Source organism: Puma concolor, chromosome E1 (assembly GCF_028749965.1).
Source record: "Puma concolor isolate L17-30 chromosome E1, mPumCon1.1.hap2, whole genome shotgun sequence".
Taxonomy (NCBI): domain Eukaryota; kingdom Metazoa; phylum Chordata; class Mammalia; order Carnivora; family Felidae; genus Puma; species Puma concolor.
In genome coordinates this window covers 39,664,089-39,781,290 of record NC_141680.1, presented here as the reverse complement: position 1 = coordinate 39,781,290, position 117,202 = coordinate 39,664,089, and the positions used below count along the sequence as shown (strand labels likewise).

General features: G+C 45.8%; 4 protein-coding genes, 2 long non-coding RNA genes and 5 other non-coding genes across 12 annotated transcripts; 7 read left to right on the top strand and 4 right to left on the bottom strand.

Annotated features, from left to right (window-relative positions):
- The first annotated feature begins 11,376 nt into the window (after positions 1 to 11,376).
- On the top strand, positions 11,377 to 37,830 carry FBXO47 (F-box protein 47). 2 transcript variants are annotated; one of them, XM_086687172.1, is made up of 11 exons: positions 11,377 to 11,581; positions 14,522 to 14,731; positions 15,087 to 15,257; positions 18,091 to 18,167; positions 19,696 to 19,773; positions 22,619 to 22,727; positions 27,840 to 28,016; positions 28,961 to 29,107; positions 29,775 to 29,917; positions 32,699 to 32,858; positions 33,512 to 37,830. In XM_086687172.1, the coding sequence occupies exons 2-11, from the start codon at positions 14,548 to 14,550 to the stop codon at positions 33,622 to 33,624; spliced, it is 1,359 nt and encodes a 452-aa protein (XP_086543298.1). In that variant the 5' UTR covers positions 11,377 to 11,581; positions 14,522 to 14,547; the 3' UTR covers positions 33,625 to 37,830. The 2 variants fall into 2 exon arrangements, with proteins under 2 accessions (XP_086543298.1, XP_025773402.1); XM_025917617.2 differs by lacking the exon at positions 11,377 to 11,581 and having other exon boundaries at positions 12,914 to 14,731.
- On the bottom strand, positions 30,962 to 42,518 carry LOC147574336 (uncharacterized). Its single transcript, XR_015244123.1, has 3 exons — positions 42,181 to 42,518; positions 36,266 to 41,582; positions 30,962 to 35,718 (listed from the first exon to the last, which is right to left on the bottom strand). It is a non-coding gene; the product is annotated as an uncharacterized LOC147574336 (long non-coding RNA).
- Positions 42,519 to 44,977: 2,459 nt separating this feature from the next.
- LASP1 (LIM and SH3 protein 1) lies at positions 44,978 to 84,606 on the bottom strand. The gene is made up of 7 exons (XM_086687170.1): positions 84,381 to 84,606; positions 77,601 to 77,695; positions 67,602 to 67,686; positions 60,224 to 60,331; positions 51,831 to 51,981; positions 51,373 to 51,476; positions 44,978 to 48,014 (listed from the first exon to the last, which is right to left on the bottom strand). Exons 1-7 carry the CDS (start codon positions 84,447 to 84,449, stop codon positions 47,841 to 47,843), a joined length of 786 nt encoding a protein of 261 aa, XP_086543296.1. The 5' UTR covers positions 84,450 to 84,606; the 3' UTR covers positions 44,978 to 47,840.
- A 716-nt stretch (positions 84,607 to 85,322) lies between these two features.
- On the top strand, positions 85,323 to 85,394 carry TRNAC-GCA (transfer RNA cysteine (anticodon GCA)). The gene has a single exon. It is a non-coding gene; the product is annotated as a tRNA-Cys (tRNA).
- Positions 85,395 to 85,721: 327 nt separating this feature from the next.
- LOC147574335 (uncharacterized) lies at positions 85,722 to 96,537 on the bottom strand. The gene is made up of 3 exons (XR_015244121.1): positions 96,442 to 96,537; positions 90,062 to 90,190; positions 85,722 to 86,147 (listed from the first exon to the last, which is right to left on the bottom strand). It is a non-coding gene; the product is annotated as an uncharacterized LOC147574335 (long non-coding RNA).
- On the bottom strand, positions 87,022 to 87,093 carry TRNAC-GCA (transfer RNA cysteine (anticodon GCA)). The gene has a single exon. It is a non-coding gene; the product is annotated as a tRNA-Cys (tRNA).
- TRNAC-GCA (transfer RNA cysteine (anticodon GCA)) lies at positions 89,678 to 89,749 on the top strand. Its single transcript has one exon. It is a non-coding gene; the product is annotated as a tRNA-Cys (tRNA).
- A 74-nt stretch (positions 96,538 to 96,611) lies between the features above and the next one.
- Positions 96,612 to 102,502, top strand: RPL23 (ribosomal protein L23). The gene is made up of 5 exons (XM_086687171.1): positions 96,612 to 96,733; positions 97,313 to 97,396; positions 97,735 to 97,863; positions 102,157 to 102,270; positions 102,371 to 102,502. Exons 1-5 carry the CDS (start codon positions 96,721 to 96,723, stop codon positions 102,451 to 102,453), a joined length of 423 nt encoding a protein of 140 aa, XP_086543297.1. The 5' UTR covers positions 96,612 to 96,720; the 3' UTR covers positions 102,454 to 102,502.
- Positions 97,435 to 97,569, top strand: LOC147574334 (small nucleolar RNA SNORA21). The gene has a single exon (XR_015244420.1). It is a non-coding gene; the product is annotated as a small nucleolar RNA SNORA21 (small nucleolar RNA).
- Positions 102,503 to 103,579: 1,077 nt separating the features above from the next.
- SPMAP1 (sperm microtubule associated protein 1) lies at positions 103,580 to 108,489 on the top strand. Its single transcript, XM_025917670.2, has 3 exons — positions 103,580 to 105,329; positions 107,240 to 107,339; positions 108,233 to 108,489. The coding sequence occupies exons 1-3, from the start codon at positions 105,123 to 105,125 to the stop codon at positions 108,388 to 108,390; spliced, it is 465 nt and encodes a 154-aa protein (XP_025773455.1). The 5' UTR covers positions 103,580 to 105,122; the 3' UTR covers positions 108,391 to 108,489.
- Positions 108,490 to 109,220: 731 nt separating this feature from the next.
- TRNAC-GCA (transfer RNA cysteine (anticodon GCA)) lies at positions 109,221 to 109,292 on the top strand. The gene has a single exon. It is a non-coding gene; the product is annotated as a tRNA-Cys (tRNA).
- The last annotated feature ends 7,910 nt before the right edge of the window (positions 109,293 to 117,202 follow it).

The window sequence follows — 117,202 nt, the reverse complement described above, 5'->3', positions numbered from 1 at the left end:
TTACTCCATTTTACAAGTAAACACAGAGCTTGAGTAATTTTTTCCAGGTGAGACAGCAGACATGAGATGGGTGAAGAATGAAATTCAGGTTTGCTTCTCCAGTCTGTACCTTTTCCCTCTCGGGGCACTTTCTACCAGAAAGCTTTTAGCTGTCTTGCTGGCTCTGTCGGTTAAGCGTCCGGCTCTTGATTTCCACTCAGGTCATGATCTCACAGTTGGTGAATTTCAGCCCCACATCGGGCTCTGTACTGACAGTGTGGAACCTGCTTGGGATTCTCTCTCTCTCTCTCTCTCTCTCTCTCTCTCTCTCTCTCCCTCTCTCTGTCTCAAAAATAAATAAATAAATAAACTTAAAAAAAGAGAGCGAGTTCTCTGGCCATTTGTAATGATACGGATGGAGCTAGACAGTATAAAGCTAAATAAAGTAAGTCAGACAGAGAAAGACAAATACCATATGCTTTCACTCATATGTGGAATTTAAGAAACAAAACAAACAAGCAAAGGAACGAAATGAGAGAGTCAAAGCAAGAAACAGACTTTTAATTATAGAGAACAATCTAATGGTTACCAGAGGAGAAGTGGGTGATGCAAATTAAGCAGTGCACTTGTGATGAGCACAGGGTGATGTATGGAACTGTTGAATTACTATATTATACACTCAAAACTAAAATAACACTGTAGGTTAACTGACTGCGATTAAAATAAAAACTAAAATAAAAACTAAAACACACACACACACACACACGAAAGAGAGAGAGAGAGAGAGTTCTGGAAATACCCCCAAAGCTTTTTAAATTATAACTTAAATTTCATGTGAAATATAATATTTTGTCATATCTAATTAAATTTGTTTGCATGGGGTGGAGTATAATTATAAATGAAATCTGCACAGCCTGACATGTTTCAAGGAAGTATAATGCAGAGTTTTGCCTTCAGAAGGTCAGATAATCTCTCTGGAGCTCAGTTTCCTCGTCTGTGAGAAGAAGGTGTTTTGTGACTAAAGTGTTTTCCAGTCCTCTACCTTTGGGATTTCCAGGCCTCGGTCCAGAAAACATATTAAAATCTTATACAGCTCTCTGCTGCCACCTGCCGGAAAAATTACAGCATCCATTTCGGCTTGAAATGAACTCTGTCTCGTATCCAGCCAGTACCCTTGATACTGAGGCTTGTTTACTTAGTAATTTCAGTCAATTAATGAGAATTATGGTTTTCTGAGTTTTCCCAGTTTCAGTGTTTTTAATTTGTAAAACATTCCAAATGAGTCAAGCCTGAACTTTGACCATCTGGAAATTCATTTTTTAGCAGGTTTTCCCACAGGAACGTTTTCTTTTTTATACTTGTCCAGTGTTTTGCAATGACTGCCCTGCCAAATCTACTCATGGAATTCTTTTCTAATAATTGCTGTTGGTTAAAAAAAAAAAAATAGTGCCATTAGTCTTGCATTCATGAGGTCTGATAAAAAGTATTTAATAGAACAGAAAAACTATTTTTCTTAAAATATCTTTTAATGATTTTTGAAACATTTAAGAAGACAAAGATACAGTATTCATCTACTTTCCCATAAGCACACACAGCCTGGAATACTGTACATATTTTTAAAAATCTGACTGCTTAATATCTACGGTCTAGTTTTTCTTTTAATTTTGTTTTAATGTTTATTTATTTTTGAGAGAGAGAGAAAGAGAGACAGCACAAGTGGGGAAGGGGCAAAGAGAATCTGAAGCAGGCTCTAGGCTCCGAGCTGTCAGCACAGAGCCCGACATGGGGCTTGAACCCACGAACCATGAGATCATGACTTGAGCCAAAGTCAGATGGTTACCTGGCTGAGCCACCCAGGCGCCCCATATAGTCCAGTTTTTTTAACTAGAAAAATTTTTTCTAAATTAAAGGCTAAGTTGTATGTGAACTATCCTGGAATTAAAATTTAAAAACTTTAAAAAAAAAAATAAAGGTTCAGTGCCGTCCTTAAAATTTTTTTACATATAGATGTTATTTTTTAGAGCAGTTTAGGGTTCCCAGCAAAATTGAGTGAAGTTACAGAAGTTTTCCATATGGCCGTGCACACCCCCGACAACACATACAGCCTCCCCCCACATCAACATCCCGTACCAGAGTGGTACATTTGTTAAAACTGATGAGCTGTATAGATATATCATTGTCACCCAAAGTCCACAGTTTACCTGAGGGTTTACTCTTGTTGTACATTCCATAGGTTTTAACAAATGCATAATGATATGTATCTACCATTATGGTATCATACGTACAAAATATTTTCAGTACCCTAAAAATCCCCCACATTATGGCTATTCAGTCCTCCCTCCTCTCCAGCCCCTGGCAATCCCTGGTCTTTTTTTTTTTTTTTTCAACGTTTTTTATTTATTTTTGGGACAGAGAGAGACAGAGCATGAACAGGGGAGGAGGGGCAGAGAGAGAGGGAGACACAGAATCAGAAACAGGCTCCAGGCTCTGAGCCATCAGCCCAGAGCCTGACGCGGGGCTCGAACTCACAGACCACGAGATCGTGACCTGGCTGAAGTCGGACGCTTAACCGACTGCGCCACCCAGGCGCCCCATTCCCTGGTCTTTTTACTGACTCCATAGTTTTGCCTTTTCCACATGTCATGTATTTGGAATCATATGCTATGCTGCTTTTCCAGACCAGCTTCTTTTATTTAGTAATATGCATTTAGGGTTTCTCCGTGTCTTTTCGTGGTTTGATAGCTCATTTCTTTTTAGCACTGAATAATATTCCATTGACTGGATGTACCACAGTTTGTTTATCTGTTCACCTACTAAAAGACATCTGGATTGCTTGCAAGTTTTGGCAGCTATGAACAAAGCTGCTATAAACATCCGTGTGCAGGTTTTTTTTTTTTTTTTTTTTAATTTTTTTTTTCAACATTTATTTATTTTTGGGACAGAGAGAGACAGAGCATGAACAGGGGAGGGGCAGAGAGAGAGGGAGACACAGAATCGGAAACAGGCTCCAGGCTCTGAGCCATCAGCCCAGAGCCTGACGCGGGGCTCGAACTCACAGACCGCGAGATCGTGACCTGGCTGAAGTCGGACGCTTAACCGACTGCGCCACCCAGGCGCCCCCCGTGTGCAGGTTTTTGTGTGACATAAGCTTTCAACTCCTTTGGGTAAATACCAAGGAGCATGATTCCTGGATCATATGGTAAGAATATGCTCAGTTTTGTAAGAAATCACCAAACTGCTTTCCAAAGTGGCTATACCATTTTGCATTCCCACCAGCAATAAATCACAGTTCCCGTGGCTCCATGTACTCACCAGAGTTGGTGAGAATTTTGGTGTTGTCAGAATTTTGGATTTTGGCCATTCTAATAGGTGTGGACTGGGATTGTTGTTTAAATTCGCAATTCCTTGATGACAATATGATGATGTGGAGCATCCTTTCATATGCTTATTTGTGACTTGTCTATCTTCTTTGGTGAGGTATCTGTTCGGGTCTTTTGCCCATTGTTTAATTGGGTTGCTAATTTTCTTTTTTTTTTTTTTTTTTAATGTTTATTTATTGGGGCGCCTGGGTGGCTCAGTCAGTTAAGCGGCCGACTTTGGCTCAGGTCATGATCTCACGGTCTGTGAGTTCGAGCCCCGCATCGGGCTCTGTGCTGCCAGCTCAGAGCCTGGAACCTGTTTCAGTTTCTGTGTCTCCCTCTCTCTGACCCTCCCCTGTTCATGCTCTGTCTCTCCCTGTCTCAAAAATAAATAAAATGTTAAAAAAATTTTTTAAAAAATGTTTATTTATTTTTGAGACAGAGAGAGACAGAGCATGAACGGGTGAGGGTCAGAGAAACAGACACAGAATCTGAAACAGGCTCCAGGCTCCAGGCTCCAGGCTCCGAGCTGTCAGCTCAGAGCCCGACATGGGGCTCGAACTCACAGACCGCGAGATCATGACCGACTGAGCCACCCAGGCGCCCCGGGTTGCTAATTTTCTTACAGTTGAGTTTTAAGAGTTCTTTGTATATTTTGGATGATGGCCCTTTATAAGCTATGTCTTTCACGCCCAGTCTGTGGCTCATCGGGCTTCGTTTTTAAGACAGTTAAAATCACTTTCCAGAGTTCCCATCATAACGCTACAAGTGCAATCCAAATAATTCAATCATAAAATATAAAATATAGGACTAAATTTATTGCCAGATGGGGTTGAGTCAGCTTCAGAGGGTGGGAGCCAACAGCCAGTCCCTTCATATCTGAATCCACATTATCACAGGATTTTGTTGTACAGCTGCCAGGAGCTTGATGTAATCTGAAGGGCAATAAAATCAGAGTCCCACTCCTTTCTAAAAACTAACCTTGGGGTAGGGCTTCTTTTGAAAGGAGAACAGGAAAAGATTTTGGGAAAAAGAGGTCATGCCCACTCACTTCTGCTTCCTGACAGAACTATCGACAGGCCTAGATATTTGAATACATTTATTTATCACCCATCTTTCACCTTATGATGATACTCATTAAAACACATCCAAAATTACTTTCCAACCCACCTCCACCTCTTTTCATTTATGATGCAGTAATATACAACAGTGTATCCTATTACTATTTTTTCTAATAATACAAATAACACAGGCTCGATACAGAAAGCTTGGAAAACCCAGAAATGCACAAAAGAAACAGAAGTTACTCAAATCTTCCTTAATATTGCCACGCAAAAGTAACTACTGCCAACATGTTAATGGTGCCATTCCTTCCAATATTTTATATACGTATATATATATTTCCCTTCAAAACTACTATAACGCTGTGTGTATTACTTCACAGTTGATTTGTTAACATACACTTTTCCAGGCAAAATGTGACATGGCCCAAATGTGATTACTCAAACTGGGTTCATGCCAGGATGCTGGAGTTGAAAACTTTGGGAAAGACGCTTAATTCCTTGGACCTTGGTGTCCTTGTCTGAAAAGTGAAGAATTTCTTGCTATTCTCCTGCCAAAGCCTATTTGGGGATGAAATTTTATCACTATGCTACATCCTGAGGACTCTATGTAACAGCCCCTACTTTCACAAACCCTTAGTTTATACAGAGTTTTATTTTTTGTTAGTATGTATTTTTAACTGCCTTATGCAAATCGTTTGAATCTGTCTTATTATTTCTGCTGGCAATTTTTGTGAGCCGGCTGACTAGTCTTTAAAGATAAAGAGTAAAAATAAAATACCCATCTTTTGAATAAAAAAAGGAGAACAAAAGAGAAGCTAAAAAAAAAAATCCATCATTGGGCTTTACTCTTAGTATGTAAAGAAATAAATGCACAAAAGTACAGGATGAACATCACTACATTTCAATTCAATGCAATTCAGACAATTATGACTTAGTAAGAAAAAAAAGTAAGAAACTTAGGAACCAAAATAAAGGAACATCAGTAGAATGCAACAACTATCTCAGAAGGATGGAATAGGGTTTTGGAAACTCTAAGGAAATCCAACTAGAAAGGAAATTACTTTGTCTAAAGAAGGGAAGTTAGAGGTGGCTTTAATTACATTCAATTTCATAAAAGACATAAGCCAATTGTGTGTCTTCTTTATCAAGAACCAACAGGAAATTGGTCTAAGCTGTTGGTAGATTAATTAACACATTAAAAGCTGTCGATAAAGGGATGGAAAAGACGGTAAAATGGACCAAAAATGGAAAACGTGCTAACCTTTTGTACAGAGACTGCTGTTTACAACCTGATATCTATCCTTCCCTTCTTATATATTTTATTTTTCAGTGGGGCACAAAGCCCTATGAAATATTTTCTAGTTCAGAGTGACCATGTTACTAACTTCTGGTCAAATCCATGTCAAGGAAAGTGTCTTTAAAGGGCCAGAGAGAAGTCTCTTCTTCCTCCTCCTTTCTCCCTGCAGGCTGAAATGTGAATATGATGCTTTGAGTTCAAGCCACTATCTTGGGCCATGAGATGGAATCCACAGGGTGAGCATTTAAAGCAAAAAGGTAGAAGGAGCCTGGATTCCAGATGATGGTGAAGCTGCCTCATCAGCCCTGATTGCTTATCTCTAGACTTTATGTATGTGAGAAAAACAAATTCCTATCTTGTTTAAGCTGCAATAGTTGAGAGTTCTCTATCAGTTGCAGCCTCTCCTAATTTTAAGTGATACTTTTTTTTTTTTTTAACTTTACTGTTAAGTAATCTCTAGTTGCACGCTCTACTGACTGAGCCAGCCAGGCACCCCTTAAATGATCTACTCTTAAAAGTAGAAGTTAATTGGGGCGCCTGGGTGGCGCAGTCGGTTAAGCGTCCGACTTCAGCCAGGTCATGATCTCGTGGTCCGGGAGCCCAGAGCCCCGCGTCAGGCTCTGGGCTGATGGCTCAGAGCCTGGAGCCTGTTTCCGATTCTAGGTCTCCCTCTCTCTCTGCCCCTCCCCCGTTCATGCTCTGTCTCTCTCTGTCCCCCCAAAAAAAGTAGAAGTTAACTTTAAAAAGTTTATCCTGGGGCGCCTGGGTGGCGCAGTCGGTTAAGCGTCCGACTTCAGCCAGGTCACGATCTCGCGGTCCGTGAGTTCGAGCCCCACGTCGGGCTCTGGGCTGATGGCTCAGAGCCTGGAGCCTGTTTCCGATTCTGTGTCTCCCTCTCTCTCTGCCCCTCCCCCGTTCATGCTCTGTCTCTCTCTGTCCCAAAAATAAATAAACGTTGAAAAAAAAAAAAAATTTAAAAAGTTTATCCTAAGATGAATATACAAAGTGCTCCTTGCAGCATTCAGTAGCAAAAAATTGAAAACAATCTAATGACTCTAATTAAACAAATTTGTACGATATATATCTTTATAGTGAAATACTATGTAACTAGTAAGAAGAAGAATATAGATTTATATTTTTGACCGGGAAAGATCCCATCAGGAAGGACATGTACTGAAGTGTTATCAGTAGTAATCATCAAGTAGAAAGATGAGGTTGATTTTGGAGTGGGGGGTGGGGTGGGGGAAGAGGTGTAACTTGTGTACATTTTTACATTTTTTTTGCAGTGATCGTTGATTTCTTGTAGGAATTTTGAGTTATTATTTCGTTTTTTAATTTGAGAGAGAGAGAGAGAGGGAGCGCAAGCAGGGTAGAGGGGCAGAGGGAGTGAGAATCTTTAGCATGGTCCACGCTCAGCATGGAGCCGGACACGGCTCGATCCCATGACCTTGGGATTGTGACCGGAGCCGAAATCAAGAGTTGGACACTAAACTGACTGAGCCACCCAGGCGCCCTGAATTCATATTTTTAAGAAGAAAACCTGTGTATTGCTTCAGCTTAAAATATTTGTGGAATTTCCTTCCCTAAAGTTTTTACAGAATGTTACAGATAACCAGCTTTTTTGGAATAATTTAGGCCAGCTCTCTCTCCTCTTACTCTGAAAGTCAGGAATGAAGATAGAATTTTATCACACGGCATCCCATAAAGGGAATGGGAGTGCCTGGGTGGCTCACTCTGTTGAGCGTCCGACTTCGGCTCAGGTCATGATCTCAAGGTTGGCGGACTCGAGCCTCACATCAGGCTGTGTGCTATCAACACAGACCCCGCTTCAGATCCTCTGTCCCCTTTTCTCTCTGCCCATCCCCCGCTCATGCTCTCTCTCAAAAATGAAAGAAAAAACAACATTAAAAAACGGTAAAGGGAATGATATTCAAGACTTTCATGACACACAATAATGGTTAGGTGCTCATTTACTTAAATAAAAATAATTGCAATAGATCTCCCTGCCCACACGTGGCATATCTGGGAGTCAATTTATATTTGGATCCTTGCAAAATTCTGAGTATCGAGTAAAACAACACCAGCATCACCTAGGTTTGGGTGGGTGTATGTGTGTGTATGGGGATGTAGCAGGAGCACAGAGAGAAATACCACGGGAAGTAACTCATCTCTACGTTGAGACCATTGTTAATGCTTTCAAAGAGCTCAAAGAATAACAGGATAACTTAGACCAATACATAATTAATTATGATTCAAGGCAGAATGAAGTGCCTATAGAACAGTACCAGAATGAAGAAGGTTCAAAAGAGGAAAAACATTTCTCATTATAGGGATTTTTAAAGGTTTAAGACTCTTAGAGGAAATAGCCTGTGAAATGGGCTAAGTCAGTATATGTTGAACTTGACTATGGATTTTGTTAAAATGCAGATTCTGATTCAGTAGGCCGGATGCAGGGTCTGAGATTCTGCATTTCTAACAAACTCCCAGGTCATGCATACTGTTGGTCCTGGGACTCCTCTTCCAGAAGCAATGGTCTAAAGTCTATCTTAGGATGTGCAAAGATAGAGCTGGAAGAGAGAGATTTCCAAGCAGAGAAATCAGCATGAATGACACTACCAGGGTGACAGCAATGGGGTCGGTGGTGGGGAGTTTGGGAAGTTTTCTGGAGACATAAAATTCAGCCACATTGAGGCAGGTCTTGAAGGCTAGCTTGAGAAGCTTGGACTTAATTAGAGGCAATAAGGATCCATTGAAGGCTTTGGGGCAAGGGAATGATATAATCAGTAATTAAAATACTCATACATATCCCAGTGAATAAAACAAGCTTAATAAATCTATAAATATTTGAAGTTAGTTAATTTGGAGTCCATGAGCAAACATGCATTCATGTTCCCCTGCTCTTTATGAATCCAAAATTAAGTGCAGGACCTTGGAAGGAGTCTATGCAAGTAGGAAGTCCTGAAGTTTAAATTTCACTTGGCTCATGGTGGGTGCATTTCTATATCTATTGTTCTTCCATATGTGAAGGATACAGAAGAGGTATAAGGCATCTCAAAGAGTTTACAGTGTCATTTAGGAGGGAAAGCATACCTATTGAAGAAACAAGCTTCATGCAAGGAGGAAGATTTTTTTAAAGTTTGTTTCTTTATAAATAATTTCTACACCCAACATGGGGCTGAAACTCACAACACCTGAGATCAAAAGTTGCATGCTACCGACTGAGCCAGCGAGACACCCAGGGAAATCATTTTTGATGGACGTTTCAACACAAAAAATCTGCTAAAGGAGACACTTCTCCCATCCATTCTTCCCTCCCCCCTCATCCCCACAGGAGTAGCAGGTTTGTCTTCTTGGGAAGGAACAGAATACATGCTAGTCCAGGTCAGGTGCTTGTGACCTTGAGCCATGGAAGGCAGAAACTATACTTCCCTTGCAGTTAACATGGGGCTTGGCAGAAAAGTAGGCATGGATCAAATGTAACAAATGAACGAACAAGTTGAGGGAAATAGATCATAGAGGACACTGAAGAAATGGCAGAGATTTGAGTTTGATGTGGCTGGCAAGGCAAAGCCACTGTACATTCTTGAGATGGGAAATGACAAACGGACCCAAAGTTCTTCGACCTCAACTGGATTGCCAATCCAATGGACACTGGTAGTACTCATCTAACAGACACCTTGCAGCACTCAGCACTACTGACCGTTCCTCACTCTTGAAGCACTCTATTTCAAGCCTCCAGGACTCATTCTCTCTCCTGGTTTTCTTCAGCTAACTCTACTGGATGCTCCTTTTCAAATTCCTCTAAGAACTTGTCCTAGTTTCCCCAGTCTCTGAATGTCCATCAACGTGTATCTCCAGCCCGGAGTTTTTCTTCCAATCTCCAGATTTGCAAATTCAACTATTTTCTTGATATCTCAACTTGGATGTCTCCTAGACACATCAAATTTACCATCTGCAAAATTAAACTCTTAATTTTCTGCTTGGAACGCTCCTCCTCACTTGCAGATCTCAGCAACTGGGATTAACATCCACCCACTCATTAAACACCAGAGGCCTGGGAATCATTCTGTATTGTCTTTCTTTCTCTCCCACCAATTTCTAATCCGTCAGCAAATTCAGTTACTTCTACCCCCAAAATATATCTCTAACCTATCTCTCCAGGCCACCCCTCTAGTCAGGCATCAACATCCCAACAGATCTCCTCTCTTCTGCTTCTACCAGCCTCATTCATTTTCCACAGAAAAGCTGAGCAATTTTTCAATGATGTAAAGCAGATTATATCACTGTCTGCTTAAAACTCCTCCATGACTTCCCATGACACTTTGAATTAAAGGTAAACTGCTATCACTCAGGATCTTTGTATCCATTAGACACTACTGGCCAACTGCCTAAGGGCTGAGATCTTCATGGACCTATAAAAACTGTTCCGGGGGGTTGGGGGGGGTGGTTAGTGGGGAAGAACTAACTCCAAAAAACTACAGTCAAAATTAATAAATGTTCGTGACTTCATAATATAATAATATGCCAACTAATGCTAAATATAAAGTCAATCTTTATGTAGTCATTTATGTATTTTATTTCAATGAAGGATGTGGGCTATAAGAGGAGTAGGTCCCCTACAGGGCTTCTAAAATAAGCTTCTTTTAAGGCTTTTATATAAGGTTCCACACAACCCCATCTGTGCTTACCTCTCCATGGTCTCCATGATGCTACTCTCCTATTTGCTCACTAAACTCAGCCAGGCAGCGTGACAAATTCCTACAATGTACCAAAATCTTTCTTGCTTTTCCCTTGGCCCCCCCATCCCTTTGCCTGACTGGCTCCTTCTCCTCCACTAGTTCTCAAAGTGTAACCTCCTCAAAGGGACCTTCCTGACCAATCCACCTAAAGTAGGCAGCCCCCCCATACCACCTTGCCTTATTTCCTCCATAACACTGTTTATGTGATCTTTCCCATTAAACTAGTAAGTTCCAGTAAGGCAGGAAAACTTATGTGTCTTGTTCTCTGTTGTATCCCTACGGCCTACTCCGGTAACTGGCCCAGAGCAGGCTTTAATAAATAGCTATTGAATGAATGAATAAATGAATGTAAACTTCATTTTCAAGGGAAGAGGGGCAAGCTAGTAAGATCTGTCTTGGACTCCATCTTGGGAGGCTGGAGGCACAAATCCTCCTTTGATTCTAGGCACCCAGATAGATTTAAAAAGGAATGTTTGGAGGTTTCTTCCAACAGAAGTTTTGATCAAAGCTCTTGTAACTTACCCTACTGGGGTGGGGGCAATGGGAACAAAAATGGGCTCAGAACTAGGTTGAAGGGAAAGGACGTGGTTTGGAGGAGATGCGTGGCGGGCCAGGTTGGGGCTCTTCGTTTGCACCCTCCCCTCCCCCAGATTCTAACGGCTCCACCCCTTCCTGTCTTCAGCTTGGAGCAAAGGGTGGCTTCGGCCTCCTTTCGGGCTCCGTGGACTACATCCTCGTAAATTATTCACGGAGTGGGAGGGCACTATGCCTGCCGGGGCTCTTACTATTCATGAGGAGGCGGAGTCTCCTTCCCGCGGGAGCTCCTGAGAAGGTTCTAAAATATTCATGAGGGAGGAGGGTACTATGGGAGCAGGGGCGTCTTGCTATTCGTGAGGGGGCGGGGCTTCCTTCCCGCTGGGGCTCCTGGGAGGATTCTAAAACATTCTTGAGGCGACAGGGGCGCCTGGGAGGCGGGAACGCAACTCGGGAGCCGACCGGAGCTGAACCGGCCGTCTACCCGGCGGGAAAACCTTGAGGAGATACTTTCTTTTTTAAACATTAAGAAATTTGAGGATGGTAGGGCAGACCAACTAAATCCCATTTGCCTGTGATTCCTTAGCCGGAAAACTGTCAAAATCTGTGGTAAAAAGAGATTTTTTCCCCCCAGTACTTACTTGGGATGGTTTCATCTTCTCGTGGACTGAAGGGGGTAAAAAATGCATCGCCATGTGGTTTGACTCTTCTGTCGGCCAGTTTCTCCTTTATGGCCTCCCTGGTTTACCTCTCTGAGGTGTTTGGGGCCAATGCCCGTGCAGATGTGGCGGGTCTCTTCTAGGGTTTGTTAGGTTAAAACAAAACAGAAATCGCGGCGAATTGCTGTGGGACGGTTTTCTCCGAAAGCGGGGGGGAAAATTCAGCCAAGAAGGCCCTCAAAGCCTCTCGCAGTCCCAAACGAGCGGGCTGGAACAGAGGCATCGAAACATTTTATTACTATTATTTCGGGCAGTGATTCTCATTCTCTTGAGGGATACGGGGGGTGGGGGTGGGGGGGAAACCGGAAGTAGTTTGGATTACACCTTTAGGATTTTCTGGAAAGCCCGCTTCCCCGCCCTCCCCCTGCCCCAGAAGCCTCCAGGTCTGAGTGAGGAGAAACAAGGAATTGTAAGGGGAGCCTTCGGTTTTGAAAGAATGGGCCCACTGCGTTTTAATCCTCAGGGGTGTAAATACACACGCTCGGTGGTTGACGCACTGAGTCAACCACTGGGTCTCAGGTGTTCGGCGAGGCCCTGAAGAGCCCGCAGGCCCCACCCAAGTCCCACTTGACACGTTCCTCAGGGGCAGGACAAGCCGTAGGCCAGGTTTATAATTTTAGAAATCGCATACTGTGAGAAGTGAAAAACAACCTCGCGGATTAAATAAATGAAGATTCTTCCATTTGGTGGATTTGCATGCAGCCTTTAAAATATCTATACTTGTAGAAGTATCTGTTGGTATGGAAGGAAATTAGTTTCACTTACAATTGCAATTGAAAAAAAAACCCAGATTACAAAATAATATGAACGGTGATCCCTGTTTTGTTAGAAACATACATATATATATAATATATATATGTGTATGTATATATATAATATATATGTGTATATATAATATATGTATATATATTATATGTGTGTATATGTAATATATATGTGTATATATAATATATGTGTATATGTAATATATATGTGTATATATAATATATGTGTATATGTAATATATATGTGTATATATAATATATGTATATATATTATATATATTATATATGTGTGTATATTATATGTGTATATGTATTATATATGTATATATTATATATGTGTATATATAACATATACATAATATATATAATGTATGTGTTATATGTTATACATATGTTATTAAATATATAATTCTGGGATGATATGAACAAAAGTGTTTATCAGTGAATTTAATGGTCTTTTTGTTTTGGTGTATTTTGTAAACTTTTGACAATACAGTATGTTACTTCCGTAATTTTAACGAGTATTTTGAAATCTCTTCTAATTTAAATGCTCGTGGAATGCTAAAGCAAGGTGCTATGGTATGTTTTTAAAGGAGGGCCTCAGTATGCTTTTCACTAAGAACTACACTTATTGGCCATGTTTTCAAATGTAACTGATTTTAAGTTGCTATAAGTAACCTCTTAGAGGAATACATAACAATGTGATTTTAGCAATTGTGTGACAAAAGGAGGAAATGCATTTTGGTCAGATGTATTTGTAACTCTGATGAAATGTCTGAGTCGTTACTTCGGAGACAGAGAGCCTTAGATTGGAGTTGTAGTTATGCGTCTGTACATATACCTGTGTGTGTATATACAAAAGACTGTGTTTTCTGAATGGGAGCAGTAGTGACACAAAGTCACTGCATGTTATGAATAATTTTTTTTTAATAATTTTCTTGGTGTAAGTAAATTATAGAAGAAATGCTCATTTTTGAAATCAAGTTGTATAGGCCCTTCCTAAACCTTATAAGTAATTAATATTAACCAAAAGTGGAATTAAGAGGAAAATCATTGCTCATTTATTTTTTCTAGTCTTATTAATTTTACAAGACTTTAATTTTACTGCTTATTTGTGTTATCCAGTACCTAATTGGTAATAGTAATGCAATCTTCTTAATCTGTTAGAGCTGGTAACTTTTAAAAGCTCTAAACTTAGAATTTATTTTTTTTTAAGTTTATTTATTTTCAGAGAAAGAGAGCGAGTGGGGGGAGAGGTAGGGAGGGGGGTAGAGAGACAGAATCGCAAGCAGGCCCCACACTGTTAGCGTAGAGCCCAATGCAGGGCTTGAACTCACGAAGTGAGAGATTATAACCTGAGCTGAAACCAAGACTTCGTTGGACGTTTAACCAACTAAGCCACCCAGGTGCCCCTAAAATTTCTATTTCTTCTCTCTTTATTTTTACTATTTCCAACAACAGAAAATGTTAGTACTCAGTTTTAAAGACATAGAAAGACTTTACTACAAAATTTTAAAGCTACATTGATATTTTGATTTCTTTTTAGAATGTAAAGATTGTGAAAACAACATACTAACGGACAGATATTGAATGTTTTGAATTTGTTATATTGGTTTTTTGTGTCAGATCTTTTACTTTTTCAAATTTTTGCATATTTCTTTTCTTAGACTATATCTTACCCAAATACGTGTTTCTTATTCTACTAAAATTCTTTATCTAGAATATTTGGCTAAGAGGGAAAAGATTTTTAAACATTTCATATCGTGTGAAATGAATAAATAGACTCCACGGGGGGGAACTCCATAAATTGGATATTATATTAAAATATTTGTAAATAGAGGGGTGCCTGGCTGACTCACTTGGTAGAGCATGTAACTCTTGATCTCGTGGTCATGAGTTCAAGCCCCACAATGGGAGTAGAGATCAGTTAAGGAAAAAAAAAAAAAAAAGATTTGTAAATAGACAGCTATTGCCCATCAAAGTGTCAAATTCATTTTAAAAGAACAGCTCTTCATTGCTATAATCTCCTTTCTTCTTTGTCTCTTATATTTTATTTTTCTAACCAGGATCAATTCATGAGATAAGAAAGAGGATGGCATCTAGAATAAATACCAGTTTCACTTTGATTCCCAACCAGAAATATAGACGTAGTAATCGTCGATCCAACAGCTATTTTTCCGATACCCTTGGCTCAGAATCTCAGCCCTTATCAACGCTTGGAAATTTTAAAGCCTTGCCATTGGAAATATTCCAAATAATCTTAAGATATTTGTCAGGTGAGGTCTGGGGACTATGAGTAGGTTATATAGACACTTGAATATTTTTTCCCAAGAACTAGTTTATCATCTTAGGCCCTGCTAGAATATTAATGGTATTTACATTATGTTTATTTTCTAAATTTTCATCATTGTTAGGCAACGGGTACAATGAAGAAAGTACGACACTCAAACTCTTTAAAGCATGCCTCTAATTATAATAACATGGTTAACTTGACGGTTACATCCCTAAATATTTCCAATTCATTCAGCGGTAGATTTTAAACAATTTAAAGATTATAAGTTAAGATTGTATAATAGTGCTACCCTTATCTTTAAGCCATTTATATATATGTATTTATATTTCTTTTGGTAGTGAAGGATATCAGCATGCTAAGCATGGTGTCCAAAACAGTCAGCCAGCACATTATTAATTATATCTCAACCTCATCAGGAAGCAAAAGACTTTTACTACAGGATTTTCATAACCTTGAGCTGCCTAGCAAGAGACAAGACTCTGCCATACTGGAACATTACAGATCTTTAGGTAATTTATGTAATGAGAATTGTAACAAGTAAAGAACTACACTTAATTAAGGGGATTTTATTAAACAATTCTGTAAGGCCTGTGGGAAATGGGGTATTTCTTAAGATGTGCCTATTGCTATGATGCTTTTACCCTTCAGTGTGAGGACTTTCCCATAATAGTCTCTTATACTTATCTTTGAAGATGAGAGAATGCACTTTAATGTAAAGTATCAGTCCTTGTGATTTCATGTCCATACAATGTCACCTTTGCTTATTGTCTAGGTGGCTTATCAGTTTAGGAAACTGATGTATTTTCTATGCTTTACTTCCTGTGTATCTAATGAGTTTTATCTCGAAACCTCTTTTCTCTTTTAACCATAATCTATAGTCCTTAAAACAGAAATGTTGTGGAAGATCACTTATTCTCTTATCAGAAACAGTGTGTTTTTTAAGATACTCTACACATTTACTAATAAATCTTTATGCTATAATAAATTAACCTTATCAAAGGAAATTACAATTTCTTCCCTTGATTTGTAGTTGTTTATTTATGTCTTTCATCCCATTCATTGATTTTATTCTCCCTCAGAGTGCTGAAATAAAATTCTCATTTTGACTTGACTAGTGACACCAGTTTAATTATGAAACTACCTTGTAATTAACCAAAGTATGGCAATAAAACCAAAAATTAATGAGATACCTGGGTGGCTCAGTTGGTTAAGTATCCAACTTTGGCTCGGGTCATGATCTCATAGTTTGTGAGTTCGAGCCCCATGTCAGGCTCTGTGCTGACAGCTCAGAGCCTGGAGCCTGCTTCGGATTCTGTGTCTCCCTCTCTCTCTGTTCCTCCCCCATTCACACTCTGTCTCTCTTTCTTTTTCTAAAAAATAAACATTAAAAAAATAAAAAAAAATTAAGATGATGTTTTCAGGTTTTAAATTAAGGTATAATAGTTCAGTGATTATTATCTTTTAGTAGCCCAAGGATACCTAGCTTTAAGATTATATACCTGTGTAAATACATAGAAGTGTATTTGATAAGTGTATTTAATAAGATTAAATGAAAGGTATGTAATCTGATTGCACTGTTACTGGTTTCAGTATTTATGATTAGACTTAGTAAAGCCTGTAACAGAATATAGCAATGGCTTTTTGCTACTTGTCATTGTAAATATCCTTTTCCAAACATCCTTAGTTACAGAACAAGTGGTGTGGTGAAAGAGCTTATTTTTTTGGTTTTGATCTGAAGGAATTTTTTTCTCCATGACCAAGACTTAGTCACTCAAATAAGCAAAACAGCCTTAAGATAATTATATGGATAATTCAGTGGAAAAATACAAATATGTATTGATCTTAATAGCCAGCTTTTAAAAACAGTTTTATTCACGTAATGATTTCAACCTTCCATTCAATTTTGGTGCAGACACCTGGCTTATGACTTATTCTATAGATAAATTTGATGTACCTACCATTTTTTCATGTTGCCATTCCTATCTGATCTGTTCTTGTTTTCAGACATCAAAATAACATTTTCAGAATTCTGTGCTCTGAAAATTATAAATTTTAATTTGCTTCTTCATACAAAACAGAGCAGATGGCCAGTGTGAAAAGAACATTACATCTGATTCTATTTTAGTGGGAAGAAATTTTAAAAGTTGGCCTCTAAAGGGTATAGCAGAGCACCTGTGTTAAAAAAAATAAATAAGCCAGCCAGTACTGGTTTTTATGGTAAATTGCAATCCTTAAAAATAGGAGTTTTACATTAGAAAAAGCAACCAACATACAATTATAGCTTACAATTCCCCAGCTATGCTATGCCATGGAACTGGATGCCAAAACATGAAAGGAAAAAGAACTCAGCTTAAAAACCAAGCACTGAAAATGTCTTTTTATGTACAAAAATAAGAAGGGTTTATATTTCAAACTCAATTCTGGTCATGTGTTATCCAAACATAGCAACTTCTAAAAATAAATTGGATTCCCATAGATTCTACAGAATTATATAAAGCAGTTATTATATGTGTTAAAAAGTAAATGCAGAGAAGATAAAAATGGAGAAATTCATGATATTCAGATATATATTTTCCTACCATGTATCTTATTTTTAGTGTAAGGACAACATTGCCCTTATAGGAATGTTAACAGTGTATTGCCATTTTAGGAAAACAGAACACATAAAGTTACAGGAAACAAATCATACACTGTCACTGTAGTTCAAGTTACATATCTCACTGGGAAATTGAAGAGTTTTTTTTTTTCTTTTTTAAAATATCTGAATACAAAATTCTATACATTCTTAACATATAAGTCCCATAAAAGGATATCTTTGAAGGAAGAAATGGATATTTCATCCAAACTAGATACTTTCTGTGAGTGAAAATAACTTCTAACCTCTGAAATTTTAAGTACTTAATGCTTTAAAAAATTTTTTATCTGGAGAAAGGAATACAAAATCCCTTTTTTCATTCTTTCCATGTTTTACGTTAACGACTCTTAAAACATTTTCCTTCGTGAACATGATGTTAATTTCAAGAACTATTGGAATCTGTTTTCTTGAGAATAAAGACAATATAAAGTTCCACTAGTGTATCTTTGTGTCTGTTGTTGTATCTTTTTAAGTCTAAATAGTTTCCGTATGTCTTATAATATCAATTTCATAATGTTTTGTAAGATTTTATGCCACTTAGTGGACATCAGAGTTCCAAACTTCCTCTTCAGAACCATGTCAGCTCACAGTCTACTGTGATATACCATACTTGACTTTCAGGAAATGTTATGCTGTGCTTTATAGGTACTCTTAAATTAATTGCATTGTTATCTTTTTTTTTTTCATGTGTCTCTTTACTTTCTCAGGTCTGCTATTTAAAAGATGTACATTGCTGCTACCCACAAGGGAAAGACTAAAGTACATTCACAGGATACTGGCAGAAGTAAGATCACACTTCTTAATTAGTTCATAATTAAGTTTCCAGTAAAGATATTTTAATGAATGTCTTACACTCATTTTAGATCCATCTTCAATTAGTAGAATTTCATAAGTTAGTACTAAAAACTGATTGATGATGATCTAATACCAAGTATCCAGAGATTATAAACCACCAAAATGCAGTAGTCTTTTACTTATCATATAACAATGTTTTAAATGTTTGTTTGTTTGTTTGTTTGTTTGTTTGTTTGTTTGTTTCGAGAGGGAGAGAGAGAGAATGAGCAGGGGAGAGAGGCAGAGGGAGAGAGAGGTCCCACGCAGGCTCTGCACTGTCAGCGCAAAGCCTGATGTGGGGCTCAGTCCCACAAACCATGAGATCATGACCTGAGCCAAAATCAAGACTCAGATGCTTAATCAACTGAGCTACCCAGGCACCCCATAAAATAATATTTTTATATAACTAAGAACATCATTCAAGTTTGTTAAGCTTATCAGAGTATAAAAGTATTTTTACCCTACATGAGAATCCTGAGGATGTTTTAAAGTGGTGATTTACGTATTTTATTAAAATGAAATCATTTCTTACTGTTTAAATTTTCAAAAAATAGGAAAGTGTTTTTAATATTAAAATAATAAAACTTTTATGATAATTTATGACTTGGAAATATGTATCAACGTGTTTAGGCATAATCTCTGTATAAGCTTTTGAATTTCACTATACAAACTCAAATATACATCCAATGCTGCGGTTCAGTTCTACACTCAATAGTATGCAAACTGTTTCTGATGCATCAGCTTTTTTCATGTCAGCATTTGCATGAAGTTCAGATCTATATTATTGCAGCAGCTTCTCAGATGATCTTTCTGCCATCTATTTCTTCACTTCCCAGGACATTCTGTATGTTGAATCAAGATATTCTTCCTAAAACATCCCTTTCATCAAGTTAATTTTCTTGCTTAAAAATCTTTCGGTGGTTACTCAATTTCAGCAAGATAAAGTCCAAAGTCCATATTTAGGGTTCTCCCTGACGATGCAACCTTACTTCTACTACATTGAGCCCAATTAAGCATGTCATATCTTTCTTTCCATATAAACCTTTTTATCCTACCTCTATAAAATTTTGTCATTATCATTTCCCTCACCTATCTTTTCCATTCATTATATTTGCATCTTACTCTAAGTGCTTTTTTCACATCCTTCAGAAGCTGTTTTGATCAAATTTATCTTATTTCTGCTTTCACAATATCTGATACAGTGTATATTTGGTCATTTTAACACTTATATGTATTCTAACCTGAATTATCAAAATAATTTCATGTGCATGTATTTTATTCTAAATAAATTATGAACTTGAAGATGGACTCTGTTTATACTTCTTTTGAGATCCCACCTATATAACACAATGCTAATTATTTAGTGTTTTAATTATTTTTCAATACTGAAAAATTCCTGCATATTTCCATTAAATTTGAATGTCCAATCATTGTACAGTTCCATTGAAAAAGAGGAATTAATAGTTGTTTCTTTACAGGTTTCCTGTTTTAAATTCAATGGCTGTGCAGCCCCTATCCAATGCTTAGGATTACCATGTTATGGCATGTTTTTGCAGGTACATTTTTAAAATTTATTTTTTATAGGTACATTTCATGAAAGAAGAAGAAAAGGAATGTTTTTTGAAATGTGAACAAGTAGAGCATGTAATCTAACTTTCTGTAGGTTAATAAAAATAATCTAGAAGAGAACAAAATATAAAGATCTGAGGATGTGTTAATCTAACAGTGTGTTTGCCACCTCAGATTTTTTTCTTGAATTTCTCAATGGTAAGAACATTTAATATTTATTTGCTCCATACCAATATCCTTGACATTTCCAGCCAACTGTAAAGACTAGTAATCTTGTGGGGTGGAGTGTGCGTGCATGTGTGTGTGTGTGTGTGTGTGTGTGTGTGTGTGTGTGTGTGTGTGTGTTATGAAGTTTTAGTCTTGAGCTAGTTATTTAAAATGTGATTTTAGGGGTGCCTGGGTGGCTCAGTCGGTTAAGTGTCAGACTTCGGTTCAGATGATCTCGCAGTTCGTGGATTTGAGCCCTGCATCAGCTCTGTGCTGACAGCTCAGAGCCTGGAGCCTGCTTTGAATTCTGTTTCCTTCTCTCTCTGCCCCTCCCCCACTTGCACTCTGTCTCTCTCTCTCTCTCTCAAAAATAAATAAACATTTTTTTAAAATGTGATTTTAGGGGTGCCTGGGTGGCGCAGTCGGTTAAGCGTCCGACTTCAGCCAGGTCACGATCTCGCGGTCCGTGAGTTCGAGCCCCGCGTCGGGCTCTGGGCTGATGGCTCAGAGCCTGGAGCCTGTTTCCGATTCTGTGTCTCCCTCTCTCTCTGCCCCTCCCCCGTTCATGCTCTGTCTCTCTCTGTCCCAAAAATAAATAAACGTTGAAAAAAAAAAAATTTAAAATGTGATTTTAGAAGTGAAAAAAATTGTAACTTTGGGAGATGATAGATGTGTTAATTATTGTAATTATTTTGCAATATATACATATATAAAATCACTACATGGTGCACCTTTGACCTACACAATGTTAATGTCAATTATATCTCAATTAAGTTGATAAAAAAAAAAAGAAATAAAACTAGATGATTTTAAAAGTTTTTGACAGGGGCACCTGGGTGGCTCAGTCGGTTAAGCGGCCGACTTCGGCTCAGGTCATGATCTTGCGGTCCGTGAGTTTGAGCCCTGCGTCGGGCTCTGTGCTGACAGCTCAGAGCCTGGAGCCTGTTTCAGATTCTGTGTCTCCCTCTCTCTGACCCTCCCCTGTTCATGCTCTGTCTCTCCCTGTCTCAAAAATAAATAAAACGTTAAAAAAATAAAAATAAAAAAATAAAAGTTTTTGACTAATCTTTTATTATAAACAAAGAAGATAACAATACTATTATTTAATGTTATTCAATATTAATGATATATTATTAATCTATTACATTTTTCTAAGCAGTTTAAATGTACAGTATACCCTTGAACAACACAGGTTTGAACTGTCCAGGTCTACTTATAGACAGATGTTTTTCAATAAGTCAGTATAGTACTATAAATGAATTACCTCTTTCTTATTTTATTTTTCTTTTTGAGAGAGAGAGAGAGAGAGAGAGAGAGAGATCGGAGGAGGGGCAGAGAGAGAGGGAAACAGAGGATCCGAAGCAGGCCTTGCACTGTCAGCAGAGAGCATGTGTGGGGCTCAAACTCATGAACCCTGAGATCGTGACCTGAGCCAAAGTTGGATGCTTAACCGACTGAGCCACCCAGGCGCCCCTTTATGATTTTCTGAATAACATTTTTTTCTCACTTTATTGTAAAAATACAGTATACAATACATATAACATACAAAATATATGTCAATTGACTATGTTATTGGTAAGGCTTGTGGTCAACAGTAGACTATTAGTAGTTAAGTTTTGGGAGAGCCAAAATCTATATGTGGATTTTCGACTGTGAGGGGGTGTCGGTGCCCCAACCCCTGCCTTGTTCAAGGATCAGCTGTAATAACTTATTTAAAACTTAAACAACCTTACAATGTTTATAACAATCTTGCTCTATATCCCAGCCTCCCAGCCACCATCTGCCTGCCCAGATTCCAGGGAGATAGACTTTTGCTTTGGGAGAGGGGATAGGGACAGGTAATATAAACACATATATTTATATAAAATTCAAAGTGAAAAGTAAATCTCCCAACAAGGCCTGTCCCTTATCTACCAAGTTCCCTTCAACAGAAGTAACTGTTGTTAGCAGTTTCTTCTATGTCCTTCCAGAGAAAATGAGATTAATTTTTAAACTACTAAAATCCAGTTCAACTATTTTAAGAAAAATTTGTATGATTAGTCAACCTTTTGAGAATCTAACTATAGTGGTATACCATTTGAATTTCCTTTTCATATATGTATAACTTTACATTATGGTTTGTTCAATGATAATTATTGAACTCTGTCCTAATAAAAATGTTTACTTGTTCACATCAAAATGTCATTAATAAATAGTCATAACTGTCATATTAAAATGAAATCATTATCACTTGTATGTAATATCATAAATGATAGCTAGAGGAGATTAAAGGGATTCTGTTGAAGTCTAAAACTAAACTACAGTATGTTGTGAGTCAGATAGCTAATGCTATGTTCTGGGGTTTTGGCTTTGTTATTTTACTCATACTGTCAGAGTTCAGGATTCAGTACCATTTGAAAGTTCTCTGAAAGGATACTCCCTTTACAACCAAAAAGAAACTGGATTTTGGAGCATTTCTAGGATTTGTTTATATAAATTTTCTTATTAAATATTCCATAGTGCATAAAAATTGCACATCACCTCAATCATATGATACAGCTATTATGTTCATAAGGCAGTAGTGACTTACATTTTGATTTGATGGTCTGAACATCTGCAATATTTCCTTTATTTTATTATTCTTAGACCTTAACAGCAGGTTGGGATGAACTCGAGTGCCATCGTGTGTATAACTTCTTATGTGAGCTGACTGATCTCTCCCGTAAGATGCAGACCGTTGTCTGCAGCAAACCAGGTAAAAAAAACTACAATTAATTAGTATTATTACAGATATTAAAATAGGGGAAAAAAGGAGGGCACCTTGCCTGAGAGGCTCAGTCAACCTAGCGTCCAACATCGGCTCAGGTCATGATCTCATGGATCATGAGTTCAATCTCATGGATCATGTGCTGACAGCTCAGAGCCTGGAGCCAGCTTCAGATTCTGTGTCTCCCTGCCCCTCCATGCCCCTCCACCAACCTCCCCCCACCCACTCATGCCCTGTCTCTCAAAAATGAATAAACATTAAAAAAATTTTTTAAATAGGAAAAAAAAAAAGAACAGAGTTCAAAAATGTATTTAAAAGTAAATCATGACAGGGGCACCTGGTTGGCTCAGTCGGTTAAGCCTCCAACTCTTGACTTCAGCTCAGGTCATGCTCCCAGGGTTCATGAGTTTGAGCCCTGTATCAAGCTCTGCACTGACAGAGCGAAGCCTGTTTGGGATATTGTCTCCCTCTCTGCCCCTCCCTACTTGCTCGCTATCTCTCTCTCAAAATAAATAAAAATAAACTTAAAAAAGTAAATCATGACATCCATATGTAGTAAAAGGACAAAGAAATGTAAGGGAATGATAAACACTGAATTAAACTGTGAAGCAAATATGGCATGTGATTAGAGAAAGAAGTACTCAGGGCTTAATTGTATTCGTATTTTATTCCTTAAGTCTGGATGGAGGATACAAAGGTGTTTGTTATAGCATTATTTAAACCTTTGTGTATATATATGAAATATTTCATATTTTTAAAATTACGGAATCCTACAATCTAGCAATATCACTGGGAGACACTCCCACAGTGTGCATAAGGAGACATGTATAAGAATGAACATTCTTATACAGTATGGAACCATGAAAAACTGCAAACAATCTAAATGCCCATTGTCAGGTGAATGGATAAATAAATTAAGTATTCATACAATGAAATCCATTAGTAGTTAAAATGTATTAATGAGGGGTGCCTGGGTGGCTCAGTCGGTTAAGCGTCCGACTTCAGCCAGGTCACGATCTCGCGGTCCGTGAGTTCGAGCCCCGCGTCAGGCTCTGGGCTGATGGCTCGGAGCCTGGAGCCTGTTTCCGATTCTGTGTCTCCCTCTCTCTCTGCCCCTCCCCCGTTCATGCTCTGTCTCTCTCTGTCCCAAAAATGAATAAACGTTGATTAAAAAAAAAATAATAAAATAAATAAATAAATAAATAAATAAATAAATAAAAATAAAAATTAAAAAAATGTTTAAAAAAATGTATTAATGAGTAGTTAAAATGTATGGATAAATCTTAAAATATAATTTGAGAAAAAGGTAACCAAAGGATATTTTCAATATAATACTATTTATATACAAATTAAAAACATGTAAAATAATTCTATATATTCTTTATGGTAACATACATGTATTAAAAAGTGTAAGAACAGGAATGCCTGGTGGCTCAGTCAGTTAGGCCTCTGACTTTGGCTCAGGTCTTGATCTCACGGTTTGTGGGTTCAAGCCCCGTGTCAGGCTCTGTGCTAACAGCTCAGAGCCTGGAGCCTGCTTCGGATTCTGTGTCTCCCTCTCTCTCTGCCTCTCCCCTGCTTTCATTCTGTCTCTCTCTCAAAAATAAATAAACGTTTAAAAAATGTAAAAAAAGAAAAGTATAAGAACATAGTTGGGAGATGTGATAATTAAGTTTGAGTGCCCATGTGGCTAGGCCACAGTACCCAGATATTTGGTCAAACATTATTCTAGACATTTCTCTGAAATTATTTCTTAGATGAAATTAACATTTAAGCAGTAGACTTTGAATAAACAGATTACCCTCATCAATCACTTGAAGGCCTTAGTAGAAAAAGACTGACCTTCCCAAGCAAGATAAAATTCAGCCAGCAGACTGCCTTTGGACTTGAACTGCAACTATTCTCTGTTCTCTAGTCTGCCAGCATATCCTGCAGATTTTGGATTGCCAAACCTCACCAATCTCATGAGCAGTTTCTCAGAATAAATTCTTCTCTGTGTATACATACACACCCTGTTTGTTTTATTTTTCCGGAGAATGTTGACTAGGTACAAGAGGGTCAAAACCCAAATTCAAGATGGTGATCACCTCTGAGGATGAAGGGCAAGGGGATTGGGAGTGATATACAAGGAGCTGTAACTGTACCTATAATGTTTTATTTATTTTAAAAATCTGAAGCAAATATAGCAAAAGGTAAAGCTTTGACAAAGCTACGTGATTGGTACACAGTATTTTTGTAGTATCTCTGCTTTTTCTGACAGTTTGAGATATTTCATTATAATACAAATTATGGATCAAAAAGGCAGATTAGAAGCCTAATGAAACAATAACAAAATTAATTTATCATGTCCCTTCCTTGATCAAAAACTTTCACTGGCTCCCTAATGTCTTCAAAATAAATTCCAAACTTTTTATACTGGCCTTTACATTCTAATCCCACCCAACTTTTGCAGACTTATTCCCCACTATTCTCTGTATTTGTTTGACATAGAGTAGGCTTCTCACTCTACTCACTGTGTCTCACACATCTCTTAAACATTTCCACTTCATATCTTTTATTCATTCTCTATTTTTTTTCCTGAAATACCATCTCTCCTCATTTTTTAAAATGTTTTTATTTATTTTTGAAACAGAGAGACAGAGCATGAGCAGAGGAGGGGCAGAGAGAGAGGGAGACACAGGATCTGAAGCAGACTCCAGGCTCTGAGCTGTCAGCACAGAGCCCAACGTGGGGCTCGAACCCATGGACTGTGAGATCATGACCTGAGCTGAAGTCAGACGCTCAGCCAACTGAGCCACCCAGGCGCCCCTCTCCTCATTTTTTAAGACCCAACTTACCTGACTTTCCTCTGTAAAGCCTTTCTTGATCCCCAGGCCTTCAGTGATCTCTGACACCTACACATCTATGTTACGTGGCTTAACACATTAGGAAGTACATACTTCATACGGCCTTAGATCGTTGGTAGACTTTCCATTTATACTTGTCTTATCTTATAGATAATATCTTATAGTAAATAGATAGTAAATCTTATAGTAAATAGATCATAAATTGTATAAAAATGTAAAATGGTGCCACCACTATGGAAGACAAGCTTGACCATTCCTCAAAAAGCTAAACATAGATTTATCATATGACCAAGCAATTCCACTCCTAGGTATTGAAAGCTGGGACTTGGAAAGATACATGTATGCCGATGTTCACCACAGCATTATTCACAATATCCAAAAAGTGGGAGCAACCCAAGTGTTGAACAGATGAATGGATAAACAAAATGTGGTATATTCATACAATGGAATATTTTTCAGCCATAAGAGGGAATGAAGTCTTGATCCATGCTAAAATGGATGAACTTAGAAAGCATGCTAAGTGAAATAAGTCAGACACAAAAGGACAGATGTTGTGATTCCACTTAAATGGGGTACCTTAAACAGGCAAATTCATAAAAACAGAAAGCAGATTAGAGGTTATTAGGAACTGGGGGCAGAGGGAAATTGGAGTTATTGCTTAAATGGTTATAGAGTTTGTTTGAGGTGATAAAGAGTTCTGGAAATAAACAGTTATGATGGTGGAACAATATTGTGAATGTAATTGAGGCCATTGTATTATACAAGCTTTAAAAATGGTTAAGATGGCAAACACTATGTTATATATATTTATATACATATAAATAAATATATATATTTACCACAATTTTTAAAAATTAATAATATAATAGATTTTTAAAGTTTATTTAAGTAATCTCTACATTCAACATAGGTTACAAACCCATGACCCCAAGATCAAGAGTCTCATGCTCTTCCGACTAGCCAGGCACCCCAATAATATGATAGATTATAAACTATTGAATTATATACTTTAAATGGGTGAATTATATGGTATGTAAATTATATATATTTCAATAAGTCTGTTTAAAAAGCAAACACAAGATTCCACTTCATACCCACCAGAATGGCTAGAATCAAAAAGTCAAATAATAACAAATGTTGGCGAGAATGTGGAAAAATTGGAACCCTCATACATTGCTGTTTGGGATATAAGACGGTACAGCCATTTTGGAAAGCAGTCTGGCAGTTCCTCAAATGATTAAACATAGCATTACTAGATGACCCAGAAATTCCACTCCTAGGTATTTCCCAAGAGAAATGAAAACATATGTCCACACAGAAACTGGTACACAAATGTTATAATAGCCGAAAGGTAGAAACAACCCAAATGTCCATCAATGGGTGAATGGATAAACAAAATGAGGTATATCTATGCAATGGAATATTGTTTGACAAAAAAAAAAAAAAAATGAAGGAAGTACTGATAGATGCCATAACATGGATGAACCTTAAAAACATGCCAGTTGTTGTAGTTATGAACATTTAAAGTTACTTGCTTTATATATTGCTCTAATAAAAATGTGATTTAAAAAAAAAACATGCTAAGTGGAAGAAGCCAGTTACAAAGACCACATACTATATGATTTAATTCATATGAAAGTCCAGAAAGAGGAAGGCTTTAGAGACAGAAGGTTGATTATTGTTGCTTAAGGCTAGGGGTGGTAAATAATGGAGGGGGGGGTGATAGCTAAAAGAACAATATTTCTTTTTGAGGTGATGAAAGATTCTAAAATTGGCTTGGTGCTGGCTGTACATATCTGTGAATATACTAAAAGCCACTCAATTGTATGGTGTGTAAAGTATATCTCAATAAAATTGTTTAAAAAATAGTCCCTTGGGGCACCTGGGTGGCTCATTCGGTTAGGCGTCCGACTTCAGCTCAGGTCATGATCTCACGGTTTGTGAGTTTGAGCCCCACGTCGGGCTCTGTGCTGACAGCTCAGAGCCTGGAGCCTGCTTCGGATTCTGTGTCTCCCTCTCTCTCTGCCCCTCCCCTGCTCATGCTCTGTCTCTCTCTGTCTCAAAAATAAATAAAAACATTAAAAAAAATTTTTAATAAATAAATAATAGTCCCTTGATAATCTAAAATTTTTACAGAGGAAAATGAAATAGCACTTTCAGTACAAAGCATGTTACAAATGTCTATCACCGACCTATCCAATATGCACATCAGCCTTTCTAGGAAGAATGGTTTACAATTCTTTTGTCTTCATAGGAAGTGCTCGAAAACTAGAGTTAAGGATCAGACTATTCTGTAGGAGCGTCCTGCTTGATCACTGGATACATCAAAGTGATTCTGCTTTTTGGTTGACGCGTATATTAAAACCATGGCCAATGGTGAATCAGGCAAGATTATTGTATATCATCTTTGGACCAATATCTCCTCAAGATGGTGAGCATCCATTTTTCAGGAATGTATGTTACAAAACTGGTTAATTACTCTTACTTTAGGAAGCATATCTTTTTGTACCTGCTCAGTTTCATCATTCCTATTGGCTATACTGTGTTTCATGATTTCATAGATGTACACTACATTGGCTTATGCATAACTTAAGACTGCAGGCCATTACCAAATATATTCCAGTCATCTTTGGTATACCTAAAAATCACTACATTTTATTTCTAAACATTACCTTAACTCAAGATTATGTTTGCTGCTGGAGGGGACTCATAATGCCTGTAAAGCACAGTAGTCGAAATTGATGTTTTGGGTGCATAATATGATTATTTGAAATTTTGCCTTTCTAGTTAAGTTTTGCTTAGGTTAACGTTAATATTAGCGTGCAGTTCTTTGTTTCATATTGTCTCTGTCAGGAAGTAACTAGTTTAAAGTACACTGAATAGGAACAGGAAGCCAATCTGGGATAAAATTTTGTTCTGTGTAATTCACAAAGCAAATTGGTCATAGATAAATAATCAAAAACTGACTGGATTACTGTGTTTTGGTATAAATGTTTGAAAGATACTCAGATACAGCATGCTCTCCTTTCAGAAGGACATCAATAGATTTGACATGATTTTACTAAGATTACATCATTTACTACAATTTCTGTTACAGGAATAGCATTATCTTTGAACTAGAAGCACTATTCTGCTTGGCGAAACTACCTTTACTTCATTTAGCTATTGTTCCTATGCTTCATCACGTCATCCAGAGACATTCAAACTTAGACTATTATCAAAATTGACTTTCATTATGAAAGTTAAAATGAAAGTAGCATATATAAGCAATGGGATTCCATTATGCAATCCAATTTCCTTTTTAAACAATCCATGAAGTCTTTATCATAAATCCAACTATTCTGTCATAGCCTAGTTTTTGTTTCAATTATCTAGGACAGGTGGTTTGGCAGAAAATGATAGAAGAACCTACAGATGAATCCAGTCTGAAAGGTTTGGCTGATGCCATTAAATTACTATATGACACAGGCACGAAAGAATGGACAGCAGATGATGTTATCAGTCTTATAGATGAACTATCAGGTAAAAATACATATTTACCACATAGAATAATAGAAATGTATTCTCAGAATATGGTTATAAAATTGTAAGGATAATTCTATGGGTAATAAATGAATTACCTATTCGAGATCACTAAATGTTCTAAAATATTTAAAGAGTTTGACATTATGTTTGAAGAGAATGCATATCATCAATGTACTTTCCTCCACTTGCCAATACATATATATTTATTACCATTACTGTTTGAAAGTTTCACGAATTTAATTATAGCTCAATCATTCCCATTTTGTAAATTCTCACAAACACCCTCCTAGGCTGTGTAAGAAGAAAGCCCTCTCCTATTGGCAAGGAAAAGGAAAACAATTTTTCCCATTCTTGCAGAATTCTTCGGATTCTAAAGTTTATAAGATTTCTTTCCTTACACAGAATTAGACTATCATGCCTTTTGATCTATATGTAGGAGAAATGCTTTGACCATATTACTAGAACATTTGTAAAAGTCACCATAACTTGGCAATAATCTCTGTCTCTAGTTGAATGCTATACAACTAAAGCATTTTTTCTGAGCTTTTCCCTTAGCACTAGTTGTATTTCCAACAAGGTGATATAATATTGCATGTTCTTAATGGTGTTTACTAGAGCTATTATATAATTTTTCACTAAATAACTGTTCTCCCTCTAATAAAAGTGGTTCCCCGTGAATGGCTTCTAGAGAATAATGCACGTCTCCTAATCCTAAGTGGGAACAACATCTGTTTCACTTTCATGGCTAGTAAAGCTGTGAATGGACGGGCCATTGAATTGGCAAAGCTGATAGTCTTTTTGGCTTTGGTAAGTAAACAAGTTTTTCTCTAGTAAGTTAACATTACAGTTTACTTACTAGGGAGCTGCCCTGAAGGAACTGAAATATGTTCAAAACATTTTGAAAGAATAAGTATTTAAGCATATATTTTTATGATACTTAAAAATATTTTAATATAGTAATATAATATCATATTTGGAAACATTCCTTATATTCACCTCTGCCCACTTCATGTCTATATTGTTATTATACAACTCTGCCAAATTATATTCTTTTTTTTAAAGTCCCATTTTCAAAAAGCGCTTTTTATTTCTTTTTTTTAATTTTTACTGTTATTTATTTACTTTTGAGAGAGAGAGAGAGAGCATGATCAGGGGAGGGGCAGAGAGAAAGAGAGATACAGAATCTAAAGCAGGCTCCAGTCTCTGAGCTGTCAGCACAGAGCCCGATGCAGGGCTTGAACTCGTGAACCGCGAGATCATGACCTGAGCTGAAGTTAGTTGCTCAACCGCCTGAGCCACTCAGGCACCCCTGAAAAAGCACTTTTTATGATTTGCTTCCAAATAATCAGTGGGCAGCAGGGAGAGGATGTAAAAGTAAATGATAGTAGAGAGGAGACAAGATTGGTGATTGTTGAAGCTAGGGAATGTATATTGGGGGTTCATGATACTATTATTTACACTTTGTATAGTTAAAATGTTTTTCAAAATAAAACATCAAAAAATATATTTAATATGCATTCATTTAACACAAATCGAGTGTTTTACTATGGGCCATACACTGTGTAATATTCTAAGACTGTGGAAATTGGGGAGCCTGGGTGGCTTAGTCAGTTGGGCATCTGGCCCTTGGTTTCAGCTCAGGTCATGATCATGTGGTTCCTGGGATCAAAACCTGTGTCAGGCTCCACGCTGGGATTTTCTCTCTCTCTTCTCTCTCTGCCCCTCCCCTGCTTGTGTGTGCTCTCTCTGTCTCTGTCTTTATCTCTCTCTCGAAATAAATAAATAAACATTAAAAAAATACCTATTAAAAACTATGGAGATTAACAGAACAAATCTCTGACAAAAAGCGGCTTAAGGTCTTTTAAGAGGTATCAGTTTATTTATTTATAAATAAATTCAGTGTGATAAGTACAAAAATAATGTACAAATAGAAACAGAGGTAACAGAGAGGAGCCAATATTGGGTGAATATAGAGCACAGACAAGGCTTCCCCAATCCCAGTAGAAATATGTTTTTAAAAATGAATAGAAGTTTGCCAGAAGATTGAAGGGGGGGGGGGGCGTTGCAAATTATTCAAGCATGTACCTGCACGTATTACATAAAATCTCATTGGTTTAGCTACCATCACAGATGCCACCCCACCAGTGCTTGCACCAGCAGCAAGAATAGTCTTCCAGTTGACTATTATGAGGAGTAATTGAATGTAATCCATTTCCTATGAAATGGAGACCAGGTTCTTTACCAACTCAACTGCTTAAAACATGAATGAAACCTCTGTGGCTCTTCTTAAAATGTGAAACTGTGAAGAAAGCTATAAATTAACTGAATTCGCAATGCAAATATTTATTTTAATAATTAAGCAGATTCCCTCAAAAGGAGAAAGAAATGGAACTGCCTGGCTATATTCAAAGGACTGTAAGCAGTTCAGTATTACTATTTCTGGAGTAAAATGTTCAGAGGAAGAGGAGGTAAGGTTAGATAGGAAGGGAGAGGCTAGGTAAGGAAGGGCTTTGTCAACCATCCTGTGGAGGTTGAACACATCCTCTAATAAGGAGCTGCTGAAAAGTTTTAGGAAGGTGAGTGACATGATCAGTTTTAAGTCTTTGGAAGTTTACTTTGGCAGCACTGTAGCAAGTGGAATGAAGAGGAAGTCACTAAGGATGACTTCCCTGCAAAACCTCTGATAAACATCTTAATTCTGATCCTTAATTTTCTCTAAATGGCGTCAGATTTGTCTTCTCTTTGTCTTCATTTGCTAATAGTGGTCATAAGCCATTGCATGTGTGGGGTAAGTCATCTCCCAGAATTGATCGCGAGCTCTTTGACATCCAGGGCTACGTTGCTTATTAATTTCATAGTGCCTGGAACAGTGCCTATTACACAGTGCACAGTCCACAAATCTTCCCTGTCAGATTTACATTATAACTAAATGTTACACTACTATATGGTTTATTTTCATGTTGTGTGTTATTTGACTATGTGATTTAAGTTGGCCATTTAGAATGTTAGTAAATAAACCTTTGTCCTTTCAGCTACTCTTAACTATTAACATGTAATCTTTACTTTAAATATTTTATCTTTTAAATAATAGAGAGGTAAATACTCCCTACAACTCTTATAGTAGAGAGTTGATAATACCATAGTTCTCTTGCCTATTAAAATTTCCTGTTTGTCACCCTTATTGGATTCCCGGAAAATAGAAGCCCTGTCTTAATGGCTTAACCATTGTGTCTCCAGCTCTTAGCATCTGCTCAGTAAATATTTGCTGATTGAATGAATGAGCATAAGTCTTATTTTTGATATGCTTAATAATTATTTGCAATGTTAGTTCTTACATTAATAAATGATACACTATGATAATCTTGAGCAAAACTTTTATTTACCTCACACTTTTTTCCCACTAAAATTGTACCATTTGAAAGCAAAGGAGAATTAAATGTAAGAGCATGTCTCACTTATAAACTCAATATGATGTTATGTGTAATAAAATCATGTTAAGTCATAAACCATTATTATTAGTACCATTTTAAAATTCTGCAGTTTCCTTTACATGAAGATTTACCATAATTCTTTTTATATCTAAATCAGGTGTGTGAGAAAGAACTATACTGCATGGATTGGGCGGTTAAAATGATGCAAAAAGTCTGTAAAGTCTTTAGCACTCCGGTGGAAAGAAATAACTTCCTGCAGAGTGTGGCAAATGCATTTGCTTGTGTTATAATGGAAATGCTGCAGTCAGTTATGTCCGGTGAGTGTACATGTAGATGGTACACAGGTGTGAATAAAATGCATTCTAATCTCCACTTGAAACAGATAATTCTGTGTAGACTTTTACTTCTAAACTAAGAATAGAAGGAGCAGACATTTTTGGTTTGTTTTTCCATGAGATATATTTAGTTCCTGGTTTTGCTACTTTTTAAATCTGGTATGGATTTTAATGGAAAACATCAAGTTGAAGAGTCTGCTCCAGAAGGAACTCGTTTCAATTTTGCACAGTAAAATGTTAACTTGCCAACTATCATAATCATCATAATAATATCCCCTATTTTTTAGTTTCAACACATATTATTGTATAGTTTAATTAGCTAGTCAATATGATAATCAACCCTATTTTGCAGTTGAGAAAACTAAGTCTTAGCGAAATTACTTGACTTGCCCAAAGTCATATAGTTAGAGGCAGTAAAGCATGAACCAGCCCCCTTTTCTTCTACTTCTTAGTCAGTACTCATATATAACTCCCTGATTTCAGTGGTTAGTGTATGACTTAGTAAAGATAACTAACTAGTCTTCTGTTACATATTATTAGGGAAAATTGGAACATCTTGTTCTGAATAAATCATATATTTAAAAATTTAACTGTGATTTTCTTTTCCCTACTGTCCATTCCTGTGTGGCATACAGGAGACCGTGATGACGATGACAGAAGCTTTTTGAATCTGTTCCATCTTGTGCATGCTCAGGCTAACTTCCATAAGGAGGTCTTGTATTTGACCATGAATCCTCTTTCTACCTAACTACTCAGAAAGCCTTGCATTTAGAGAATACCTCACTGAACTAACAATTAGAAGAGTGCTACTTTTCCACACTCAGAGAACAGCATCCATGGGACTTTTTATCACCTAAGTAACCTAAGAACTCAAAAACCATAGAACTTTAGAGGCAACTACTTACACCATTATTAATATAAAAATTACAGACAACCCCAGGAATGTATTGAGATTTCTCTGGAAAACAAGCTGTGCCTCCAGATTTTGATAAACCTAACACCCAACTAAATAGAGCATTAGTATCCAAGAATCTGGGGCCAACCTGTATGTGTGGATGTTTGAAGCAAGGGAAAATTCTGTTTTATAGGTAGAGATGACTCAAATTCACTAAATGGCTTGTATCTGTTCACTTTGCTTAGACTGTGTAGACATAACCTAAAATGTTTTGTGAAGATTTGTAATATGATATTTTGGAATGTATAGATATAAATCACATTTTTTACTACCTTTTGGCATATGATTACAAAAAACATATATTTTGTTCATGTTTTGCATGAGCTAACAGATCAAAAACCAAAGGAAGTGTGTGTATACATACACATGCATATATATGTATGTCTGTATATATATATATATATATATATATATATATATATATATATACTTCCTTCTTTAAGACAAAAATCTATAAATAGAGGAAAGTCTATAGTCTTTTTTTTGAATAATTATTTATTTTTGAGAGAGAGACAGAGCACAAGTGGGGGAGGGGCAGAGAGAGAGGGAGACACAGACTCTGATTCAGGCCTCAGGCTCTGAGCTGTCAGCCCAGAGCCCAACATGGGGCTCCCATGAACCATGAGATCATGGCCTAAGTGGAAGTCAGACGCTCAACCGACTGAGCCACCCAGGCACCCCAATTAAATCATCTTTTATTCCTTCCTAGAGATTAGAGCGAAATGTTGCAAGTAAGGGAGAATATAAAATGAAAGAAAGTATTTATTCTACTGCCAGAACAATCTTCACAAGTAATTTGCACTTCTTCCTAAAGCTTTCTTCCCAAAGAGTGGGACTTGAAGGAAAGTGGAAGCACACATGGGTAGAGCAACCCTGGAGGGAGTGAGGTTTTCATTCAAGTAAATGGTTTCCAAGAGGCTCCAGGACTATTTCACTCTAACTGGCATCTACCACCACTCTTACTATTAAAGTAGAAACTAATAGTGTCTCACGGGGCTGAACTCATGCTGGAGCCTTCCCGGACCTCCCATTTTCTTCTCTTTGGGTTTGATCATTTTATTTCTGCTAAAGATACGCCCCCTCCCCCTGGAAAGGATGCTGGCTTAGTTTCTCGAAGCTCTTGACGTAACTCACCTCTGCAGCTGATGAAGGAAAGGAACACTAGAAAATATAGAAATTACCCATGTAAGTGGGATGTAAATTGTGAGAAATTCTCAAGTGTTTGGCAAGAGGGACTCAGAGATTTAATAGGATTGAGGAAGAGTGAAATTTTTGGAGAAAGCGTAAATTGTGATAACAAGATTTTACTATAGTTCAGTAGCAAAAGCACTTTCCTTCATTTCTGGAATGTCAGAAATTAACTATCTTTCTCTGATGGATGGTCCAACTATACTTCCGTTGGTGGCCGGAATTTTTTCTCCAGAGTTTAGCATTTGCATATTCATGCAGAAACAAAGTTCTTGCTTTTATCCTGGTTTCAATTTCTTCCTCTCATTTTAAGAATTCACCCAGGGGCACCTGGGTGGCTCACTCATTTGAGTGTCTGACTTCAGATCGGGTCATGATCTCGCATTTCGTGGGTCTGAGCCCCACATCAGGTTCCCTGCTGTCAGTGCTGAGCATGCTTCGGATCCTCTGTCCCAACACTCTCTGCCTCTCCCTCGCTCTCTCTCTCTCTCTCTTTCAAAAATAAATAAACATTAAATTAAAAACAAAATTCACCCACAATTAAATTAGAAAGATTAAAAGTTGGCAGATACCAGAGTACAAAATAATACCTTGATTTTAGCCTTTTCTTCTCCCTCTCACTCTTTTTCCTATACACGCTTTGGAAAACCTAATCCATTTATTTATGAAAACACTGGTGATTCCAAGTTGCCAATATACCTATTAGATTATTTGGGGAGAAAAAAGGAAAATGGGGGGAAAGTAAAATTTTAAAATAAACAGTGAATATCTTTAGTATTTTACTAAATAGATGTTAAGTTTCATTCTCTTACAGAAAGAAATTTGGCATTGTGAAGTTTTCTTGAATTCCTTGAATTATCCCAGTCTCCACACCGGTTATTTTCAGCACGTTTACCAAAGAAGCATGGTTTAACTTAAAACATTTTTAAAAATTTATTTAAGTATGCTCCACACCTAATGTGGGGCTTGAACTCACAACCCTGAGATCAAGAACCGCAGGCTCTACCGACTGAGCAGGTCAGGTGCCCCTTAACTTAAAACATTTTTGGAGCCAATTTTCAATCTCATTATACACTTGAACAGACTTGACTGTTGCTATAGAATGTTTTAAAAACATCATTGTATTATCCCGGATAATTGTGAGACTATTATCTCATCCACCCCCAAAATTTGGAACATAAAGAAGTCTGATTCATTCTTTAGGTACAGTAGATACATGAAAAGAAAGTGAAAAGAAAAAGCTTACCAATAAAAAGTAAACTGACAAGTTCTTCATTCAGTTATTAATAGATAAGAATAACGTTGAAACTAAACTTGCAATTTCCTCAATTCAGCAGCCCAGTTTTTTGCCAAATACATCTGTCATCAGGAATGAAGTGTGACATCAGATGTTAAGGTGGGAGATTAACTTGCAAAAGCACGTATTATTATCACTGGTATTGATGATTAAGTGACGATGTAGACATTCATAGTGCTACCGAAAAAGGAGCACTTGCAAAATGAATGGCCTAACCATAACCAGGAGACTGGCCACTGCTAACTTGAGAACAGTTATAACAACGTGAGCTGCTAACAGGTCAGATCATTTATCCCATATCTTTTTCTAAGTTAGAAGATTGACCTGGTCTTCTAACTCTTTTTTACCTTTTAATAGTGATTCCCTCAGTCTCCTTTGACTTTCATTTGATGCTGAGTTTTACTTCTACTAGAAGGCAAACCCAATGACACATCATTATATTTATCTTTACCATTGTTTCTAAACACACACACAACCCCATACTGACAAACTAAGGACACTTCTTTTCCTGGAAACTCATTTAAAGCTTTTATCTTGTGAGATAAATAGACTGTACCTTAAGAGATCAGGGAACATCTATCTAACCTTAACACTTTTTTTTTTTAATAATTGTGTCTCATGCTCTTTGGACCCCTTAACTTCTTTATCATATTCACAAAGCAGGCAGTAAATTACTAAATTTGGGCAGCAGTTCAATCATTCAAGAAGTTCAGGTGGTTGCCTGTCAGGCTGTTCTGCATAGCATGAACAATAGACACCTTATTTCACACTTTTCCCATCTTCTGTTGACTTAGTTCTTGCTTCCAGTTCTTCTGTTATCACAAAGATTTTTATTGCCAGGATAATCATTCACCTCAAATGGAGATCAGAGCAAGCATGAGGTTTACAGGAAAAGATGCAACTGGAAGAACCATCTTATGTCAATAAAAAACAAACCTTAACCTCTTTGTGTGTTTGTCGCTCAAGAGTTAGCCTCTTTAAGTGAATAGTATCCAATTATACGATTACAGATTTCTTTGTCATTAAGTATTGTGAAGGGTAAAAACATAAAACTGTTACGCTCTTTGGTTGCTGGACACCTTACTAGAGATGTCACTTCTTTCAATTCCACTGGCAGGTGGCAGTGAAACCTGTAAGAAATCAGGTTATGGACATATGTTTCTTCGTTGATTGAGATGTCGCTAAGATAGGAAAAATGACCTGAAAAACTATTGGATAGTCTTCTCTAGGTTAAAAAAAAAAAAAGTGCCGAAGTACTAAGGACACATTTGATTTTCATCAAGAAAGCAAATACAATTTCAGAAACTTCCTTAAGTAACCAGAGATATAAAAAAAGGCTTAGTGTAGCCCTTGAAAGGCTTTCTTATAAATGTGTACAAAGCTGAAAAATATCAGTGTTATTTTTAAAGTATTATATTTATGATAAATGTCTTTGATACCTAAATATTTAATATTTGCTAAATTTTATTTAATTTGTTATTTATTCATATTAATAAAATTAAAATTAAAAACATTCTAACTTGTTCAGAGTTTTGTCATTATGTAAGTCATTGAATGTAATTCCTTTAACTTTTTTTAACATTTATTTATTATTGAGAGACAGAGAGAGACAGAGCATGAGCATGGGAGGGGCAGAGAGAGGGGGAGACACAGAATCCGAAGCAGGCTCCAGGCTCTGAGCTGTCAGCACAGAGCCCGATGCGGGGCTCGAACTCACAAACCACGAGATTATGGCCTGAGTTGAAGTCGGGCGCTTAACTGACTGAGCCACCCAGGCACCCCAAATGTAACTCCTTTAAATTATTTCTTGTGGAGGAACTTATTTTTATTTAAGCTGTTAATTATAGCTCTACCATGATCAAAACAAAACATCTTAATATAATGTTGCAATAAGCTATATATCTATGTATACTTATGCTTAATACTATAGCATATAAATTAATTGGTTAAATAATTTCATTTGCTACCAAAAACTCATAAATTGAACAATAACCTATAAGTAGATCAGTATTCTATACTATTCTGCTATTTAATTCAGAGACCAAATTCTAAGCAATTGATATTCCAAATACTACAAGAATAGTTTAACATCAGTTTCAAAAAACAAAATATGTAATTAAGTATTGTGGATTGATTGCAGTTTCCCATGACAACAAGATCTGTTTTTCTAAGATCAAAAAAGTTCTTAAGTATTTCTAGATGGATCTGCATGTTTGAGTTTATAATGGAAGTTGTGTCAATGGCTTTTTCTGTTTCCTCTTTTATATGTGACTGGTTTTATTTTTGTTTAAAATAGATGGGAGCAGAACTAACTTAGAAGAGGCCATTCTAGGCTTAGCAAATATTTGGAGTGTGATAAGCTAAAGCATGTAATTCAAAGACAATTTTCCACTTCAGCTATGCTTAAGTACTTTTTATTAAGGGAAAATCCCTTTTTTTGAGCAATTTAACATTAAAATGGTACTTTTAAGGGATCTGAAGTCTGAATAATGCTAATTTTATTAATTTTTTGGATAATGCTAATTTTAAGCCTCTTAAAAGCAAACAAATTTTCTGAAGTTTAGTAAATTATTTCATGCCAAGTTTCAAATTCAAAGAGTTTGGACATGATTCTGTACACCCAGAATAATGAGTCTTAGGTGGTTTAAAACTTAGTAATATTTATTATAATTTTCCATTATTTAACTGTTTCCCAAAATATATCCTCTTCCTCCTGCAATAAAATACATCACTTTCCCATACAAATTTCTATTTTTTATCAAGAAAGCAGGAATTAGTGTAATGCCACATTAACTATTTTCTAAGTAATCTACAATTATTTAGATTTATTACTGCATTGATGTGGACCAAGTGTAATACCCACTTTATAGGACAGGATTGCCTATGACAGATTTATAAAATGTATACAAAACTTTATATTATACAGGCGCCTGGGTGGCTCAGTTAAACGTCTGACTCTTGATTTTGGCTCAGGTCATGATCTCACGGTTTATGGGTTTGAGCCCTGCATCGGGCTCCACACTGAAAGCACAGAGCCTGCTTGGGATTCTCTCTCTCCCTCTCTCTCTGCTCCTTCCCTGTGTATGCATGGGTGCTCTCTCTCTCAAAAATAAATAAACATTTTTTAAAAACCTTTATATTACAGAAGTAACTCTTTTCAGTGTTTTATTATGTATTAGGAGGCCAATATACAAATAGTTTAAATATGAAATTTAAAACATGTACTGAAATGATGAACCCAGTAAAATTCTATTATAAGCTGGCATTTTCTAGCACGGATAGAGGCACAAAGTCCTAAAATTTCTTCCAAAATATAATTACTTATTTTTTGAAACCATAATATTTCACAAGCATATGGACACTCTTTCTGTGCTTACATTGCACCCAATATCGGTGATATGTATCAGTGGGCTAGGACTGAAACTGGCTGATTGTTTTCACTGAGTTGTTTAGCCATTTCAACTATGTGTGAATACAGGCTAAAGAGCCTTGGCCTCATAAAAGACTTCAGAGTGAACCTGGTTGGAGACTAAACCTTGAAGATTCATACCACTATAATTCACTGTGTAACTTGTTCCCCCTCCAAAATACTGACGCTTGCCTTACAGTAGAAAAAATTTTAGTGTGAGACACGAAGTTATGCCAGAGAGTCAGAGGAGTGTTTCAGTGGGAAATGTCATGTCAAGGCCTCCCCGGATAACTGAAGATCAGCCTCATCCCTGTATGTATGCTTCCTACACTAGCTTATCTGTCAGATCACCTCCTTGGGTCACATACCACCATATAGTATTGCACCTGTTAGTATTCCCTAAACAGCTTAGGCGAATAATCACTGATACAAGTTTGGAGTAAATATTGTCATTCTCTTCTCACAATGTAGCTGGTCGTGCCCAAAAAAGAAAAAAGAGAGAGAGTTTTCCAGTTGGATTTCATTATCAAATGTCATTTAGAGAGAGCAGGAAAGCAAACTGCTGGTGAACATTAAGAGTTTGTTCCATAGGAATTCTGCTCTCAAAGGTGTGGTTTCCAAAGCTAATGCATCCCAGGATTGAAGAAGTTTAAAACGGAAAGGGAAGATTTTAAATGAAAATTTAATAATAAAATAAAAAATAAATTTGAAATAAAAAATTTACCATTAACAATTTTCTAGTCTAACCCTTTCATTTGTCAGAATAAACAAAAGCCCTGAGCGTTAACTGACTTCTTGAAGGTCACATAATTTGTTGCCAAGACCATGCTCCTGGAGTAGTGTATTTTTCTTGGCCAGAATCTTAAAATGCAAGTTTTCCATTTTTATTGGATCATATATTGTATTGCCTCAATTTTACTGCTTTTTTAAAACACGGAAATTGAACACAATATTATAAATAAAACCTATTAAGTTAATCTGTCTCCTTGTTTATTTTTAAGCTAGAAAGGAAAATCCAGTGTAGAACCATCATGATGGACTTTTCAAAGGAATGGGTACCGCAGATTTGGGGCCCAAGTCTACTCTGGGTTCCAAAACATATAGTTTCTTCAACCCTAACTGGACAAAGAAATATGTTGAAAGTCTTTTTTCCAGAAAAGGAACATTTGACAATATAAAAAAAAAAAACATTTATTTTGGGGCAAGAGAGATTTTTCCCACATAACAAGTAAGATGAGTTATAGCTACCCTATTTCAATAATTTATAATTCAGACAGTCTCAAAGAATAATGACTATATAACCATTTCTCTCTTTAAATGAGAAGCTGGGGCTCACGTGGTATGGAGTGGAAAAAATATGATAAATCGTAAAAATTCAAATGACGAGTTCCTTCTGGCTAAAGAGTGAGACAAGGGATACTACACCACCTCAGGCTGTCTGCAAAGACAGTGATAAACTGAATACTTCAGAGATGAGGGTAGACAATGTGCTCTTGAACTATCCCCCCAGTGTGTGAGAGGGAAAGGGAAGAACATACTTTAGCATAATACGCAGTTGCATTTACACCTAGAGAAAGGCTATCAAAATGGATATGTGCGCAGTTGTCCGTGGTGACTTTCATGAGTCTGCATTTCAGCTCTGTGTCCTCAACACCTTCTATCCACAGCTCAAACGCACACAGCATCTGCCAGCCTTGCCCACGAATTCCTGACGTCCCGGCTGAGTGCCCCTCTGCCTCTGGGCTCAAAAAGCCCCTTGCGCCACAGTGGTTAGCCATATCCGGAAGGTTCTGGAAGAGGTCTGCTGGGCAGCAGGACTGCTGCTAAGAGGTCTCTGGTTGGAGTGGAGACCAGGAGCTGTGGGAAACCCAGAAACAAGGCTCAGATGGGAACAGCAAAGATACCAGCTACGGTACTGGCTACGGACTAAGAAACAAATGAGGAATTCCTCCCTCCTGGCCACCAAACCCCACAGTTGGAAAAGAATGGACATCTCTCCCAGACCCCACTCCCAAGTACATTTCATTAGCTGCTTCACCTTCCAGGGAAAAGGAGTCACTAATTAATTAATGCAATTATGGAAGCATAATTGCAAACCGCTCTGCTGACATATAAAGATGTGTTTTACCTTTAATTACCAGGAGAAGAAAGGCAACTTGGACTAGGAGCACCGAACTTGAAGAAAAAAACTAGGAAAATAATAGTCCCTCCCCCACCAAGCACACCACTCCCAACCCATTCTATCTAAAAATCCTTTGTACTGCGGGGTTTATTTTTCATTTTAAAAAATCGTTCGAATTAGGTCTCAGAGAAAGAAGTTGGCATTTCTTATTCTTTTCAGGGTGGTCTGAGAAATGCTCTATCAATGCGTCTGAGGCAAAAAAAAAAAAAAAAAAAAAAAAAAAAAAAAAAAAGGCTAACAAGATCTCTTTCAATTTGGTTTTTGAATCAATACCCGAAATAACGACCAGAAGCAAAAATCCACCGGTGCGTCAGCAAAGCAGGATGCTCGGCCGGTCAGCTCCATCCTTCCCCCCCGAGCTGTTCTGAGGGTTCCCGGCCGCAGCTAGAGCAGATAGATAATGTAGGACAGAATGACCAGGCCTATGATGGCAAAGAACATCAGGATGAAAATATCCAGCATGATGGAGTCCTCGGCCGAGGAGGCCTTGGGATTCCGGGCAAATGTGAGCTGTGAGCACGGAGGTCGCAGCCAGTGGAGAGAAATGGCTCCCTCTTCCCTCCACTGCTCGGTCTTTTCCCTTCCCCCTCCCGGGGCCCCAGCCGAAAGGATGCCGCAGCTCCATCAGCAGCCTACTGCCCCCCTCCCCCCCACCCCCTCTCCCCCCACAGCCAACCAATCACAAAGCCCGGGAGCGGGTAACCAAGGCACTGCTCGATTTAGACCCAGCAGAAGCAAAGAGGCTCAATTTCTCCCCAGGAACCCAATCCCACCCCTTCATATCTAAATGGAGGCTGCATGATATGGACGGAGGAGGAGATCTGATCTCTATCCAGATGCCCTAGGAATGAATCCTCCTGGCTGCCTTCCTTCTTCCTTTTTCCTCTAACACATCTGTGGCCAATTACCTCAGAAAAATAATGGTGGGGAGCTGGGTGGGCCATGGGCAGGCGGTAAGGGTCACGTCGTGGAGGGACACGGACAAAGGCCTCCGGTGAGTCTCAGTTGGCATCTCTGGGGTTGGAGCTAACGCTTGGGGGATTCCTGAACTCTGCCAGATACTGCACACGCGCTGTAGGTCATTTCAACCTCCCCACAAGCCTTTTATAGATGAGGCTCAGAGATGGTCAGGAACCGGCCTGATGTCTCATCGGAAACGGGGGAGACCAAGATTTAAAACTAGGCTTGCACACTCGGGAGTCCGTGTTCTTCCCCCCCACCCCCGACCTGACGGGCCCACCCTGTTCATCTGAAATGCCCCTCAGCCCTACCTGCACCGCTCAGATCACTCCATGGACAGTGTGAGCGCCAGAGATCTCTCCTCCAGCGACTCCTTGTCTCTTCGTGGTCATTACCCGCATTCTTGTTCTCTTCAGAGAGCTCAGGGCAGTGTTTCATCAAAGAGCGTCCTGGGGCGCCTGGGTGACTCCATCAGTTAAGGGTCTGACTCTTGGTTTCGGCTCAGGTCGTGATCTCATGGTTCGTGGGTTCAAGCCCCACATCAGGCTCGGCACTGATGGCGTGGAGCCTGCTTGGAACTCTCCGTCTCCCTCTCTCTTTGCCCCTCCTCTGCTCTCTCTCTCAAAATAAATAAATAAACTTAAAAAAAAAAAAAAAAGAGCACACTAATGAATTCCCAGGCCCCTCCCTGCAATGAGAGGGTCTAGATATACAAATTTAAGCGATGCCTTCTGAGGGGAAAGGAGAATTAATGATTTATCTTTTAAGCGGGGTGGTGGGTACTCAGTTACGTCTTGTGTTGTTTTTATTCCTTTTTATGTCTTAATGATTTCCTATTAAATTAAAAAAAAAAAATTCCCTGTGACATCTCTGAGGCCTAGTGTCTGTCCTTGGCCCTACCCTAAATAGTTCTTTTGAAGGCCCCAGGGGTGAGGGCATTAGTAACCCCCTTCCACATGTTAGGCCGCGGGAACCGAGGCCACTTCTAGAAGGGGGTCTAGAAACTGCTCCCATCGGCTCGTGCCCAAGAGGAAGAGCCCAGGGTCTCTGTGAGCGGGGCGCCTCTAGAGACGGCGGATCCCCTCCCAAGCCCACTGCCCCCTTGAATGAAGGTGAATGAAGCCTCCCGGGAGAGAGGGCAGCAGCTCTGCAGACAAGAGGGGGCAGGCCAACAGGAGGCGAGATCTGCCAACTCATTCCCTTCCGCCGGAAAACATTAGGCGGCAGCTCCTTCCCAGAGGGAGCGGGTGACGGTACTGTCTTTAATTATCCCGCCCAGCGCCTGCGACGCTCCCTACACCCTCCAGCCCTGCCTCTCTCTTACTCTCCATTCCCAAGGCTCGGGGAGAGCCCTCTCCATCTCCACTGCTGCTAACCTGAAGCCAGAGAATGCCTTTGTTCTGAGCCCCAAGCGGGAAAGGCCCCTTTCCACAAGGCAGCTGGCAAGGCGGCATGGCTTGAGGCTGCGAGGGTCACACCCTGGGTCCTGAGACCTCTGGCCCTGCCACTAGCTGTGCAACTTCTGCCAAAGCACGGCCTCCCCGGGTTCCAGTGAACCCCCCATTGGTGAGGTAGACATCGCCGTGGTGATTTGGCTTGTGAATACTGCTTTGGGTTGCCAGACCACCTGATCAGATGGCTTCATCCCGTCGTATCCCACCGCAGACTGCCCCTCTGCCATTTCACCCCTCAAACAAGCGCCCAGCTCCTCCCATGTCCCAAAGCTGCCCCCCCACCCCAGCTGAGCTCATGCATTAATGCAACAGGTTTATTTGTTGAACAGCTATGTGCCTGGCCCCTGGCAGGCCCTGGGGATTTAGAGAACTTAAGTCCTGCCCTCTGAGTGCACTGGCTGGTGAGGAGACAGGTGCATAACTAAGGAAGTCAGACAGGAAGAGGGAAATAAAAGAGCTCGGGGAAGTTTCTGGAAATGCCACCAAGCTGGGCAGAGGAACTGGTCACTCTGTCCCTGAAGGGCAGCAGTGCTCTCAGGAGGGTGCCAGGCTAATGCCCCCAAACAGGACACGGACACACATGCGCACGCACGCACACACACACACACACACACACTCAGCAACAGTACCTCAGAGCCAGAGAGAAAACCAAGTCCGCAGGTAAAAATTATACTTTTATTATTTGAGTCACCAGGAGAAAGATTCACTTGTGGTCCAAGTCAAACGTTGAGAATCATAACAGGCCAGAAAGAGTTGATCCCAAGCACAAGCCCACAAGGGAGGGGACCAAAACAGACCAAGAAAAGACAACCACCCCATATAAAAAGATGAACGGACGGCTTCACACACGCACACGGATGAAATGTTTGGACAGAGGCAAATTTCACATGGTCATTTGTATCTTTTTAAATACAGGTTTGTGGGGTGGTATTTTTTTTTTTTCCAGCTATTAAAAAAAAAAAAAGGCCCAAAAGTGCATATGTGAGAGGAAAAAGGCAGAAATTAAGCAATGAAGTAGTTTTCCCTGGAGGGACATGAGGAAGAAAATACGAAGCAGTGTTGATAGAATTCACTTTTCTCACCATTGGGCTTACACTTTCTTATTGGTCCACTAAAGTTGTATTCACATTCTAGCTTTAACGCATCTTCTTTCCTGGGATTAGATTGGCCAAAGACCTTTGTGAACTGTAAGAAAAGACCAGGGACTTGGCCCAGCCCTCGGTTCTGTGCTCTTTTAGGGATGGATGGTTCTGGAAAGGAGCAAGGACTCCCAGCAGCCCCTGGGTCCCTCAGCACCAGTGTGACAGTCCCTCTTCTCTCTGGGGGTGTGGAAAAGGTCCCCTATTTTTAGGACGGGAGGAGCAGAGGGGCCAGCAACAAGATTCCAGTGGCTGGCCTGCCTTGCTTTGGAAGGAAAATCAGGCTGAGGGAAAAACAGGCCGCCCCCTGCTCCTCCAGGCCTTCCTCCTGCCTCTCACCACGCTGCCAGCCACAGGTGCTCCAACAGGATGCACCTCTGACCTCTGGTCCCCGAATCCGCGTTGTGCTTTGAGATCGCGAAGAAAGGCAACAGAGCTCCCCCATAGCGCCCTCAGCTTCCACATGGTCCGACGTAAAGACCCTCCACCCGCCTTCACCTCGGCTGGGGCCAGAGGAAAAGAGACGAGTCAAGCAGGGCTCTCCCCCAACACCAATGGCCATTTCTTTTCAACCTTCTGATTTGGGGAAAATATTCCCACGTCCACCCCCCCAAGCGGTGAGGACCGGATTGCTGAATTCGCCTGCAGGGTCCTCCTTTCCGAAGGAGGCAAAGATGTCAGCTGGGGAGCCTGAGCGGACTCAGGGCGAAGGCAGGAGGGGGAGGCCCAGAGGGGTGTTGAGAGAGCCCAGAGAGGAGTAAAGCCAAGCGAGGGTGGTCACAGCCACCGACAAGCGAGAGAAGGGACTTGGAAATAGCACCATTTTTCCCCTCCTCACCCCGGGGTCTGCGCTTCCAGTTTTGTAGCCCTGGGACTTTTTCCTTCTGCTTCCAGGGGGCCTTAGGGTAAGCGAGGGAGAGGTCTGGTGGTGCGGGGGATGAGCCCCCAGAGCGAGACACCCACAGTGTGGGGGACATAGGGTCGTCTGATGCTCTACTCTGCAGCCAAGGACATGGACGTGAGGGGAGAGAATATTCCTGGAGCCACGAAACCTTGCCCCCCACCCTCACCCCAGCCAGCTGCAGGCCCCAACATCAGCCCCACCGACTCCAGGACCCCCTTACCTCTGCCCAGCACGCTGAAAAGGAGGTGGGTGGGCTTGCGCCATTTGGGGATACAAGGAAAGGAGGGGCCTTCGCTCCAAAGAAGACACGAGGAACTTCTCTCTCCCACGGCCCTCCCTTCTCACCGTGGGGTCTGAGGAAACTGTCAGGCGGAGACGGCCCCACGCACCCTTGCGTAAGCCCAGAGACTCCCGCCGGCCGGGACCCTGGCTGCTTCGGTCACGCGAGCCTGTCACGGATATAGACGCGCTCCTTCCCCCACATGCTGAGTCCTGGAGACACAGAAGGTCCTGTGGCTGCGTGCAGCTCCAGCGTGCTTGGGGCTGGACCAAGGAGGGGAGGCCGCGGGAGGCCTGAGACATCCTCCCGTGGGGAGTAGGGAGGAATGGCCCACCTAACCCAGGGCCCAGGGGCCCGGCGTGGCAGGCCAAGAGGCCCGAGGCTTCCTTGTCTCATGGTTCAGGAGCAACCAGGGTGTCTGGAGACGAGGGGTGGGAGGAGGAAAAAGGGCTGAGGGAGAGAACACCCTGTTCCCTTCCCTCCTGCAACTGTCCCTAAAAGCAAGAAAGGCGAGCACTTGACCCAAGCCATGCTTCCTGGGGAGCTCCTTGCCCGCACCAGGGCTGCGTGGGCAGGAGAGCAAAATCACAGTGTGAGAAGGAACACGTGTGGGGAGGGATGAATGAATCCCAAAGCAGGAACTCGACCCTCCTTCGTGGTCCTTGAGAGTGGGAGAGGGTGCTGGGGGGCCCCTCCGAGGGCCAGTCGCCCCGTCTCGGAGAAGCAGAGGCTAAGCCCATCCCGGGGGCAAGGGGCTATGGAGCCCCGTCCCCTGGGAGTCCTGGCAAGTTTGGGTGTGTGCGGAGGAGGGCAGGAAGGTCTGAGGGGGCAGAAAAGAGTGAAGGCAGAGGCCTGGGAGCCAACGGGTCTCCCATTCCAGACCAGCTCCCCGGGCCTCGGCCTCCCCCCCCCGAGAGGTCCACGCCTGTTCCATCCAGAGAGAAAACCAAGAAGTTGGTCAAGGGGAAAACCCGCCAGAGGAAGGAGCCCGCGAAAGTGGCAGAACAAGGCTTCGGTTGGCAAAAGTAGCTGGAGGAGGTTGGGAATAAAACAAGCTGTCGCAGATTTAGAAAAAACAAAACAAAACAAAACAAAACAGAGACACCGAAGGGTGGGCAGGTCACGCCCAGGACAGACGCGATGCCATGGAACGCACTGAAGACGGGTGGGGGCGGGGCAGCACCCAGGGGAGGGGCTCAGATGGCCTCCACGTAGTTGGCCGGCAGCATCCCCGTGTCGCCGGTGCGCTCCACGGTCCCATACATCCAGCCATCGTCGATCTGCTGCACGTTGATGATGGTGTCCCCGTCCTGGAAGGAGACTTCGTCCTCGTCGGCGGCGCTGTAGTCATACACAGCGCGGTACCGCTTCTGCGGGGGTGGGGACACAGTCAGGCCAGGGCCTGGCTCCCTTCTTTGTAAACCCTACAGGACCCAGCGCAGAGCCCAGCCCAGCAGCGGATCAGGGGCTGGGAGACAGGGGAGGCCTGGGCTCTGCTACGCATTTTCTCACCCCTGTGTTTCCCTGTCTGAGACCCATCACCCTTCTCACAATCATCTGGCATCTACCAAGGGCTGGGTGCAGGACACGGACTGAAGTTGCCACAGCTCTACCCCACCTCTTGGAACAGGAATGCAATAGGTCCAATGAATACGATGCTCGGTAGCGTTTCAAAGACGTATTCTGGGGAGAAAAATCTGCACTTGACACAAGAATTTCCACCCTCCAACCTCAGCCAAAATGATCTGCTTAAGCCCCTGAGAAATGCCCAGTGAATCTGCAATCCAACCGCCGTGTGGGAGGGAGGCGAGACTCTAACGTCCTCTGACCCTCAGTGCCCTTTACATCGACTGGTCTCCGGGGGTCACCTCAGCCTTCGTGGTCCCCCAGGCCAGGCCCTGGGATCCGTGGGCCGACCGGTCCAGGATGGAGGAGCCCCCTCAACCTCCCACATCTGCCCCCACGGGTCCACTCCACTAGGACCACGGCTCAGGCTTTCTATTTCTGGCCTCCGATCTGCCCCCTCCAATTGTTCACCCACTGTGATCTCAGGGGGAGCTTTCCAAAGCGCAAACCTGATCATGTCATTCTCTGGCTTAAAATCCTTCAGAGGTGTCCTGCTTTCTTTTTTTTCTTTTTAATGTTTAGTTATTTTTGAGAGAGAGAGAGAGAGAGAGAGAGAGAGAGACAGAGTGCAAGCAGGGGAGGGGCAGAGAGAGGGAGACACAGAATCCGAAGCAGGCTCCAGGCTCCGAGCTGTCAGCACAGAGCCTGACGCGGGGCTCGGGAACTCACAGACCACAAGATCGTCACCTGAGCCAAAGTCAGATGTTTAACCGACTGAGCCACCCAGGCGCCCCTGTGTCCTACTTTCTTTAGACGAAATTTCTTTTTCTTTCTTTCTTTTTCTTTCTTTCTTCTTTCTTTCTTTCTTTCTTTCTTTCTTTCTTTCTTTCTTTCTTTCCTCTCTCTCTCTCTTTCTTTCTTTCTTTCTTTCTTCCTTTCTTTCTTTCTTTCTTTCTAATTTTAGAGACGGCGTGTGCTCACAATGGGGGGCGGGAGAGGGGCAGAAAGAGAGGGAGGGAGAGAATCCTAAGCAGGCTCCACGTTCAGCACAGAGCCTGACACGGGGCTCGATCTCATGACCCTGGGATGATGACCTGAGCCAAAATCAAGAGTTGGATGCTCAACCGACTGAGCTACCCAGGTGCCCCTCTTTTTGTTGTGTGTGTGTTTTTTTTAAAGATTTTATTTTTAAGTAATCTCTACGTCTAACATGGGACTCGAACTTACAACCCCGAGATCAAGAGTTGCATGCTCCACCAACCGAGCCAGCCTGGTACCCCTAGCACCAAAGTTCAAACTGTCTTTCACGCAACAGAAACCAGCTCCATCAGCCCCAAAGGCTGTGGGATAAGTGGTCACACCCCTCCAGAAGTGACCTTGGTCTCTTATCACCAAGTCTGTCTCTATCTCTTGGGTTGACACCAGCTATGCCTGCTTCCCACAACAGCCTCCTCACCCACCTCCCTGCCTCCACCCTCAACCTCTTACTGCCTCTTCTCACACAGCTGCCGGAGCGATCCTTTAACAACATAAACCAAGGGGCGCCTGGGTGGCTCTGTCGGTTGAGCATCCGACTTCGGCTTAGGCCATGATCTCGCAGTTTGTGAGTTCGAGCCCCTTGCTGGGCTCTGTGCTGACAGCTCAGAGCCTGGAGCCTGCCTCGGATTCTGTTTCCCCCTCTCTCTCCCCCTCCCCTGCTCGTGCTCTGTCTCTCTCTGTCTCTTGATAATAAACGTGAAAGAAAAAAAAAAATTAAAAACATAAGCCAAAACCTGTCACTCTGTGTAGCTCACTAATTGCAAAGGCCTTCCTGTGGCCTACAAGTCCCTGCATGATCTGACCTTATCTCCTACCCTCTTCTCCTCTAATCGCCTTGGCCTTCTTGCTGGCCCCAGGGCCTTTGCAGTTGCTATTCTCCCTGAATCCTTCACCCTTTCATCATCCTGAGGACTTTGCTGCTTTCCTTCCCACCACCCTGCTGTCTTTTTCTTCACAACACGTGCCACCATCCGACCTTATATATATATATGCCCTCTTATGTTACTGCCTCGTTTGCCTCCCTGACTGGAACGTGAGCACCAAGACTGCAGGAACGTGGTCTTTTAGTCAGGGCCAAATCCCTCATGTCCGAGATAGGTTTCGCAAGTATTTGAAGGACCGGCTGGTCTATCTGGAATCTAATCCTACAGACGGATTCTCGGTCCTGCCCGGTACCCTACACAGCACGGACACTCCCTTGTTTACTGCCTCGTACCCAGGGCATAAGGCTCCAGCAGGACATGTATTTCAGGGCTATTTTACCTCTCTAGGTATTGTCTCTCTTGCTCCAACATGAGCTGCTTCGAACTCCCAGGAACCCAGCACAGAGGGGCTGAGCTCAGCCAGGAGCTCGGTGGTATGAATGGCTCAGCAGCCCCCTCGATGGGATAAGGATCAGGACTTACAGACAGGGCACTTCGACTCGAAGGACCGGGAAGCCTGATCCTGCCCTACTTCCTACTCTTTACTCGTCGTTTACTTGGCAGCATCGATGAGTGCCCGCTCTGGGCCTGGCTCACGGTAGCTGAGCCCAAGGAACACTGCCCTGCCCGCACAGAGCTTCACATTCAGCAGGGGAGGCACACAGAAGTTAACACACGGAACGGTTCTGAGTTGGGAAAAGTGTTCTGAAGGGCACCGGGGGGGGAGTGATAGAGATGTCAGGGGAGACCTGCCTGACATGGGGGGCTGGGGAGGGCCCCTCAGAGGCAGGGGCAAGCTGAGATCCGAAGGACATGGGGGTGGGTCATCCTCATGAAGGGTGGGGAGCGTGGCCTAGGTCTGGAAGGCCCCAAACAGAAAGGTACTTTGTATGCTCCTGGGCAGGGAGAGGTAACTTGCGCAAGGTACACCCAGAGCTCGAACGCAGGGCCCCAATCCCAGCCCAGGGCTGAGTCCGCTAAGCACACTTCCTCGATCAGAGGCTGAGGTCCCTATCGCCTGCAGATGACGACAGGAGCTGGGATCAAAGGTCAGGGAAAGCCAGGCCTCCTGGGTGGGGTTTCTAAGGAGAATCTCTGAGCAATGTCCACCTGCCCATCCACCTCTGGCCTCCTCAGGCTTCCCCGGGACCCATCCAACCTCCCAGCTCCAGGACCTCTCCCTCTGGCCAGAGCTACTCACCCCGCCCCCGCCTGGGGCACAGCGCGGTACGGACACCGGGGCTGCAGGCTCCTTGTAGCCACCATAAGACTGTCCCACCTGCTGCTGCTGGGGCTGCTGGTAAACTGGAAGACGGGGGGAGATGGGGCTCAAACACAGTCCCTCCCGGATTCCCCTGCCTTCCCCCACAAAGCCCCTATCGTGCATTTCCACCCCCCGCAACCTGGCTCGGCCCCCACTCCTCAAAGGCTTGTGTGTCAGTGTTGCATATTCTACAGCAGGGGCTGTGTCTCTACCAACACGCTGGGGAGCCGGCACAGACCCTGACGCCGGTGCTCGATGCCCCTGGTGGGATGGATCTGAGGGTGTGCGTGAACAGGTGCCTGTGTGTGCACGGAGACAAGGCTTCTCTCCGACCTCCTCCCCATCCCACAGCCGGCCCGGTCGCAGGTCCTCTGCCCCACAGGCCTCAGGCTCACCCGGGGCGCTGGTGGGGATGTGGTGGGGCGGCTGCTGCTGCTCCTGGGGCCGCCGGTAGCTGCTGTCCTGGGAATCTCGGCGCTCAGGCTCCAGGCCTTCGCCCCCGCTGGGGCCCATGCGGCTCTTCTCAAACTCCTCGTGGTATTTTATCTGCAGCGGGAGAAAGTGCCGGGTGAAGGACTCACAGCAAACCAACCAAAGCTCCCTGCCACTTCAGATCTCCCAGGAGAGGAGAGACTCCCCGAGGGCTACAGGCAGAGAGAGCCAGGTCCTTGCGGGAGGCACGCCAGCTGTGTGCCCTTGGATAAGCTGCTTAACCTTGCTGGGCCTCAGGTTCCACCTCTGTAAGAGAGGGCATCGGTGTCTACCTCCGGTGTTGCTGCAGGGTGACAACTCCTGTTCCCTGACTACCTGCCGGGCGCCAGGCTCTGTGCTACAGGTGATGCACCATGGGCTCGTTTTAACTTGTCAGCACCTACGAGGGGGGATGTGACGGTCCCCAGTTAACGCACAAGAAGGAAACCAAGGCACTGACGAGCTGAGTTGTTCAAGATCACGCAGACCTGAGTTGTTCAAGATCACGCAGACTCCAGGGCCTATGCTTTTCAGCGTTAGGTAATTCTGCCTCTGTGGGCGTGACCTCACCGGGCTCTGTTGAGGATCCCAGGCTGCAGGACAAGAAATGCAGGGTCCTCCCTCCTTATCAAGGAAGGGAGGAGAGCAAAGCTTGCCCTGTTATCTGGAGCAGAAGGAACTAGTGATTTTGTGCCCCAAGGCCTGATAGGAGCTGTCCCAGCCCGGGGCAGTCCCTTCTGGCTGTCCTCTGGAAAGGCAGCAGGGCCTCACTTAGGGGTCTGGGTCAGGACCAGCCCTGCCTCTTCCCGTCATGCCCCAGGGCGGGGGGGTGGGGTGGGGGACTCACACCCAAATGGCAAAATGGGCTGAGCCCATTCCTCAGGGGGAGGCAGCCAGTCTTGGCCGGACTGAAAACCCCTGGGTTCCCTCAACTCCCACCCAGAAGGGCACCCAGGGGTGAAGTTCTCGGACACAGGGCCAGTGCCCTGCTCTTGGATTCCTAAGACAAGAGCAAAAGGCAAGTGTCCCCGAGCCCCAATCCCTCAGTGACCCCTGTCCACTGGTGGGGAGGGGGATAAGGAGAGGGGCCAACCCTCCTGAGGCCTTTAGGCACGCAAGGCAACTGCCCTTCCGACTTTTGTCCTGGGGGGTTAGAAAGGTCAGCTTCCTGTGTTTACTTTCTGTGAAGGAAAAGACGCCTGACCCCAGGAGCCAGTGACCAGGGAAGGGGAAGTGAATGTGTGGAAGAGGACAGAGGCCTGTGCTGGGGGCGTGTTTCCACAAGTAGCTGGTAGAATCGACCTTGCTTCTGACACAGCCACTACAGGAGTCAATACTGATAACATGAGGGCCAGCTGCCCCAGGTGGATGGAGGCGTGGCGAGCCCGAACACAAAGGAACCCTCCCCAGCACCCATGCACATATCACCTGCTACTGTTAATATTAATAACCTTCGCCTCTGCTCAGCGATTCACACTGAGTGCCTAAAAAGCCTCTCGGCACATGATCTCCCTTGGCCCTGGGGATAGTCCCCCTGAAAAGAGAAGCTGGGCAGGTACACTTTAATTCCCATTTTACAGAAGAGGAAAAATGTGCTCAGAAGTTAAATGCCTTCCCAAGACAGAGCTTTCATTACTCAATAAGGGACAAAGGGACACAGGGACAAAGTCACAGCTACACGGGTCCTTTCCTGAGGGCAGGCATGGAGCAGGGTGACCACAGGCCCAAGTCTGCCCTTCGTCCCAGGCCATGTCTTCTTGTTCTGGAATAACTATGAGTAAGCACGCCTTTCCCTTGCGACAGGGATGACGAGCACAAGGTCCCCCTAACTTTGAGGGAAGGAGAGGCAGCATGGCAGGGATAAGCGGCCTGAGAAAAGCAGGGTACAGTCCCTCTGTCTGGGCCACCTGGGCCACTACTTCCCACTTCCTCTCCCTCCGTTCCCCCAGCAAGTGAGAAACTTCTGTCATTGCTCTGCCAACCCACCGAATGATGGGAGAAGCAAATTGGCAGGTTAAAGGGTGTTCGCACATCCGAAAGGGAAAGAAACATTTTCCAGACTCTGGGGGTCTGGCTGGTCCCCGCTCCACGTGCGGCAAAGTTCTGACCTTTTTTTAATTTTTTTTTTTTCAACGTTTATTTATTTTTTGGGACAGAGAGAGACAGAGCATGAACGGGGGAGGGGCAGAGAGAGAAGGAGACACAGAATCGGAAACAGGCTCCAGGCTCCGAGCCATCAGCCCAGAGCCTGACGCGGGGCTCGAACTCACGGACCGCGAGATCGTGACCTGAGCTGAAGTCGGACGCTTAACCGACTGAGCCACCCAGACGCCCCTAAAGTTCTGACCTTCTAAAAGCCCCGAAGGGAGGACCACCACAAGCCCAGAGCTGTCAGCAGATCCCCGGCTTAAGAACTGTTGTGGGCCACCGTGGAAGGACACCCTGTTCTGTGCCCAGAAGATCCAAGTGCACGTGGGTTGAGGGGCCCAGGCCCCTGCTAGCCAGGACTCTGGGATGACCAGCTGGGGGTCCCTTCCAAAGCTCCAGAAACCCATTATCTCTGCTAGCCGACGTTCTGTGTTCTGAGCCCCTGCTCTCCTCACGCTGGTGGAAAACCAAGGTCTGACTCCCCACGATGCTGCCACATGATTCTACGTCATGGTCAACAGGGGAACATGGGCTCCGAATGGAATCAGCAACTCAGCAGCCAGGGTGCATTTTTTATAACGTCTCCCACTTGCTGAGGGCCTGTTTTGTGCCCTTACATGGATTACTCATTTCCTTTTCTCAGCCAGCCCTACAACTATGTAGCACCCTCACCCCCATTTTATAGGTGGGGAAACAGACGCTCAGAGGTGGGTAACTGGTGGGTTATCGGAATCCAGCTCTAACATCACACCCTTGCTTCTCAACTACCGTGCGATATTGTTCCCGATTACAGACTAATAACATTTTGTTTTTAAAACAAACGTAAATCTTTGGGATGCCTGGGTGGCTCAGTTGGTTGAGCGTCTGATTCTTGATTTCAGCTCAGGTCCTGATCCCAGGGTTGTGGGATCGAGCCCCGCGTCTGGCTCTGTACTGAGCATAGAGCCTGCTTGAGATTCTCTCTCTCTCCCTCTCCCCAGCCTGTGCTCTCTCTCTCTCTCTGTCTCTCTCTAAAATAAAATGAAATGAAATGAAATGAAATGAAATGAAATGAAATGAAATGAAATGAAATGAAATGAAATAAATAAATAGGGGCACCTGGGTGGCTCAGTCAGTTAAGCATCTGACTTTGGCTCAGGTCACGACCCCATGGTTCATGGGTTCAAGCCCCACGTTGGGCTCTGCACTCACAGCTCAGAGCCTGGAGCCTGCTTCAGATTCTGTGTCCCCCTCTCTCTCTGCCCTTCCCTTGCTCGTGCTCTGTCTCTGTCTCTCAAAAATACATAGACATTAAACAAAATTTTTTTAAATAAATAAGTAAAACAAATGTAAATCCGTTTACCTTCATTAGTTACCAGAGAAAGGCAAGTTAAAATCGCGGTGAAATACCATGATGTACAATCAAAATGGCTAAAATGAGTAAGTCTAAGGACGTGGAGCTGTGGAGACTCTCTCATCACTGCTGGCGGGAGGGTAAGTCAGTCCAGCTACTTGAAAAATAGACGAGCATTACTTGGTAAGGTGAAGGGTCGTAAACTCTAAGACCCAGCAATTCCACTCCACACAAACACCAGCATCAATCAAATGCCGGTATAAGCATTAAACGGAACACTACCCAGCGATGAAAAAGAGTGAGCTATAGCTACACGCGAATACGTAGCTGAATTTTTTTTTTTAGTGTTTTGCTTATTTTTGAGAGGCAGCGAGCAAGCGTGCACAAGTGGGAGAGGGGCAGAGAGAGGGAGACAGAGGATCTGAAGCAGGTTCCGTGCTGATAGCAGAGGGCCCGATGCGGGGCTCAAACTCACGAACCATGAGATAGTGACCTGAGCCAAAGTCAGACGCTCAACCGACTGAGCCACCCAGGCGCCCTGTGCCTGAATCTTTGAAATTTCGGGTCCTGTCGACCAAAGGAAGAAAGACACAAAAAGAATACCTACTAGATGTTCAAAGTCAGGAAAACCAAAACTATAGTGTTTAGAAATGCATGGTTCCAGGGGCGCCTGGGTGGCGCAGTCGGTTAAGCGTCCGACTTCAGCCAGGTCACGATCTCGTGGTCCGTGAGTTCAAGCCCCGTGTCGGGCTCTGGGCTGACAGCTCAGAGCCTGGAGCCTGTTTCTGATTCTGTGTCTCCCTCTCTCTCTGCCCCTCCCCCGTTCATGCTCTGTCTCTCTCTGTCCCAAAAATAAATAAACGTTGGAAAAAAAAAAAATTTTAAGAAATGCATGGTTCCATATTAAACTTATAAAGAAAAGAACAGCACATGTTTTCAAAAATTACCCCAGAGGGTTGTCCCACAAGCCTGCCTCCAGGTCACTTGACCCTGGGGATGGAATTTTTGTTTGACTTCACCATTTACTGCTGATTACGCCCAGATTCTAAAGACTGAAGCTAACTTACAGAATATGCACTGCCAGCTATTATTTTTTTAAATGTTTATTTATCTTGAGAGAAAGAGCGAGCGAGCAGAGAAGGGGCAGAGAGAGAGGGAGAGAGAACCGCAAGCAGGCTCTCCCCACTGTCAGCTCAGAGCCCGATGTGGGGCTCGACCCCACGAACTGTGAGATCCTGACCTGAGCCGAAACCAAGAGCTGGATGCTTAACTGAGTGAGCCACCCAGGTGCCCAGCCCTGCTGATTATTTTTAACTAATAGAAAGGCAAAGCATTTCTGCCCCTGGCAAAGATATTCCCAGAGTTTATGGTTTTATGGTCCTGTAGAACATTAACCAGTTCTACAGATACTGGCAGGGCATGGACCAGCTCTGCATCTAACTGCATCCAGCACTTTCTTTCACCGAGGAGGCATCACCTCTGCCTTCCTACCCTCCAGCATAATTAAGTGAAATATATGATAGGTGCTCACTGCAGGAGAATTATGTTTTTAACACTTTGAAAACTTGTAAGAGGAGTTCAGTAATATTGTTTCTTGACTGATCAGTACACACAGAGGTGTTTACGGCATGTGTTACCGGGTTGTTACATTTCACAGAAGAAGGAAAAGAATTGTATACAGAAAATCATCATGTAAGTAGAGACATAGGCAAATAAAAGCAGAGCTTCTCTACTAGGCAGGGGCTTCCAGAAAAAGGGTGTCCACGACGAAAATTCCCCGGTCCCTTACAGCCATTAGAGCTCATGACCAAAGGCCAGGATTCCAGAAGGATACACTGCATCCCAGAGGCCATCCCTGGCCTCTCAACGCTTTTGATGCCTTTCATGAAGACACAATCACCCCAGAAGTATAACTTACTAGCACCTTGCCTCAAAAGTTTTCACACATTCTCAGTACCCACAACGGCCCAATTTTTCAACCAAGCTTTCCTCTTTGCCTCTTCTTTAGCCACAAGGTGGAAAGGAGACAGGTCTGCCTTTACAGAAATGAGAATAACATTGACAACACTGATCTGATGGATGACAGACCACACACGTCCAAAGTGTTGAAACACCACCGGGGGAGACCAGCCACTTTTTCAAAATGCTCTTGCTCGTAAATCCTCTAATCTGGAGCATATATTCCTCCAGGGAGGCAAATCTCATCTCTTTGCAAGATGCTCTGACCTCCCTGGAAACAGCTAACCTGGGAAGTGAGTGACAAACTATACACAGGATGCTATTTTGGATACAAAACAAAAGGTGTGGCTCTAAACACCAGCTTTTCCCAAAACTCTTCTGGAGGTTGGGACAATTGAACAATGGCTCTAAGCATAGCTTCAAGTTCCCTTAGAGTTCGGGAGGTGGCCAGGCCTGACACCCTCTGACGAGGGCTTGGTGAAGTTTTTTCACTGTTTTTGTTTTTATGTTTATTCTTTAAGGGAGAGAGACAGAGTGCAAGCAGGGGCGGGGCAGAGACAGAGGGAGACAGAGGACCGGAAGCGGGATCTGCACTGACAGCAGAGAGCCCGATGCGGGGCTTGAACTCACAAACTGTGAGATCATGACCCGGGCCGGAGTCGGACACTTAACCGACTGGGCTACCCAGGCGCCCCAAGTCTGCATTTTTAATAAGCCTTTCCACGTGATTGTAGCATAGGTATTTGGAGGCCCACACTTGACAGACTCTAACTGCATTCACCAAAACCAAGCGTCCTCCAGGTTCGTGGTCACACCTCAGAGGTCCCAGCTAAAGCTGCAAAAGCAGAAATCGGGTCAGGTTCAAGTCACCTCCCCCAACTCAGAGCAGAGGACAATCAGCTAATTGCAGCCCTGTGGTTAACGAAAAGATAGTTATCTCCTTAGGTGTAGGTGTCCTGGCCACAGTGAGTTCTGTTACCAGGGCTCCTCAGATATTAACACCTCCAATGACTGGGTAGGGAATACTCTGGAAGCCTTCCAGAGAGGGAGGCAGAGATGACTGGGCTTGCTCGTCTTCTGCCCTCTAAAACCCACAGGCTGGAAGCAATGAGGGGATGTGCTGGGGAGCTGGGGTTGTGGAGGACAGCACGTGTCCTCGCAGTGGAAAGCCACAGAAGCTGGGGAGTCAGGATGCCAGCTTTGTGAGCCATTCCAGGTTTTCCCCATTGCCCAAGGCTTTGCCCCCTCCCTCCCACTTGCCATGTGGAGAGTTGGAAGGCATAGACCTTCTTTAACCCTCTTTACCCTCCAGACGGTCTGGGCAGCAACAGCAGGGAAGCTCTAGGGTGTGGGGCCAGGCCCTGGCTTATAAAGAAGCAACTGAAACAGGCTTTATTTATGTGTGTATTCCAGGGGAGGGGTGGCGGCGGTGGTGGTGTGGATTAGAGCCCTCCCAGCCCAAAGGAAGCGCTCCATTTCCTCAAACCACAAATTTCAAACTGCAGGGCAACAGCCTCGTGGCAAAGCCCGCTCTGCTACCCGTTCGGTTAAGTCTGCAACGAGCATCTTTACAAAATAAAGTAAACCAGAAGATATCTGAACGCTCTCCAAGTAGTAAGGATTCTTTCACGTAAGTCTTGACTTGCTTTTCTCTCCAAATAAACAAGCGTGCCCGTTTGGGGCGTCGCTATGTGAAATGTATTTCGTAGCGTAGGTTGCAAAGTTTGAAGGCCATGGGCTTGGGCGTGACGGGTGCGCCCAGGGTAGGTTCTGGCTCTGAAATCCACCTGAGCCGCTGTGGAGCCCTTTGCCAGCACAGCCCCATCAAGGAGGCCGGGCGGAGGAAGGGGGAGGCCTGTGGAGCCCAGGGATGAGCGCCAGGTGGACCACCTGGCACCCAGGCCCTCAGCCCAGAGAGACACCGGGCAACCTGTTGACCCCTCCCTGTTCTAGACATAAAGACAACTGTTTGCCGAGGCGTCCATTCGTAGGACCTCCCAGACGAGGCTGGCCAGGCCCACACTGCAACTCTGTGCCCCGGGACCCTGTGCACGGGTCCGCAGCCCATGTTCTGTGCTTGTGGCTCAAAGCAGCGCGCCGCCCCCACATACCCAAAACCCCCCAGGCGGCCTCCCCACAAAGGCAGGGCTGCGCTGGCTGCTGGCCGCCGGCTCTACCAAGCAGGAAACCAATGCCTGTCCCCTGGCCACAGGTGCCATGGGTCCATCGATCTACCACCCACTCTCTATACCCAGTCCCGCCCCAGCCACACACGGCTGACCATCCCCAGCCCAGGAGGGCCAGGCCAGGGGGTACGGGGCCAGCCGGCAAAGCCAGCTGGGGTTTTTACACAGGAAGGAAGAGCAGGCCGAGGTGGGGGAGGAGGCGGAGGGAGGGCGGAAATGACTGCAATTTCAGCACCCAGAGACAGACGAGGGGGAGGCTGGCCCCTCCCCACCCCTGCCACCCAGTTATGACCTCTGTGCTTAGACAAAACAGTCAGTCTGGACCCTGACACCCACCATAGCCAGGAGGGGAAAGGAAACAAAGGAAAAACTTCAGAGAGGGTGGGGAGTGATGTAGCACATAGGCCCATCCTGTCCACGTACCCCCTGAAGTGTGGTGCTTTCAAGGCAGACATGCTCTGTGGGCAGAGGGCAGAACAGGGGAACACGGGCGCACAGGAAAAAAGGCCTCTGGGAACCCCACACCCCTTCTTCCCTCTGCTCAAGCGGCTGCCACCCAGGCACACCCAGAAGGGCCGGGGGAACAGCGGCGAACTGGCCTCGTTCACACCTGCCAGGCCGGCAGGGAGGGGAGGAGCGGGGAGGGCAGCAGGTCAGTGCAGGTTCCAAGGCGGCGGGCAGGGGAGCATACGTTACTGATCTGGTCCTGGGTCTTCTTGATTCTCTGGAGTTCCGGTGTATCTGCAACCACACTGAAGCCTTTGCCCTTGTTCTTCTCAAACTCCTCCTTGTAGCGCACCTGGAGGACCAAGGAGGGGAAAGGGATCCGAGTGAAGGCAGGGGCAGCAGAGAGGGCCCCAGCCTGTGGCCACCTTTGAGGCGGCGACCGGCCAGGAGAGAGATCCCGACCAGAAATCCCCCTGCAGCGACATCTATCACCCACCCCCAAACGCAGAGCAGAAGCCTTAGCCAAGAAGTGTTAGGCCGCTAACAATAACCCGTTAACACGTATTCAGGGCATTCCGAGCACCAAGTGCTTTACGTGAATTCTCTCATGTGAGTCTTACCGTGTTCTATTATTGGCTCCATCTTACAGATAAAGAAACTGAGCCAGAGCTAGGCAAAGTCCCCTGCCAAGGTCACACAGCTTGGCAATAAATGTCCAGAGCCACCATGGTGCAAACTCTCATCTGCCGGACTCCTGACCCTTCACCGCTAGCCTATCCTGCCCGCAAGCTATAGGAAGAAGGTTCTTTCCAGAGCTCCAAAGACAGCCCCGGCCAGGATGTGGCCCTACCCACTGAGAGCCCGGAGGAGTGTTTAAGCGACCAGCCGAATGAAGGCTGTGCCAAGGGACAGAGCTAGCACCCAGAGAGAAGGGCAGTGAGACAGCCACTCGAAGACTCCATCAATGCGTCTTTGACAGGCCTGGCGGCTTCCTGGAGACTGCCAGGCCCGCTTCTAAGGTCAATGCCACATGAGGGGATGAAATTGGCAGGGGACAGACAGGACTTCACAACAGGGTTCCTACCACCCCAGCACTGCCTTCTTCTTCTGAGAAATCCACAGAAATTCAAGTATAGAGGGACTCAAGTCGGACGTACGAAAGGACTTCCTGAACACTAACAGAATTGAAATATGAAAAATATCTTGTTTTCTCCTGGGGGGTTTGAAGCACAGAATGGAGGCTGGGAATGCCCATGGGACAGAGAACCGTTCGGCTTCCAGAGGCTTCACTGTCCCCCTCAGAAGCCAGCTGTTCCAACCCCACCAGCTGCCTGGATTTCCTCCATGGGGGCTGCTCCACTGTCCTAGAAGCAGGTCAGCTCAGGACACGAGGCCCAGGACCTCGGGAGTTTCCAGGATGGGACGTCCGGGCAGCTCCCAGGCATGGAGACATCTGGCCACAGGGCTGAGCTGCACCCTGACCCGACCGACAGCACACACGTATAAATCTGTGGCCACACCTGTCAGTTCCTCTGCACAACCCCCAGGGGTCAGAGGTCCTTGTCCACTGTCTGGAGCCCAGCTTACCCATCCATGGGGTTCTTCATCCTAAAAAGGTTTCAGAAGCTCCTTCGTTCTGATCCAGACTAAAATCAAAGGCCTGGATGTGCTAGTTCCCATCAGACCGGAAGTTAATGCAGTAAATACAAGTACTGACCCACCCCAAGGGCCCAGAACTGCCTCCAGCGTCACCTCTTCCAGGCAGACCTGGAGCAGCAGGGCAACTTTTTGTGTTGGAGGTAGAGGGACCCTTTGGGAAAGGGGCATTAGGGAGGGGAAAGCATTAGAGCCAGAAAATTACAGCTCCAGATGCAGAAGCCCCAAATCCAAGGTCTCTGGCCTCGGTTTCCTCATCTGTAAAAGGGTTGTCACAGGAATCAGTTAAAATATGGAGAGGGGGGCTTCCCGTCACCGAGCATGGGCAAAGAGCCAGAGGGAGCTGGTTCTAACACGGGCGCAGTCTCCCACTTGCTAAGTGATCTCGGGCAAATGACTTAACCTCTTGAGCCTCCGTTTCCAATCTGTAAAATGGGGATAGTACCACTCATTCTAATCAATGGTACAGACTACAGACAGTGGCCCTCACACAGCAACTGCATCCTGAAGCATCCTGAAGCAAGGCAGGGCTCAATACCCACTGAGAGGGCAAGCGTGGAAGTGCTCTGTCAACGTTCAAAGTGCTGAACAAGTGCCAGACCCCCATTCTCTCCTCCACTTCCTGGCCTTGTAAGGGTCAGGCCCCTAATCCAGGGGAATAATTGCCATGGCGACACTACAATGACATCAGCTAGTTCCCAAGCTCAGGAACTGCCTCTCCCTCCCTGCCGGGGAAGGAGAATTCATTTCACTCCTGGCACAGGCAGCCAGATAGGGCGGGGCTGGGGTGGAATGGGGGCTGAGAAAGGATGGAGGGAGGTCTGGGCTCGGCACCTCTTTGCTTATGTCACTAGGTAAGTCAGTCTCCCTCTCTGGAATCCCCTGAGCCGGGGGCCGGCCAGCTGATCTCTAAGAGCCCACCCAGCTCTGGAGTTTGTGACCATTTTTATGTACCTGCAGGCCTTAATTATGAAGAATCAAGGTGAGAAACATTCTCTGAGAGGCCTTTTGGTGCTGGAGTAGGTGCACAGGAAAAAAGGGCGAGAGCCAGGAGTGCGGGGAGGGCCCCGCTGCCTAGAGCCCCTCTGTCCGGGTTTCCTTGTCACCCAAGCAGGAGTGTTTGCCCTCATCTGGGATGGCTCGCCAGGACGTGATGGGGGTCTTGGAGGGAAGGGACCTGCCCAAGGTCATTCAGCCTAGTTGTTGGTAGGGTCGGGGTGCAACTCAGCACTGTGGGCGGATGACTCCATGCCTAGGAACTGCCTGGGCCTCCCATCCTGGAAATTCCCAAGGCGGGGCCAGATCTGATGCCCGAGCAAAGGAGGTACAAATATAAGTGTTTGTCACGTGAGTGGTGACTGAACTGAACAAACACAAAATCTCCCAACAGCATAATTTAGAACATAACTGCGTTGCTGACGTAACATAAAAGATCGTGACTTAAAAAAAAAAAAAAAATTGTTTTCTGGAAAAAAAATACAATACCAACAATTTCCACCGACTATGTGCCTACTATGTGCTGGGCGCCCATACGATGTAACCCACCCCCTTCTAACAGAAAAGAAATCAGTTTTAAAATTAGACAGACACAGATGGGGAGGAGAACTAATGGAAAAGTCAGTGCTGGAAGCATTCATGAAAAGGTCATTGTGTCTACTCCCCAGCTTCATTGTGCCCAGGCTCCATTTCCTCTCCTTTCCAGGAGAATAGTTAATAGTGAACATTTATTGAGTGCTGACTCTATGCCAGGAACTGTTCTAAATGCCCGATATATACTAATATCCTCACAATAACCTTTGGAGAAAGGTAAGCCCCATTTTACAGAAGAAGACACTGAGGCTCACTCAGGAAGGTGAAATAACTTGCCCAGGGTCACACAGCTAGTGGTGGCAGACCCAGGATTTGACCTTCAGCTGGTTTAGGTAAGAGTGACAGAAGTGGGGCGCCCGGGTGGCTCAGCCGCTTAAGCGTCCGACTTTGGCTCAGGTCACGATCTCAAGGTTTTTGAGTTCGAGCCCCACATCAGGTTCTGCGCTTCCAGCTTGGAATCTGGACCCTGCTTCAGATTCTGTGTCTTTCTTTCTCTCTCTCTCTCTCTCTCTCTCTCTCTCTCTAAAATAAATCTCTAAACATTAGAGTGACACCAGTATGCTGCCTCCTGTGCTGGTCACAGACCACACTCTCCTGTGCCTCAGGGCATTTCTCACTCTGTGCTGGGACTGCCCAGCACCACGGGGGTGTGAGATGGGGGAAAAAATGAAAGAGGCATTCTCTTTGCACTTCTGCAGGGCCTCAGAGGGCCACACAGACACCCCCCAGCTCAGCCCCACCCCAAAGATGTCGCCTCTCTGCTCAGCCTGGGGGCTGGAGGTGGGAGAGCTACCTCGGGTAGGGGATACAGCTGGGCCCCAGTCTCCCATTCCCTGCTTCAGCCAGGCCCGGGCAGGACCACCCAGAAGGTCATTTCTGGTCAGTTCTGTGGTTACCTCCTCCACAAGGGAGGCTCCAGGTGTCCCAGACACCCAAAGTACCACTTTGAGAACCAAACTGGAGACAGGAAAACAAATAAAGTTGAAATAGCACCAGCGGCTTCCAGAGGAGAGGGCTGAGACACACGCACCCAGGCCAGGAAGGGGCCCTGGAAAGAGACCAACTGACACCCTGGTGGGGTGGGGCAGGGTAGGCAGAGGAGGCTCCCACTTCCCCTCCTGCCAGCCACAGGCTGCTCTAGCAGGCCCTGCCCCCACAGCAGCCACAGGAGCCAGAACCTGTCACCACCCCCGGCCAGGCCCACTCATCCCTTCCAAACCCAGTGCATCGGCCAGCCCCAGACCTCCAGGCGACTGGGCTTTGCTGTCCCCATTTTACCAGGGAGGGGAAAAAAAGCTATGAGAGAAAAGCGGCCAGGCTCAGACCACAGAGCTGGGGGCGAGGTAGAAGGAAGACAGAACCAGGCTTGCAAAGAAGGCAGGGGCCCTACCCCCACCCGCCACCTACCCCAGTCCAGAGCCCCGACTCCGTGACTCACACCCCACGCGGCAGAAGCAAGGGGAGAGCTGGGGTCAGTTCCACCCACTCCCTGCCTGCCCCCCAGCCCAGCTCTAAGGCTCTGAGTATGTCCAAAAGGCTCAGGAGAATCACCAGGGCAGTCAAAACGCAGATTCCTGGGCCCTGCCCAGAACTACCAACCAGAAACCTCTTGGGTAGGGCCTAGGAATCTGTATTCCAGTACGCACATGCACGCACGTGTCTGTGTGTGTGTGTGTGTGTGTGCATGTGTGTACACTCTCTCTCTCTCTCTCTCTCTCTCTCTCTCTCTCTCTCTGTCCCCCACCACTGGTAACGGCATCCTGTGGGTCAAGAGTACCAGGCTGGGCACCACGTCAGACTACAGAATTGGTAAGAGCAAGGGGTCTGAAATCTGCTTCTGTCACTGGGCTCTGGGCAAGGGGCCTAGCCTCTCTAAACCTGTGTCCCCATCTGTAGAATGGGGACAAAACAATCTCTCTTTCATCAGGTGGTCATAAGGATTAAATGAGGTCAGGGCCTGGCCCTCAGCGAGGACCGCATGGAGAATGGCCGCCATTCTCACAAGGTCCTCAGCCTGCCCGAGAGACAGGAGGAGCCCGGGAGCCCAAGAGGTGAGCAGCAGGCCAGGCCCCTGGGGAGCAGGGAGCAAAGGCAGAGGAACCTTTGGAGCCTGAGCACCGGGCGCTTCCTCCTACAGACCCCGCCCCTCAGGGATCTGGTTCCAGGGGCAAAAAGAGCTACAGCCGTGCTTTTGTGGGACTGACAAAGGCTGAGGGAATTAATAGGGTTTGAATTTCTCCTCCTGAGAGTAGGGGTGTGTGTGTGTGTCTGTGTGTGTGTGTGTGTGTGTCTGCCCTGGCCTCTGCCTGAGTGTGTGCACATACTCTCACACCTCTGGACCCACAACTTTCCAAAGACCTAATGTCCCCTCCCCATACCTCTTCTTCCAGGTTCCTCTGATGGGACCCCCACCAACTGGGGATCTGACCGTCCCTCTCAAGCTGTGGGGGGGAGTCCGGGTCGCCCTGGATGCTGTGGCCTTCCCACCCCCCGAAGCCCCCTCCACCTCTGGCCCCAGGGGGCCTTCTACTGGATTGGGAGGCCAGGGCGGTAGTACGCGGCTGACCAAGGAGGGTCTGGCCAAAATCTTCCCTGTGTAGACTAGGCCCAGGCCCCAGAGCTGCCTCAGCCCCTCTCCCTGCCAGCTGGACCACCCTGACCTCCTCAGCTGGCAGGGGTCTGGTATCCATACCGGCTCCCCCTTAACTACAGGTTTCACGCCAAGCAGGGTCCGCCTCTGGGCTGGCAGATGTAAGCTGCTGCTGAGGGAAAAACCAGCTTCCCCTACTTGCTCCCAGCTGCTGTGGGAAACAGGGGAGGCCTGAGCCTCAGGCCTCACCAGGGCTGTACATGGTCAAGGTCACTGTACTTGGGAGTGGAAAAACCAGAGGCCAGATCCTGCAACTTCATTTACTGGGCGTGTCAACAGGCAAAGCCTCAGTTCCCTCATCTGATATCCCCCAGAGTGGGGTCAAGGATCCATGAGGCAAAGTAACTAAAAGCACTTGCTAAACTATAAATGTTCCCAGCAGCACGAGGAACTATCGTGTTTAGTATCAAAGTGGAGACAGTGTTCCTTAGGGAGCTGGGTGGAAAACGGGAAAGAGCACAAGTCTCAGAATTAGATAAACCGGCCTTCAAAGTCAGCAGCATCCCTTCCCTCTTCCTAAAGTAGAAGTGACCTTAGAAGCGACCTTGCCAGCCGCACAGGCTGAGAACCAAGGGAGCTTCAATGCCCAGGCATCAGAGGCTCAACAAGTTAGTGGTTCACAGTGTTATTACCCCTACTACCACTGTCTGATCTTAGCAAGCCCCCTAATATCTCTGGGCCTCTGTTTCCTCATCTTGCACCACGGGAAAAACACAGCACCTTCCTCACAGCTGCCGGGAGGAGTCAGGGAGAGAGTGCGCCCACAGCCCCAGGCAGCACAGGGCTGGTCCTCCTCCACGCGACCTACTAGGAGACAGGGCCCCAGAGAGGTCATGTTAACATCAGACAGCAGGAGCCCCACTCCGGAGGGATCAGGAGAGATCCCTCTCTGTGGCCCAGGGGGACCTCCCAACATGTTCCTGGCCTTAGGCACCCTGCCCACTTGGCTAAGTCCCTCAGGGGGTCTCTGCAGAAGCCCCGCCCTGCCCTGCCCCCCTCTTCACAGTCCAGCCTAGGTTTGTCCCAGGAGCCCTCCCAGACCACTAGGGAGAGTGACCTGTTCAGATCTCAGGGATCTGGACCCTTTGCTTATTCCTCAGTGTCCCCTAAAGACCGAGTTCTCCCTGGGGCACCAATCCATCTCCCCCCTCTCCCCCTCCCCCCAGTGGCACGCACCACTCCCCACAAAGCAAGTGCTCAAGAAAATCAGGCCCAAGGAGACAAAGGTAGGACAGGCCCCCAGGGCGAGGCCCCCTTCCCAGCGGCCCTCTGAGGGGTGGAGGAGGTTCAGAGACATGGCCATAAAGAGCCGACTGACCTCAGGCTGGCACCAGCCTGGAGAAGTGAGTCCCCTCCTTTGGGGGGTGGGGGGGGGGGTGGGTTGGGTTGTGAGTGGAGAGGAGGGAGAAGGAAACAGCTTCCTGGAGGAAGTGGGCTTTAGAGGCCACACCATAGTTCCTGGAGCAGAAAGAATCAGATACCGATACCTCCCCAGCAGGCTTTAGGTAGAAAGGGGAGGGGGCATGCCTTCCTCCACTCCTTTGATAAAGGCAGGAAATAAGAAGCAACTGGTGCCCGGGTGGGGGCAGGGAGACAAGGCAAGTACCAGGATTTCAGCACCCTGGCCTTGCTTCGTAACCACAGGGGGAAGGAGCCCTTGCCAAATCCAAGGGTTACAACAGCCCTCCCTCCCGGTCAGGCCGCAGGGCCAGCCCCGCCCCCTCACCTGACTCTGGAGCTCGCTCTGTTGCTTGAGGCGGAGGTTTTCCGGGGTGTCAGCCACCATGGTGAAGGACTGCTTGGGGTAGTGTCTGCAGGACAGAGAGAAAACAGAGTAGAGGTCACTCTGGAGAAGGGGCAGGAGCCTCCTGGTTTCTCAGAGACATGACTCTCCTGGAAACTTCCTCTTCTCCGCCAGCAGCCCCTGTCCCTGCCCCAGCAGCACAAGCACGATGTGCATCACCCTGGCCTGAGGGGAGGCAAGCGCTTCTCAGATTTAGCCGGGGCGGAACTGGGAAGACAACATCAGGCCCGAGTAGCTGGCCGGCCATGGAGAACTGTTCTGAGCCAAAGGGAGGCCCTAGGGACAGTGTCTGAGGGTTTCGGATGGCCCTTATTTGGGGATAATCCACGCCTTAGAATCTCGTGTGCAGGGAGGTTGAGTGGCCTGGGCCACCCAGGACGGCCCAACTAGACTGGGGAGACGATAGAGCAGAGGTCAGGACAAAGCTTTCAGTTAAAACCAGAAATGGGGACCAAGCAGAAGAAGGGCGGGGGGGGGGGGGGGGTATGGAGACAGAAGTAAAAGGGAATGGAAACAAAACAAATGAGCAAAGAAGGAAAAGAGAGAGACAGAGAGAGAGAGAGAAACCAAGAAACAGACTCTTAACTACAGACAATACTGATGGTTACCAGAGGGGAGGTGGGTGGGGGGATGGGTAAAATAGGTGATGGGGACTAAGGAGTGCACCTGTGATGAACACCAGATGATTAAAATAAGAACTTAAGAAAAAAAAAGAAGAAGTAAAGGAGAATGGGACATACATATCGGGGGGGGGGGGCTTCCTGGGGGAGGTGGTGAAAGAGAGAAAATGCACACATCCAGAGTGGTGTTTCAAAGGGCCAACAAGGGCTAACTTAACTGGAGGTGAGAAATCAGCTGGACTCAGAAAGTCAGCTTGAGGCCCTCAAGTGCCAGATTAACGCCGTAACAAAGGCTGATGTTCTCCTCGTGCCTTACTTAGTTCACCAAATCCTCACAAATGCCCTACTTTCCCACTTTGACAGAAGGGAGAACTGAGGCTCAGAGAGGTCGAACAATGTGGCCAAGGCACACAGCCAGTAAGTGGTAGCATCTAAATTTGCACCCAGCCTGCCCAGGGCCCAGGATCCTGAGCCAAACCCTCCAATTGGCAGACACGGAACAGACCAGGAGCCTGTTCCCCAGAAAGACGGCTGGCTTGGAGGTAGCTGGAACCAGGGCAGCCCTCAAAGCCAAGCCTGTAGTGACCTCCAGGATCATGCAGTCATACCTCCTCATTTCCCAGAGGAGGAAATAGCGTGCTGGGACCACGCACTTAATACTTATCTGTTATCATAATTAACTTCTTTATCACATCGGTTTATTGTCCTCTCTCTACTTCTCCAGGAAACGAGGTGTTTTTGGTCTCTTCTGTCCACTGATTAACCTCAAACTCCTTAGAACAGTACCTGGTATTCAACGAACATTTGTTGGATACATGAAAGTCACATCAGGCACTGAAGCTGGACCAAGACTAGAACTTGGATCTCCTACATCCCACTGGGTCATCACGAAGTCCCCCAGCAAACCAGCTAGAGGAGACGTAGCACTGAATCACTGTGGCTTGTGGGTATGTGCTGGTATGTAAAATGGCTAGGGGGCCACATGGGTCCCAACTATTTCAGGGACTAGTGAGTGGCTTCTCTGAAAGGGAGCTGAGGTCTGGCTATTTTGCAGCCCTGGGTGACCTCACCTCACCATGACTGTGACCACCTGCAGATCTCCGATTCACACACTGTCCTCAGGTAAGAGACGGATTGCTTCCTTCCAGGCATGTTTCATCCCAGCGGGCTGACATGCGCCCTAGAGCCGGAAATGAGCGCCCCCCCCCTCACTCCTGTGTGCTCCCCAGAGCTGGGAGGTTCTTGCTGGCACCACCCTGAGCCAGTGCTACCTATAAACACATAACTTCCCTGTGAGCCACCACTTGTGAAGGGTAGGACTTTGGATTTGCACAACTAAACCAAGGTGAGGAGGAGTGTGTGACCAGAATGGACACAGTGCTGGACTCTGGTCCTGCCACTGACTCTCTGGGTGACTTTGGCAAATCCTTTTTGCTTCTGGGCTGGTTTCACTGTCCTGGACCTAGGTGATTCCAGCTCTGTCCCCCCACCCCCACCCCAGCCTCCACTGCCACACCTGGGTCCTGGCTCCCAGGTCACTTCAGGCCCTCAGCTCCCCCCGCGGAGGGAGGGAGGGATGAGACTGAAAAGCAAACACAGGTGCCTGCAGCTGGCAACAGAAATGGCCCGTGGATGACTATGGGGCTAAGGCTACGGGCCCGGTCCCCAGGCCTGGCCCAGCTGCAGGAAGCTAGGGCCACCCACAGCTGAGGAGCTCCATTCAAAATTGCTTAGCAGTTCCAGAAAAAGGGAGGATCAACCAGGAGTCTGTTCCTAGAGACTAGAAAGATGACAGCAGGAGGGATCCAAGTAAGATCTCCAGCGGAACTAGCTAACCCTGAGGTCCTGGCAAGGAAGGCTTCAGAGATGACCCTCCCACCAGATCAGAGCCCTTCTGAAGGTGTCACGGGGTGCAGGGTATGGTGAGGAGAACATCTCCAGGTAGAGAATCCTGTGGCAGAGAGAGGTGAGGTCATGAAGCAAGGGCACCATGAGGAAGACATCCCAGCAGCTGTGGCCCAGAACTTGAAAGGTCAATTCTGAGATAGCACTGCTTAGCATCTGGGGGGGGAAGGCTGGCAGGCTCAGCAAACACATGTGCTCTGGAGCGAATCTGCAAACCTGGGGTTTCTAATTTGCCTACATGTACAAGGTTAATTAAAAAAAAATTTTTTTTTTAAGTTTATTGATTTATTTTGAGAGAGAGCAAGTGCCAGTGGGGGGAGGGAGAGAGAGAATAAGAAGCAGGTGCACTGTCAGCATGGAACCCGACGTGGGGCTCAATCTCACAAACCACAAGATCGTGACCTGAACTGAAATCAAGAGTCTGCCGCTTGGGGCACCGCGTGGGTGGCTCAGGTGGTTAAGCGTCTGACTTCAACTCAGATCAAGACCTCACAGTTCACGGGTTCAAGCCCCGCATCGGGCTCTATGGTGACAGCTCAGAGCCTGAAGCCTGCTTCAGATTCTGTCTGTCTCTCTCTCTGCCCCTCCCTCGTTCATGCTGCATCTCTCTCTGTCTCTTAAACAATAATAAACGTTAAAAAAGATTAAAAAGTGTCTCTCTCTGTCTCTTAATAATAAACGTTAAAAAAAAATGTTTTTAAAAAAGCCACTTAAAGGACAGCGCCACTCAGGCACCCCCTGAATGTACAAGGTTAAAATGGAGCTCCTGTTCCAGTGGCCCAAGGACAGCCAGACACGTGCACCTGACATGCACCGCCCACCCCCCCACTGCAGTTCTGAGGCTCCTACAGCATACACGCTGTGTTGTTCCTCACACACGATGAATACATAGATGGGCCCCCTGCAGTGATGCACGTCCCGTAGACACTGGAGCCAGAAGATCCACGCATAACAGCCCACATTCCAGGCCACATTCACACATCTCCGACAGGCCACCAGAAGGGCATCAGGAGACCCTCCCAACAGGCAGCGAGTGCCTCTGGACGGGATTGTCGGGTATTCATCACCCTCTCTTTGGAGACACCACGACCCCCAGGTTTTAGCCCCCAACAGTCAGAGCACCAATCGCATCAGAAGGGAGGGGAGACCAGCCTAGATGTTCATACAGCTTAATCTGGCAGGAAGGGGGGACGTGGGGGAGACTTTAATCCTGCATTAGATTAACTAGATTAAAGAGGAGCTCCAGAACCTCCAATCTCTTACCCTGCTCCCCGGAGCCCCAACCCTAAGCCAGAAGAAGGCAGGCAGACATCTATTCCTCCTACTGGGTCAACCCTGTCCCCTCCCCACAGCCCCCAGCCCTGGCGAGACAACCCTGTCTTTCCCTTCCCCTGCTCACTGCGCTTCAGGTTCCCATGGCAACCCCATCCTCAGCTCCAGGCAGGAGAGCGGCAGAGCAGGAAGACAGAGAGAGTCTGTGGGGGTGGGGGAAGAGGCGCAGACAGCAAGGGTGTCCTCAGCTGCGGAGTAGCTCATGAGGGCCAAAACCAGGAGGCCGTGAACGCAGGATCCTTATAGACAATGTCGGTGAGGAAGACAGGTGCCACGGGTGCGTTTCAGAAGGAAGGACGCACAAACATCGGTGCTGTGCCCTTCCCCCACCAACATGACTGCCTTCCAAGAGGGCTGCAACTGATTTGACCTCCTTCCAGAAACAATTGCTGGGAATTCTACCTTTTCCCTCCCTCTCTGTTCTCAGGTTGAAGCTACCCACCCCCCACCAGCACCCGCTACCCTCAGATCCCAGTTGGGATGAATGGATGTGTGTGTGTGCCAATGTGGGTGCTGAGGCAGACGAGGGGCTCCCACCCCAGCTAGTGACCCTAACGGAACCCCAGCCTCGCCAACAGATTGTATCACGGTTGAGGGAATGAGGGAAGAGCTGGGTGTCCCAACCCTACCTGGAGCTTGGTGCAGAGCACAGCTGCTCTTTGTCCCGTCTGTGGGCCAGCCTGCACCCAGCCCCTTGTTAACTATTCCAGGCAGTGGGCCCTCTGCCGATGCCCCTCCCCACCCTTGACAGCAGCATCAGCTGCTCTGGGGAAGAGAGAGGCATGGACACAGTCCAAGTTCACTAGGACGGGAAGCCGGGGATGGGGGGGGGGGGGGGGGTAGGCGCAGGGAAAGGGACCTAGCATCCATGAGGGCAAGAACAGGGACCAGGAGGGTAATCAGGCAGCAGTGGGCAGCAGCCTAGACCTCCGGGAGAACTTACAGGCATACCGAGTGACTTCTTGATAGACTTGAGGCACATTGTCTCTTGAGATTTGCCACAAGGCTTTGGGTTAGAAAAGGCAGGCGTTATCATTGTGCCTGTTTTACAGAAAAAGAAACTGCTGCTCAGCGTCTAGGACAAAGACCTTGCCCAGCGCACTCCCCTCCACCACAGCTGCCCGGCCATCTAGGGGGAGGCTGCCATCTCTCTCTCTCTCTCTCTCTCTCTCTCTGATGGACCCAGTCCACCCCCAGCTCTCAGAGCCCTGGGGAAATGAAAGATGTGCTTAGCGGGGTGGGTGAAGAACAAAGTACTTTATCTTTCAAACCCAACCAGTTGCCAAGTTAGGGCGTCAAGAGAGACCCTGTGGGGTCTCAGTCAGAAGCCACCTCCTCCTTTAATTAAAACTTTTCCAAAGCAGGTGTCTCAAGAGTGCAGACAGTGATGCGCAGGGATGCAGGAGAAGGGTCCTCTGACTAAGGACCTCTGAGTTACCTTCCTGCTCAGGACTCTGAGGACAGGGAGGATATCGAGGCTCCTGCTACAGACATACTGGTGACAGGGACAGCATATAAGGCACAGCCCCACTCCTGCTCCTGCCATTAGCTGCATTCCAGAGGCTGAGCCAGAATAGACCAGAGATCCCGAAAGCTCAGCACCCCCTTTCTATAAGCAACCTTGCCCCTTCCAGCCTTGGACCCCTTCAAAAACCACAGCTTTTTGTTCAAGGAGGAACAAAAATACATCAACAAAAGCAACAAGGAGCCTTTGGTTTTACCAAAGGAAAAAAAAAAATAGCCCCTACATCCTGCCTCTGGAAGGAGCTGCTGATTCTCCTGCTGGGAACACTGCCCGTGGGCAGGCGGGGAGGGCTCCTTTCTAACCCAGTTTCTTACCAGTCCCCCAGGCCTGAGGGGCTGAAATGGTGGGGATAGGAAGCAACAAGGAAGCATTGTTTGACCAGAGGAAAAACACAAGCAGCCAGAAGGATCAAGGCCAGACATGAAGAGGGACTTACCAGCCCTCAGACTGCAAGATGCAAAATCAAAGCTGGTACCAGTCCCTGATGGCAATACATAAAGAGAAATAATTCTGCCAAGTTGGGTAAGGCATAGAGACACTGGGCCTCAGTTTCCTCATCTATAAAACAGGTTCGTTCAGAAACCAAGTGATCTCTGAGGTTCCTTGAAGCCCTGACATCTCTGGATTTAAGGCTTTGGGAATGAGTCGTGGTGGGGGTGGGGGGGAAGAGACTGCATTTGGCCACTGTGGCTGCCCCTTTGAGCCTGCCTCCCCATCCCAAACACACATCACACACCCGCCCCGCCTCTCACTCCCACTCCTGGTGCTACACCTACTTCCTGACACGTCTGATCCCATTTTTCCCAATCAGAGGCAGGAAAGAGGGAAGTGGGAAAGCCCCAGACCCCAGTCCTAGATTTGCCCACCGATGCCCCATCCCCAAGAGCAGCCGGGATTCGACACAGTCTGGCAGAATCCAGAGACGTTTTGAGCACCCAGACCCCACACTCTGAGACCCGAGGGAAGGAGCAGGACCACAGTCAAGTTGTTCTCCAGTGCCGGGGCCATCTCCAGCCTCCTCAGCCCCGCATCACACAGCTCAAGGAAACTGTGAAGGATGGACCCCGAAATCTGTAGTCAGTGAAGAGGGGGAGGGGGCATCTGAGCGCCCATGTCCATCTCCACACTTGATATCCCCAAACCTGGTTCCCCTGGTCTGCAACTCTGCCTCGGGTGTGCGGCCTGCACGGATTCGTGGCCCCCAAGGAGGAGGGCGCGGGCACATTTCTTCCCACCCCGACCCCACCTCCGACCTCCACACTCCCACACTATTTGCATGGAGGAAAAGGGGCAGGTCCGTGCATGCGGACAGATGAGCCCCACTTTCGGAAAATGTGGTTTACGAAACAAGTAATCGAGGGCGTAAATATTCCTCTAACCCAAGGGAGCAGGCGCACTCCACCCACCCAGACGTTTCACGAAAGAATCTGAGGAACAGTGGTTCTGGTACCACGAGCCATTGTGCAAAAGCGGAAAGGCGCACCTCCCCCTTGCCATGGCAGTGCCTGGGCGGCTGTGCCTGGAAGTACGACACAGATGCAACCTATTCAGTCTGACTCCCTGGCATCTCTCCCCGGCCCCACACCAGGAGAAAGTGTATGTGTCTGGATCCGCAGCAGGCAACGTGTTTAAGGGTACGTTTGCGGGGGGGTCCATCACGGCCCAGCAGGCTGGCTGTGATCTAGCCTGGGTTCTCTCTGCTGCCTAACCCCAAAACAAGCCTAGTGCAATGAGAGAAACAGAAGAGGCCCTTTGGCTGCTTACAGTCCCTTTCCGGAACATTTTAAAATCTCGGTCTTGAGAAGCCAACCGGGGAATGACTGACAGCCCTCTGCTCTCTCTTGACCACCCCCTGCAAGATCCTGACTCAGGGACTGGCCAGAAAGAGGCAGAACACAGAAGCCTCCCTGCACAACAAACTCATACACTCTCGCTCACTGAGCGGAGCGGGGGGGGGGGGGGGGTCCAACTCCCTGGCAAAGGGCGAGGAGAGATCACCTGCCCCTGTGGGTCTTGAGCAGACGCTACTTCTGAGAAGGAGGGAAGCCAGGCCTGAGGTCCACAAAGCAAGGTCAGGATGGGGATGGGGGCAAAGCTACACCCTGGCAAACCCCAAGATTCAGGAACCTGAATGTCACTGGAGGATGGGGCCAGAGGCAGAAAGCAAACAGGAAGGAATGAGAGGGGACGCGGGCACAGTGCCTGGCACATGGCAGGTGCTCAGTACTCTTTGGTCTAGGGGCCCCGCATCCCTGGGTGGGAATGTGTAACCATGGAGAAACTGAAGCTCAGACAGGCCCTGAGGGTGCTCCCTGCAGGCCGAGCCTACTACATCTGGCTTATCCTGGAATCACCTCGTCAGGCTTGCTGGGTCCGGACCAACTGCTAGCAGACGCTGGCTGAGGGAGTGTGAGCGCCTCGGGCAGGGTGTTACTCTGCCCACTCCCAGCGGAGGTGAGACACAGCCGGGCCACACATCCCCCCAGAGCTTCAGCTCTCATTCCGAGTCCTCTGAGTCCTCCGAGGTAACATCCCAGCTGGGCCAAAGGTCAACTGGGCAGGGCAGAGGCTGGGGCGGTAAAGCCTGGGGAAACAGAGAGAGGCCAGTCTGCTTCTCCGGCTGGGGGCCAGGACAGAGACAGGAGCCTCTGCCTGGGCACTGTGGAAGCAGCATCCGGGGAGAGGTGCTTCATCTTCTACCGCCCCCAGAGACCCCAACACCTCCAGGAGTCCCCACCCCCACTTACCGCAGCCTCCCCAGAAGAGGGTGAGAGCAGTTAGCATCAGGCTGAGAAAACGCCGAGAAACAAGGACAAGGCTGACTGCTGTCACCAACTCCCAATGCTCACTGAATGCTAGGCTACTAGAGTCTTAGGAAGAGACGTGGCTCAGCCAGACTTCTGCCGGGTGGGGCCGAGGCTCAGAAACTGCCCCCAAAGGAGTCTCAGGGCTCAGAATCCAGCTCCAAGTGGTCCAGCCATGAAGGGGTTACACTGCCCGGGCCTCTGGCTTTATTGAACCCCACCCCGCTCCCCAACAGAGGGAGGAAGTGGCAGAGAATCAGGGCTTGTGTGAGCCTGTAAGAATTCTAAGAATGTCCCATTTCCCTTGGGGGGTGGGAGGGGTTGGTAGGGGGGAGAGGACCAGTGGAAGCTAATAGAAGAGAGGAGGCAGCTGAAGCAAAAGCCAGGAGAGAGTTGGGATCTTCCTTCTACCCCAGGCAGCCTTCCCAGTGCCCAATCCCTCCCAGAAAGGACAATATCCAGGTTGCTTCTTGGGCTTGAGATTTTTGTCATTTAGAAATCTCTTTTCCCAGGGGCCCCTGGGTGGCTCAGTCGGTTGAGCATCCGACTTCGGCTCAGGTCGTGATCTTGTGGTTCGTGAGTCTGAGCCCCACACTGGGCTCTGTGCTGACAGCTCAGAGCCTGGAGCCTGAATCAGATTCTGTGTCTCCGTCTCTCTATGCAGCCCCCCTCCAACTCACGCTCTCTCTCAAAAATGAATAAACATTAGAAAAAAAATTTTTTTAAGAAATCTCCTTTCCCAGTTCCTGATACAGGTTGGCATATAGCAGTTGGCAGGCACCCTTGCCTGATGAATGTTCAAACCCCAAGGGATGATGAGGTTGGGGTATCAAGGAGGGGACTGGGGCTGCTGTGAGGGAGAGGCAGCCTTTCAAGGGTGTTTAAGCCCCCTACCCCTTTCGACAAGTCCCAGTGTTCCCCTCCTCAGCGATTCTGCCGCGAAGAGCCTCCTGACCAAAGAAATTCCTAGACGCAAGTCAGATCCTGAATTTCTTTGAATATGGATTTTGCCGTGACTCAGTGACTTGACCTTCTGAAGCCCTCACTAGCAGGGTGGCTGGGAGGTCCTGCATATACCGTGGACCTGTACTGAGTTTACACTTGCTACATATGACGTCAACTTGAAGGTAGAAGGCGGTGCACTCTCCGGAACTGCAAGGGATGGGAGAGGGGTGTCCTTCTGGATGGAGGACCCCACCTCTACCCGTCTCCCCGCATCAGGACAGGCTGCGGGTCCCAGTGTGAAAGGAACAGAGCCCCAGCCAACTCCACTGGAAAAGACATGAAGGTCTCCACGGCCTCCCTCACTGGCAGGAAGAGGCCTGCCCCAGGCCCAGCCACACCTTCACGTTGCCCTCAGTTCTCAAGAGATGAACGCCAGGAAGGGCTGCTGCCAGAAGCCCTCGCCAAGCCCCTCCGGCAGGGGGTAAGTAAGAGAGAGCACCGTTCCCTGAAGGACCGCGTTGGGCCCTCTCTCGCAGCAGGGTGCACTGGGAAGAACATGCTTGCCTGGCTGGGTTTCAACCAGCCTCTCGCTAGCCGTGTAATCTGGGGAAAGACTATTCCTTTCCCAAGCCTCAGTTTCCCTCCCTGTAAAATGGGCACACCAGCAGCCCTTACTTCATCCAGCCGGGGTGAGGACTAAACGCGCTGAACGCTTCCTAGGTAGAGCGCGCAAGTGCTGGGCAACATCGCGAGAACAGAAGGAAGAGCTAGGGAGGGAGGCAGGACTCACGCGTTGCAGTAGGGCGTCTTCTCGTAGCCCTTGTAGTTCTTCATGTTGAGTGTCATCTTGCAGGTCTCACAGTGGAAGCATGCTTTATGCCAGAACTGGGGACAGAGGCACAGAGGGGGGGACACCCATCAGACACCAGGACTTCGGGAAGGGGCACTCGGGCCCTAGGAAGGAGCCCTCCCTCCCAGGGACTGGGACACAGAATCACCCCGGGGGTGAGCCGGGGACATCTCAAGTCACAGGCTCTGGCAGCCGTTGACATTCTCCTCCCTTCCGCACTCCCCACCCGTCAGCCATTTGAGCTCTCAGGAGCAGGAGACGGGCAGGCACGAAGGGTGAGCGTGGAAGGGGCCGGTTCTAACAGTGGCAAGCTGTCCCCAGAAGGATGGCCCCACCTCCCCCGACCACTCCTGCTGCCCCCCCCCCCCCACCACCACCACCAGAAGCCTCATTGCTTATGCAAAGCTGCACCAGGGTTGCTAAGAAGCCACAGCTGCTGAACTCAGAGGGGCAGCCCCGCAGCCTGACAGGGTCTGGAGAAGGAGAGGAGGGCCGGCCACCAGGCCCCTGGGCCGAAACCCTGGCACTCCTCACTCTCGCTCCAGGACCGCTACACATGGGCCCCTGGCGCAGCTCCAGCTCTCATACCTCCCACTTCGAAGGACCCGTGACCAGGTGGGGGGTGGGTGTCCCAAGCTCTGGCCACCACACTCACACTCTTTCTCCTTCCCTTTCCCTTCTCCCAGCCCCAGTCAGATAACTGGGACGAGAGGACCCCCACAGCCGCTCTCCCTCTGAGGCATTACAGGAGGTACATCCCCCACAGTGGGCATCAAAGCTCCACCCTGACTAGCTGTGCGAACTTGGTCAGGGCGTATGCCTCCGAGCCATCTTCATGTCTGAAAAGAGTATCAGCAATAATGAGGAGCAAAGGAGAAACCACCTGTAAGACACTCAGCACAGCGCTTGCCCCCTCTAAGTACTCGAATGTTAGGTGCTGGGCCCCATGACAGGTACAAACCCAGCAGAGGGGGCTCAGCAGCTCCCGCTGGAGGCTTGTGTGTGCTGGGAAGCAGGTGGGGCTTCCCTGTGCCCAACCACAGCTACAATGCGGGTAAGACTCCAGCAAAACCCAGGGACCAATCCAGGGGGGCCAGTCAAGGGGAACAGAGCCAAAGACCAGGAAGGAAGGGGGACCGATGCAACAGAAATGCTCCCATCCTGAGAAATGCTGATTCTCAGGCAAACCCACACAAAGGATATAGAAATCGCCCCCCCTGGCAGCCCAGGATCAACACCAACCTGGAGTCCAGCTTCCAGGACCCCAGAATCCGGGCTGTCTGGTGACCTGGCTGGCCCGTCTCAGCCCCATTTCCCAGCAGTCAGAGGAAGACACTCCTGACCCCTCAAAGAAGGAGGCCGGAAGCCAGGGAAGAGCCCAGGGAGACTTGCGAAGGTGCCCAGCACAGGGCTGGTTCATAGCCATCTGTTAAGGAATCCCTCCAAGACAGGGCTTTTCAAAATGTGTTGCCCAGCCAAGGGATGTTTCTGGGACACTTTGGAAGAGGGGACAGAAAAAAGGAAGCTGAGAAGCTGCGATACCACCTCCTCGACCCTGGCCCACTTCAACCAGGGACCAGGGGATAATTTGGGGGTAATCACCTTCTAACAGGGTACTTTCCCTATCGAGGAGACTCTCCAAAGCTGGAATAGTAAATGAAGTGATAGGAGAACCACTTTTTTGGGAAGATGGCCAGCTGGAAGTCTGGAAGCAAAGGCACGGCTGGCGTAAGCTTGGCCCTCACCCCAACCTGGGCCCATCCCAGAGCCCAGCCCAGACTCCTCTCCGAACAAAAACCCAGCACATGCAACCTGGCTGGCAGACCAGAACAGGGTAGTCCCGGCCCCCACCAGCCCCCAAAGTCACAGCCCCTCTCTCTCCCCCAATGCCTGGGAGGTGCTGGCAGAGTGCCCCAGCCCTGTCACCACCCAGTCTGCTGGCCGCTGCCTGCCTAGCTGCACAGGCCCCTGCCTGGGCCTCCGCCTCCCCCCCACCCCCTCAGGGGCCTGCCAGGAAAAACATTCTCTGGAATCCGGACCATGACCCACTTTCACACACATATATGCAGGAATATGCACTGTCCTAGGACTGGGGACCTCCAACGCTGCCTCCTGATCGACCTGGGGGAGACACAGGGAAAGAAAGAGACAGCCCTACCCTAGCAGATGGCCAGGTCCCCACCCTGGAGCTGAGCCCCTGGGGAAGGGAGGCAGAGCAGACTGGCCAGGCTGGGGGTGCAGGGGGTTCCACAAGAAACCTCCTAGCTGCCTTTTGGAGGAAGGGGGCCCCCATGAGGGGACGGGGCCCATTTCCATCATTAGCTCTTCCCCCCTCACCCCAAGACCCCTTGCTCTCAGCTAACACATTAAAGGCTGGGGCAGTAGTCACCTGTTCCCTACATGGGGCTCAGGAGCAGAATAATGAAAACAAGAGGGGACCGAGTGCCTTCAGGGTCGCTACTGAACTCAGTCTCTGAGTCTGGAAAGTGGTCTCACAGAGGGGCGGGGTGGGGGTGGTGGGAGGAATGAGATGACCCAGTTCCAGGCTCCAAGCCCAGCACTGATAGCGGCTTCCTGTCACTTCCCTCCTCTCTCTAGAGGAGGGCTCCAAGGTTAAAGAAAATCCGGCAGCTCCCGCTACTGTGTCCTCTTTGGAGCGGGGCGAGGGAGGAGTGGAAGGGGGAACAGAAGATGACAAGTCACCCAAAAGTCCCTGTGGGCCAAGCCTGGGCTGGGGACCCCAAGGGGACCCCAAGAGGAAAGAAACCCCATCCCTGTTTCAGTCGGGTCCAGTGAATGACACAGGGAAATAAGTCAGTACGGCCCCACCAGGACCTGTCTGCCTCCCTCCCTTGCCCCACTGGCCCTGTCCCAGAGCAAGAGCACCCCCTTTTCCTGAAGGCCCCAGATAAGAAGTTTTCAGAGATGCATTCCTGAGCCTGTAGTCTCGGGGGGGGGGGGGGGCAAAGTACACCTTTGGGCGTGCACCTCTAATCCTTCCTGCTGCCCTGGGAGTCCACAGTTTCCCTAGTCACAAAACCCAGACGTCCAGTGCCAATAAGAACCCTCTCAGCCCATCTCCAGGCACCGGCAGTGCCCTCCACGCTCTCACCCACAGCTCCAAAACTACAACCCGTCCCACTGAAACCCCACTCCACAGAAAGGCAAATGGAGGCTGATGAGGGCAGAAGCAAGGTCCTCCATACTTGGTCGAGGCTTGGGCCAGCCACTCTCCCTCTGGAATCACGGTGCAGGTAGGGGAAGCGGCTGCTCACAGCTCTGGGTGAGCAGGGAGTGAGCCGCATGACCTGTCTGAGCCTCCGCTTAGGGGGTTCATAATTCAGAGGAGCAATCGCATCGGTTTTGTGAAGACTGAAGCTGACACGTCGCAATAAGGAGTAGCTCCTGTGAACGGATGATCACAACGTGATCGTGGGGTTCAGCTGGGAAAATGGGGCACCACGGCTTCATGGACCTGCCTCCTCTTCTGTGTCTAGCCCAGCCGCCTTCTGCCTTGCTGCCCCCTGGGGGGGTGGGGGGGTGGCTCAGACCACCAGAGGAGGAGAGCCCTCCCAAAGAAGCATTCCAGAAAAAAAAAAAAAAAAAAAGCATTCCAGGGGAACTAGCAGCCTACCAGTCCTCTAGCCTTCCTGAATATCTCCACCTGTTTTCAGGAGGCTGGGAAAGCAAGCCAGGGGAGATTCTAGACAGTGCACAGGTCCCCGGATACAAATGCTTCCCAACAGGGTTGGAGACAAAACTCCACCCTTCTCAAAATGTAGAGGACGTGTCAAGACACAGACTCTCTTCCTCCCCAAACGTTCCTGCAGCAGTCATTCAGAGAGCCTGGCACAAAGCAGGTGCTCAATAAATATTTGTCAAATGAATGAGTGAATGAGGTCACCCCATTTCTCCCCCCAACTCTAAGCCCAGAAGTCCTCTGGGGAAGCACATTTCGACCTCCTTCCTCAAACATCGTCATCAGCAATACATATTTATTCAGCGTGCACAGCATACTGGGTACTGCAGGTTGGGGGCAGGGTGGCCATCAGAGGTGACATGGCCTTTACCCACTTAAGCCTTCGGGAGATAAGGCTCAGGGAGGAGAAAAGACTAACACCAAGGACGTGGCTTGTGCTCTGGGTCACATCGTGAGCTATGTGCCATAGGGAAATCGTAGTGAAATGAGTCTAATTTGCCTCTCTCCTATAAAATGGCAGGCCTTGGGAAGTTGGTTAGCAACCACACCTATGGGACTGAATGTTCCCCCCTCCCAGGTCTTGGTCCTCTGGGCACCAGGTCCCTAGTCCAAGTGTCTGTCCTTACTGCCTGGGGAGGGTTACATGGAACAGGTCTGATACCTAAATATTCTAGGCCTCCTGCTCAGTGCAGGGGCTGAGGTCTCCCCAGGGCCACCTCCTGTAAGGAGAGCTCAAAAAAAGAGGAGGAAGGGCACCTGGGTGGCTCAGACAGTCAAGCGTCAGACTCTTGATCTCAGCTCAGGTCTTTACCTTAGAATCGTGAGTTTGAGCCCCTCACGGGGCTTTTTAAAAAAACCTCCTTCCCAGGGCAACCCCACCTGCCCCCACCTGCCTGAATGTCCTCTTCCAGCTAGGACAAGAGAACCCCCAGGGGAAGGCACTTTGTGGGATCACTACCCTCTCCCCTCTGGCACACAGCACTCTCAAAAGACTTTATGAGGGAGCTGAATGTGGGACTGGACCGACTATCCCAGAAAGATAGGGAGGGCACAGCCTATACCACATCCCCTTCTGGACACTTTAGTACACTGTCCCACCTCCAAGGAAATGACATCATTCATACCCATCTGACAGATGGTGAATACTGAGGCCTAGAGCCATTCATAAAGCTGGTGGGAGCAGACCTGGAACTAGGATCAAGTCTCCCAACTCCTGGCCCAATAATCCCTCCACCTTACGTTGCTTCTGCCTTATACAGGTGAAAGAGCCCACAGCCTCTTTCCATAGTCCATGACTATGGAGAACAAGAGAGGCACATGAAATGCAGAGGCCAAAATCCCTCCCCACCAGGGGAAGGTAAAAATCCCAGTATGCAAGGACAGTCTGTTCTTTAGCTAGTGCCCCCAAGCTCAAGTCCTGCCCTCCGGAGGCTGGCATGGTCTTTGGGAAGGTCAGCACCCACATCGCTTGTGTTCATAATATAAGCCCTCCTCTCCTCCTGCCCAGCCAAGACCAGGAGAGACAGAGAAACAGCAGCAGCCCTATATACTCGATTCCCCCAAGAGCAAGTTCAAATGTATTTCAGGACCTGGGAACACAATCCCGTCTCCCTGATTCAGAGGCTAAAGATCACTGAGAAAGCGTCAATCCCAAAGGGGAGGGAAGAGACCAAAAGTATCCAATGAACTATCCTTTCCCAAATAAACCGTGGCTCCAGGTGTGCAATGAAAAAGTTGGCCCCAGACTTCTGTACCCCTCTTCCATCCCATGCCCCCCAACCCCTGCCAGTTCAGACAGTTAGGAGGGAACATTTGGACTTGGAGCCAGCTTTGGGAGGTGGGCAAAAGGCATGATGAGGAGGGAGACAAAACCACAGAGGCTTCTCCTCCAGAGTGGGGAGAAGATGCAGAGGGGAGGCATCGCCTTAGTATCTCAGGGAGTTTAAAAGACCGGAACCTACCCCAAACTGCTGGAAACACCCAGTTCTACTCTCCGCCCCCCTCCAAAAGTATAATAGCAACCAGATGAACAAGTCCAGCATGGATGGGGGAGACGACGCGTAAGGGCCCCCAGGGGACCGTGAATTTCCAGAAGGCCACCTTCCCCTCTTCCTAACACCTCCCCCTTTTCTTGGCTTCCCCTGAACTCAGCCAACCTCACCCTCCATTGGGGAAACCTGCTTTGAAAAGTTAGCTCTTTGTTCTACAAGCCAGTCTCAGGCTCTGAGCACAATTTCAGGAGATCTCTGCAAAGCACCCCCACCCACCCTACTCCAGCACCCGACCCCGCCCCGCTCTGGCTGGGCAGCCCAGCCCCGAGAGTTGGCTTCTAATTTGAGGTGGGGGCTGGGAAGCTATAGAGGAGGTCTGCTGCTAGTCCATTAAGCGTTGAACCACCGAGGGGGGTGCAGGTCGTCCAAAAAAAGGGGTCTCGCAGAGGGGCTCGGATCCTTATCCGTAGCCCAGTTCACCAGATGCAACATTCGCCGGCTGATAGCCCCCGCCCCCCAGTCTCCAGGCCATGAAGTCCGGCCATTTGCGGCCAGAGCTGAAGGTTTCACTGGGCCCCCCAGCCTCTGCCCCGCCCCCCCCCCCCGCCGCCCCCTCCCTCTCCCCCTCCCCCAGCGCCCCGCGCTTCCGCCTACTTGGCGCTCAGCGCGCCGGGGAGAGGGAGCGGCCGTCTCCTCTCACTCTCCCGGCCCTAGGGGGCGGGACTGCACCCCTAACCTTCCCCCACCCCGGGGCCTGGCCTCCCTAGTCCTCTTCCGTCCTCCCAGCCCCAGGGCACAGAGCCCACTCTTCTCCGGTAGTGGCCCTCCGCCACGCGCGGACTCCTCGCCTTGCAGCAGATCTCCCGGTTTCCAGACTGGGGTCTGTCCCCATACCCTGTGACACCGCCCTCCTTCCCTCCTCCCGGGATCGCTGGGATGAGGCGGCAGAGACCCGGCCCTTCTCTCCTCCCCTAATCTGGAGCATTGCTCGGGGATCGCAACGACGCGTCTCCCGATCTCGGGGCTCACCTTATCCAGACAGTTCACCTTCTCCGTGGGGTACACAATCTTGCCGCACCGGGCGCAGTTGGGATTCATGGCTCCGGGAAGGGCTGGGGCGGGGACGCCCGAGCTCGCGCGCGTTCTCTTTTCCCCGGAGCGAGCTGGCGGGAGGCGGCCGCGGCTGCAACTACACAGGCAGCGACGACGGCGGCTGGAGCTAGGGAACTGGCCTCCGCCTCCGCCCTCCTTCCCCTAATAAACACAGCGGGGAGGAGGGGCTGCACCGGGGCGGGGACGCGCCGCGGGCGCGGACAGGGGCGCGCGCGGGCGGCGCGCTCCCCGGGCGACGTGGGGCTGCGCGGGGGCGAATTCCGGGGAGGGCTGCGGGGCCGGGGGCGCGCGTCTAGGGGCGTCGGGAGGGTCCCGCGTGCCCGGGCGCTCTCCAGCAAAAGGTGCCCGGGAGAGGTGCGCCCCGAGGCCAGGGGCCCTTTGGCACTGGAGACCGCGCGGAGCCGGTCTGGCTGCACATCTGGGGAGCCCGGGCAGAGAGAGGCGCGCAAATCCCTCGCACCCGTCTAGGGTGGGGCTGGAACGCTCCGGAACGCCCGACTGGATTCACCAGATTCGGGGACTTTCCTTTGTGCCCGTAGGTACCTGGCGTGAACCTGCGGACGGAACGGGAAGCCCCTGCCCCGCCCCTCAGCCTCCCTTCCCCCCACATCCTTTTCCACATTTGTAGGGCGGAACCCGTCCCTACCGCCGGGACACTGCGCCTCGCAGCCCGAGCTAGTTCTACCCTTCCCGCGCTCTGCCCTGCAGCTTTCCCGGGGTTCTCCGGGTCCGGACACCTCTGCTTTCCCCTTGGCCCCCTTTCTTCCTTCATTCCTTTCCCCTTACTCTTTCTCCCTACCCTCAGTGTAGCAGTGTCTTAGCATCCAAAAGAGCCATCTCCAAGCGCAGCAGCGGCGCGGGGGTATAGCTCAGTGGTAGAGCATTTGACTGCAGATCAAGAGGTCCCTGGTTCAAATCCGGGTGCCCCCTTCGTGGCTTTTCCTTCACTCTGTGGTAAAGTAGTTAACAAACTACTGGATCTACTCTTAACATTGGATCCTAGATTAAAAGAAAACAGAAAGTCGAGTTTTGTAAAATGCCTTCCTCATTTTCCAACCGTTAGCAGAAAGCTTTCGCTTTTGCTTTGTACCCAGCAGGAGGAGGAGTGGATGTTCGCACAAATCAAGTACAAAAGCTGCGCGTCCCCATGATCTGCGCCCAAAGTGTCGGGATTTCTGGGGCGGCCGCCAGCCAGCCGCCTCACAATGTGTCAGGCAGTTGGAGGCGCCAGGGTCAGGGGACAAGATTACTCCCCTATTTTGGCTTTCCGTTTCCGATGGGGGAGTTGGTCAAGAGAGGGAAACCCACAAATTAAGCCTTTCTCCAACTTTCTTTATTAACGGTGTCATAGACCTGTTGTGTTTGCCCTTCCCCAAAGCGCTTCAAATATGTCAAAATGGCGAAGGCACACCCATAGGCTCATTTTAATTTACAAAAATAAAGTTACAACCGGATGCAAACTGATATACTATTGCAGTGACTCTCAGACTTGAGTGTCCATCAGAATTACCAGAAGAGCTTGTTAAGACACCTCCAGTTTCTGATTCTGTAGGCCTGGGGTGGGACCTCAAGAATTTGCATTTGTAACCAGTTCCTGGGTGATGATGCTGCTGGTGGTGGGGGGGGGGGACTACATTTTGAGAACCACTGAACTAGTAATAGGAGGCCATCGAGTTTCACAACCTGAAGGCGGGACAGATATCTGTTGTCAGATCACTGTTGGGCCACAGGGAAATAATAAGAATTAAAGCAGCAACGGCGTCCCCCTTGACTAGATTTTGCCCAAAAAAAGGAAAAATAAAGGAGAAAGGGAGAGGCATGCTGCCTGGGTCAGGGGGCAGCTGTGATATTTTAAACCCGGAATCTGGTTGTGTCATCCTTTGGAGCCCCGGGGGAATGCTGGAGTGCATTTTTCCCAATGGCTCCCATAACTGAGAAGCGTCAAGAGCCTGGACATGGAGACTGTTGTCCTGGTGCAAAGCCCAGTCCCAAGAAATACCCAGCTTTTCACCCCTTTCCTGGACACCGGGCCTCAAACTTACCACCTGTACATTGATCACACCAAAGCTCTGCCTTTGAGCTAATGTAAAGAAAGAGAACGCCGTCTACTTTTGACCTATCTTCTCTATGCCCTGGGTCTTAAACTTCGTGACCACATAGATAAACCTTCCAAACTTGGACTCTCTTCCCCTAGTCCTCTCAATTCAGAGTATGAACTAAGCAAAATAATATTGCCCTGGCCAGGCACTCCATTGTTACCCAAAAAGAAACTATAACATTAAACCAATAGCTCTTGAACAGAACAATCTCAGGAAAATAGTTCTGCGTCTTCTTTCTACCCACAGGGATTCCACGAGTTTGGGGTATGTAGTAAGGCTTGGCAAAGTAATCCCTATTCAACTTCCGCGGTGTTGCTCTTTGTTTCTCAGGTACAAGGGACAAGTACTTGCTGGGGGAAATCAGCCAAGTAGAAGCGACAAGGATTCCAGAGTTTCAGATTCAGAGAACCCTTAGATGTCTGGGTTATACCTGACTGTGAAAAACTTAAAGGTTACCAAGGGGGCACCCGGATTTGAACCGGGGACCTCTTGATCTGCAGTCAAATGCTCTACCACTGAGCTATACCCCCTCTGCTGGCAAAAGCTTGGTAAATTCTTTTTACTGCAATCCTAAAATTTTCATCCTGAATATTATTTGTTCAAAGTTGGTTTCTTCTTACTAGATAATACTGAAATTTTTAATAAGGAGGAACAAAACTAAAACACCAATAGAAGACACAGCATTTTGAAAAGACGTGAACTCAGGTACCATTCTGCCTTTTCAAAATAGGCTCAATTCTGTATCCACAATCCCACCCATCTCTTTACCCAAAGAAGTCAGAAAACAACCTTTTGCAAAACCAGATAGGGAATCCTTTTCCCTGGTCTCTCTAAAAAGAATACAAACATCAGCTACCAAGACACCACTGAGAAACCTTCGCTGGCTACACTCTCTAGTGGTCGCTCCCTCTTTTAGTGGAGCCAACTACCCCACTTTAGGTGCAGAACACGCTGTCTGTTCTCACGCCGAGTTTATAATTTAATGAAGGCAAACCGGACACGAGAAAGTTAAGATCTGGAAGAGGTGAAAGAGACAGTTGGGCACCTGACAGTTGGCGGGCATTCTAGGCAGTGGGAATGATTACCGCAAAGGCGCCAGGACCAGAGAGGTTGGAGAGGTGGACAAGGCGAGAGCAATTCAACATAGCTGGACAGTTAGCCAGGGCCATAGAGGGCCTTATAGTCCAAGGTAAGGAATCTGGATTTTATCCCAAATGGATGAAAAGCCAGCCTTTGGCCAGTTTTGAGCGGGGATTTGAAATCATCACCCACACTGCTGTGGGGAAGATGTTTAGGGACTCAAGAACTGCATAGAGAATACGTACAATGGAATATTATTCAGCCTTTAAAAAAGAAGAAAATTTTGCAGCATTTTACAACATGGGATATCATGCTAAGTGAAATAAGCCTATCATAGAAGGACAAACACTGAGTTATCTGAGGTACCTAAAACAGTCAAACTCATGGAAGCAGAGAGTGGGATGGTGGTTGCCAGGGACGAGGAAAGAGACACGGGGAGTTGCTAACCAATGGGTGTAAAGTTTCAATTACACAAAATGGGTAAGTTCTAGAGACCTGCTATACAACATTGTGCCTATAGTTAACAATATTGTCTTGCACACTTAAAAATCTGTGAAGAGGGTAGATCTCATGTTAAGTGTTCTTACCACGTTCTTACCACAATAAAGGAAAGGAAAAAGATGGACACAGAGAGACAGGTTAGGATTCTATTTCAGTAGTGCAGGTGAGAGATGGTGGTAGTATCTTAGATTACAACAGTGTATTTGTTTCCTATTGCTGCTATAAACAAATCACCACAAACTTATTTCCTTAAAACAACACAAATCTACTATCTTATACTTCGGGAGGTCAGAATTCCAAAATCAAATTCACAGGGCTAACCTCAGGTTGACATGCCTGTATTCTTTTGGGAGGCTTTAGGAGAGAATCCGTTTCCTTGGCTTCGGTTGCTTCCAGAGGCCACCTGCATTTCTTGGCTCATGGCCCCTCCCTCCATCTTCAAAGCCAAGGTAGAACCTCTCACCCTCTGATCTCTGCTTCCATCCTTACTTCATGTTGGTAGCTTGAAATTGGCAGGTGGGAGTATTTGCGCCATGGGAATTAGCAAATGCTATAAATCGGGTCCTTTGAAGCCAGTTGTCAGCCATTTACCAGCACAGCACTACTCCTGATTCTGATTTTCTTGAAGAAGGAAGAGGCCAGCTCTTCAGCTAAGAGGGTGAGGAGAGAGACAATATGGAAGGTCTGAGACAGGAGAAAGTGTGTGAAATAGTCATTTTGGTGAGAAAGTGAACCTAGTCAGCCAGTAGTGTAGGAATACCAGAGAGGGTATTTTGAGATTGATGAGATGACACAGGACTTGTGAGCTCTCCTCCAACAAAATTCAGCTGCTTGGGTGCTAGTTTGGTGTAATCAATGTGAGAGTTGAGTTTAATTAGGATTGTGGTTTGGCTGCCAACTACAAACTAGGCTTATAGTGAACCAGGCGCTGTGCCAACTACTGTGGGGGAATACAAGGACGAATGTAAAGTGATCCCTGCCCTCAAGGAACTTACAGTCTAGTTGGAGAAACAAGATCCGTACTCCAAGGGGAAAAGATTACTGGCAGTCGAGAAAGCAGATGCAGAGTAGTGGAACTGCAGACACAGGTGCTGGATAAAGAAATGAAGTCCCTGACTCTCTGGTAGTGAGAAAGAAGAAATGGACGGGCAATCACAGCTAAAGGAAGAGCTTTCCAGCGTAGGGGAAACCTGTTGATGTTTGAAGAAGCAGTGGGAGAGGAAATGACTGAAGATGCTGAGAACTGAGACAATAGAAGCTCATCTGGTACAGGAGCAGAGAGGGTCAAAAAGGGCAAAGGAAGCACTTCCTCTCCTGCACACAGCACTGCACTGGGGGATTCAGTGCAGCTCAGGTTGCACGCAGGGGGGATGGCACTGCTAGGAAGAATCTTCCCTTGGTTCTTTGTATCACCCTGGGAAACTTGAAATCATTGGTTTAGTCAATCATAGGTACTAAACCACTATTAATCACCAGAGAAGTCTGGTCAGTGAACACTACAATTAAGGTATAATCCCTTCCTCTTTGGCAGAGGGGGGTATAGCTCAGGGGTAGAGCATTTGACTGCAGATCAAGAGGTCCCCGGTTCAAATCCGGGTGCCCCCTGCCATGTTTACTTTTAAGCCTTACTACCATCAAAATAGTAGGAAAAGGACAATGACTAACCACACAGGTATCTTGTCCATTCTGCAGAATGTCCTGGGAATACAGCAAATATAAACTACAGTGGATTTCAGGTTCTATAATACCTGCGTCAACATGCAGACAAAGGAATTATCATACAAGCTGGTACTGTCTGCAACCATTCCAGGATCAGTGGATAGCAAATGGTGGCCTGGGGACTTTTTTGGGGAGTGGGGGGAGTCTCTGAGGCCCTTTCTAGCAAGAGAAAAGGTAATCGTATAATACGTTATTTACCTGTTTCTTGTTCTTTCATGAGGTTACAATAGAGTTTTCCAGAAGTTACATGATGTGATATCATAACAGAATAAGTGCGGGAACATAAAAATCCAAGCTGCCTTTCATTAAGCCAGACATTAAAGGGATCTCCAGAAGAAGGTAAAGCAAAGTCACTCTTACTGTTTGGAAAAAAGTAGCTATTTTTCATTTTAAGATGTTAAGTATTTTTAAAAGGCAATGGACTTATTATTATCATAAGTGCATTAACAAATACTTAAACATTTCACAGTTTAAATGTCTGGTAAATATCAATAGATACAGCCTATATAAACAAAAACTCTTCAGTGCCCTCAATAACTTAAGAATGTTAAGGGGTCTTCAGATGAAAATTTGAGAACCACTGCTCTGAGTAAAGAGGTGGCTCAGGGGCGAGCGTGCTGGGGTTGTGAGACGGCACAGGGAAGAGATGACATTTGAGCACAAATTTGAAGAATATGAGGATAAGGCAAGAATCCCGAAATCCTAAGCCATATGGTGTTGCTGGAGAGTGAAGTCTAAGAGGCAAGGTGATAGGAAATGAGCCCAGGAAAAGACTCCAATACTGTGCTTAAGGAGCTTGGACTTTATTGTATAAGCACTAGTGGGACAGCATAGGGTTTTAAGCAATGGAATCTTATGGTCAGACACTGGTGGTAGCACCTATTTAGAAGGCTAACACAGGGGAGCCCGGCTGGCTTCGTTGGTAGAGCATGTGACTCTTGATCTTGGGGTTGTGAGTTTGAGCCCCATGTTGGGTGTAGACTTTACTTAAAAAAATAAAAAGGAAAGAAAACTAATACAGGCAGAAGAGCAGATTTCCTAGGGAAATGATGGTTTCTGTTTTGGACCTGGCAGGTTTGAAGAGCCTGTGGGGTAAAAGTATCCCAATCACCAGTTCCATATATTGGCTAGAGCTAAGCAGAAATGTCTGGGCTGGAGATATAGATGGGGGAAGTGATCAGCATACAGATGACAATTGAAGCTCTCAGGATGGGCGTGATCACCCAGGGAAGTACAGGAGGAGACAGCATAGTGACTTTGAGCCTGTGCTTTGGAATCAGCCAGGTTTGGGGTGGTATTTCAGCTCTGCTTTTCACAAGCTATGTGGTCTCGGACACATGGCTTAACCTTTTTATTTCTCAGTTTTCTCATCTGTAAAGTGAGAATAATAATACGAGGGTTATTGGGAGGATCCAAGAAGTCACATTCTAGTAACATGCTTAACTCAATGACTAGTAGTCAGTAACATTCCATAAATAGTAACTTCTATTGTTAGTAGCATCATGGAAACCATGGGTGAAGAGTGTTAAGAAGGTGGGAATGGTCACAATGTGAAATGGCTGTGGAGGTCAAGTAGGATAAAGACTGAGGAGTGTCCTTGGATTTTGAAAACAAGTAGGTCATGGTGACATTTCTAGTATAATTTTTCAACATATATAATTTCTAGTATAATTTTAGTCATGTAGTGAGGACATAAGCTAGATTACAGGAGTTCAAGGAATGTGTGCATGCAAGAAATAAGGAAGTAGAGATTGATCATTCCCAGGCCTTTGGTTTTCATGGACCATTGAAATTACACACACACACACACACACACACACACACACACACACACACACACACAACAGTGGCATTGGGAGGGTAGAAAGCTGATATAGGGCTGTAAGAAATATTTTTAACACCAAAAAAGATGAAAAGAAGATAATTCCAGAATAATAGGCAGTCCTTTAAATTGAGTAAATGTAACTTTATAAGAAACACTATATATTCCAAATATTTCTAATTTTGCCATAAGTGAATGAAAGCTCCTTTATGCAAGGATGCTGACATATGGAGATGATTGAGATCAACTTCTTCATTTGTTCAGCAACCAATCAACGTGTATTTACTGAGTGAGGCCCTATCCTAAGTGCTCGGGATATACTGTTGAACAAAAAAAGAACATGAACCCAGGCTTTATGCAACTTATAGACTAGTTATAGACTAGTTGGGGGGAGGGGTCATTCAACAAAAAATCTTCAAATGTATATTTATGAATTGTAATAAATAGTATAAAAGACATTTTAAAAATTAAAAAAAAGAGGGGGATGCCTGGGTGACTCAGTCGGTTAAGCATCTGACTTCAGCTCAGATTGTGATCTCACGGTTTGTGAGTTTGAGCCCCACATCCAGCTCTGTGCTGACAGCTCAGAGCCTGGAGCCTGCTTCGGATTGTGTGTCTCCCTCTCTCTCTCTCTCTCCGCCCCTCCCCCATTCACACAGTCTCTCTCTCTCTCTCTCTCTCTTTTTTTTCTCTCTCTCTCTCTTAAAAATAAACATTAAAAAAATAAAAATAGGGGTGCGTGGGTGGCTCAGTCGGTTAAGCATCCGACTTCGGCCTCAGGTCACGATCTCACGGTTCGTGGGTTTGAGGCCTGCATCGGGCTCTGTGCTGACAGCTCAGAGCCTGGAGCCTGTTTCAGATTCTGTGTCTCCCTCGCGCTCTGTCTCAAAAATAAACATTAAAAAAATTAAATAATAAAAATAAAATCGTATGAAAGAAAAATGCAGCATGTCAAAATAGGTTACAACAGGGGGACCTGACCTAGGATGGGGGTCAGGGCAGATTTCCCTAAGAGACATTTAAACTGAAATCTGAACTTCGGTAGACATGATGTACATGATGAGGGTAGGCAGGGTAGAGTGTTCCGAGCATGTGTGAGACTTATGGGTATTCAGGAGCATGGACAGTATCTGGGACTAAAATGTCAACTCTTTGGAACAAGAGCAAGCATGGTGCAAGATAAGGTTGACAAGGTAGGACGAGGCCAGGTCAAGGCCTAGTAGACCACCATATGGATTTTAACTTTGATCTAAGAGCACTAGAAGCCACTGGAGGATTTTCAGGAGAGTGACATTGTAATATTTGTATTTGTGAAAAATGATTCTTGGCCATGAGAGAGTGGGTGGAAGAGGGAGAAATAGAGGTCAGGAGGTATGCTAGGAGGCTTCAAAAGTAGTTTAAGTAAGAGATGGACCGTAGCAGGACTAGAGGAGATGGAAAGAAGTGGATAGACGTGACCGACACTGTTTTTTAAATGTTTATTTATTTTTGAGAGAGACAGACAGAACGCGAGTGGTGGAGGAGCAGGGAGACACAGAATCCGAAGTAGGCTCCAGGCTCTGAGCTGTCAGCACAGAGCCTGAAGCAGGACTCGAACCCACGAACCTCGAGATCATGACCTGAGCCAAAGTCAGAGGCTTAACTGACTGAGCCACCCAGGCACCCCAACAGACACTTTAAAAAAAAAAAAATGTATTTATTTTTTTTTTTTTATTTAAAAAAAAATTCTTTTTTTAACGCTTATTTATTTTTGGGACAGAGAGAGACAGAGCATGAACGGGGGAGGGGCAGAGAGAGAGGGAGACACAGAATCGGAAACAGGCTCCAGGCTCCGAGCCATCAGCCCAGAGCCTGATGCGGGGCTCGAACTCACGGACCGCGAGATCGTGACCTGGCTGAAGTCAGACGCTTAACCAACTGCGCCACCCAGGCGCCCCTGTATTTATTTATTTTGAGAGAGAAGAAGAGCATGAACCTGGGAAGGGCAGAGAGAGAATCCTAAGCAAGCTCCACGGAGCCTGATGGAGGGCTCAAACCCACAACTCTGAAATGAAGACCTGAGCTGAGCTCAAGACTTGGACGCTTAACCGACTGAGCCACCCAGGTGCCCCTAAGATTGATTTATTTGTTTGCTTATTTATTTATAGATTTCTTTTTTATTTTTTAAGTAATCTCCACATCCAACATGGGGCTTGGACTCACAACCCCAAGATCAAGAGTCCCATGCTCTACACAGAGCCAGCCAAGCACCCCTACAACAGACCTTTAGAAGGCAACCTGAAAAGGACTTGGCTAAGAGTCTCAGATGGACACCTGGATGGATGGTGGTTCCATTTATCAAGAGAGACACATTTGCTAAGGAAATCATATGTTCAGAAACCCATGGAATTTGGTTGAGAAGTGAAAGAGAGTGAAAAACTGGTAGCTAGAGAAGTTGGTGGGATCAACTGAAGGCATTTGAAGACTGATAAGAGAGATTTATAAATGTACAGATTTATAGACTTCTTAATGTTGAAGTGCCCCAGAGCTTAGCTCATGGTCTTTATTTATCCTTACTTTTTTTTTTTTTTTTAGATTTTTAAATTTATTTATTTTGAGAGCAAGAGTGTGTATGTGAGTGGGGGAGGGGCAGAGAGAGAGAGAGAGAAAGAGAGAGAGAGAGCGAGCGGGATAGAGAAAATCCTAAGTAGGCTCCACACTATTAGCACAGAGCCTGATGCAGGGCTTGAACTCACGAACCATGAGATCATGACCTGAGCTGAAATCAAGAATCAGATGCTTAACCGACTGAGCCACCCAGGCAGCCCTAGATTTTTTTTATTTTGAATTAATCTCTACATCCAACATGGGGCTCGAACCTGCAACCCCAAGATCAAGAGTCGTTTGCTCCAGGTACCCCTATCCTTACTTCTTTATGATCTCATCCACTGTCATGGCTTTAAACACGGTTGACCCTTCAACAACATGGGTTTGAACTGCACTGGTCCACTTACATACGCATTTTTAAAAATATATATATTGTAGTACTGTAAATGTATTTTTTCTTCCCTATGATTTTCTTAAATTATTATTTTTTAAGTTTATTTATTTGAGGGGGAGGGGCAGAGAGAGTGGGAGAGAGAGTGAATCCCAAGCAGGCTTCACAACAGCAGCACAGAGCACAAGGTGGGGCTCGAACTCACAAACCCATGAGATCATGACCTGAACCAAAATCAAGAGTCGGCTGCTTAACTGACTGAGCCACCCAGGCACCCCTATTCCTTATTATTTCCTTAATAACATCTTATTTTCTGTCTTATATTCTAAGAATCCAGTATTCTGAATCCAGTACATACAACATACAAAATATGTTTATGCTATTGGTAAGGCTTCTGGTCAAGTAGGCTAGTAGTAAAGTTTTAGGGGAGTCAAAAGTTATACATGAATTTTTGAGTGCATGGAGGGGTCAGAGCCTCTAATCCCTGAATTGTTCAAGGGTCAACTGTATACCTATATGCTAACAACTCCCGAATTTATAGATCCTTCTCTCCAGAACTCCAGGCTAATGTGTCCAACTTGTTATTTGAATTTTGTTTGGTTGTCTAATAGGCATCTAACTTAACATGTCCAAAATTGAAGTCCGGTTCTTAACTCCCAAATCTGTTCCCCCATAGTTTTCCCCAAGCCAGTTAATGGCAAGGCCATTTTCAGCTTGCTCAGACGTTTAAGGCCTTGGAGACATTTTGATTCCTTCCTTTCTTTCATGCCCCACATATTGTTGGCTGTACCTCCAAAACACATCCAGAACCTGACCACATTACATTACCTCTACTGCTACCACTCTAGTCCAAATCACCATCATTCTTTCCTGAGTATTGCAAGAGCTTCCTAGCACATCTCCTTACTTGTAACTTTGTGTCCTTTCCCACAGTCTAGCTTCAATTAGAGTGATCTCAGGCACACTCATGCCTTAGGAAGCCTTCACTGGCTCATGACTATCTGTACTGCTCTTCCCTGCGAACTCCTTCACCTAAAATCTAGTATCAAATAATCTTATTTGCTTTAATATCAGCTTCTCCCATGGAGCCCACACTGACCACATTGTTTCAAATTACAATTTGCCCCTCCACCCACTTCCTGATGCCTCTTACCTTGTTCTTTTACTTTTCCATGGTATGCATCATCTAACACACTATACACTGCAGTTATTGTATCTATTGTTTACTAATACCCACTGTCATTGCCACCCTAGCAGAATCGTTTATCTGTTTTTCCCCCTGATGTAGTCTAATGTATGCCCATGACAGTACCTGGCATAAAGCAGGTGCTCAATTAATATTTGAATATATCAACAGAAGGAAAGAGGCCAGAATGGGGAGGTTGAAGCTATAAAAGGGGTAACTGACATGCCAGGATCTCTAAAATACAAATGGGTATGGAACCAAACACACACACACACACACACACACCGCACACGGGACTATCTGCAGCACTAGAATGGCTCTTCCCAATACCACATCCTTTTGGGGGAGGGGGGAGGGAACTTTCACATTTGTTTATTTTTACTCGCCATCTCTTTTTCAGCACAGTGTTTTTTTCAATACCACATCCTAAGGGTACCGTTTAGAGCTTTCTCGCTCGGTCCCCCACGCCCTGTGTTCTTCGGGGGCCCCTACACAGCACAGAACCTTTTAATCAATCATTTCTGAACTTCTAAGGTCCAGCGAAGTTCCTGACGCATATTACGTGCTCAAAAGAGGTTTTTGGGTAAATTTACCAATGTTTCTGTGCCCCCGACTACATTAGACTTCTTAAAAAGGAGACTCCGGACATCACTCGCTCCAGCAGCCCTCGGCGCCGACACCGCCCACTTCGCCGCGAGAACTTAACCCGACGTCCAGCATTTATTACGTAATAAAACTGCGCCCTGAAGCCGTGGAGGGAAGAGGCGGATTGAGCAGGCTCCGGGACACGTGACGGGATTGGGCGGGGCATCAAGGTTCATATCCCAGAGTCCTTTGCACTGACTCCTTTTCCGACTCCTTGTTGAGCAAAGATGTCGAAGCGAGGTGAGTATCTGGGAGATCCTTCGCCATCTGTCGCGAGGTGGCTGCTGGTCGCGCCCGGAGCGGTGGCCACGGGCAGCTGTGGCGCTTTGCGCTCCTCCCGGGCGGAGAGGGAGAGGAGGGCCGCGAGAGAGCGCTGGAAGGGCTGCCGAAAGCGGCTGGGGGGCCTGGCGGGTTGAGTTGGCCGGATCCGGACGGGGCTCTAGACCGAACCTCGCGGGGTCGCTCTGCGCCTAGAGCTCCAGTAATGGAATTGAAGTGGGGCTGGCTTAGGCCCCATGCTGGGCGACTTGTGCGGGCTCCCGCCTTGCAAGAAGAGCTACGTCGTGCAAAAGCTGGAGCGAAGATTGGGTGGTTCAGGCCTCTTACTCTCCACGTAAAGGCGGTAATAGTGTGGAATTGGCTGTTCGCCATGAGAACGGGGTGGCACATGGGGAGGGGTAGGTGGAATCCCAGAGAGAGGGAATTTAGTCTGCCGTTTCCCAAAGCACGTGCGAATGAATTTATACCTTACGAGTGTGAGGGCAACTCCGAACCATGACTAGACAGCGACCCCATTCCTGTTTTCCTTTCTACCCGCAGGACGTGGTGGGTCCTCCGGTGCGAAATTCCGGATTTCCCTGGGTCTTCCGGTCGGAGCCGTGATCAACTGTGCTGACAACACGGGTGAGACCTTCAGCTGCACCCTGCCAGCACCCCCCCCCCCCCTTTTAAAAGCACTCGTTGGGCCTTGACTAATGACCCACTGAGCCGTCAAGAAAGGGCAGAGGAAAAACACTGCTTTTGGGTGAAGCAGCAGCATGCTGTGTTGTTTTGCTTCAATCGGTGGTGTGACAAGGTATTGCACCTTGGTCAGGTGTGGGGGGGGGGGTGACTAACTCTTTGGGAGTAAGAGGGGAGGGAGAGGGTCTGGAAGTGACGGGGTGGGGGGGGGGAATGTTACACCGGGAGAACTGCTTAATAAGCTCTCCAAAAAAGTCATGTTTGTTTACATTCTTTTATAGGAGCCAAAAATCTGTATATCATCTCTGTGAAGGGGATCAAAGGAAGACTGAATAGACTTCCTGCTGCTGGCGTGGGTGACATGGTGATGGCCACAGTGAAGAAAGGCAAACCAGAGCTCAGAAAGAAGGGTGAGTGGAGGTCCTGAGTCCTCCTGTTGCTTGGTGGACAGGTGCCCTTTACTAGAAAATGGAACAGTTACTCTACCATTTTCAAGGCTTCTTAAAAGCTTGATTTTCTTTGAGAGGAAGTCTGAACTATTTATCTGCAATTGAAGTTTTGCTCTTGGCTGTGTTAGAGACTATTCTCTTCCCTATCTGGTTTTGTTGTATCTGTCGCTTTTTTTTTTTTTTTTTTTAAATTGTTTTAAGTAATCTCTGCCCAGCCTGGGGCTTGAACTCATTACCCTGAGATCAAGAGTGACATGCGCTAGTGACTGAGCCAGCCATACACCCCATTGTTACATTTGTCCTTGTCCCCTTACACCCTAAGTGTATTTGCCACACTGAAGTCAGGGCCCATCTTTTAAAAATGTAAGTCTGGGGTGTCTGGGTGGCTCAGTCAGTTAAGTGGCAGACTTCATCTCAGGTCACGATCTCATGGTCTCTGAGTTCGAGCCCAGCGTCGGGCTCTGTGCTGAGAGCCTGGAGCCTGCTTCAGATTTTGTGTCTCCCTCTCTCTCTCCCGCTCCCCTGCTTTCTCTGTCTGTCAGGAACTGAATAAATATTTGGAAAAAAAAAATTAAAGTGTAAGTCTTGGGGCACCTGGCTGGCTTAAATGTAAACCTTGGCTTGTCATTTCCCTACTTAAGTTCTTTCTTGGTTCCCAATACAAGCTGCGAGGAAGTACATATTTACCCTGCCATTTCCCTGAGTTCAGTGGATAGTTCTAAACCACATCAGGTACCTATATCTGTAGAAACAAAAGCCCTGTCCTTGTAGAACTTAGTCCTTCTTCATGGTGCCTTCTCCAGCTCTGTTGCTTTCAGGTCTTGATTTCTCCCTCCACCTTCCTTGGTGCTTCAGATCCTTTGTACTTTGTGCCTCCTGCCTGGAATACTCAAATTCAATCATCTTTAGCTCACTTCCTCGTTAACACACTCCCCATCCACCAACACCCCCCCCCCCCCCGGCCCCCCATCCTCCAGTAACCTAAATCCAAGTGATATTTTTTGTGTAGCATTAGAGTTGTTTCTTCTACTTAAGTTCAGAAGATCAGGTAACTGTCTGGTTCATTGCTGATTTCTCAGCTACAAATGAATATGGTGGTGTTTAGTGTATATATATGTGTGTGTGTGTATAATTTAAAAAATTTGTTTTAGTATTTATTTATTTTTGGGAGACACAGTGCAAGCAGGGGAGGGAGGGGCAGAGAGAGAGACAGAATCTGAAGCAGGCTCCAGGCTCTGAGCTGTCAGCACCGAGCCCAACGCGGGGCTCGAACCCACGAAGTAGGGGATCATGACTTGGGCTGAAGTCAGACGCTTAACTGACTGAGCCACCTAAGCGCCCCAGTTTTTAAGTAACCTCTGCACCCAGCATGGGGCTTGAAGTCAGGATCCCAACATCAAGAGTCACATGCCCTACCAACTGAGCCAGCCAGATGCCCCAGTAAATGTGGGGTTTGTTTGGTTTTTTGTTTTTTTAGTAGGCATTTAGAGTTGACCAGGTGTCAGGCAAGTTTCCTTTCCTGGAACTACTGATTTGAAAGGGAAGAATGAAAACTTGCATAAAATGGTTGTGAGATTCAGATAAAGCGTGTAGAGCATTTGGCCTGGGACACCTAGCACTTTGTAAGTACAGAATAACATATTCTTCGTGTTTTAAGGCAGGTTCTTTTTATAGAGGAGATTAACTCAAGATTGTGACTTGTCAAAAGTTTGTCATGGTTGCTTCTAAATCTCTTCTGGTAGACACTAAAATGGGGAGCTGGTCATTGCTTATCCCCACTAGGTGTAGGAGTTGGTCGAGGGGAGAAGGTTTTGGGGCACTTCTGACTTGTAATGTCTTGTCTGGTTTTAGAGCTTCTGATACTCAGTGAACTTAACTTCAGCTCTTGGAACTTTCCTCCTGTACCTGTTTAGTCTGTCTGCCCTGGAATGTTTTCCTCTTCCTGAGGAGTTTGAGCTATCACTTGAATATACAGTACAAATATGATGGGTCTTGGCCACATACTGCAGTTACTCCTGGTAAACCTGCATAAACACACATCTCTACCGCTTGGTTTTTTTAGCCTTTGGGTCAAAAATCTTTGTTCTCCTTTAATACCACTTGAGGGTTTGGTAGGCAAGGAGTACCAAGCATTGTGGTTAAACATCGATTAATCAATGTGTAAATTGAGATCTACATGTGACTGGACAGGCTTTCCTCTTAGAACACTTGCTGGGTCTGATCTGTGGCCTGGAAAGCTGTCAGAGAAGGGCAGAGCAACCCACTTGTCACCGTTGGTGAGATGGCAGCAGTACATGTTGTTGGTCTCCATCTGATGATTGTGGGACAGACCAGAGAACACTTCATGGTTTTAAAAATAGTTGTGAATTTCCAACTCCATCAATGTCTTACTTGTTCTGGGTTCTGCCAAATGAATACATCCCCTCACGTTAGGCTTCCAGAAACAGAAGCAGAAACTTGAAATGCAGGCAGTGGAAAGGGGCAGTTTTGGAAGTCCAAAGTCTTGGATTTGTGTGGCCTTGTTCATCTGCTAGATTGGTCATTTGTGAGAATTTAAATGGTTATGAGTAGGGGTGCCTGACTGGCTCTGGGTAGAGCATACAACTCTTGATCTTGGGGTCATGAGTTCAAGCCCCATGTTGGGCGTAGAGTTTACTTTTTAAAAAATGGTTTTGAGTAGATAAGGGCTCAACAGGAGGCTCTTAGTAAATACTAGTTAACCCTCAATGTGTATTTCATTGTTAAAAACTTGATCAGAGTCTATGTATAGAGACAGTATTTGCCTCAAGGATAGCCAGGATCCCTGTCCTATAAAAAATCCTGTATTTGCAGTGTCTGACCTTGAATATGGCAATGTAACTGTTATCTCTATTTTCCAAGAGGAAAACTTGAACCTTAGATTATTAAGTAACTTGTTCAGTGACTGTCAAGATTTGCATGCAGGTTGTGTCAGACTTTAGTTCTTTCAAGTGCAGTAGGTGAAGATCTGGGAAAGTGTTCACTTTATGTGCAGGTAAGTTTTTAGAAGTTACTTAAGACCCTGGAAAAAAGTTCCTCAAAAAGTTAAACCCAGTTAATTACATAGGCAATAGAAGTTAAATTAAAATTGCCCAAGAGATGATCACTGTTAATATTTTGCCGTATGTCCTTTTTTCTTGACTTCCGTGCAAAAAATTTCTTGTTTAAATGGGACCATGACCTTCCCATTAACCCATTCTTGCTTCACAGATGATTGTACTACATATGAAAATTTACAGATAGACCTAATCATTTTTAAATGATTCTGTTTTGTGTTTTTGCCATGAGATAGATGGGTTAATTCCAAGTTTTTGCTCTATTAACATACGTATGTGCCCAGCAGTAGCAGTTAGGCATTTGAGATAAAGTAGAGTGTGTGGTCACGATCCTGGATGTACTCAGGGAGTTCAAGGAGTGTGTGTACACGTATGCACGCTAGAAGTTGCAGGGTTTCTTTGGCTAAATTCATGTGTAAATGAGCTGATAGTTATATAATCTAACATGGTACATATTCAGTTCCGACATAATCTTGGAGGGCAGTAATTTTTACATCTAGGTGTGTATTTTCTTAGAAGTTTTGATCTGTACTGGGGTGGAACATTGCCTAATGAGTTAATAGCTTGGCCTCTCTACTTTTTCAGTTTTTTTGTTTGTTTGTTTGTTTTTTAACGTTTATTCATTTTTGAGAGACAGAGCATGAGCAGGGAAGGGGCAGAGAGAGAGGGAGACACAGAATCTGAAGCAGGTTCCAGGCTCTGAGCTGTCAGCACAGAGCCCGATGCAGGGCTCGAACTCACGAACTGCAAGATCATGACCTGATTCAAAGTCGGACACTCAACTGACTGAGCCACGCAGGCGCCCCACTACTTTTTCAGTTCTAAAGGGGGTCCCATTTTGTGATACTAGGATCTTAACAGTCCCCACCTGTTGGGTGAAAGCATAGAAGGTGCTTAGCAAGTTTCCTGCTGGTATGTTGCTAATTGTTCTCCTGAAAGAAGGTCCAAATTTACACTTGAAGGAAATGCAGGCAGTTTTGACTTGGAGTAAGGTCTTTCCATAAGGGGCGATTGGTGTTTGATAAGGGGCTTGTCTCTCAGACTTGCTTTTAGGGAATGAAAAGCTAATGGTGAGTATGCATTCCGTCCAAATGGAAATGTTGGGGAACTGGGTGGGATGTGCTCTCTTGTGGTGGCACTGGGACAGGTTAAATGACTGCTACCCTTTTTTCCCTTTTAGTACATCCAGCAGTGGTAATTCGACAACGAAAGTCATACCGGAGAAAAGATGGAGTGTTCCTCTATTTTGAAGATAATGCGGGGGTCATAGTAAATAATAAAGGTGAAATGAAAGGTAAGAAAGTATCCACGTTGTTCCCTAGGTCTTTGAGATGGGACGATTTAACCTTGGGTCTGTCTGATCTTACCTGTCACCACATTCTTTTTTTATGCAGGTTCTGCTATCACAGGACCCGTTGCAAAGGAGTGTGCAGACTTGTGGCCCAGGATTGCATCCAATGCTGGCAGCATCGCATGATTATTTCCTTTATCTGTTTTAAAAAAGAAGTAAAAGTTATGTGCTCCCAGTGTTTGCCTTCTTGTTCTCTTGTACACATTACTCTTCTTGACACCACCTAGCCCTTGCTTCCTTTTGTAAAATGAAATTACTAGTGCAAACTTTCTGGGGACGTGTGTGAAACAAGGATAAACAGTACTTGCACTTTTCGACTCTATAGACACTTACGGACTTTCCAATTTCTGCTGTAAAAACTTATTTGGGTGTCCTTAAGTCGCAGATAGTGGGTACTGTTTGATAGGAGGTTACCCCAGGTAACTGCCTTGCAATTCATTTGAGATAATGTAGAGTGAATGGTCAGATCCTAGACACACATGGAGGTCCAGGAGCGACGTGAGGAAGGACCAGATTCAGGTGTATAGATGCATATTTGTGCAGTTCTGGGTTTTGGGTAAACTGGCACATAAATGACTTTATTTGTAAAATCTAACATGTATGTAACTGCCATTGGGTTTGCTTTTATGAACGGTGATTAAATTATTTTATTTTAAATTATCAGGTTTTTTGCTATCAAAACATTTTGACAGGATGGCTGTATAATGTACCTGCTAAACCTTAGTTCGAGGATAAAAGGTGATGGGGGCGCCTGGGTAGCACAAGCCAGGTCACAAGCTCACAGTGCCTGAGTTGGAGGCCCAGATTGCAAAGCCTGCTTGGGATTCTCTGTCCCTTCCCCACTCTAAACTTAAAAAAAAACTCCAAAACCTTAAAAAATAAAGGTGATGTGATGATACCAGCACAGTGGGTGTAAACCTTGGCAAATTCTACTTGAAGGAATTGGACATTGGTTTTTGTTTTTGTTTTTAAGAATCTAAGGCAGGCTCCACATTGAGTGTGGAGCCCTACACTGGACTCAATCTCACAACCATGGCATCATGACCTGAGCTAAAATAGAGTTGGATATTCAACCAACTGAGCCACCCAGGTGCCCCTGTAACTTTTCTTTCTAAACCATGAGAAGATTTATGTGATGTTTCAAGGCCTGAGGAAAAATGACCATTTGGCAGGTTTGGGGCAATAGTGTGGCCTAAAGATGTTGGAATAGGGTTTTTAGATTGAGGTTTGTGTTCATGTATCTTATTTTGAGGTTTGTGTTCATGTATCTTATTTTCGGATTAACAGTATTCTGAAAATACCCAGCCTTAAGTGTTCTCTTGGAAGGCTAGAGATGAGAGTATGTAAGGACCCCAGCACATAGTAAGATTACCCTTTTGTCCAAGATTCTGCATGGAATGTATTAGATTTAAGTAGTGGTCCTCAACCTGAGGAGTTAAAAAGACATGTACAGGCAATATCACAGGCCAGTTAAGTCAGATTATGGAGGTAGGACCCAGACCTCAGTACCTTTTAAAGATTCCCCAGGAGATTCCGAGGTGCAGCAGCCAAGATTGAGATCTGGTGCTGTCTAGACTGAGCCTATCTTGTTTTAGAAATACATTCAGAAGTCTAAAACAGACCTGTCTTCCTCCTGCCCCCTATCCTCCAGCCTGGTGAGATTGAAGTCTTTAATGTGACATGAGATGTAAAATTAGTCCTTTTTATCCTGTTGTGTGAACTCTACATGTGAAATTTCTCACCTTCAAATAGGAGTGAGGGCTGGGTCTCTTCCCTTCCTTGTCTTATGTCTTACATGTTCTGCCTGGGTCCATTTCAAGTTGTAACAGAGTAGACTCAAACTATAGACGTTAACCTATAATTTCAGGTTTCTAGGAATTTGCCTTTCATGGTATAGAAACCTTAGATATGCTGAGTATTGCCAGAATTAGTGGTTTTCTGCGTATATAAAGCAACCTTTTCTAATACACGTGCCTTCATATAGTGAGTATAAAAGACTTGTGATCCTGTTGTCTCGTGTAGGATAATAGCATCTCAGAGTTGGGTGTGAGGAGTAGTTTGAGGGTTAAACCATCTGTGTAAGAGCTTCTTCAAGGGGAAAAGTTGAAGAAGGAAATAAAAATCACCTGTAGTCACAACAACTAGAGGAAATCATTGTTCATGGTTTGCTATATCCTGTCAACATACACAAAAAAAATTAGCCAGGGGATAATGTGTCAACCTGCTGGTTTCTTGTGGGTTTTTGTTGTTGTTTTTAAGCTGGAGGAGGAATACTAGCTGATGGAAATAATTGGGTTGGATGGGGAGAAGTGCTTTACGAGGACTTCCTGGAAGTCAGGAGACCTGAATTCTGGCTCCGGATCCACCACTAAGTGGGTTTAGGGAATATCCCAATGTTTCTTGAGCTTCAATTCCCACTTGTGTAAAATGAGAGTCGGAAGTAGATGCTATCTGAACTTTCTGATCATTCTGGGTACAAACAAGCTTCTCAAGGAGACGGAGTTTGGGAAATGTATATAGTAGGGTGGGGGGCGGGGCCCAGTTGCGTTCACACTGCCCAAGTTCTGAATCCCCCTCTTCAATCTCCAACTCCTCTTGCGTGGTCTCCTGTTGGTCATCCTTCACCTCACGGCCACGCAAGCAACTTCCCTCACAGCCCTGGGGGTCTACCCTATTAGATGGGGCCATAGGGTTTGTGTCGCAGGAGTCTCTGACACGTCACAATGCGCAGGGGAGCCCCTACCTAGGGCCCTCAATTCCCACCAGAAAGGCCCTCGGAGGCTGTAGTGGTTGGGATGTCGCGCGTGTGCGAGTGTCCTCTGCGGCTGGAAAAGGGCTTCATCTTGGATGGTGTGGCCGTGAGCACCATGGCCCGCACCTATGAGCGCCTGAGGCCCAAGGTCTGGTCGGCGATTCCGCCCTACAACGCTCAGCAGGACTACCACGCCCGCCGATACTTCCGGAGCCGCGTGGTTCCGCCAGTGCTGCGCCGGACTGAACAGGTTATTTATAAGAGTGCCCCGGACGATCCCACTGTCCCCACAGAGCTCGACCCTGTGGCGGGGCGTTTTACCCCTCGGGCGGGCCCTCCCACCTCCTCGGTTTTCTTACTGAACCCCCGGAACTGGCGCAGGCGGATGACAGGTACTGAGTTCACTGGGCTCACAAAATCACTTTCCATCCCTGAATTTGAGAATTGTTCCCATTTTGGGTTTCTGCAAGCCTTAGCGAACGGGCCTGGAACCTGGCCTCTCCCAAACAGATCGGTGTCATTGTCCTTTTTGACGTCATGGACCCGACCTCGGGGTGATCTCGCACCACAGATTCTCTAAGAGCGCGAAAATCCTTGTGACCTCAGCGAACACCTGCCAGGCGGGGCGCCCTCCATCGGTGACGTCATAGCTGCAGAGGCGCCCCCTCGATGGGACCTTCTGTGAGCAGGCAGGAAGGAAGCTTCCCGAACCTCTGCTACCTCACTGTCCCCAGCCCTTTCCCCTCGTGGATGTTGCCCCTTCTCAGCAGAGTCCTACCCGGGATCAAAGATCCTGACGCTATTTGCTGATGGCTTCAACACCTTTGCCTCCAATATTTCTGTCTCCATATGTCACAGTGGTATGGGTAGGGGAGAGGAGGGCTTAGCGGGGGTTATTCTGGGAACAAATCTTGGGTTTTTTGTGTGTGATCTCAGTGTTTGTGTCTGCGTGTATATCGCATGTATATGGACACATCTGTATGTGCCATGCTTGAGGGTGTACGTGTAATTACTCATGTAATTTTTATGACAGAACCAGAGTCTAGGAGGAAAAAGGAGAAAAACTTGAGTATTTAAAAACTTGAAAATAATATGGTGTGCACACTTTTTAAATTTTCCATTTGTAAGTATTTAACCATCACAACTGTTTGTAGTAGGTATTACTTCATTTGCATAGAGATAATGGGGGTTTGGGGCTCCTGGGTGGCTCAGTGGTTTAAGCCTCTGACTTTGGCTCAGGCTCAGGTCATGATCTCACAGTTCGTGGGTTCAAGCCCCGCTTTGGGCTCTGTGCTGACAGCTCAGAGCCTGGAGCCTGCTTCAGATTCTGTTTACCTCTCTCTTTGCCCCTCCCCTGCTCGCATGTGCTCTCTCTCTCCCTCTCCCTCTCTCTCAGAAATAAACATTAAAAAAAATAATAATAATGGGGATTTTTGTTTACTTTTTGTTTTGTTGTTAAGTAAACCCTGCCCCCAATGTGGGGCTTGACCTTACACACCCAACATCAAGAATGGCATGCTCTACAGACTGAGCCAGCCAGGCTTCCCCAAATAATGTATGTTTGTTTGTTTGTTTGTTTATATTTTGAGAGAGAAGTGTGCAAGTGAGTGAGGGGCAGAGAGAGAGAGGGAGTGGGGCTCACAGAAGTGGGGCTCACCCGAAGCAGAGCTCGAGCTCACCCGATGTGGGACTTGAACTCACAAACCGTGAGATCATGACCTGAGCCAAAATCAGATGCTTAACGACTACGCCACCAAGTTGCCCCAATAATGCATATTTTTAAAGTAAATTAAGTAACGTTTACTATGCCAGGCCCTTTGTTGAAACTATCTCACTTAAATCTCTCAGCAACCCTCCTTAAAGCCAGGAGGAAATTGAGGTCCAGAAAAGCTGTGTCATTGGCCCAGGGTCACACAGCTTGTTAGTGGCAGAGCTGGACTGGAACCAGTCTGTCTGGCAACAGACAGCCCTTAACTGCCCAGCTATGCTGCCTCTCCCTGAGAGATAATATAGGTCAATACGTATATTTATATTTAATCTGTCTGGCCCAGTTACCCCTGGCTGTGACCTCTTCTCTCTCCCCGAAATAAGCCCAAAGGGAGTTTGCGTGTGCACCTCTCAGCATGGTGGCTGACAGTCTGTTTTCTCCCTCACTTTCAGGATCTCGGGGGCACAGGCAGGGATGGCTGGATAGTGGATTATTTCCACATCTTCGGGCAAGGACAGAGATACCTGAACCGGAGAAACTGGGCAGGGGCAGGCAAGTGCCACCTGGCTTTCCAGCCTCACCATGGACCCACTTGGAAGAGTGATGTGCATTCCCCCAGTTCAGAGAGAGAAACCGGGCCACAGACAGCCCTGTTTTCAGGGGAAGAGGCCCAAGGACTGCATCCTCCAGCTTTTCTTCTCACGCATGAGCAGATGGTGTCACTGTGCTCCTTATATTTAGTGATTGAGTGCCTACTGTACGTCAGATGCTTTCTGCCCTCACGCTATCCCTGTGCTGCAGCCGGGGAAACGGAAGTTTAGGGTGGTAAAGTGATTGGCCAAGAAGGGCTTAGCTGGGATCAGAGTTCCACTCTTTCCAACTCTAAAACCCATGTTCCCCTCACTGCTCCTGGCCCGAGCGGGCTGTGTCCTGCTCCTTTTCCGAGCCCAACTTAGCAACAAGAAAGGAAGGGTTGAGAGCTGTTTTTCTGACAGTGTGAACCCTCCTCCCACCCAACCCCATCGCCCTTTCACCACACTCTAGTCACATGATCCTATGCACCATTTGGCCAAAGTGAGCTCATCCATTTTCTCCAGATGGGTCAGAAGCAAGGGTGAAATGATTTCAGTCTTCCTGGGAGCAAGGCAAGTTCGGCCAAGCCCAGAATCTTCTGGCCCCTCCTGTGCTAGCACATACCATTCACACTCCTCCTGTATACTACTCGTGGTATGTGGTTTGGTTTCTAGAAAGCTGTCTCCTTGACTTCATCAACCCTTGGCTTTTAATCAAGACCCTTGAGACACTCCAGGATTGAGGTTTTAGCTGGGACATGGGGAGCATGTTCTATACCAGCCCTGGGACGGCGGGGGCGGGGGGGGGGGGGAAGCAAGCGGGAGGGGGGTGGTGGCTGAACGCAGGCTCAGGCTTCTCTCTGTGCCCCCAAGGGCATTCCCTCCAGCAGGTGACAGGGCATGATAACTACAATGCTGATTTGAAAATGATCAACGGGTTCAATGGTCGGTTTGGCTATCGCAGGAACACCCCAGACCTCCGCCAGCGCCCATCGGTCTTTGGAGAGGTCACCCGATTCCCTCTCTTCTGACAGCATCTCTTCCCTTCCCACCCCTTGACCTGAATAGAAGACAGATGTTTAGACGATCTCTCAATTCTACTTTTAGATAAACAGTGATGTTATTGTGCCTCCAAGTGTGCTATTTTTTTCCCAAGTTTGGGACCGGGGCCAGCTAGTTTCTTCACCTTCTGCTTCTCTAGCCTTTGGGGAGGAGGTGGGAGGAGAGAGGCCATCCTCAGGCCTGTGCCCTTACGCTCCATGCCCACGAGTGCCAGGCTTGAAAGGAGGCCTCAGTTCTCCCCCGCCCATGTAAGAAGAAACTGCACTGCTTACCGAGCCCTCCACAAAGCTCTGCCCCAGGCAGCAGCAGGGCCCTGGGTTAGACACTGGCTACTGATGTTCCATCAAGAACTGAGCCAAAAGGGATTCGGCCAAAGGGATTGTCATTGGTTGCCCTGAGAAGGGTTTCCTGATTTTCCTGAGAGTCATCCCATCCAAAATAACTGACATCTTCCTTCTCCTCTCTACCCTCAGTCCATCAAGAGTCAGGGCATGAACAAGGGGATATCTGGGGGTGTTTTTTAGCCTCTGGATTCTGATCTAGTAATTCTGACACAGTGCTTGTGGGCACTTTCTCTGCTGGTGCTCTATCAGTTTCCTTTTCAGCTAGTTTCCAGGATGTCATTTTTCAAGTGTCCCCACCCAGTTCACTGGTGACCAAGAGAAAAGCCACAGCAGATGATGGATACAAAAGAAGGTGGAGCTTTAGAACACAAAGCCTGCCAGAGCTCTGGTGTGGGTGGAACCTGGTGGTATTGAGTCACCTTAAGTGGACAAGGAAGAGAAGAATAATAGGTCATGGGGGTATAGCTCAGGGGTAGAGCATTTGACTGCAGATCAAGAGGTCCCCGGTTCAAATCCGGGTGCCCCCTTCCTCCTCCCTTTTGTAATTCCATTAAGTGGAAGTCAGTAAGGGCACCATGCCTCTTAACTCCCAGCCAGAGTGTCTAGAGAGGACAAAGAATTGTCAGTGCATTCTTTGATTGAAACACTTACTAATCTCCCCAGATTCCAAAGGATACTTAGCTGAGACCCCTGGATGACCTTGTTGGGCTTCAATTAAGACAAAGTCCCCTGGGGCACCTGGGTGGCTCAGTGGGTTAAGCATCCACCTTCAGCTCAAGTCATGATCTCACAGTCCGTGAGTTCAAGCCCCGCATCAGGCTCTGTGCTGACAGCTCAGAGCCTGGAGCCTGCTTTGGATTCTGTGTCGCCCTCTCTCTCTCTACCCCTCCCCTGCTCATGCTGTCTCTCTATCTCAAAAGTAAATAAAAACATTAAAAAATAAAATAAAGACAAAGTCCCCTAAGGAAATTCTGAATCTAGAATTAGGTATGAGAGCTTTGAACATAAATGTAGCAATCTGAGGGATGAGAGTACAGGTAAAGAGGATCATACAACATGCTTTTTTGAGAGTTTAGGCCAGTGCATGTAAGGCAGCTGTAAATTAAAAGATGAAACACGGCCCCTGCCCTCAGGGAGCTTTATGTCTGCTGGAAGTTGACATATTCATACACAGCTATCAGAGGAAGACAAGGGTTGTAGCTCAAGGAAGAAACATCTTTTAAAAATACCTACCCACCTTTTCTAGACATAACTTCTAAGTGAAGCTTTCCTACAATTTGAGGGGACATTTCTGCCTAATCTGAAGAGTTTATTATGGACATGTTGTTTCTGACGCCACAATCCCTTCTAGATGGTTCAGGGCACTTTCCTCTTAGTAGTTTATTGTGCCAGTCAGAGTTCTTGGCATGGAATAGATACCCACTCTGGCCACTGTAAGGAGAAAAGGAGTCTCCTAGAGGCAGGGGGGACTCATGGTGTTGATGGAAGTTTGGAGAACCTAACTCACAAAGCATTAACTATGAAGGGCAGCAGAGGAGGGAAATCCAGCTCTGGTCTCCTCTCTCAGGAAGTGTCCACTGCTGATGTCACCAATTCAGGGCACTTATCACCAAGTCGTGGTATGGTTCCAGCTGGACCTGCATCTCCAGGATACTTCCTCAAGCTTCAAGATGCCAAGTGCAGGGCGCCTGGGTGGCCCAGTCGGTTAAGCGTCTGACTTTGGCTCAGGTCATGGTCCCAAGGTTTGTGGGTTTGAGCCCTGTGTCGGGCTCTGTGCTGACAGCTCAGAGCCTGGAGCCTGTTTCAGATTCTGTGTCTCCCTCTCTCTCTTTCTGCCCCTCCCCTGCTCACACTCTATCTATCAAAAGATTTGATTGGTTGAGTCATGGCCTGACGTGTGTGCAGTTTTCTGCCAGGAAGGCAAGGAGGTAGTGTTGCCTCATCAAGTTTGACAGTGCGAGATAGTCCCCCTGAATTGGAGGGGTGTTTGGTGCAAAAATGGATGTATCGCCACTTTCCCTTCCTTGAAGAAACAATTGTAAGGAGAGAGCGTGAAAATTCACTGGTTTATAGTTCTAGTGGTCAAGAATTTGCTCTCTCACACCCCTTGATTTCCCATTTGCTAACGTCAGGTCAAAAACATTTTTTTTTAATGTTTATTTTGAGAGAGAGAGCAAGAGCAGGGAGGGAGGAGAGAGAGAGGGAGAGAGAAAATCCCAAGCAGGCTCTGCACTGTTAGTGATCTCAAGAACCGTGAAATCATGACCTGAGCTGAAATCAAGAGTCAGATGCTTATCCAACTGAGCCACTCAGGCGTCCCTGAAGAGACATTTCATAAAGGAAGAGCTGTAAATGGTGGATAAACCCACGAAAACGGATGCAACATCACGAGTCATCAGATAAATGCAAATCGAAATCATATTGTGACACCATACATGCATCAGAATGACTAAAATGAAAAAGACTGGTAACATCAGACGCCAACTCTTACTTGGTGGGAATGTCAAATAGTATGCCATTTTGGGGAAAGATCTGGCAGTTGGTAGAAAACTGAAATGTACTGACCTTCTGGCCCAGCAATTCCATTCCTAGAATGTTACTCGGGGTAAATGAAAACATACTTACAAAAAGACCTATATAGGAATGTTCATAGAGACATTTTTCATAACAGGCAGAACTAAAAACAGACTAGGGTCCACCAACAGGAAGGTGATTTTTTTAAATCTGTGGTTTATTCATACAAGGAAATCCTACTCATCCATAACAAGGAACGAATTACTGATTCAAGATGGATGAATCTCACCAACATAATGCTGATAAAAAACCTTACAGAAAAGATTGTACGTTGTATTATTCCAGTTATATGAAATTCTAGAACAGACACAATTAATCTATGGTGAAAACAAATCAAAAGAGTGGTTGCCTCTTGGGTGGGGGTGGGAAAGAGATTAGCCAGAAAGGGGAATGAGGGGAATTTTACAGGGATGATGTTAATGTTCCATTTGTTTGTTTCTTTCTTTTTTTAAGTACACTCCATTCCCATCATGGGGCTTGAACTCATGACCCTGAGATTCTGAGTCACATGTTCTACCAAATGAGCCAGCCAGGCACCCCACTGTTCCATTTCTTGATTGGGGTTTGGGTTACACCGGTGTATGTATCTGTCAGACTTAGTGAATGGACACTTAAGATTTATACATTTCATTTTATGTAACTTTAACATGAAATGAAAAACACTGTAAACAAATATGAACTCTAGTTAATGATATGCATGCTGAAGTATTTAGGAGAAAGTGCATTGTCTGCAATTTATTTTGATTTTTTAAATTATTTTGATATATATAAGTATATAAGTTATATATATTTATATGTAATAATTAAATTAATATAATTATTATATTTTTATATTATTTGTATCTATAGGTTACATATGTTTATATCACATATATAATTTTTGTATATAATATATTTATCATATATAATTATATATTTATATATTTTATTTAAATTTATATTTATACATTTATATTTTATTTAATATATATATATATTTTTTAATTTTTTTTAATGTTTATTTATGTTTGAGAGACAGAGAGAGGCAGAGTGTGGGCAGGTGAGGGAGAGACAGAATCTGAAGCTCCAAGGCTCCAGGCTCCAAGCTGTCAGCACAGAGCCTGACGTGGGGCTTGAACTCACGAACTGTGAGATCATGACCTGAGTGAAGTCGGATGTTTAACACCCAGGTGCCCCTAATATATTTTTATATAATATATTTATATATTTATATTTTATATTTTTATTTTTTACACATTAATTTATATTTATACATTTATATTTTATTTAATATATTTTAATATAATATATTTATATATTTATTTATATATTTATATTTTGTATTTTTATTATTTACACATTAATTCTAATTTATATTAACTATATAAATCAACATAATAAATTATATATATAAAAATATAAATATATATTATATAGAGAGAGAAAGAAATGTGATCAAGCCAGTATAGTAATATAGTAAAATGTTCACTGTGTTCACTGTAGAATGTAGGTGGTGAGTTTATAGATGTTCCGTGTAAAATTCGTTCATCTGTGTTGAATGTTTGAAATTTTTCATAATGAAATGTTGGGGACTGTTTTTAAAAAGGTGAACCAATATAAGTAAAAGTATTAAATAAATGTCATTGCTATATGAACATGACAAAAATCATGACAGTGGTACTTTTGAATGACTGAAGTAGGTGAGCAGAGCATTACTTCATTTAATACACACAGCAACCTTATGAGGTAGGTTAGGTACTAATAAAATCATTGTTTTGGTTATGGGGAAACTGAGGCTCAGAAAAGTTTCCCGACTTGCAATGTGGCATGCCAGCATCCCAGCCCAAGTGTGTTTTGACTCCAGAGCTCATTATGTTTTGCTGCTTGTGCAAAAATTTATTTCTCTGTGTTAATACATTACTTTGTACATTTCTCAATTGTAGCCTTTGTTATACTATAGTGATGTCAGGTGTTTAGATGTCTGTCACCTCCTCCACACCATGAGCCCCTTCAGGAAAGAAACAGTTTCTATCTTTGTAGCTTCCATACAAAAGTATAGTGCTAACTAGCCTATAATCATCTCTCCCTTAAGGTGCTGATGGATGAAGGAAGGAAGAAAGAAAGAAATGCTTCCTAACTTCGATGATGTTTTGGCTAACTTACCCCCAAAGTTCCCTCTCCCACCACTTTCTGCAAAGATCTATGCTTAACCAGATCACTTGATCAGAGCCTATCTGTGTTCACCTTGGTCAACAGCTGTGGGGCTATTTATGATTACTTGACAGGGCTGGTTGCTACAAGCCCCAAAGAAGCAAAAGTTGGAGCATCTGTCTCTGGAATAGCTGGGGAGTAGCAAAGACCTGACTTTACCTCAGGAAGAGAATTTGTCAGTTTGCAGACTGTGGCTATAATACAATTTGTCCAGTGTCTGACATCTATTGAATGGAGGGATGGATGGAAGGATGGATGGATGGATGAATGATGAGTAGCTGGATGAAAAGGCAACACAAGTCAGCCACGGTGATTAATTTCTTGATCAGTGATGTCTCGCCTTTCCTTATTGGGGAAGCATCTCTGTATCACGATGTTTGTAAACAACCTTCACATTTCCTGGTTTCAGACAAGACTATATTTTTCCTTGAAAACTAACCTTATTCTAAAAACATTTTCAAATTTTACTGTGCATCTGAATCACACGAAGAACTTGTTAGAATCTGGGGATTCGACCCTTTGGGAAGTCTGATTCAGTGATTCAGGGGTAGGGCCCAGGGTTCTGTAGGGTTGAATAAGACCTTCAGGGCAATCCATTATGGGTAGTCCCCAGGTCACAATTTGGAAAACACTGGTGAAAAGAAATTATTTCCTGCAATTTCAGTTCTCTCTCCCTCAAATATAGGGAGTCTTGTATTAAAATATTTTCCACCACAAAACTATGGCACCATTGACTTTTACAAGCATCCTTGTCCTAATCTCTCATGTCAATCAGATAGAGTCCTAGAAAAGAAGTTCTACAGATGTTAGTAACATGGTAGAATTGTTATCATCCACTGAGCATCTGCTATCTGCCAGACACTTTGTGAAATGCTTTACAAATGCTGTTTCATGTAATACAACAACTTTCACAGTAGGTGGTAGTATATTTATTATACAGACGGGGAAAAACCCTCAGAGAGGTTATATAACTTGTCCAAAGTCACAGTAACCTACATGGCATACAAAGTCATTGCTTTTTCAAATATACAACCCCTTTTATTATTGTGTAATTATTTAATTTTTTTAATGTTCATTTATTCTTGAGAGAGAGAGAGCCAGAGTGAGAATGGGGTAGAGAGAGGGGGAGGGCAGAGAGAGAGGGAGACACAGAATTCGAAACAGGTTCCAGGCTCTGAGCTGTCAGCACAGAGCCCGACGCGGGGCTCAAACTCAGAAGCCATGAGATCATGACCTGAGCTGAAGTCAGACGCTTAACCGACTGAGCCACCCAGGCGCCCCTATTATTGTGTAATTATTAATAACATTAATGATTACTGTTATTTTATGAGATCATACCCTAAAAAAATATGTTGGTCAACTTTGACTCCAGACATGAGCCTTTAAGGATTCAGCAATCCATTCACTCATTCATTTAACGACACTTAATTGAGCAACTATTGTGTGCCAGAATCTGTCCCAGGCATAAAGCACACAAAGATGACCTAAAGTCTCTAGTATTATGGAACTCACATGGATACAGACAAGAATACAGGCAATTTATAAAACAGCGTGATAAGTGCTATAATTCTAATTAATCTAAACATTGATATATCCTTCAATAAAAACAAAACAGCACTGTTTCTGGAACTGGACAAGCTGACTTTAAAAGTTCACTTGGAAGAATAAAAGTGTAAGAAGAGCCAGGACATTCCAGAGAAAGAGTATTGAGGGAGAAGTAGGCATACCAGTCATTAAAAAAAAGTTATAATAATGAGGACAGTTTGGTAATAGTATATGAATAGAGGGATTAATGAAATGGAATAGAGAATCCAGAAACACACTCAGATACGAATGGGAATACACTATATAATAAAGGGATATTTCACACCAGTGGGGAAAATACAAGATTATTCTGTAAAGCATTGAGGCAAATGTGTAGCCAACTGGAAAGACAATACACACAAATAAATTCCAAATGGATCCGAGACATAAATATTTAATATAAAATTAAAAAGTTACTTGCAGGAGGGGCGCTTGGGTGACTCAGTTGATTAAGCGTTGAACTCCTGATTTCAGCTCGGGTCATGATCTCACAGTTCATGATTTTGAGCTCCACGTTGGGCTCTGCACTGACAGTGAGCAACCTGCTTAGGATTCTCTCTCTCTCTGCCCCTCTCCTGCTTGCTCTCTCTCTCTCTCTCAAAATAAATAAACTTAAAAAAGAAGGTACTTGAAGGAAACATGAGATAAAATAACTCTGATCGAGGAGGGTATAGGATGGTGGGTGACTTTTTTACTGTATTGCCTTTTGCATCTTTTAAAATGTATTTATAATGCATTAGCTATTTAAAATATGTTAAGAGTGTTTGGCCAGGGAGATAAAAGTTTTCCTGCCAGAAAACAGTGAATAAGGGGTAGGAAGTCTCATGAGGCTGGAGAGGTTAAGAAGGGACAGGTCATGAAGGGCCTAGATATGTTAAAAATATGGACTTTAGGGGCCCCTGGAGAGCTCAGTCGGTTGAGTGTTCTGACTCTTGATTTCTGCTCAGGTCATGATCCCAGGGTCATGGAATTGAGCCCTGGCTGGACTCCACACTGAATGTGGAACCTGCTTAAGATTCTCTCTCTCTCTCTCTCTCTCTCTCTCTCTCTCTCTCTCTCTCTCCTCTCTCTCTCTTCCATTTGCTCTCTTTCTCCCTCTAAAAACAAACAAATAAATATATGGACATTATAGTATGAATAATGCCGAATTATAAAAGGTTTTAAAGCATGGAGATTGATACAGCGTTTTGCATTTTAGAGAGATCACTCAGTATAAAGTCATGCATAGATCCGGAAGGGATAATACTTTGAGAAGGGACATAAGAATTCTCCCAGAGGAAGGATGATGGTAGTCTGAACCAAGCTGGCGGTGAATGGTGATAGAGAGGTGGATAGATGTGAGAGATGTTCAGCAGTGAGGATCTTGTTGACTGATTGGATGGTGGGAGGGGAGGGAGAGGTCTTGAATGATTCCAGGATGGAAGTGGTGGTAATAAGGGATAAAAGAGGTGGGTTGGGGGAATACGGATAGGTTAGATAATAAGTTCAGTTTATGTGCCTCCCAGATGTCCAACTGGAAATATCTAACAGCCAGGCTTAAAAACCTGGAGCTTGAAAGATAAATATGACTGGAGGTAATGAATTTGGGATCCATCAGTTTATAGATGGTAACTGAAGCCCTGTGAGTAGACGAGATCACCCAGTGAGAGCATTTAGTGTGAAAAGACCCAAGACAGAACCTAAGAGGCAAGATGAAGTAGGAACAAAATGCTCCCTGAGAAGGGATTGCAGAAGAAAACAACACTCTAGAGAGTGGTGCGGAGAAGTCAAGTGAAAAGTATTTTGATGAGAGTGTGATGAACCGCCCCGCCTTAGGAACGACGCCCCTTCCAACGTAAACCAAGGGAAAGGAAATGGGGAAGCTGGCGTTTTAAAGGTTTGGTGCAGGGAGGGGCGCCTGGCTGTCTCAGCGGGTAGAGCACGAGGCTTTTGATCTCTCAGAGTCGTGAGTTCCGGCCCAGGTTGGGGGTAAAGATTATTTGATAAACAAAAAATAAATTTATTTATTTATTTATTTTTTAAATAAAGGTTTGGTGCAGGGAAGCCGATGGAAGTTCGGTTCGATGCTTTCTCCTTCTTTCAGTAAACT

Bases quoted from the DNA above. Each gene is read 5' to 3' on its own strand.
- FBXO47 (XM_086687172.1), top strand. From the start codon at position 14,548: ATGGCATCTAGAATAAATACCAGTTTCACTTTGATTCCCAACCAGAAA. The intron at 14,732-15,086 runs GTGAGGTCTGGG...TTCTTTTGGTAG, and splicing joins AATCTTAAGATATTTGTCAG to TGAAGGATATCAGCATGCTA. The intron at 32,859-33,511 runs GTGAGTGTACAT...TGTGGCATACAG, and splicing joins GCTGCAGTCAGTTATGTCCG to GAGACCGTGATGACGATGAC.
- LASP1 (XM_086687170.1), bottom strand. From the start codon at position 84,449: ATGAATCCCAACTGCGCCCGGTGCGGCAAGATTGTGTACCCCACGGAG. The intron at 51,477-51,830 runs GTGAGCCTGAGG...CCCGTCTTCCAG, and splicing joins CATCCCCACCAGCGCCCCGG to TTTACCAGCAGCCCCAGCAG. The intron at 48,015-51,372 runs GTGAGTAGCTCT...CCACCCCCGCAG, and splicing joins GTGCCCCAGGCGGGGGCGGG to AAGCGGTACCGCGCTGTGTA.
- RPL23 (XM_086687171.1), top strand. The intron at 97,397-97,734 runs GTGAGACCTTCA...ATTCTTTTATAG, and splicing joins CAACTGTGCTGACAACACGG to GAGCCAAAAATCTGTATATC. The intron at 102,271-102,370 runs GTAAGAAAGTAT...TTTTTTATGCAG, and splicing joins TAATAAAGGTGAAATGAAAG to GTTCTGCTATCACAGGACCC.
- SPMAP1 (XM_025917670.2), top strand. From the start codon at position 105,123: ATGTCGCGCGTGTGCGAGTGTCCTCTGCGGCTGGAAAAGGGCTTCATC. The intron at 105,330-107,239 runs GTTATTTATAAG...CCTCACTTTCAG, and splicing joins TGCTGCGCCGGACTGAACAG to GATCTCGGGGGCACAGGCAG. The intron at 107,340-108,232 runs GCAAGTGCCACC...TGTGCCCCCAAG, and splicing joins GAGAAACTGGGCAGGGGCAG to GGCATTCCCTCCAGCAGGTG.